At 37.8% G+C, this 144179-nt stretch overlaps 7 protein-coding genes across 7 annotated transcripts in view; 3 read left to right on the forward strand and 4 right to left on the reverse strand.

The window, feature by feature from the left end:
* Positions 1-16518: 16518 nt before the first annotated feature.
* Positions 16519-17966, reverse strand: LOC134662929 (large ribosomal subunit protein bL27m). The gene is made up of 3 exons (XM_063519234.1): positions 17889-17966; positions 17495-17658; positions 16519-16788 (listed from the first exon to the last, which is right to left on the reverse strand). Exons 1-3 carry the CDS (start codon positions 17938-17940, stop codon positions 16585-16587), a joined length of 420 nt encoding a protein of 139 aa, XP_063375304.1. The 5' UTR covers positions 17941-17966; the 3' UTR covers positions 16519-16584.
* Positions 17967-25789: 7823 nt separating this feature from the next.
* Positions 25790-43263, reverse strand: LOC134662930 (membrane-associated progesterone receptor component 1-like). Its single transcript, XM_063519235.1, has 3 exons — positions 42815-43263; positions 41731-41880; positions 25790-26074 (listed from the first exon to the last, which is right to left on the reverse strand). Exons 1-3 carry the CDS (start codon positions 43140-43142, stop codon positions 25953-25955), a joined length of 600 nt encoding a protein of 199 aa, XP_063375305.1. The 5' UTR covers positions 43143-43263; the 3' UTR covers positions 25790-25952.
* Positions 43264-55368: 12105 nt separating this feature from the next.
* On the forward strand, positions 55369-58061 carry LOC134662475 (GDP-fucose transporter 1). The gene is made up of 5 exons (XM_063518706.1): positions 55369-55529; positions 55603-55804; positions 56216-56441; positions 57293-57585; positions 57827-58061. The coding sequence occupies exons 1-5, from the start codon at positions 55441-55443 to the stop codon at positions 58043-58045; spliced, it is 1029 nt and encodes a 342-aa protein (XP_063374776.1). The 5' UTR covers positions 55369-55440; the 3' UTR covers positions 58046-58061.
* A 716-nt stretch (positions 58062-58777) lies between these two features.
* LOC134662669 (iduronate 2-sulfatase) lies at positions 58778-61745 on the reverse strand. Its single transcript, XM_063518941.1, has 5 exons — positions 61734-61745; positions 61132-61269; positions 60190-60670; positions 59665-59940; positions 58778-59364 (listed from the first exon to the last, which is right to left on the reverse strand). Exons 1-5 carry the CDS (start codon positions 61743-61745, stop codon positions 58778-58780), a joined length of 1494 nt encoding a protein of 497 aa, XP_063375011.1.
* Positions 61746-63284: 1539 nt separating this feature from the next.
* Positions 63285-90938, forward strand: LOC134662670 (uncharacterized). Its single transcript, XM_063518942.1, has 15 exons — positions 63285-63596; positions 66891-67070; positions 68384-68544; positions 68980-69122; positions 69889-70147; positions 71187-71371; positions 73145-73393; positions 75820-76020; positions 80070-80211; positions 80333-80515; positions 80713-80867; positions 82856-82989; positions 84211-84347; positions 85564-85689; positions 88118-90938. Exons 2-15 carry the CDS (start codon positions 66904-66906, stop codon positions 90817-90819), a joined length of 4944 nt encoding a protein of 1647 aa, XP_063375012.1. The 5' UTR covers positions 63285-63596; positions 66891-66903; the 3' UTR covers positions 90820-90938.
* Positions 90939-110209: 19271 nt separating this feature from the next.
* Positions 110210-114529, reverse strand: LOC134662931 (TNF receptor-associated factor 6-like). The gene is made up of 7 exons (XM_063519236.1): positions 114465-114529; positions 114047-114192; positions 113385-113506; positions 113061-113245; positions 112337-112491; positions 111136-111390; positions 110210-110554 (listed from the first exon to the last, which is right to left on the reverse strand). Exons 1-7 carry the CDS (start codon positions 114504-114506, stop codon positions 110227-110229), a joined length of 1233 nt encoding a protein of 410 aa, XP_063375306.1. The 5' UTR covers positions 114507-114529; the 3' UTR covers positions 110210-110226.
* Positions 114530-127863: 13334 nt separating this feature from the next.
* Positions 127864-144179, forward strand: part of LOC134662932 (uncharacterized) — a 20916-nt gene continuing 4600 nt past the window's right edge. The window contains exons 1-2 of the mRNA XM_063519237.1: positions 127864-128093; positions 142341-142534. Coding sequence (XP_063375307.1) covers positions 127932-128093; positions 142341-142534 — 356 coding nt within the window. The 5' untranslated portion in view covers positions 127864-127931. The remainder of the gene's footprint in view (positions 128094-142340; positions 142535-144179) is intronic.

Here is a 144179-nt window from a genome sequence, read left to right on the forward strand (position 1 = left end):
GACAGACAGACAGACATGACGAATCTATAAGGGTTCCGTTTTTTGCCATTTGGCTACGGAACCCTAAAAATCCGGTCCAACTGACCGACCGACGAGGGTTCCGTACAAACTTTCAATTAGCTCATGCAACTTACACAAAGAAGACTACGTAAGTATAATTATGTACCTACAGTGCCACTATCGGTAAACTAGCTAACTAATTTGTGCGACCTAATGTATCGGGACAACTAATCATATAACTCGTGCATTTTACTGGAAAGCAGGGAACTGCTCTTTAAGAATTATTTCGGATTTTTTTTAAAGATCACTTGTAATATTTACGATCACGAATAGTCCGACACATGTTAAAGTGATGATTAAGTAAGTACCTACCTATACCTCAATGGTAACTGAAATTTCACTACGAACATATTCCATATTGAAACGGTTTTTTGCCCGAAATGCTTCAATTACTCAACGAGACAGTATCATAGGTAAATAATGACGTCGATGCATTCGCTTAGGCATGCAATGTTTTCAATCCTTGGGTATCGGAGGTTTTTTATCGTAGAGCCGAGATAAATGCCCGGTTAGTGGGGGCCCTACGTTGATTTATACTGGACGTCCGTCAGGGCAACGAATTACGAAGGCTTCGATGTAAATCACCTAACGTCGACCGACGCCTCTCGCAAAACGTTCTATCTTACTAGCATTATAAGGTTGATATGGCCTTTTATGCAGATGCACATCCGGTACTAGGTACTAGCTGTAATACGTCGGGTATCGGATATAAATACGGGTGCAGAAGAATCGCTGCGTTCCATTTAATCTTTTAGAATCCCGACGTGTGACATCAATGTTTTGTTCGTTTTGCAGTTGCAGTTTGAGTGCTTTGGGTTTTAGGATAATGTCAAGCATTTTTCAACATAATAAAACGGTGTGGGCGAACAGTTCATTCAAGATTTCAGTAAAAGTTCATAAAGCAAACTTTATATGAAGAGAGCTAAAGGCTTATTTTTAGTGTTCCGTACAAAACTTTGTTCACGGAACACTTATTATTTACTTAACCTACACTTACCTGCACAGCTTACCTGTTTTTCACACTAATCCTATTATGATATCAATATATGTATTTGTATATGCAATAAATAAACTATGTTTTGTCTCAGGTTTTGTCGCGTTTGTGGAAGGCGTGGTGTTTTCTGTCAACGATTGTCATCTTCGCCTTCTGTACGGCTACCATCAGTTTGACACTGACATAAACGCCATCGAGAACGTAATTTACTTAATTTCTATACATCTCGCTCGTACTCGCATATTAGTGCGAACGGGATGTATAGAAAGTAAATTACGTTCTCGATGGCGCTTATGTCAGTTTTGACACTGTCAGTGACTCATGGTACGGACTCTACTGCCCTAAACGTTGTCTTCCAGTTATGACAGATGTGTTTTCTGATACCATTGACCATGGTGCCTACATGTTAATTTCACTACAAGTACCTTCTCATTCTCTCCTCTACCTTCTTAAGTTTTGTAACTGGATATTTTATTGAGATTTCGAACTATTTTTTCCGTAAAGGATATAGGTTTAGAAAGGCGATTGCGTAGGTTAAGTATATACTTGAATTTTTCCCAACCTGTAGCGTAACATAGAACAAAAAGCATTACTTGTACGGTTTCTTTTGAAAGAGAGTACCTACCGTGGCATTAAGAGTTTATGTGTGCGTATGGAAACAATAATTTAAGTAAGTATTTCACTTTATTTGTTTCTTATTCTCAGTAAAATCCACCAAAAAAAATCAAAAGAGATTTCGTTTCTTAAAAAAATACAATTTCATCTCAAGATTCTACACAAACGTTGTCACATTTTCTCGTCAGGAAGAGCAAAGACAGCTTAAAAGATTAAAACAATAAGTTACCTCATAAAAATGAGTTCAAAGTGCCGCGGGTAGGTACCTACAGGGTGGATGTTTATTACTCGCGCCGGTTGGTGTTAAAACTTTTTATACGAAAAAGTTGACGATCGTAAATGTTCAGGTGGATTAAAAAAGGGCCCCACTGTAGCTTTTGCAAATCCGTAAACTGCCGAAGATCTTATACCGTTGGCATAAAGGTAAAATTTGCTTGCTCTTCCTTCAATTACTTGGGTGCATATAGGAGTGTTTAGGGTAACGAGATCTGGCATTTTCCGGCTGACTACCTATGTGCTTTGCTTTTTTAATTGAACTGTTCAGTTTTAGTTCCAAACATCCTAAATTCGAACTAAACATAATATATTCTAGCGTGCTGTATAAGGTACTTTTATGTACCTAAACGAGTATATAAAAGTACCTTGTATGATATATTTTAAATTCATTTTACGCAATATAACCTACCTATTCAAAATGTTTATTTCATGAATACAGAATAGTACAGAGTTTCCGAAAATACCTAGACCCAAAACCAAAAACTGCCAAGTACAGTTATACCTAGGTACATACTACACGACTTAGAAGAAGTTGAAGCTAGGTAAAAGGTTAAACTTGTCATACAGTTCAAAAACCTATTATTCTGATTCAAAGTGTGTGTAGTTGTGTACACACACAAGCTGGCAATAATAGGTTATATTTATGGGCATACTTAAAAAACACCACATTAATAAGTTTACAGCAGCGAAGTCTGCACAATTATCCCTCATGCACTTACGTGAAGGGGACAAGACTAACGTTTCATTCCTCGCTCCCATTCCCATTTTAAAAGCGCTTCGAGCCTCCACTCCGCTTCCAAGGCGTTTTCAAAAGCAAAACAACTGAAAACTCTCCATAAACCCCGTCTTCACGCGTCACACTGTTGCAAAAACGACTCTACTCCTTTCGACTACAATTTAATTTTCAAGTAACTCACGAGATCCGATGGGAGCTCGCGAAAATAAGTCTTCGAAAAGTTTTTGTGCAACATACACATTGCTTAAAAATGTATCGTGCTAGATAATAATAGGGTAGCAATTCCAATGGAGGTGAGATGTAGACGTTCCGTTCCAATTACGGCATCTGAGCGAGGTGTGTTTTTCTAATGAAAGTCTTGACTTGCGGACGCATTGTTCGTGTCGAGTGATGTCTTCGCGTTTCCAAGTCTCATTGATTTGATGACCTGTAGGATTAACTTTGTTATTCGTTTGTATCTATTAAACGATGAGAGGTATATAGGTAAGGTTAGAAGGACTCACGTCGGTATCTAAGAAAGTAGAGTGCTCAAAGCACCTCGCAAGACCTTGTGTGGAGTACCACACAAGGGCAGTAGCCGAGCTGAATATGAATCCTCAAATGCTTTGCTATGCCATTTTCAAGGCTATATACTTAATCAATGAAAAGCTAGTTACAAACCAAGCTAGCGCTAGTTACCAATTTAAGCCAAAAAAATCATAAAATCACATCCATCCATCTACTTTCCTCAGAACCCGTTCACCCCTCGAATGGCGAATTTTCTCACTTGTAATTTTCACCGCCATATTGTAGTGCCCGCCCAATAACGCCTGACGTTATATTTCAACGGCTAAATTAAACTTTTTGCCCGAAAACGAAAGTTATCATGTGCAACTGGCTTTATAAATTGCAGTGGAAAATGTGGACTTGACACTTCGCGGAGAAGCGATTTAGGGTTTTGAAATACGAGGGGCGTTCAAAATATTCTCGGTATTGATATCTTACGACCTCTTCTAAAATTTCTTTCGTTACTGGCCGCTAAGGTTTATTCATTGACATTAAAAAAAAGTATAATTCGAACCGAGATGGTCTTTTGTTTTTCTGCAATTGCTGAACAAACATGAACATCATGTGCGAATTGACAATGTTAACTAAATTAGAACATCGATGCGTGATAAAATTCTTGACAAAACAGGGTAAAAATCAAAAAACCATAAAAGAGGAAATGGATTGTGTTTACCGTGAGTCTGCTCCTTCTTTATCTACCATTCAAAAGTGGTCAAGCGAGTTTAAACGCGGAAGGGAGAGTATTGAAGATGACCCTAGACCTGGCCGGCCTGTAGTAGCTACTTCACAAGAAAATATTGATAAAGTGGAAAAACTTATATTGGAAGATGGTCGAGTGAAGGTAAAATCTATAGCACAAGTAACCAATCTCTCTATTGGTACCGTACATGATATTATACATGACCATCTTAATATGTCAAAAGTAAGTGCAAGATGGGTTCCGCGAATGCTGACTCGGCTTCAAAAAGACATGCGTGTAGCTTGTTGTTCCGATTTTATTGACCTGTGCGGTGAAAATCCTGATGAGGTGCTGCAAAGAATAGTTACTGGAGATGAAACCTGGGTTCATCATTATGACCCAGAGGGTAAACAAGAGTCCATGCAGTGGCACATTAAGGGTTCAGCTCATCCCAAGAAGTTCAAGGTCATCCCTTCAGCTGGCAAGGTCATGGCCACGATATTTTGGGATTGTGAAGGAGTATTACTAATCGATTATAAAGAAAAAGGTGTAAATATCACAGGACAGTACTACGCTAACATTCTACGTCAATTAAAGGATGTAATTAAAGAAAAGAGGCGAGGAAAGTTAACCAAAGGTATTTTGCTTCTGCATGACAACGCCCCCGTCCATACTGCTCATATTGCCAAGGCAGCTATTGTTGAATGTGGGTTTAAAACTGTTACTCACCCACCGTATAGTCCGGACTTAGCCCTCAGCGACTTCTTTTTGCTCCCCAATCTTAAAAAGGATCTGCGTGGAAATAAATTTTCTGACGATGAAGCATTGAAGGCGGCAGTGGAGGAGCATTTTTACACGAAAGATAAAAAATATTTTTACGAGGGATTAAAAAAAATAATTGATCGATCTTTTAAGTGTATGAACATAGGGGGGGGAGTATATTGAAAAATAAAAATATCAAACTTTTCGTACTTGTTTGTTTTCATTCTCATACCGAGAATATTTTGAATACCCCTCGTAGTTCTTACTTTTAACTTTAACTTCAAATCACACGCGGGAACAAATATATGTGTTCATCACACAAATAAATGCCCTTACCGGGATTCAAATCCGGGACCATCGGCTTCATAGGCAAGACATCAAACAGTAAAATAAAAACACTATAACCACAGAATAACTAATAGTACTACCGTACAGAAAATTCACTCCTTCACAAAAGTCAGATTTAGGTATAAAATTACACGTATATCGCCGCCTGCAAGCAAAATTGAAACTTATAACCGCGCATGAACCGTGAATCTCCTTTGCGCGCCGCAGTTTTATGACCGAGCTGTGAGTGTCGGCACGGGGTTATCACTTGACAAGTTTTTATACCTAAAGTCTATTTTTTTATTCGGTAGACTGAAATGAAAGTTCATAGTATGAACATAAAATGTCATTTCTTACTATGAACTGTCATTTTAGTCTACCGAATAAAAAAATAGACTTTTATACCCACTGTAACCAGGTTGGAGTGGTTTTTTTTAAATAAATCGGGCGGAGTGAATTTTCTTTTATAATGGAAATGATTAGAGTACACGTAATTTAGCGCCAATCACCAAGAGATGGGTCGGGAGCCGATCGCATCGTAAATGGGGATATGGCAGGATTATATTAGTGAGCCGGGAATCCGTCTACACTGAGTCCGTTGAATAACGAAAGATGTCGTACAAAATTGGCAAGCTTACTTATGGATTCTACGTCGACCAAGTGTTCGCGCGTTCTATCTCGACGCCAGCGCCATCTCTTGGCATAGATAGTTACTAATTGTGTAGTTCCGCTATTCGTTACTGGATGGCGTTAGTAGTGGTGTTACATATTCTCCCCCTCTATCCACGAAGACGTCTCGACGAGTAGGATGGATGTTGGTTTTATCTTCGTTGGTTGGTAGCTTTGGCAGTTGTCTTCCTAGGCCTTCCTCTCTTCCGTATAGTGTTGAGTCGCTCACTCGTGAGGCACCTCATTTGTACCACTCATTTTGTTAATTTGTCGCAGTACTTCGTACCGCAAAAATGTCTTACTTCACTCCTCTATTCATTTTACTTGATTCTAAAATTATCTTTCTCCTAAAAGTTCTATTCTTAACCTCCAGAATTGCACTCCAATTAAATGTTACTATTTATTTATTTATAAAGGAAGTGTTGAATACATAAATATGTATATACATTAAATATTTTTGTCGCCGTTGGAATTAATGGAATAGTCGACGCTGAAAATATGCTAGTACCTCAGCTCATTTGAAGTAAGACATTGTAACACCTCATTTTAGTAAATGAGGTACTCATACAAACTCATTTTAAATTGATGTCCTACCCATCACTACTTCCGTATAGGCTGTAGGGGTTCCGGTAAGGTTGAGCCATTCCCTTTAAATGGGGTTAGTGCTGAAGTATGGTAGGTTCCCACTTCCTTCTCGGGTTCGCTAGGGTTAGCCAGTTTGTACGATGTCGCGCCTCGCTTAGATTGCACAACGTAAGGTCCATCTCGGCGTGGCATCAACTTGTTACTCATTCCTTGGGCGGAACGGCTGGCCACGTGGGTATCGGCAAGCACTAAGTCACCGGCTTTATATCCTGGGTCAGGCCGTCTCGCTTTGTCAGCTTGTTCCTTCCGAGTTTCTTCTTTGTCCTGTCGGAGTTGTCGGGCTCGCTTTAGCGTCTCGGCTAGTAACAAAAGTTTCGGAGTAATGACCGGCACGAAATTTTCAGATAACACAATTTGCTTTAGATCGTGTGTGACATCGTCGGGTGATCGAAGTTCGCGGCCAAAAGTGAGATAGGCTGGTGTATGGCTTGTCGCTAGACTCACTGCTGTGTTCATTGCAAATCGTATGCAAGCAAGCTTTTCAGACCACTCCCTGTGATTGTCCTGCACCAAGATGCCAAGTTGAGTCTTTATATCCCTATTTTTCCTCTCTACGGGATTCGCAGCTGGGTGGTATACAGGGGTGAACGTATGGTGAATACCAAGACAAAAGGTGACCTTCTGCATAACAGCACTAACAAATTGCGATCCGTTGTCGCTATGAATTCGCCTGGGAACTCCATATCGAAGGAAAACTTCATTTATCATGGTCATAGCGCATGCTTCCGCGCTGGCTGTATCCAGTGCGAACAGTTCTACCCATCCGGTTGCTATATCCTCCACCACTAGGATCCAGTTTTTGTTAGTTACTGAAGTTGGCAAGGGACCGAACAGATCAAACGCTAGGCTTTCAAATCTTTGATTAACTACGGTGGTTTGCAACAGTCCAGCAGGTTTAAGGTTGGATGGTTTATAGCGTTGACACATTAGGCAAGTTTTCACATATGATTCTATGAATCGTCTCATACCCTTCCAGTAATACCGACGCGATATCCTTTGATAGGTTTTATCGGCGCCGTAATGACCTGCTAATGGATCGTCGTGATAGACCGCCAAAATGTTTTTCCATTCGTGCTCGGGAACTAACAATTGGGCATCATCGTTGTTTTCATCTTGATTGTACTTATAGAGCACACCACTATTCAATACATATCCTTTGCCGCCCCAATAGATAGCATCTTCGCCTTCCGTCTCTAACGCCGTTATGATTCTAGCTATATGTTTGTCTTTCAACTGTTCATTGCGTATTTCAGAAGGTTTGCGTGCAGGCATATCTACCACAATGGTGCATAATTCGCAACTGCTAGAGTTATTAGCGTCACACTGGGGTCTGGATAGAGTATCGGCAACCACATTTGTCTTCCCCGGTGCATACTTAATCGTAACGTTATACGCTTGTACAATCAAAGCCCAACGTGCCAATCTTCCCGTGGGTGTTTTAATCGTTAATAGCCATTTAAGCGCTTGATGATCCGTAACTAATGTAACTTGTCCACCTTCAATATATCCGCGGAATTTGTTGAGTGCCCAAACTAGGGCGAGCGCTTCTCGCTCAGTGGTGCTGTAATTCCTTTCTGCGGAATTTAATAGTCTGCTAGCAAACTCAATCGGGTGTTCGTCCTCTCCCTCCCCCTGGACTATGACGGCTCCGATTGCGTAGTTGCTCGCATCGGCCTTAATTATATACGGCTTGGTTTCATCCGCTGGCTTCAGAACTGGTGCAGAAGTAAGGTGACACTTCAAGTCGTTGAAAGCCTTCTCCTGGGCCTCTTTCCATTCCCATTGAGCATTCTTTTTTGTTAACCTCGTCAATGGTTCGCTGACTTTGGAGAAGTTCGGAATGAACCGTCTGTACCAGGAGCAGGTTTGTATGAAAGATAGTAAGTGCTTGAGGGTTTTGGGCTGTGGTAGACTAGTAATCGCTTCCACCTTGGAGGGATCCACTTGTAAGCCGCTTGAGGTGATCAAGTGCCCTAAATACTTGATAGAATCGCAACAAAAGTGACATTTAGTGAGGTTACGAGTAATGGACAAGACTTCTTCTCGTCGTTTCAAGCCATCTGCCCTATGGCAGATGCCTATATATCTATATATGTTAGCAGTTTGATGAGCAAAACTATATTGTCTTTGCTTTAAGCACTTGTACAGTTGATAAGAAGCCACACTAGATTTAGCGCCGGGGTCGACAAACGCTGTGCCAATAACATCAAAGATGGCAATTCCCACCTGAATTCTCGGGCGGGCGTCTAAGTTGATGTCTAGCGCGCAAAACCCAGTTTTCTCCATCTTGATTGGTTGAGCTTCTTTACACTTAGGGCATTTGCTTCTTGTGTAACCAGGCATTCCACATCCGTAGCAGTAGAGAGTCGACATACTTGGTGACGGTGCTTGGGTAGACTCCGTTTTAATCTCTTTAGGAGGTTGTTGTGTTCCACCCATTTGCTTCAGTCTTTTTCGACATTCCTCAACGGTATGGCCCGTGGCACGACAGTACTCACAGCGCTGTTTCTTTTTGGTTTGCCCAGTTTGCCTTTCGAATTGGTCATTAGACAACACTGATGAAGACTTCTCACGTAGCACCTGTTCAACATTCCTAGCAGCAGTTAGCAGCTGGTCGAATGTCATCACTGAGTCACGTGGTATCCTCTCGCGTATATTAATGTGCAACTGACCATGAATAGCATCTATTTGTAATTCCTCTGTTAAACCCGGTGAACGTAGCTGGGTCAACAGGGCTCTGTTCTTTGCGATAAACGTTTCTGATAGCATATCCGACGGTTGCTTGCGTGAAAATACTTCCTGGAATATTTGGACGCCAGATATCTTCGGTGCAAAGGCATGACGCAATCTTGCCTCGAAGTCGGTCCAACAGGTAATATTATCTTTCACTCCTTGCCACCACGTAGAAGCTTCACCTTTCAACACCAGAGGAAGACTCATAATAGCAGCCTCGTCCGACATGTCATTAACCTTTTTATAGACCGATGCGGCTGATAAGAACTCTTCCAAGCGTATAGATTCTCTAGTGCCGTCATAGGAAAATGACACGTTAGCAAATGATGCCGTTGTAGTCCTGACACCGCCAGCTGCGGCTTGAAGAGCTGCGGCCGTAAGTGACGTCACCAACTGCTGTAGCTGCTCCGTAGACATAGAAATGTTAGCCATCTTCTTTGTACTAGAAGATCCGTGAAGTTTACGCGGTCTCAATCCCACTCTCAGTGTAGGTCTTGATTTGGGTGTAGCCGAAGGTCCGGATTCCGCCAGTTTGGAGATATTCGGCCGCACGTTGAGCGCCAGTTGTAACCAGGTTGGAGTGGTTTTTTTTAAATAAAACGGCGGAGTGAATTTTCTTTTATAATGGAAATGATTCGAGTACACGTAATTTAGCGCCAATCACCAAGAGATGGGTCGGGAGCCGATCGCATCGTAAATGGGGATATGGCAGGATTATATTAGTGAGCCGGGAATCCGTCTACACTGAGTCCGTTGAATAACGAAAGATGTCGTACAAAATTGGCAAGCTTACTTATGGATTCTACGTCGACCAAGTGTTCGCGCGTTCTATCTCGACGCCAGCGCCATCTCTTGGCATAGATAGTTACTAATTGTGTAGTTCCGCTATTCGTTACTGGATGGCGTTAGTAGTGGTGTTACACCACTGATTTATTATTTTTAAGATAAATATGTAGGAATTACAAACGTTGATTATGTAACGGAAGTAAGTTTCGAAGCCATTGTGTATTTTCAATTTTGCGCGAGCGCCGCGCGACACGACTATCGTGCGCGCCGAGCGGCAGCCCACTGCCATACGCCTGTCCGATGGGCGCGCCGGCCAAATGTACCTAAACTGCGGAGTGACACCCCCCTGCTATAACCCAAACAGAGTTTTTGGGTTATATACTAAGCTTATAAAAATAAAGTATGGTTCTCTCTGCCTATGTTCCACTGACAAGCGACTCTTACTAAACTCAAACAAGTAGGACTAAATACCATACTCACTACCTACGTGCAGAACCAAAATATTTAAACTACCTACTGTGAAACTTCACAGATCTAACTTAATTATCCTTTGTGTACACGGAGTCAAGAAGCCTCCGTTTCGAAACTGCACCTTTATTAGACAAAGATGGAAAGATGCCTTCAGGCAAAAGTTTCAAGTTTGTCTGGCTTAAAGCCGGGTCGGGTGCTACAAAATCTTTGACATAGGCCACATTTAAAGCATTTAGTTGTCCTGTTTAAGTTGTTTCTTAGTGATGGTAACAAATCACAAAATAGGAACACAGTAAGTAGCTACTTTTTGCTTTTAAAAATAGAAACAAGAGAGCAGTAGTACCCGAGCGAACTAGAAGGTCTTCGGTTTATCTTGAGGAAAAATGCTTTCTTGTATGGGTCTGGCTATTTTCCTCCGCATGTCGCATTTCTCAACCGATGCTCTTGAAATTTGGCGAGCAGCTATAACCGCGAAAATCGAAGTTCGCAAATTGCATCTTTCTCATCACCCTAATTACGCATTCATTGGAGTAAAAGAGATTTGCGAAATTCGGTTTTCGCAGTATATTAGGCACTTCAGATTCGATAGGAATTTATTTATTCGATGTTTTAATACCTTCTGCAGATTCAGTTTTAGGATGTTATTATCAAAATGGATTTCGATTTTGGAGTCTCGTGGTCTACGACTAGCAGGCTTGATACCTAAACGTCAAACTTCTATGAAATTATGACGAATAAATAACTCTTGTACCTCGTAGGTCATTGCTATCAAAATCGTTGCAGACTTTTCTTGGTCTAACTCTAAAGTTTTATGAATAGAGGGATAAAATTTTCACATCTACGCAATCAATGAATAATTAATTGGACGATATACGCTACAAGTATAATATTTAAACGCTTTAGGCTAATAGGTTGGTACCTATGTTGTTGGTGGGGGTGTGGTATCCCCACACTCACAGAACGCAGAACAAGGTACCTATGCCACAGAATAAGTAATAGTATTATCATACCTATGCCGAGAATTGAAATGATCGTATGATATCTAAATGCTATGAGGTAGGGTAAGGTAATATACCCAATTTCTAGATCCCTAATGTAATTTGATTTTCAGAATTTAATTTAACTTTGCCTAATAAACCTGTTATAACAAAGTCATTCCAACAACTTGTTTTAGCCTAAATAAACATCTGGAATTGTCCTGATTGCGTCGTACCGGTCGCCAGTCCGGCACACGGTCCGGGTCAACATCCGGACCCGCCGGACGTCATTTAAACTCCGGAAAATCGCCAATCTCCTTACTAGATATCTACCTGAAATTTTTACACGGCAAGGCTAGGCGCACTTCACACGAACTGTACCAATGATCAAAAATTCAGCGCTGAAATCTGTATGGTCACCGAATATCTGAATTAATTCAGTTTCTGCCCATGTGTGGTGCCCATTATGAGTTTTACTGTTTAAATAGTCCAACCGCACTACTCACTTGTGCCCTATTGCCAGGGGCGTATTTACCCTAGGGCCAAGGGGGCCATGGCCCGGGGCGGCAGGCCTCGGGGGGGCGGCGAAGCCGCCCCCTCGCGGCTTTTTCTGGGCGCCTTTTATAATCAAACTTAGCTATATTTTTTATTATATTTTATATTAATTGACATTTAAATTAATAAACAAACGAACGCTTCAAACCCCACCAATTGCTTAAAATATCTACCAACAAGTACCTAAATTAAGCAACATTTTCGTTCAAGAAGTATTAGTATGGTATTAGTATGGTAGAAATTCTTAAAAGTAAAATAATTAATTTTGCGTGATGATCTGTGTATTTTTTGAGTTCATTATTTTAATTTTTTTATTATTATTTTATTTGATACACTAGCAGCTCTTGGAGCTGATGCGTGTATATCGAAGCACTTGTATTTTATTTTATTTTGCACTTTTTAAAGTTCTAAAATGTGTATCCAGTCTATTTTTGAAAGTGTTGACCGATGGTGCACTAACAACAGTTTCTGGTAGAGAGTTCCACACATTTACCACACGATTCGGTAAGAAGTGTTTTCTAGGATTACTAGCACACGGAGGTTTGACAAGTTTTTTGGAGTGTCCTCTTAACCTTACATTCTGGCTTGATGTGTATAGGTCTATAATATTAGGAACATTGTAGTGTCCAGACAAGATTTTGTATGTCTCGATAAGATCGCCTCGCTTCCTTCGGTCCTCCAATGTTGTAAGACCTAATTCCTGAAGCGGTTCTTCGTATGGCTTGTCTTTCAATGAATTAACCATTTTGGTTGCTCTTCGCTGAACTTTCTCCAGCAATGTGATGTCCTTTTTAAAGTAGGGGGACCATATCTGAAAAGCATACTCAAGTAAAGGACGAAGGTATGACATATATATTCTAACTAGCTTTTGCCCGCAGCTTCGCACGCGCAGGAGAGTTTTTTTAATTGGACCCCCATTTCACCCCTTTAGGGGATGAATTTTGAAAAATCCTTTCTTAGTGGACCCTTAGACCTTATAAGGAACCTACTTGCCAAATTTGGACTTTCTAGTCCCAGCGGTTTGGGATGTGCGTTGATTTAAGTCAGTCAGGTCTTTCACGTTTATATATGTAGATAAATAGGTCCTTAGTAATTACATGGAATGCTTTCCGAATCATAAATATACAGCATAGAATTTGCTCTCTTGGTGATTTTGGTTATATGCGTGTCCCATTTCAAATTATGTGAAATAGTGATACCCAGGTCTTTTTGACTAGCTACAGCTTGGAGCGGAACAGAGAATTGTACAATACCTAAAATATAGTATTTTATTAGTTTTTATCAAATCTTAAACTTTATTTTTATTAATTAGTTATTAAGAATTCATACTCGTACGTGGTTTGAAACGATGCGGTCTGAAGTTTTTCGGGGGTCTATTATAAACCGTGAATATACCGTTGAATGTGGTTTTAACATTTTTTTGTCTGTTTCTTTTTGCTAACAGTGTGAAAGGGACAGAGATAATAGAACCCAAGTATTTCGAACTTGTATTTAACCCCGCATGTTGAAATGACATTTGACTATAAAGTCACTTGAACGTCATTTTGTCTCACTCAGTGAGCAAAATCGCATTTTGCTCACTGTTTTTAAGAAGCTAAGTACCCTTGTTCGAGCTGCTGAGGTGAAAATACTTTTTTCTACTCCCGTACTTTTATTTGTCATTTAAAGGGTCGTGCACACACCTAACACACCTTTAAAACCCTACCTTATAGTTGTCAAGACATGTCTTTAGTCTATTCCCCAAAAAATAATTTGTGCATGTACACGCAGTATCTTTTTGGCGATTTTACGATACTTCGTGTAATGACCACTTAAAAAATATTGAATGAAATACAGTGTTGCCAACCTTATTTTAAATGTCACCTCTGACAAATAAGTGAACCACAGACATGTTTTTTTTAATTTCATTCATTCATTCATTCTTTTCCCGCCCGTACCCTCCATTTTTGCTACTTCTTGAATTAAAAATATTTGTTAAATTTACAATTTTATTTCAAAGTAAGTGCTTGGTCGTAGAAAAAGTATTGTATGCAACGTTGTTTAACTGAGTCAAAAAATACTCGTGGCGCCTTTATTAACAATTTTCGGCTTCGCCTCAAATTGTTACTCACGCCATTCGCCTTTTTTGACCTCTCTTAAACAACGGTTGCATAAAATACTATATCGTCACTGATGAAGGGGGGCGGCAAATCAAAATGGCCCGGGGCGCCAAATTTGTAAATACGCCTCTGCCTATTGCCCAACTAACATTAGGCGCTAAATATAAGAGGTAAAAGAGAGAAAAAACGGGTTATTCCCACTAGTTACCACCAAGTTGTTACCAGTGGTAACTACTGGGAATTTTTTTCCCACCTTTTACCACTGGTAACTACTGGGAAAAAATATTCCCAGTAGTTACCACCAACTCGGTTTAGTGGTAACTACTGGGAATTTTTATTCCCAGTAGTTACCACCAAAACTTTGTTAAAGTTAAATACTAATAAAAACAGTATAAATAGTATAGTATAAATATCGAGTGATTGAATAAATAATTGTTAGTCGATTAGTGTTTTAGTCAACTGCCTTAAAAGTGACCAAAAATATAGTAATCAGTTTAACCGGTACTAGTACAAAAACTATAATATACTTATGTAAGAATAAATTTAATAATCCATTTAGATTATTTTTTAAGTGATTTTATTAGGTAATTCAAAATCACTCTGTATTTATACTCTTACTATTTAAACTGTTTTTATTAGTATTTAACTCTAACAAAATATTGGTGGTAACTACTGGGAATAAAAATTCCCAGTAGTTACCACTAAACCGAGTTGGTGGTAACTACTGGGAATAATTTTTCCCAGTAGTTACCAGTGGTAAAAGGTGGGAAAAAAATTCCCAGTAGTTACCACTGGTAACAACTTGGTGGTAACTAGTGGGAATAACCCGAAAAAACAGAAGCCTCTTCTGTAAATTGTTCTGTAAGTGTACCTATTGTTAGCAAAGCCCACAAGGGCAATAATTCTCGGGTCAAAAATTGGAATAATAGCGCTCGCGCTCGACATACAATTTTCAAATTGCCAGAAATCCTAAAGTCAATTTTTTTATTCGGTAGACTAAAATGACTTTACATAGTATGGAATGACACATGATGTTCATACAATGATATGTCATTTTAGTCTACCGAATAAAAAAATAGACTTTAAATAAAGATGACAACTGAATGACACAATACACCTCTAAAAATGTTAATTATTTTCATAAATTTGTGCCTCTTTTTGTTATAATATGGTTTCTAACTATCATGAGGGCTATATGAACTTTAGACACAGCTGCGCGGAATAATGAGCGTGTGCTCTGTTTGAAGTGTTTGAACCATGTACGGAGATTTTTGAGCCATGAGTATCATTTATTATGTACTGAGTTTCATTTTAACTCACATTTATAGACGGGTCTAAAGCGAAATTTATTCAATTACCATTATATACCGACGTTTCGACACAGGTTTCACTGGTCATGGCTAACTGATGTTTCAGCAAAATAAAGCAATAAAGGTAATTGAATAAATTTCGCGTTAGACCCGTCTATAAATGTGAGTTAATGTGTCAAAACGCGAAGGTTTTAAATATTATATTGAGTTTCATTTATTATGTACCTACCTAAATAATATAAGTAGGTATCTATTATTTAATCAAATTCAAAAATATTTATTTCGTGTGGTTTACACACATAGATACTTATACAACACAAACATACAAGCAAGCATTACACATAAAACACAACATATACACATTATAAATTTACACATAGATAAATTAATACTGTTACCCCACAAATGTGCCAGTTTCTAAAATTCAACTCGGTAGTACAACGTGTGGTTAATTCGCAAGCTCTTTCTGTTCCGCAAATACAAATATTTGTTCAGGACAAGCGCGTATTTGTCTTCGGTCAGAATGTTTAGAATTTGTTGCCCGTTGTTCTTAGGTAGGTGTAGGTACCTACTGGAACTAGGTCGACAAATAAGTCGAGAAATGTGTATGGAACATGGTGTGGAGGCTACCGTAGCCATTTGGCCAAAGGTATGGTGCAATCTTTTCAAGCGATGGCGCCATTTGGCCTACTGTCGAGTAGATGGAGTTAATTTATATATTTAACAAACTAACATAATAAAGCGCCATCTGTTTGATATGACGTAAACAAATTAAAATGGCATTAAAGTTAAGCCAATGAATTGTCTTATATGCGTGATTGTAGTTTGGTTTTTATTCAATAGATGGCATCAAATTAAGGCATAACGTGGATTTGATCCTTATTTACAGTAGGCCAAAGGTATGGTGCAATCTTTTCGAGCGCTGCCGCCATAACCTTTGGCCTACTGTGGAGTAGATGGCGTTAATTGCAATTAACACATCGTGAAATAATAAGGATCAAAGTCAGATGGCGTTCTAACAGTTTTAACACATTCAGAGCCCAAAACCCAACTATGGGGTATTTTATGATTTCGATCCCAGGCCGGACGACCCAAATGACGAAATTTTTGTGGCCTGGCGCGGATGTCGTGTTTGGGTGGGAGGCAATGAATGTGTTAAGTTAATCTTCTGTCGAAAGATGGCAGTAAATGTACTATGGCCACTATGGCTGCATTATTTACAATGACAGTAACTCTCTATACACTCTTTAATAGTGATAGAATAACAAAAGGGATAAAAACTGCAACACTAAGCTCAAATTCTATATTACTATATAAACTGTTTACAGAAGAATATTAAATGATTTACACTTCATCAACCAGCTTGAACCTCTGATGCTGTGGTTCAGGTATAACATTAAAGTATTTCTTGTAGATGGTCTGTTGTTCCCGGCCTCCATAGACCCGCTGGACCCATGTGTGCTCCCAGTTAGGATCAAATCTCTCACATGTTACAACCACTTTACCGGGCTCCATGGCAAACAGTGTGCCGTTGCGACCAAATCCAACCTGAAAATAGTAAAAACGTTATGTGATAGAGATTATAAATTAACTAAACATAAACAGGACTGGACATATAGTTTACTTTAGACAAAGTGGTGGAAATAACGTTCTTTGTACACTTCACAATGCAAATTAGTATTGTAATATCATTACTACATTTCATAACAGAGGTTAGGGACACCCGATGAGATGGGAGAACAATTTCCCACCAGTGGATAAGAACCACTCGAAACAGGGAAGACGTGAAGGATTTTGTCGGAAACCCCGAAAACCTGACTAGTGACAATTAAAAACAGTGTTATAGTAACAAAACAAAACTATAAATGAGACAGTGAATAAAGGCTAATTATATTCTATTGTACTACACTTCTACTGACGACTAAAGACAAATGTCTAAAAGCATTGGTATTTTGAAAAGAAAGCCACATAAGCTGCGAATTATATTTGTATAACTCCATACACATAGGTTATTTATTTATTACATTTCTCTCATGTGTCTAAACATAATTATCATCCAGTCAGCAGCAGAAGTTGCTAAGCGGGCGAGGTGTTCAAAATTACCTTGACGCGCTCTTATTCTCTGAACAATAAAGTTGCATCAAGATAATTTTGAACACCTCGCATGCTTAGCAATTTCTGCTGCTGGCTGTACCCAGAAAACACTGACAGACACTTCAATAAAATGTAGAGTTTCTGACTCGAATGTATTTACATTAAGTCCAGGATGAAACCTAGGAGTCCTCTGTGTCGCAAGTATGTTGCCTGCCTGCACAGTATGACCATCCTGTTTCTTCCATCCTCTGTGCTTCGGTTTCACTTTGCAATTAGTATTTTTCGTGCTGCCGCCAGTCTTCTTACTGGCATTCCGCACAGATTCTGTACAAAATGAGTTTAAATTAGTTGATATGATACTTCAATCTGACAAATTGTGTCGTACATAAATGTTATTTTTTTTCCAGATCATACATCTTACGCACACATTCTGTATGTATAGAAGATTACTGTACTTTCTAGTTTTTTATAAAACCAATCGTTCGTAAAAACTTCAGAAATGTTTAAAATAATTCTTACTTAACCTAAACAAATTGTAATATTATTTCACATACCAAGTAGAACCGTAGATAATTTATTCTTGGTAAATAAAAAATTTAAAACCATTCTAAATCCGATATTTTGCTACGTAGGTACACTTTTAATTCTTATAATTAATTATTTCCTTAAAATTTACTCTACTTCTATCGTTTCGTGAGATCCCTTTTCGCTTCGATCCGACCGAGTACCGACCAAAAGAGAGCCCTCTTGAAGCATTTTATGGAAACTCATTTGAAAGAGCCATCTCTGATTCTCCGCCAAAACTAAGTATGTTTGTGTGCGTGCACAACTACATATGCATCCATACGTGTACTTTCGTTCCACATAATATTAGGTCTACTTGGGCGGTTTACAAGTCCATTTTTTGTTTGGTTTCTTGTAACAAAAACCTTTAATTGTTTACAAGAAATCAAACAAAAAATTTACTTGTAAACCGCCCAAGTAGACCTAACATTATGTGGAAAAGGTTAATGTTATCACTAATGGAATAAAGAAAAAAACAGAATATTAAATTCAATATGTTTACATGTTTACATCACATTATCGCTAGGAAAGTACAATTTTAGGTAAACAATAGAAAAGAAAGCGAGTGTGGTAAAAAAGCATTCACACACAAGAAAATACATGTTAATAAGAAAATTTGAATAATTTACTACGCACAATACAAGCCCATTGCAGCAGATTTATCGATAGTGGCGTGCCTTATCAAAAGTAGGTACTTATTAGATACCTGCCACGAAATAAATTTACTCTAAAATAGCGTCCATATTGCACAAAATAACACAGAACTCAACGCACTTTCTGGAAGTTTTCACAACAGGGCATGGCAGGGCAGGGCAGGCATGTGTTTTCATTCGGGCTATAATCTAATTTCCTCCAGCACCATAACCAAACCATAACGAAGAAAATGGCTAAACCATCACTAAAATGTTTTTAATTGACGCTCTTCCAGTGACAGCTAAAAAATTGCATGTCTTGGCCATATACCTAGTATTATATACTTAGATGAGCTATACGCGTGCGCCCGTGAGGGACAGAACATACGTAATGCGACCAAATTAAAAACACGTTTTGACGTTCCTGGCAACCTACCAGACATAACCTACGTAATTTGGTCGGGTTATCTCAAAAGCGCTTTCTCTGCTACTCATACTAAAAGTTCCATAAGTGCATCTCGTTCGGTCAACTGGCTCCTCGCCCATTTCATCTATATATGATTGTACCTCTATGGTCTTGGCGGTTATGCAAGTGTTGCCAGCATAAACAAACAGCATAATTATGTAAATCACATTTTAACAAAATTCTTATTATTTCGCAAAATTAATTGAAAATTATAATAGTTAAAAATATTAATTAGTACTTATTTTAATTTTAATATTAATGCCACTAAAATTATATGAATTTTATAGTGACATCTGGTGACGTAGTCTGTGTAATCGGAAGTCAACTTTACGCAATAGTATGTTGTCGGGGGCAAAATATAGAAATCGCCTGCATCTTTACTGTCGTTAACTACATTTCTAGTGTCCCCCCCCCCTGCGACCGACTCGACTGTCAGTGTTATTGTCACGTTTGAATATGACACATGTCATAAATGTTTCTTTTTCAGACAGATAGGCTCTAACCCTCGGGCATACTGCCTTTATAGTCTGTCCTAGGTCAAAGAGTAGTATATATATATATTATACTACTCTTGGCTGCATACTATCGCACTGCCGCGACCTTGGTGCGTGGTACCCATAAGTGAGAGCGAGAAAGAAATATATTTTCCTCGCTCTCACTTATGAAAGAAACATTTCTTTGTCGCTCTCACTTATACCCTGCCCGGTGCCGTACATCGTAACCTTGGTGCGGTTGGGTAGTGTGTTATGGCTTTTAGACTGCGCTCTCCACGCACTCTCATCTCCAGAAAACGTCGCGAGCGAGATAGCTCGAGGGACACATGTCCCTTTCCCTCCTTAAGGCAAGGACTAGTCATTATACTACGCTACTATAGTTGGTCAAACCAATTTGTCAGTAAATAAGAACAAAAAAGCTCATTAGCAGTATTATTATACCATGATCCGTTTCTTTTGGGTGCTAGTACTAGTGTAAGACAAAGAGAGGATGATTCTCTCTGTTTGAAATGAGACAGTCCTTTGACAAACTATTAAAGTCTATTTTTTAATTCGGTAGACTGAAATGACAGTTAATAGTATGAACGTGAAATGTCATTTCATACTATTAACTGTCATTTCAGTCTACCGAATTAAAAAATAGACTTTAGTAATCTGGGGGCACTGCAGTGCCCCCGCCAAGTCAAGCAAAACAAAGAGGCAGACGTACCATCCTTTTTTCGATATCTATCTATCTAATACCTTTGAACGAGCAATTCTTATTTATTTATTTATATATATATATATATATATATATATATATATATATATCAGGGATCTCGGAAACGGCTCTAACGATTTCGATGAAATTTGGTATATAGGGGTTTTCGGGGGCGAAAAATCGATCTAGCTAGGTCTTATCTCTGGGAAAACGCGCATTTCCGAATTATTATATGTTTTCCGAGCGAAGCTCGGTCACCCAGATATTAAATATTATAAATGCGATTATAGATTTTAATACGTAGGTACCTACTAGTCTATTACCTAAATCACTGAAGAATATTAAGTAGGTAGCAATAAGTGAGAGTTTAACATGTTAAAATAAGTCAAATAAAGAGTTTTTTAATTTCAAGCCAAAATCTTTCTTTGACAGAGGTCTCGCTCGGCACGTTTCCTTCTTTCTCCTTATCAAGCAAAATTAAAATTTAAAACAATAGTAATAAGTTTTATTCAATTATTTTTTTGGTATTACCTACCTATACGTAGGTAACTCGTTCCTTGTGTATAAAAATCTTGCGATAAACACGCAACTATGTCCTATATTATAGGACTACTCGTTGGTTCCAACACTTTATGGGTGTTGTGTATTTTACTCTCCAGAGGGCGCTGCTATATTTTTCCACAGTGGTAATAGTAGACTCCTGTGAAGTCCTGTGTGTGTACTGGGCTATAACCGCGAAAATCTCGCAAATTGCGGGCATTTTTTCATTCATTGTCATTGGAGTAAAAGAGAAAGATCCCCGCAATTTGCGAATTTCGGTTTTCGCGGCAGCCCCTCTGCACGTCTGCAGCTGCATTTCGCTCCTCTTCGATAATCTTGCATTGAAAGGCGTCACATGGTGACAGGGACACTGACTTGATAGTCGCAGGCACATTTGCCAGAAAGGCATCACGTTCAGTACACCCAATCGGTACTTTCATTAATATTGAAATTATTTAAGTTTTTAGGAATATATTTCTAATTTAAATACAAATATGAAATATCTGTACACGATCACTTCACTATGCGATAATATCCACGATGCCCTGAGGGCCTATCTAGAAACCGGAGTTTGCATATTGCGGGCATTTTTCTCTTTAACTTCAACAGGCGTCATTTTATTAGAGTGCCAGAGAAAGATGCCCGCCATTTTGCGAACTTTGGTGTTCAATAATCAGTGTGTTTATTGCTCGAACCTCTGGAGGAAAATAAGCGTCGATAAGAAGTTCAAAATTAATTACAATTAAAATTATATGAAACGCTTTAATTAAATCCATGTGACATATATGTTACAATAAATATTTAGCTGTTTTTGTTTAGCGCCAGCAACGCATCTTCGACATGTATAAGTCGGCGGCCGATCGTAAGATCAGGCATATCGTGAAACATGAAAATCTTTGACCCGTTCCCCGAGTCTGGGCAGTTTGCCCTTCGGGCATCTAAAGCAACCTAACGAACCTATCCTACATATATATTGGTTTAATGTCACTATCGTCAACTCAAAACATTATACAGGAACATTACGATCTGCCTGATCTTACGATCGGCCGCCGACATATACATCAACTGTACATTTGACTCGTTTAATTTAATTTCATTTTAAGTTCATTAAATGGGTATGTTCCAAAACACGACCTTTTCATTGGTATTCAAAAGTAAATTCTTTTGCTCAATTTAAAAATATTATAGTGATGTTTTTACGATGTGTACCTAAATACTGGATAATTATTTAAGCATGCTCGAATGTAAATAGCATAAGTAACTAAAATTAAAAAATGCAGTAATATAACTTATAATACTAGTTTTAAAGGGGTTTGAATAACAATTATTGTTAGATATACCAAAACATACATCAAGTTTCTTAAAAATAACACTTGTAACAATAAACAAAACATGATTTCAACAAAAGAACAATACATTAAAATACCGCTTTAAACATACTTATAGTTCACTAGTGATGTGTCGATGTCGAATTTATTAGGGAATACTACTACCTTTTTTGCAAAAAAAAAAACATTCGAAACAATCTTTAAACATCCTTCACATCCTTATTCCAATTACTTAGTTAAATATATGTAGGTACATACGTGTTATTATGCACAAAATTAAAATAGTTTATTTGTTGAAAATTCATTCCCGTTTTTAATCAACACCAAGTCACCTTTTAAGTACCGCTACATAGTGGAGAGAAATATATAAACATAGCAAGCTCAGAAGGCTATATAATATAAATATGCATATTTCTGCTGACCATCGCACGTATGTAAATGTGTTAAGAATATTTGAAGAAATTCCTTAGCGTAAACTACCCTAATGTCTGCATCCCATATTCAGGTCGCATTTTAGGCAGGAGCGTTGACTTTCCTACAAGAATAGGTATGTATGACTAGTACTTCTCAATGCAAACCATTGGATAGTTTACCCTATTAAAGGTTTTATGCCCTTAGCGGTGAGTTCCTTCCAAACCGATCTCTTTCAGTTGTTTTTTAGGGTTCCGTACCCAAAGGGTAAAAACGGGACCCTATTACTAAGACTCCGCTGTCCGTCCGTCCGTCCGTCCGTCTGTCACCAGGCTGTATCTCACGAACCGTGATAGCTAGACAGTTGAAATTTTCACAGATGATGTATTTCTGTTGCCGCTATAACAACAAATCCTAAAAACAGAATAAAATAAAGATTTAAGTGGGGCTCCCATACAACCAACGTGATTTTTGACCGAAGTTAAGCAACGTCGGGCGGGGTCAGTACTTGGATGGGTGACCATTTTTTTGCTTGTTTTTTTTTTTGCTTTTTTTTTGTTTATGGTGCGGAACCCTCCGTGCGCGAGTCCGACTCGCACTTGGCCGGTTTTTTTTTTCTTTTTTATTCTCTCTCTTCTTATTCCTCTTGAGTGGAAGAAAATTGTGGAAAAGTTAAGTAACAGGGAAATATTAGTGGCAAAACTGCTCTACACATAAAGAACAGCTTTGTTGTGGCTGATTCTTTATTTTATGGTTTCAGTCAGTCAATTTATCATATTGATGATCTAACTAATCTAATGTCCAAGTCAAAATGGTTAACAGGAAATCGAGCTTGGTGAACAGTAAATCCAATAACTAAATTATGTGCCATCAGCCCATCACGCTCCGCGATTGTTTGCACCATTTATGGTCTTAGTTAAATTGGTTGTTCCATACTTACGCTATGGAATGTCTAATTTAGCTAGAACCCTAAATGGCGTAACAATCACGGAGCGTTACTGTCCATTTTAAATGTGTTTTTCTTTAGTTATTATTCGCAGTACGTATGATCTGTAAGTTCAGCCTCCATGTACCTACATGCCTAAATATTAAAGTAGGTTTAAATGCGGGCAGGAGAGTTTCAGATCAAATACTACATAATTGCAAAAAAAAGGTAGTAAAAGGTAAATGTGATTAAAGTGCACGATATTTAAGCTACAATGTAGTAAATAATCTGTTCCCATAGTATTTTCTCGGAAACCTTCGTATTTGTCCAGACGGGATGACCAAATCGACCGATTTGATCAGAAATGAAATTGGCGTCAATCTCCAATTTAATCACCAATTTAAAATTTATGGTTTATGGTGATATTTGAGCCCTCTAAGTTTAAAAAATGCTCCAAAACGAAAATACTAGTCACAAATTAGTATTTTTGCGTCCGCACCCCATTTTATCGGTAATATCGGTCATAATCGGCGGTCGAATTCGGCGAGCCAAATTGGCGTTTGCGTCCGCACGTCCTGATTTTATCGGACATTTTAATCAGATAAGCGAAAAATTGTCTCGTCTGGACTCCACTTCATGCTACTTCAGTCAGTCTCAATACAAAAAGTACTGAAACTGAGTAAATGCCTTGGAGAAACTTTATTATCAAATTTGCAGTAGGGTGTTGACCTCGTAATACGAAAAAAGAAAATTAGATAAAAATTCATTAGACTCATTAGGTAGGTACAAGAGTCATGACATGTTTCGGTTGACAGGTTATGTGCGTGGCTCAACTCAGATGCAGAACCTATAGCATGAACGTTACTTTTAAGAATTTGATACAAAAATACTACTCACGATAAATAAATTTTACCTTCAATTCAACCAACATACCTACTATGCAAAGTTGCAAACACTCAGTCTTTCAATACTTGGACAATATAACTTGAAATATTCAGTAAAAGCAACATTTTCAAGACGATAAAATATATCCATTTAATATAGAATATTTAATATTAGCAACAAATCACTCAGTTGAGTGCTTACAATACAACGCTCTATGTAGATACAAGTACTTTATAATTATTATCAATTTTACATCTATAAAATCATAATTCAAATTTGAGAAGAGCCCCTTATATTAGTCCTAATGTGTAGGATTGACGTATGTCTAGTCTCTTACGCTGAAGTCTGTGTTCCATTATTGGATTTGTATGTCAGCTCTGTATAAAATTACTTAAGGGACATTCCGCACGATCTTAAAGTAAGAATCTGAACTGAATATCTATGGTTACTGAATTAATTCAGTGTTATGAAAATTATCTATGGTCTCTGATATTATAGACAATTTATATAACATAACCATAAATGTTAAGACTCTAAATTTAAGATAATATGGTTCTCGTTAAGTTTTCACATACGATTAGTTTCCGAACGCAAGTTGATAGTAATTGTCGTTATCTATTATATTGGGTACACATATTGGCCCAATCTAAAGGTGGCGGTTTTGTATTAACAGGGAACAAGCGATATTGCTATCTTATTCCTCCGTATTGCTGCGTCTCTTATATTGGCCGACGTCGGCCCAATATGAGTACTCGGCATTAAACCTTCGTTTTGTTAATAGGTACATTCACGCACAGAAAAACTTTAACTGATAATTTAGACTTAGACTTAGAGCAGGTTACAACGATCACATTTGACGGATTGGTTAACGTTAAAATTTAGTAGTAGGTTGGGTGTTGCGCGGAAGAAGAAGGTAGTTATGGTGGGTACCTATAATTCATGTAAGTACCTATCTTATTGACGCAAAAATATCCTAACTCAACGAAATAATCATATAAAAAACAAGCTTACCTCCTTACAGTTTAAAATAATTTAGACTTCTTTTGAAAGTTATCAGCACATAGAATTAAAGCTAATTGACCTTGAATATTAGAATTTAAAATTTAAATTAATTTTTTGAGTAAATAAATGCTAGCAGAAACATAATGGTCCCCCCATCAGGTTATACATTTTTGATTTGCTTTATATAAAAAGTTTTTTTTTATCAACCACCTATTGATACATATGTATTAGTTTAAATTAGCGAATGCCACATTATCGACGTCGCGTATATTGAAAATGTGCTTCATACGGTATAATGCAGTTATGTGTTCGGATCATAAATGCAACGAATATTTTATTTGAAATGTAAGTACTTTACTTCCAAATGGTATCCAAAGCCAATGTTAATAAGGTGCATTTTCATTTAAACATTCACTTGTAACAACACGAGCTTTTATAATAATGATCAATAATATATCAAACAAAACGGTTCTATTATTTCATTGTGTGTTCTAAAGAGCTCGTAACTGTTTCGTCTATGATATAAATATCACGAACGTGATAGCCGATAGAAGTGTCATTTTTAGTATCCGTGTTATAAAAACAGAGAACTTTTTATGTTACAAGTAAACGCTCAAGTGTACCGGAACCTTAATTCGAATAGATGTGTAAAAATAAATAAGTTGTTGTAATTAGTTGTCCTTTTTGTCGACGGAGTTGGCGGTGGGGGGGTCGGTGTCTTCCCCCTCCTCGTCCGAGTAGTTCGTGGGCTCTTCTCCCGGCTTCAGGAGGCGCCCCACTAGGTCGTATTTCTCTGTAAATAGATAAATCATTCATTAATAATAATAAGAAATAACAGACAGTATCGTTTAGAATCTTAAGACTTGTTTCTCCGTGAGCTGACTTTCAATAGGCTTCGCTATTTTAAAATCATACTCAATGGAAAACAAAATCTATATAATTATCGAATCCGCTCATGAAACATTACAAGAATTGGTTGAGAAATGTGACCTGCAGAAGAGAACGGAGTCCTTTGCTTTGCTCAAAACTAAAATCTTGGATGTGAATTGCTCTGTCACTTCACGGGGCGTATTTTGTTATCCCCGTCAGGCGTGTCTCACTCCGCGATTTCGTCGCTTTGCTACAAGTAGCTAAAAGTACATCCGTTCGGCCCCAATTTTGGGGAAAGCCATAAGTCGCGCGTGGCGCTGTCGCCACCTAGCGGCCATATCTGTGCTGATCGTAACAGACGCGTTTTGTTAGAGAGTGAGTCTTCTGTACTTAGTACTATTATTTATTCTGTGTCCTCGTATAGGTATTTTGGAATACAATGTATTGATCAGCTTTAATTTAATTTCATTGTGCATGTGCATTGTGCAATGCACAGTTTATAGTTAGGCCGTAACCTAAATTCGGCAGGATTTGAACAATCTTTTCGGCGTTTCCAGTGAGCCACATGGCTAATTGGTTTTTAGGCATTATTTATTATTTATTTTAGTTATTTATTACACAATAGTTACAACTTTTTTGTTAATGACAAAGCTCCACAAAACTACATTTGTTTGACTGTGGAGTCGCATTATTCTATACTTAAATAAATTTATGTTATAAGTAATAGGCTTACATTGGGAGTTATAATACTAGGTAATGTCATGAATACTCTATAGGGCAACACATTCCCCTATAGTGTATTCAAGAGATACATTTTAAGACTCTTTTTTAATCTACTTTTTTTGGGTTCTTTTACTATGTCTGCGGGCAAAGTATTCAGTAAATAGGGTAACCGTTTCTTAAGTGTCCTATCGCCATAATAATTATACACCCTAGGTACTTCATATTTGCCCGCCGTTAATGCTCTGGTGTTATGACTATGTTTGACTAGATCCCTGTGTTCTTGGCTGCCATGACTGTTTATAGCTAACATATATTTAAGTTTTAATCCCACTGGTAAAATTTTACATAATTTAAATAATTGTCTGTAGTCAGTTTTGCAACAGTGTTTTATCTTTTTATTAACTAGTAGTTTTAGAAAACGGATTTGTAACAATTCTAATTTATCTATGTTAGTTTTAAACGTGAGGCCATAGCAGTCAAGACCATAACTAATAATAGACTCTACTAAACAAGTATAAATACATTTCAAAGTGCTAACAGGAACTTTAAAACTAAGATGGTAAAATATGCTTAAAAGTATTCTTAATTTATTACAAATGAAATCTACATGAGTTGTCCAGGAGAAGTTTTCGTCGATTTTCATGCCAAGATACGTAAAACTGATAACTCTTTCTATGGGCTGGCATTTACAAGTTACGGAATCAATACTATGTATACAATGGAAACTATGTGTGAAAATGGACGGGATATCGTTTTTAGGTACTAAGTATGGAGAATGTATTAGCATAAGTTTTGTCTTATCGGCATTTAATACGATTCCATTATCATGAGACCACTTGACAACGGCATCGACGTCCTCCTGTACAAGCCTGCAGGTCTGCTCGAGGTCGGTGCCGGCGCGCAGCACGCACAGGTCGTCCGCGAACATGTGCGCGGAGCAGTGGCGCAGCACGCCGCACAGGCTGTTCACGTGCATCAGGTAACAGAGGGGCCCGCAGCCCGAGCCCTGCGGCACTCCGCAGCGGACGGCCTGCTCGTCACTGAGCGCCGACCCGACCTTCACGCGGAAAGACCGCATGGTGAGGTAGTCGCGGAACCATTGGTTCAGCGGCCGCCCCACCCCGCACTCCTCCATAGCTTTCAGCAAGGTATCGGTCTCTAGGGTATCAAATGCCTTTTTAAAATCAAAAAAGATAGCTACCACAAACTGTTTCTCTGCTAAGTAATTGTTAATCTCATCTGTAAAGGCAGATAATAGAGTATTCGTACTTCTCTGTTTTTGGAATCCATGCTGACAACTATTTAGAATATGATTAGTTTGTAGATAATGTGATATGCGGTCGGTAATACATTTCTCTATTATTTTGTCAACACTAGATAGTATAGATATGGGTCTGAAATTAGAATAATTTTTAAAACTGCCTTTCTTATGGATAGGACGCACTATTGCCTGTTTTAGTTTTGTAGGAAACTTTTGTTGATTAACTGATAAATTAATTAGTTTGGCTAGTATCGGGCTTATTTTATCTACAACTGTTTTTAGGTCAGACATGCGTATGAGATCGCTTCCTGGTGATTTATTACTGTTCATGTTTCGAATTACTCGATTAACATAATCACTAGATACCGGTTGCCATCGCATACACATGCCGGACTCCTGTACATAGTTTTCCCTAGTCATCCATATGTCGTTACATGAGTGTTTTATATTGTCTATTTCTGTTATAAATGAGGTTGCAAATTTATCACATATATGTTTTTCGTTACTTTCATCCATGTTTGTTAATATCTTAATATCTAATGACTGTTTTTCCTTTCCCATCATAATATTAATCCTATCCCATATTTTTTTAATATTTTTATTACAGGCTAAAATACTCTGCTTATCATTATCATTCTTGCTTTTTCGTATAGCTTTATTGCACTTGTTTCGATATTTAGTATATTCTAGCCTTTTTAACATGTTTTTTGGATCCATGCTCCACATATGAAATAATCTATCTCGCTCAGCTATCATCTTCTTTAAGTTGCCGGTTATCCAAGATTTATTATTCCTATTACTATTATTTATTATAACCTGCTTATTATAACATTCATTGTAAATATTTTCAAATAGTTGCCTAAAAGCTTCGTACAGTTTAATAGGGCAGTCTATTAACATAAGGCTATTAAAATCAGTTGCAAGTAATTTTTCTCTTACTAATCTATTATCTAATACAAGCCGCGTAGCGGTGGCGGGGGAAGCAGGCACGCCGCCGCGAGCGCGCCTTACGCGCGCGCGGGGCTCTTCTTGGTTGGGAACGGTTGCGGCCGTGCTTCGCCCGCCGTCGCCAACACCATCGCGTGTGTGTCTCCACTCCACTGCAATCGATACATAATAGTGGTCCGATAGTTTGTGTTGAATAACAGCCGAGTTGATAGATGCTAAAGGTGCTCTTAGATAAATGTGGTCTAGGCAGGATTCTACTAAGTTTCCCATTAAGACTTCTCTCCGTGTAACTTGAGATATACATCTGGTAAAGCCATATTCACATAAAATAGTTTCGTATGTAGATACTGTTTTATCATTAATATTTAATAAGTTAATATTAATGTCCCCACAGAGCACTGCTTTTGTGTTTTGAGGTATGCTATTAAGTAGTGCTCGGAGCTCTGCAAAAAATTGTGTTAGTTTATCCTGTTTGTTTATTTTAGGTGGCCTATAGATTGCTATAATATTGACAGTCTCTCGATGGTTGGTTAGTGTAATAGGCGGGGGAAGAAAAAATTTTGCTTGCATTAATTCGTACAGTTTCGAAAGCTTTTTCTAATCAATATTTAGGGTTTACAGATGCCCACGATATGATTATCTCCAGTACCGTAATTGAGCTCTTCATGAAATTAATGACCCTAGGGTCAATATCTAGAACACTATACAGACTAAGTCATACAGTCGGGATAATGTATCAATTATATGTCTTAAGTTAGTTCATGATTAATAACAAAGAAATCCCGAGAGTTTCCTGTGAGCTGTGTACAGTAAGCTCAATCTATAGTTTTTTTTTAAATAATCGATATAAATGTAACTTAAAAATTCCTACACAATTCGAAAATTTGATGATTAGGTCATAATATTAATCTCAATTGATATGGAAATTTGCACCACTAGGATACCGTGAGATCTATTTATTATGATTTTTTATTTTTTATTTTATGCTTAAAAAATATGTTTATTCATCCTACACTCGAAAATTTTATATTTCTACAATTATATGTTTATTTAACACGTGTTATCAAAAAAATATTGGAATAATAACAAGTGCTTTGCGAGAAATCAAAATAAATAACAAATAATTTGAGACCAATACTTTTAAAATTGCTACGCTCAAAATAGCTACGTTCAAAAAGCCTAATGACAATACTTTGAAAGTCAATATTTATAAAAAAACGTCACCTTTCTCACTTGTTTGACACTGACATATCCCATCCATAGAAGTGTCAAGAGTGACGTTCCTTTAAAAACGTCACTTTTGTCACTTGTTTGACACTGCCATAGCCCATCCATACATGTCAAAAGTGACGTTTCTTCAAAAACGTCACTTTTGTCACTTGTTTGACACTGACATAGCCCATCCATACAAGTGTCAAGAGTGACGTTTCTAAAAAAACGTCACTTTTGTCACTTGTTTGACACTGCCATAGCCCATCCATACATGTCAAAAGTGACGTTTCTTCAAAAACATCACTTTTGTCACTTGTTTGACACTGACATAGCCCATCCATACAAGTGTCAATAGTGACATTTCATAAAAAACGTCACTTATGTCACTTGTTTGACAACAACATATATCCCATCCATACAAGTGTCAAAAGTGACGTTTCTTAAAAAAAAGTCACATTTCTCACTTGTTTTACCCTGACATATCCCATCCATACAAGTGTCAAGAGTGACGTTTCTTCTTCAAAAACGTCACTCTTGTCACTTGTTTGACACTGACATAGCCCATCCATATATGTCAAAAGTGACGTTTCTTTAAAAAAAATCACTTTTGTCACTGACATTTCCCATCCATACAAGTGCCAAGAGTGACGTTCCTACAAAAACGTCACTTTTGTCACTTGTTTGACACTGACATAGCCCATCCATACAAGTGTCAAGTGTAACGTTTCTAAAAAAAAACGTCAATTTAGTCACTTGTTTGACACTGACATATCCCATCCATACAAGTGTCAATAGTGACGTTTCATAAAAAACGTCACTTTTGTCACTTGTTTGACACCGACAATCCCATCCATACAAGTGTATTAGTGACGTTTCTTAAAAAAAATTCAGCTTTCTCACTTGTTTGACCCTGACATATCCCATCCATACAAGTGTCAAGAGTGAAGTTTCTTAAAAAAACGTCACATTTTCACTTGTTTGACCCTGACATATCCCATCCATACAAGTGTCAAGAGTGACGTTTCTTCAAAAACGTCACTTTTGTCACTTGTTTGACACTAACATAGCCCATCCACACATGTCAAAAGTGACGTTTCTTTAAAAAAAGTCACTTTTGTCACTTTTTTGACACTGACATATCCCATCCATACAAGTGTCAAGAGTGACGTTTCATAAAAAACGTCACTTTTGTCACTTGTTTGACACCGACAATCCCATCCATACAAGTATATTAGTGACGTTTCTTAAAAAAAATTCAGCTTTCTCACTTGTTTGACCCTGACATATCCCATCCATACAAGTGTCAAGAGTGACGTTTCTTAAAAAAACGTCACATTTTCACTTGTTTGACCCTGACATATCCCATCCATACAAGTGTCAAGAGTGACGTTTCTTCAAAAACGTCACTTTTGTCACTTGTTTGACACTAACATAGCCCATCCACACATGTCAAAAGTGACGTTTCTTTAAAAAAAAGTCACTTTTGTCACTTTTTTGACACTGACATATCCCATCCATACAAGTGTCAAGAGTGACGTTTCTTAAAAAAACGTCACATTTTCACTTGTTTGACCCTGACATATCCCATCCATACAAGTGTCAAGAGTGACGTTTCTTCAAAAACGTCACTTTTGTCACTTGTTTGACACTAACATAGCCCATCCACACATGTCAAAAGTGACGTTTCTTTAAAAAAAAGTCACTTTTGTCACTTTTTTGACACTGACATATCCCATCCATACAAGTGTCAAGAGTGACGTTTCTTAAAAAAACGTTACATTTTCACTTGTTTGACCCTGACATATCCCATCCATACAAGTGTCAATAGTGACGTTTCATAAAAAACGTCACTCTTGTCACTTGTTTGACACTGACATAGCCCATCCATATATGTCAAAAGTGACGTTTCTTAAAAAAAAAGTCACTATTGTCACGGACATATCCCATCCATACAAGTGCCAAGAGTGACGTTCCTACAAAAACGTCACTTTTGTCACTTGTTTGACACTGATATAGCCCATCCATACAAGTGTCAAAAGTAACGTTTCTAAAAAAAACGTCACTTTAGTCACTTGTTTGACACTGACATATCCCATCCATACAAGTGTCAATAGTGACGTTTCATAAAAAACGTCACATTTTCACTTGTTTGACCCTGTCATATCCCATCCATACAAGTGTCAAAAGTGACGTTTTTGTTTGAAAAAACGTCACTTTTGAAAGTTCATGAACGACCAAAAATCGTGTTATTAAATAAAATTATCAGTTTCGTACGGTAGTTCCCACGCTAGCCCAGTGCGGATTGGGGACTTCACATACACCTTTGAATGTCTTCGCGGTACAGTAGACTTTTTAAACTTAGGTCAGCTAAACGTGGGACACATGTCGTTAGAAATTTCGCAATTTATACATTTTAAACTTAGGTCAGTTGAGATACGTCAAATATTAGTTATAGAAACGATATGGATCGGATATATCAGTGTCAAAAAGTGTTAAAAGTGACGATTCTTAAAAAAACGTCACTTTTGTCACTTGTTTGACACTGACATAGCCCATCCATACAAGTGTCAAAAGTGACGTATCTTAAAAAAACGTCACTTTAGTCACTTGTTTGACAGTGACATATCCCATCCATACAAGTGTCAATAGTGGCGTTTCATAAAAAACGTCACTTTTGTCACTTGTTTGACACTGACATATCCCATCCATACAAGTGTCAAGAGTGACGTTTCTTCAAAAACGTCACTTTTGTCACTTGTTTGACACTGACATAGCCCATCCATACATGTCAAAAGTGACGTTTCTTTAAACAAAAAAGTCACTTTTGTTACTTGTTTGACACTGACATATCCCATCCTTACATGTCAAAAGTGACGTTTCTTAAAAAAAGTCACTTTTGTCAATTGTTTGACACCGACATATCCCATCCATACAAGTGTCAAAAGTGACGTTTCTTAAAAACAAACGTCACTTTTCTCACTTGTTTGACCCTGACATATCCCATCCATACAAGTGTCAAGAGTGACGTTTCTTCAAAAACGTCACTTTTGTCACTTGTTTGACACTGACATAGCCCATCCATACATGTCAAAAGTGATGTTTCTTTAAAAAAAGTCACTTTTGTCACTTGTTTGACACTGACATATCCCATCCATACATGTAAAAGTGACGTTTCTTTAAAAAGAAAAGTCACTTTTGTCACTTGTTTGACACTGACATATCCCATCCATACAAGTGTCAAGAGTGACGTTTCTTCAAAAACGCCACTTTTGTCAATTGTTTGACACTGACATAGCCCATCCATACAAGTATATTAGTGACGTTTCTTAAAAAAAATTCAGCTTTCTCACTTGTTTGACCCTGACATATCCCATCCATACAAGTGTCAAGAGTGACGTTTCTTAAAAAAACGTCACATTTTCACTTGTTTGACACTGACATATCCCATCCATACAAGTGTCAAGAGTGACGTTTCTTAAAAACACATCACCTTTCTCACTTGTTTGACCCTGACATATCCCATCCATACAAGTGTCAAGTGACGTTTCTAAAAAAAAAACGTCACTTTAGTCACTTGTTTGACACTGACATATCCCATCCATACAAGTGTCAAAAGTGACGTTTTTATTTGAAGAAACGTCACTTTTTACAGTTCATGAACGACCAAAAATCGTGATGTTAAATAAAATTATCAGTTTCGTACGGTAGTCCCCACGCTAGCCCAATGCGGATTGCGGACTTCACATACACCTTTGAATTTCTTCGCGGTACGGTAGACTTTTTAAACTTAGGTCAGCTAAACGTGGGACACATGTCGTTACAAGTTTCGCAATTTATACATTTTAAACTTAGGTCAACTGGACGTAGGAAAAAAGGTCGTTAGTATTTTCGTGCACTAGCAGACATTTAATTGCTGGTGACTGTACGCGTACGCTCGTATAAAACGCTACTCTGTAACCGCCCTAAGATACCTTCATCCTATCCAATCCGTTGCTTTGCGGCCGTGCGGCCTTGAGGTATCGCCATCGCTTCCCCTCCCGCCCCGCGCCGATCATTTAAATAATTTAACGATAGCCATTTTTACAATTGTGACAAAAGCTCATTGTATTAATAGGAGATTCTTTGACGTTGTGATAACATTAATTACAGGCTGTATGGTGCATTAAAAAAATATACTGTAGAATTAATGCGCGTGGGGTAAAATACGTTATAATTGTTTAAAAAATAGTAAAAATAAAATCCCCTGGTTTTTTATTTTATTACATTGAGTAGAATAATTGGCGTAACAATATAGTGGAAAATCACCAAGTGTTTAATTAATGTTGTATTGTAATTATTTATTTCAAACATTTTTATTGCTCGTGACGTATGCACCACTAAAAAAGTGGTGCATATTTTACTTACAGTGTAAAATATTTAGTTATGCCTTTTGAACAAAAAATCGCTACTGTAGAATTTGATGTTTACATCTTTTTAAAAACTAAATTTTTAAATTTTTTTTTTCCAAAAATCTCAATATATTTTTTAGAGATTACTTTACACATACATTCACAAAATAGTGTTCTATTATATTCCAAACACAAATATACTGTAGGATATAATGTGATGCTCTCGAACAATTTAAAGTTTAGTAACCGGCCTATAATGGAGACGCACTCAGCCGCGCGCATGGCGGCCGTGGTGCCAAGCAGCGGCGCGCAGGAGCGGACCGGGAGTGAGGCGCGAGAGTACACAATCACTCCGCCCCCGCTTCGCCCCGCGCGAATATAACTATTAATATTAAAGCCATCAATCTTATATAAGTTTAATAAATTAAAATGTATGTTTGGTTCCGTAATCACAATGATATCGAGATCGTTAATATGACTATTTAATGTAACTAGTAAATCATAAAAGTTTTTCTTTAATGATCGTATGTTGACATGTAACAAGTGAAAATCTTTATTACTAAAAGTATGAAACCAGTCGTCTAAATTACTATAAGTAGCCGTATTACCTACGGCGTTTGTTATTATATCGATGTTATTAAGACAATCCATTATTTGAGATATAAAGTTAGTACCTATTTAATTTCGAATATAAATTTAGGTGTAGATATGAGACATACACAACTCTAAATCACTTTCCTTTTAATAGGCCGTTTATTTCAGTTTCAGCTCTGATCCATATGGCCTTGTCACCTTCCGTTTTTTTCACCAGTACCTTTCCGTTGGACACCCAGATGAACTTATATATGCCGTTTAACGTATGCTTCGTATTCCACAGCAGGGTTCGCGTCGTCGGCGTCAGGTCTTCATTAATAAATATCTTAGTCTGCAGCGCGCCTCCGGTGATGGTGCTGCTGGTGATGTCCTTGAGAGTCCGCTTCTTCGCCAGCCATGAGTCGCGGGTCTCAGTGCCCGAGGTCTTAAAGCCCACCGTGATTGGCGCATGCTTGTCCTCTGGTTTTCGTGTGTTTCTTCGCTTCACCCACTCAACATCCTCGGTATTAACTTGTATTATGTTGCTTATTTTCTTAACTATTTCTTTGGTGTTTTCTCCGGGCAACTGCTCTACTCCTATTATCTCTATATTGTTCTGGCGGGTCGATTGTTCGTAATCATGTATTTTTTGCTCAAGAGCAATATTGCATTTCTCTAAGTATGTGCACTTATTGCTCACAGCTGTTACAGTTTTTTCAATGGTGTTAATTTTAACCTTGGACTGCTCGTGTTCAATTACTAGGGAGTCATATTTTTCCGAGAGTAAATTCATGCTCGCTTCTATTTCGTCGAGTTGCTTTTTGAATCCCGGTATTATGCTGACTTTTTTCTGGATGTCTTTGAGTATTTTGTCGTAGCTCTGTCCCTCATCTTCTTGCTCATCTCCGTCGGAGTCCTCTTCATCGCAGTTGCTACAGTATAAACGGTTTTTTCCTGCTTTCAGGTCTGCGGCCAGTCCTTTCACGCATGTCCTATGAAAGGTTCCTTGGCAGGGGCCCTGGCATACAAAATGCGACCCCCTTTTTGACAAAACCTTTCTGCATTTATGGCAATCCATTATTTATCCGTTAAAATTTGACCAAAGTACACTTTGATTCCGGGAATTCGCTCGCGTTCCTTGACAACAGCGGTTAGCGACTTCGCGTCCAAAAGGGCTTAAGATCGGCAAATTTAGAATCCGCTTACGCGTTTCACTGAAATCGGTGGGGTTTTTTTGAGTTTTTTCGTTTTAAATTACACACACGGTACGTCACACTAACTTTAATCTAAGCACTATATTGTTAAGAGTGTTTTGGTATAATTTTTAACTTGTTTAGCACATTTTAAACCGTCAAAAACAATTAATTAAACGGAGCAATCAGACCGGCAAGTAGCGCCGGCTCGCGCGGGCGGCGGGGTATTGGGTATTGACATATATATATCTCAGGACTGGCCTTATGTGCACTAAAAATGGTACTAGTTCAGCGGCAATGACGTATAAAAGAGTGGACTCGGCATATTGTTCTATACATGCAATCAGTTATACAAATACCAAGCATTTCGATGCAGAATAAGTAAAAATTATGTTGTCACTTTCTAACCAATAAATTTTCCCTTATGTGGAAAAGGATAACAATACTTCAGTGCGTTCTGGTATGGCAACATTTTTCATTTGATGGTCACGTGACATACCTACTGTGGCCGGTCCGCCATATTCAGTTCACGTTTTCCAAGGTACATGAAGCGTCAAAGTGTTCTGTTATTAAAATAAAATATTGGATATTCGGAAATTTTGCGAATATTTCTGTTTAATAATGTGGTGTAGTGGCGAAGGACAAGAAAGGACATAATCCCTAAGTGCAGTTTTGTTGGATGTGGCTCAAGAAAAAAGGAAAACCGGAAAAGTTTGTCGTTGCACCGGTATGTTTACATTTTAACTGAAATATTTGTTATTTCATAGATGACTGCCTTGTTATGGTGTGTATTTAGTTAATAACTAGCCAATAAATATTATTTGCGATATATTGGAATAAATTAAGGATTTATTTTCGATATTTTCGTACTATAGAAATTAGTACATTTGACAGTTAGTGATGTGCTTTTATATCGAATTTAAGAAAAGTTTGGGGAAGAATCTTAACATGTATTTGAAAGATTTTGTATGTAAATTTATATTTTCAATTAATTAGCAAAAATTTGACCAATCTCATTTTACGACGGACGGTATCCCTTCGCGCCTACTTTTTTCAAATTTGCCGCCTTTTTCTACTGAAAAGATCTGGTTGACCAAGTATATATGTATATAATTAAAACCTGTATCCTGAAAGCGGTTGTACTGAGGGAAAGTAAGTAATCATATATTATATAATATTTTTGTTTTTTCAGGTTACCGAAATCTGAACTGAATGTACGAGAAAAAAATGGTTAGAAACTATTGGAACAGAAAATATAAGGCAAAACACAAACTCTTGCTGATGAAAAGTGTAATTCAAACTTACCTTGATGTACTTTTCCAATATTATAGAAAAAACAAACTGAAAAAGAATCTTTCTGGAACTACCTGAACAAAGATGTATTATTCCGAATCAGAAATGAATAAAGAATATTTTTGTGTATGAATGTTGTTTTATTCTACATAGGAAGAATAATCTTCTTATGTTATATTTAACTAATAACGGTACCCTAGTTCACAATAGCGCTAATAAATGGTCAAGCAGGTCTTGTCAGTAAAAAAAGGCGGCAAATTTCAAAAATGTAGGTACGAAGGGATATCGTCTCATAGAAAATTGGAATTTTGCGCCTTTTTCTACCGACAAGACTTGCCTGACCATCTATGCATTTATATTATTAATTAAATTGCAACTTTGTGATATCTGCACTATCGTCTTAATTAATCGTAATTAGTACAATTATGAACTAGAGTAGGTATCGATAATGCAAACGGCCGTCATAAAGACTCATAAGCCAACAAATAGCGTTCTCTCAATTATATGTTATCTTAAAATACACGCCAACATCAACATTTTTTTCTGCTTTGCCTTAAGGCAGGCTTAGGGCTTAAGGTGGACTGGTAGAGAATGTCATAAGACGTATAAAGTCCGCCTTTTGTATGTGTGTGTATGTTTTTCTTCTCTTTAAGTGGATCTAATAGGTTTATGTGTTTAAAATGACGACAACTTAGTTTATCGATATCCTTGTCAAATATCAACTTGTTTTCCCAGCACTACAGACCGCCATGTTCAGTTCTCGGCAATATGGCGTCGGCCACACTTTTTTTGTAGGTATGTCGCTTCCATATGATTCTTTTTTCATTGTTCAGCGGTGTCACTCACGAATTCGAGCCAATCATGTAGTCTAACGCAACTAGTTGCGACCAATCGCGCCGCCGCCCGCGCGTGATGTGAATGCATCAACCAATCGCGTTGCAGGGTTTCATACCGCTGTACCGGCCCCATTCATGCTCCATTCTTATTGCCCGTAAGGCTAGTCTGAGATATAAGTAAATGTTTTTAGGCTTTTCATTAAATAGGGTGGTAAATGTCCGATGTACCTACCTACGTATAACGCGTATGGTTTCTATGTAAAATAATAATAATAATAATAGCGGTTTTAGTAGTAATTCAACGAACAAACCGAAAACTGCTCTTATAACTTTTGTTCCTTATTGTTTGTTATTGCTTATTTAATTTGCCCTGTTACTAATGTAAGTTTTTTGGTTTGTTAGTTAGTGTGGGTCAAATCTTGGAAGCAAAATTGAGCCACTTGCCGATTTCCGATTGAGCTAAAAATTTGCATAGGTAATACATACCTAAAGTCGGGTGACAATGAAACATTATTTAACGATGGTACCAACAATCGAGCTGATCTGGTGATAGAGACAGATGGACAACGCAACCTAATTGTTTGGGTTTTTTATAAAATTGTCAATGAGTATTAGTTGCCTGTGATACAGTCAACGAGAGAAGCTTGTACCAAAAATTAATTTTTTGGCATTAACTTAGCACTCTAGCAGATAGGTAACTGTTTCTTACTCTTACAGGATTGCAAGCCGAGGGCCTACCGAAAAATTGAAAATCGTTATCTGGCGCTCTGTCCTTAGAATATATGCAAGACGATTAGATAGAGAGGCAGATAACGATTTTGGGCCTTGAATAGGCCTACATACACCATAGTTAGCTGACCAATTTAGCAAACTTTATTGCAATGAGATACGATCTATATCTATGGTCATTGTCAGTTGAGCAGGTTGCTGTTAGTAGTGCCTTATGGTTCCCCCGAAGCGTAAATGTTCAAAACAACCGTGATAGATAAGATATGCTAAGTGATATTGTATTTGAGTTTAGATATGCGCCTTCATTAAACACATAAATGACTACTTGCAAAGGTTAAACGATGTCACGATCTAGATTTATACTTTCAGAGACAAGTAAATAATAAGATCGTATCGTCTGTCTCGATACAATGCAACGTTATGTTGCGGTCCTCATAATTTGTTTGTTGTGGCACAAGCTGTGGGCACAAGTATACCTAAAAACGCCTCAGAAGTAACCGGGAGGTTCAAAATTAAGCGCGTTATGCTGGCATTATGTAATAAAATCTAAGTCAGTAATAATCGTGCTAATTCTAAACTCAATATTATACCACATAAATTGTTTGATAAACCTAATTAAACATCCTCGACCTCGTACGTCTGCGGAGTTTTTGATGCTACAAGAACGAAGTTTAAGAGTTATTCATAAAGAAATCAACGTCCTATTTTCATAGGAATTTGACGATTACGGTGACTTTGCCAGAGTTTGTCATTGTAAAGTCTGGACTCTAACTACCACAATTTTCCTATTTTTATACTTTCACGGCACCATGCACGAGAACCGACCTACCTTAATGTAGATAAAGTATACGCTTTATTGCCCGAAATTAACAAAAAGAGAAAGGAAATTCCTGCATTATCTATGAAAGGGTTTCGTAGGTACTTGCATACCTGTATATACTATAAAAATATGTCTCATATCATATGTCTCGTAACTCATTGAGGATTGGTAAACATTAAAAAGTGCTAGTTAATAATACATTTTGATAATATTACAATTGCAGGTGCAGATTCCGTTTAGATTAGACATCACCTGACATTGATAATAATGAATTACGTCAGATAGCGCATTTATCATGTTTGCAGTTTGTAACAGTCCTTGATAATCATGGTATTAATAAAAAAAGACTAGAACAATAATGCCTCAGCCTGGTTAAGAAGAGTAAATCGAATTTGTTGCCGGTCCCATATTGGGATACCCTCCTCCAATTGAGGGGGGATTTAAATCTTCTCGGGGCAGAGGTGTAGGGTTGGAGCCGGTGTAGCTTTATTTGACGTTCATAAGCGCATTGTAATTATGCCTACTTGAATAAACTATCTTTTATCTTATCTTTATATTATCTTTATGAAGCTCGCAAAATGCATCTTTCTCTGTTACTCTACTTTTGCGAATTTCTGTTTTCGCGGTAGACCCCGGGGGGACCTTCATATCAATTCATCAGACCATTATTTGGGAGAATGTCCGATCGTCTGATTTAAGGCCAATATTCTACTGTTTTATTAGTACGAACACTACGAACTTTGTTGCAATTGATTTTAATGCTAGCAATTAGTGCCAACACCTCAAAGTACGTGACTGCACCGTGTATAGTAAATTAACATGTTTTTGCATAGTTACTTGTGCAAGTGTATTTATAGAGAACTTAAACCTCTACTATAGAGTTCGCAACGAGGTTGCCGACCACTGCAACGTTAGTAGTGGCAAAAAAAAAAATGTTGAGCCTTCAGGTATGGCCGACACGCATAATTACCATAGTTATTCTACGGATTGCCAGTATGGCGGAATACGGAATATAAATATTTAACAGTTTAGTTGTTACGAAGCCACGGCAGTTTTATAGCTGCCATGGCTATATATGTATAAATATTATTATTTAGCTCTATTGGCAGCTATTAAAGTTCAAATTTAAACTTTTTATTATTAAGTTGCGTTTTTATTAGATATGTCACATAAAGTAATGCAGCCGGCATGAAGCTGAGAGTATGTAATACAAAAAATATGAAGCATAATCGTTATAACAAGAACCCACCAGCACTCTGCAACTACAGAGTTGAATACAGATTGACGAATGAATATCGGTCAGCTCAGCAGCTCACAATGTGTGCAAATGTTTGTACTATTTATGAGTTTTTGTTATGTTTGTGAGTGGCCTGGGTTACCCAAGCCTAAAATGTTTTAATAACTTAAGGCCTTGTCACACTGCAGTGTAGAATGAGCGCGGCGCGATGAAAATGGGGCAGTAACGCGCGCATCACGCTATCACGCTCTAGACGCTCGCAATGGGTGATGCCAATCCATACGTCGCGCCGCGCTACTGCGACGCTTATGCACTGCTGCAGTGTGACAAAGCCTTTATTGATATTAACTTTAAATGTATAAATACCTCGGAACTGAGCCTCCCACTCTTTAACTGAATCCATCTCCATAGAGTTGAGATCACTTAGGTCGTCATACTCTTTGTCTGATGACGTCACGGAGAAAGTTGCCAGCCCTCGGGAGGCGTCCTTACCGCCAAATGTAGCATATGGACCACCTGCAAAATATATTTACAAAATAATTTAAAGTTGCAGAGAAATAAGGTTCTTTTAGTTTCTTGACAATAACAAATATTTACTAAAAGGGGACTCGCGGGGAAATCGCGTATAATTAAGTTTTAAATATACTAGACTGCGGGCCAGAAGCAAATATCGTCAGTCATCGCCACCCGCTTGATACTTTGTCAGATGACAGTTTAGATGCTATCATGAATTAAACAAATAGTCAGCCGGTTGTATAGTGGTGAAAAGACCGTCAGTTACTTGCATAAACATGTAAAAAATACATAGCCGTTAACCAACATATGAGTTATCGCCCGGGAGGTGATTGGTCATGGAAATCTGTTTGTGGCTCGCGGTCTATACATATCTCCTACATTTTGAGGATGGCGTTGTCCCCATGGTCTCGGAGAAGGCTGGCTAAAGTTCATGTCAACATCTTAGTATAGTAAATAATAAAACAAATTTCGTATACCTAATAGTTTTTTTATGTTTCACTCTAGAAGTAACCTTCCAGAGAATTTATAACACTCCAGTGGTTTAGACTAGATTACACTAGAATATGCTTTATTTGCACACCTCAAAAAAGGAACAGTTTAAAAAAAACACTAGACACTAAGGACTAGTTAGGCAGACCACAGGTTTTAATCCTGTTGCAATATATTTTCAATCTGATTATTTATGTATTTTATTCCTTTTTTAAATACTTTTTACACAAAAGTATTTCTTTTGATACAGGAGTATTTGAGACGAGCTCTTAATTAGTTACTCATAATTAACGCCTTTGTTATTAAACAAACCACATAGAAGGTCACCAAAACAAGGTCTTCTGATAAAGGCGTGAATAATACACGCGAGCCGCGCGTACTTTGCATGCAAATCTACCGGGTCAATCGCGATGATGCGGTGCTATTAATAAAACAATGCACTCACCGGGCCCGTAGAAGCGGCGTCCCCGCGTAACGTCGAATATCCACCCGTTTACAGCCACCAGCACGCGCCCGTCCGGCTGAGTCCCATCATACTGCCGCAACTCGGCCACCGTCATATCTTTACGAATTTTAGGCAATTCTGGCATCGCAGCCTCAACAGACTTTTTAGAAAACCTACTCCTTAATAATTTATATATCATTACAACAATAAAAACACAGTTTACAGTCAATAGCAAATTAACGGGGCTATAAATTATATCGGTAAATATACTCGATCCCGCTTCTTGATTTTCCGCTTCCACGGCCTTGGGTTCTGGTCCTGATGACATTTTTATAGCGTGAAAAGCTTGAAAGTAACTTTTGAAATACTGGGTTTCTATTATATTTTTGTAAATTTTATAAAATCAGCCGCCAAACGGTAATCAGTAAATTCAGAAAATCATCAAGACACTGACGTCAGCGTGCTTGATTACTTCAGCGATAAAAGTTGCAAGGAACCAAAAATAACTGACACTTCTTACATGTCTTAAAGCCATACCACACTACCGCACCGCACCAAGGTCGCGATGCGGTGCGATTGTGTGTTAGGCCTGTTACAAGTCTACCCATAGACAGTAGGGCCTCTACTAGTAACTTCATCGATAACGCATTGGCTGACCCCAGGAATTTGCAAGCGAGACAGCGCTCTGCATTTGTAGAGCGACGTGTTGGCGACTTTCCCCCTCCACACTCGTATGCGAAGCCGCGAACGCGAGTGTAGCGTCGGTTTAGTAGATCTCCGAACTCAACTCCACACTCGCGTCGCGATTCGCGCACGAGTGTGAAGGGGGCTTGACCACTGACAGATTAACTACACTATACTGCCATCACTGTCAGTCTTGGAGGATACAACTAAACGGAGTAGCCATTAACAGGCTTTCCCCTCTGTCGAAAATAGGCGGCCAACGGTCATACACAATGTATGGACTGACGTTTAGCTGACATGGCTATTTTTACGTTACGCATCATGAATCTAGTATAACTGGATTTGGCATGAGTTGTGGGGATAACTGACAGAACGGGATAGTCTTATGTATCTTTCAGTAGGAGTAGCAGCGAAAGCGCTATTATTGTTTGTCCTTGTCACAGTCTCACATCTTGTTTTATTCCCCACCGTAAATTGATCACCGTGATTGGTCGAATTCATTTGTTGCCCACCATAACAAATAAATTTGACCAATCATAGCGGCGCAATGCGACGCTGTGATTAGTCGAATTTATATGTTTTGTCCCTCACGGAGGCACGCGTAGACCACTTCTATAGGATGCTACCTTCTATGTTACGCATACATTTGACGTTCCCCTCCCCCGCAAAAATCGGCAGACTGTTTTGTACAGAAAATTACAGACATGGCGTCTCCGTTTGATTAATATCCTCCCATGAAGTTATATTTTTTAAACTGGAGCGAGTTGTCACTTTTTTTGCCATACTAATTTGAACCTTATCACCGAGACAGAAAGTTGTTCGTACCAGACTAGAGAAAACGGTCCACTTGAGATAGAAAAACCCGAGCCCTGTGTCTCACTCGCACATGTTGCCAATGTTAAAAAGATACCATTGTGGTAGAAATTATATCATTAAACTACTGAATTTAATTACCTTCTTATACAATGTTAGTGCTACATTCAGATTACAGTTCTGATATATTTTAAGTAATTTGTAAATAATTATGATGCCAATATTATTAACTGATTAAACCAAGCGCATACACAGCAAAAAAAAACCTAAATTTTAGTATGGTAGGATTTGTAGTAACTTTAAATATTAATTGGTATCCCCAACTTGATGACATTTCTTCAAAACACGTGAATGCGAAATTTCTTAAAAATTGTGAAGAAATGTTATGTTAAAGGTTGTTGGAGTGAAATAATTGCTAATTGTGGAATATTGTTTCACAAGAAAGCCACAATTATTACATTTTACTATAAAAATACAAGACAACATTGTCAAACTCATTAGGGTGACTATGATGTCGGCACGTTGTGAATCGGTCTCACAGAATTCTTATAATTAACGTAGGTAATGTAAAAGTAAGTTTAACTTAATAGGTATGTCTTTATTTCGGCATGTTTAATTTAAGATTTGTTATAGAATACCTAATTGAAGGTGTCGCGGACTTCCGCGATGCATATATTACATGTAGCAACACATCTAACAAAACTTTACTTGTCTATGGTAAGCAAAGCACACTTCCATTTTTCGCTCGCATGAAGTTTCAATTTTGTTTGTGAACTTATTTGCTATAGAAAGTGTTTGATAATAAAGTGGTTCTAACGAATGCTGGATGCCAACTTCGCACAGCCAGAGCATCGTCGTTTCAAAGCTAAGTATATGTATTTAAAAGAGGACGTGTAGTCCCATGCCCATGTTTCCATATATTTATTAATTTATCAGTGTTCAGTATATGTCGAGATTTTGCATAATATAATTATGGGCGGAGGTGTGCTTGAATGTGTCAGGTCAAGTCGGAGATGCGTCTGCCGACTTGAGCCTTGCCTTCTTATATAAATCGTGGTACGCCCAGCGTCCAATAATCCATTTGCGAATGGTAATGATGGTATACTTACACATAGGCTTGAGGTGCTTAGTTGCGACTAGAGCACGTACCCTTCATGAGGGATAATGGACATAACAAGCACACTCCTAACTTAATGCCAATGTAGCTGGTTGCGATCAGGTTACATGTACTTTAAGACTGTGGATCAGGTTATGGTTTGCGGCTAGTTTTGGACTGAGCCCTAAACACCCCTCATCTGGTGTGCCAACTGATCAATATATAGATGTATCTGGTTGCGATCAGGTTACATGTACTTTAAAACTGTGGATCAGGTTATGGTTTGCGGCTAGTTTTGGACTGAGCCCTAAACACCCCTCATCTGGTGTGCCAACTGATCAATATATAGATGTATCTGGTTGCGATCAGGTTACATATACTTTATGACTGTGGATCTGACTATGGTTAGCGGCTAGTTTTAGACTGAGCCCTGAACACCCCTCATCTGGTGTGCCAACTGATCAATATATAGATGTATCTGGTTGCGATCAGGTTACATATACTTTATGACTGTGGATCTGACTATGGTTAGCGGCTAGTTTTAGACTGAGCCCTGAACACCCCTCATCTGGTGTGCCAGCAGATCAAGATATAGATGTGACTGGTTGCGATCAGGTCACCGCACCCCTTATCTGGTGCAAGGCTTATTTACTGAGATATAGATGTGACTGGTTGCGATCAGGTCACCGCACCCCTTATCTGGTGCAAAAGGTTTACTTTCTAAGACATAGAGAATTGTGACTATAATGACAGACAGACATGCATACTTATATATGTATATTTGAGTCCTGTGGGACAATGTGGAATCTTACTATGAATATAAATGTCTTGTTGTCTATCCCTATATAATATGATACAAGTTAGGGATAATTTAGTGACCGATGGTCATAAATCTATTTTTTACACAGGTGGTGGCATATGATCAAGTTAGAGCTGGCAGCTACACATTGAGCTCATGAACAGAGAGAAACACTGCAATCACATCACCATAATAAGGTATGAACTGCATTATCCATAGAACAACCGACCTCTCTCCTAATAATATAAGCGAAGCAGAACAGAGTTCTTTAAGAAACAAGTATACATGTCAAGTTGATAGTAAACTCATGTTTCATTTAATAAGGTCTTAGAATCTTTAAGTAACTTGAATTCAGGCAATCAATTTATCTTAGCATTTTGTATTAACGTCGATACAAAAATTGGTGGACGAGTGTCTTGGATTTGATTCAGACCCACATAAATTCATGAAACTATCTTAAAATAAATGATTTACCAAATCTGTAAGAGGTCAAAGGTCGCCCTGTGGATGGTGTTGTTCATACAAGTGCTGCCACCTGTAAAACTTATATCACACAAATTGTTTGTGTATTGCTAAACAATTTTGAACTTTACTGAACGAAAATTACGTTTGTAATTTGTAGGTACCGAATTTATATCGCGAAAGCCGTAATTACGATATGATCGACTTTGAATATTCGGTAATAAACAAATTACGAGTTTATAATTCAAAATATTAATTTGGAGCAGCATTTTTATGAGTTTTATGACTCAAAATGAAATACGACTTGATGATTTAAATTCGTCGCGCCACTCGCGCCATTGACATTATGCGCGGCGCGCATGCGTCATGAGCGCTGTTCGTGGTTCATTTATCGCGCAAGATGGCGGAACAAGCGCGTGAGCCGGAAAACATGTTTTGTGTTTTGTTTGTTGTGCAGTGCTAAAGTTAATAAAACAAGTGAAAATTTATCAAGAAACAAAGGTGAGTACTCGGTAAATGTGTGAAAATTTGAGGAAAGTAGATTACTTGAGTACACGACAAGTATATAACCATGCGGGTTAGGATCCAGTTTGGATCATTGATTTTATTTATCGATCAATATAATTTCATTTTATGTGACAAACCCAGTAGAAGGATTATTGAGAATTCTTTGTGATTATGAGCGAATGTACTATTATAACAAAGAAATCGTCACGTATGTACTTCGTTACAAGAAGTGAAACCATCACGATGCGTAACTAATAAGACGTGAGTGCTTACCCTCTGGTTCATAGATACGGTAATTTACGTGATAATTTACGTGATCTTACTTAAAGGAAATATGGTTTGTCTGTGCGACTTGACATGTTTACATTATTAAGTGCATGAGCACTAATTTGTATGACACCTGAGAGGAATTAGGTACTTATATTGTTGGGTCAGAGGCTATAATATAGGCTTAGTATGATTGTTTGTTACAATTGAGTATGAAACCCAACTAATATAATTATATTATTGTTATGAAATAGGAATTTCAAGAAATACCGTGCTGACGTGTCCGAATTCGAGTCCAGATTGTCAGATTTCAAGTCGAGCGTGAAACTAAGCGTCTTTACGCCAAGCTACTTCTCTAAATGAGGAAAATAAACATTCTTTGGCCAAAATCATAAGGTACGTAAACATGATTATTGTAGTGTTACCTTGGTATACAGCCACGTAATAGTATGTAGTGTACTATTACTACCAAATTTTGTTAATCAAGGTTGAATCGTTTAATTAACCTTATACAGTGTTTATACCTACTACCTCGAAGAAATAGATGGCGCTTTTAAGACAGATGACAATAATACTATTGTTTTATAGTGATGATGAAATAATAGGGTAATATTTAAATAATAATTACATATTATTATGATAAAATATTTGGTGATATGAAGTCTTGTGTTTTTAAACGTATGAAGTGAGTCAATTAAATTACACATTTAGGAAGGTAAATACTGAATGTGAGTATGTATGTACGGATACCCATACATGTCTGTACTGTGAGTGAGAACCACACTTAGTTGATATGATGAAACAAGTCGTGTGCACTTGGTGTATGGTGTATATGAAACCCCTATATAACAATAAATAAGTTTGATTTATTTCATGAGTAATTTGAAAATTGATTCATACAACATGAGGCTATGTTCATTCATTCGTTAGTCATGTTGTACTACTTGTATTTGTTAGAAAGTTTAATTAATTTTGAATAATACTCATACATTAACTACACATATTATCAGTCATGTGATGACATTCCTGTTAGTACAGTGATTCACACACTCGGTGAAATTGTGAAAAATTTATAAAATACCTGACAACATTATTAAGTTCTGTCATGTGATAACTTGATTAAATATACGTTTCCAGAATAAGAGTGAGAACACTATGGAAGCTATTCTGCTGAATCGCCTTTCCACATTTGCCGCAAACATCAAAGAACATCAAGTCAAAGCAACAGAGCTATGTGCGTGTCGTCCATGGGGAAAGGATGAGTTAGAGCGAGCTACTATCATCGCATCCAAACTACAATCCATACTTGGAAGATTTCAAAGTGATCTCTATCAGTACTTCAATCTGTCTAAGGATCCTAACGCCGATGAGATTTCAAATTTAACTGCGATACAGCTAGAGGGTAATGAAGTTTTAGCTGAACTTAATACAAGAATTCAAGCTGATAAGGACTCCAAACAAGTCACATCTGATCCTGCAAAGAATAGGAGCAAGTTACCAGAACTGGATTTAATATCTTTTCATGGTGATGTTCTAGAATGGACTCAATTTTGGGACCAATTTAGTTCCAACATTGATCAAAGGAATCTACGAGACGTTGATAAGCTGCTCTACCTTAAAGCATCGTTAAAGGGTGAAGCCAAAATCATAATCGATGGCTTAGAAACCACGAATGACAATTATAAGATTGCGATAGATACTCTGAGAGAGAGATACGGCAACAGAGTGCAGATTGTTGACGCTCACTATTCTTCCTTATATAAAATCAAGAAGGCAACAGGGCCGCAAGATTGCAGAAAGACATTAGATGAACTCGAGAGACATCTAAGAGTCTTACAGTCCCTAGGGGAAGACACAAACCAAAACCACCTAAGATTCCTTTTCATGGAAAAGTTTCCTGAAGATGTCATTTATGAAATGAAGTTAAAATTGAAGACCGAATCCATCGAAGAAATAAGAAAACAACTGAACGCTATCATATCAGCAAAAGAAGATGCAAAAAGGATTAGCGTTGAGACTAAAGGTATGGAGACTACCTTTACCACTGAAACTTTACACGTAAGGGATAAATATCCGAAGAAACCCACCTGTGACAAGAGAATCAAACACAGAATTATTAAAATGAGGGAAAAACCAAATAAATTTAGACAAAATACATCAACCTTTTCAAATACATTCGTGCCTAAGAAAAGATCATATGAGGCTAATAGTGAATCAAATAAAGAGCAACCATCCGGAAAACAAAGGAAATTAGAATGTATGTTTTGTCAAGGGGATCATTACAATGACGTTTGCACGAAATATAAGACCTTAGCTGAAAGGAAAAACAGAATACCTAATCGTTGTTACATTTGCTTGAAAACCGGCCATAGACAATATGACTGTAGAATGACAAACACTTGCCGTCACTGTAATGCAAAGAATAAACACAACAGAGCGTTGTGCCCTACGAAACTATCACAAGTAACAACATCGACGAAAACCTTTAATGTAGAAAGAGACTATTACTGATCATCCCATACATTATCTAAGTCATCATGGAGTGTCGCTGCCTGGGAAAAGATAAGCCTTCTAAGACTTTCCTAGCCTTCAAATTCTAAGAAATTGTGTATGATGCGTCAGCAAAGACAAAAGACAGCGAAAGCCTTAACGAATGTATGTACTGTGGCCTAATGATGTTGGAAGATCTAACTGGTTTGTTAATAAAATTTAGATGTCACAAAATTAGAATTACTGCTGATGTAGAAAAGGCTTTTCTACAGATAGGCTTACACGATAAAGACAGAGACGTCACAAGATTTCTGTGATTGAAAGATGTGTCTGAACCAGCTGTAGAAAAGAATCTTGTACATTACAGATTCACACGTGTACCCTTTGGGATAATATCCAGCCCATTTTTGTTGAATGCTACCATCAAACATCACTTATCTAAAAGCAATGATGAACGTTTAAGGAATCTAGCCAGCGACATCTATGTGGATAATGTCTTGACAGGAACGAACAGCGTCGAAGAAGCGATGAGTCTGTATAAGGACAGTAAAATGATATTCCAACAAATATCCATGAACCTAAGAGAATGGAGTTCCAACTCTAAAGAACTTATGCAAAACACAACAGATGCTAGTACAGATAAAACAGTAAAAACTCTTGGTTTAAATTGGGACTTGGAAAATGACACGATTTGCCTAAAGATAAGGAACACTACAAATGCTTACACGAAGAGAGGTGTTCTGAAGACCATCGCTGCCATATACGACCCATGTGGTTTTGCTGCACCAATAACATTACCAGCTAAATTGTTACTTCAAAAATTATGGAAGACAACATCGCATTGGGATGCTCCATTATCTGAAGAAATGGCAGCCGAATGGAAAGTTATCCTAGAAGACCTTAAGCAAGTTCATCGCATATGTCTACCTAGGAACATAGCGAATAACCAAGACGGTCAACTTCACTGTTTCACAGATTCGTCTATGTCAGCGTATGCAGCCGTAGTTTATTTACTTCAAGGAGACAAGGTGAACTTCGTTATTGGCAAATCAAGACTAATACCCATAAAAGATCAAGATAATCTAAAGATTCCTAAATTGGAACTATTAGGAGTCTTAATAGGTAGCAGACTAATTCAATATGCCATGAAACATCTCCAGGTGACCATAACACAACAAGTACTATGGACAGATAGTCAGATAGTAATAGATTGGTATCAATCTAAAAAGCTGCTACCACCATTTATTTCAAGAAGGATAGAAGAAATCAAGAAAAACAAGAACTTGGCCGTAAGATATGTCCCGTCTGAATACAACCCAGCTGATGTAGCAACCAGACCTACTAATTCGACAGAAGATTTTCAACGATGGCTCAGCGGCCCGGAATTTCTGAAGGAAGATTCTCACAACTGGCCATGCCGACCAGCGAGAGACGTTACTCTTCTGGCGGGGGAGGGTCTGTCGAACAACACTATACAGAAAACTGGGTTGAACTCAAAAGAAAAAAATCAGTTTAAAAAGAATATTGACTTGAGAAAGACTCACAAGCATCAGATGGAAACCGGACAAGCTTGTTCAGAAACACAGACAAGTGTGGATAACAGAATAAGCTCAGAATTACAAGAAATAAGAAGTATACAGAGACAGTTTTACCTGGATGAAGTCGACGATAAGGAGACAGATCTTACTCGCAATCTAGGATTGTTCAAAGATGTCGATAGAAAGCAACTACCATGTTGGAGTACCTCACACCCTGAATATAGTCAGACAACGTTTTTGGATTCCACAAGGAAGAGCTCAGGTACAAAAGTTTATTCGCAAATGCCAACAGTGCGTGGCATGGCGGTGTATACGAAAGACTAGTAGCAGTAGTCAAACACTGTCTAAAACGAACTTTACAGACACATCTGCTTGACGATAACCAATTACTAACCATCATCAAAGAAGTGGAAAGTGTCGTGAACACAAGGCCCTTGACTTATGTGGGTACTGGTTTGGAACATGTATTGAAACCAGCCGATTTCTTAACACCAGGAAGATGTCTAGAACTCCAGATGTTAGTGAGTAAGGCACCAGTTACAGCCACTGCAACTAAACGACAACTCATAGAAGGATGGAGACGGGGTGAGACCATCATGAAAGAGTACAGAGACATGTTCATGAATCAGTACTTGTTGAGTAAGGGAACGTTACAAACATTCAACTAAACAACCAAGAGTCAGATCTCACGATGAACCACGGGTTGGTGACATTGTACAAATAAAGGGTGATACAAAGAACAGAGAAAATTGGAAGGTAGGAAGGATCTCCGAATTGATTAAAGGTACTGATGGATTATGTAGAGTCGCTAAGGTAAAGGTTGATGACAGTATATTTACGAGGTCTATCTCGCACTTGTACCCTTTAGAAATAAAGGAGATCCCATCACGAAGCGATTCGCCTGGTCATCGATCTGAAGCTGAATCTACACCAAAAGCAACAAGAATGGAAGCTGAGGACTTCCCAGTGATACAAAGAGAGGATTATTCTAATATTCAACCGGATGAGACTGATAATATGGACACGGACACAGCACATAGCATGCCAAAGGAGAGCACTGACGTTACTAATGAAATACAGCAAGTTGATACAGCAGAATTAGATATGGATGTGAGACAAGGCAATGTGGAAACAAGAAATGATCTTGTTAACAAGAATGATGAGTCAAATCAATCTGAAGATGAAAGGCAAAAGAGGACTACGGCGATCCAAGCTATGAAGCGAATACGAGAATGGACTCGCCATTTAATGAATACCCTAACTACTTCGCAATAGCTCGCCCCGGCGGGTGTGTCGCGGACTTCCGCGATGCATATATTACATGTAGCAACACATCTAACAAAACTTTACTTGTCTATGGTAAGCAAAGCACACTTCCATTTTTCGCTCGCATGAAGTTTCAATTTTGTTTGTGAACTTATTTGCTATAGAAAGTGTTTGATAATAAAGTGGTTCTAACGAATGCTGGATGCCAACTTCGCACAGCCAGAGCATCGTCGTTTCAAAGCTAAGTATATGTATTTAAAAGAGGACGTGTAGTCCCATGCCCATGTTTCCATATATTTATTAATTTATCAGTGTTCAGTATATGTCGAGATTTTGCATAATATAATTATGGGCGGAGGTGTGCTTGAATGTGTCAGGTCAAGTCGGAGATGCGTCTGCCGACTTGAGCCTTGCCTTCTTATATAAATCGTGGTACGCCCAGCGTCCAATAATCCATTTGCGAATGGTAATGATGGTATACTTACACATAGGCTTGAGGTGCTTAGTTGCGACTAGAGCACGTACCCTTCATGAGGGATAATGGACATAACAAGCACACTCCTAACTTAATGCCAATGTAGCTGGTTGCGATCAGGTTACATGTACTTTAAGACTGTGGATCAGGTTATGGTTTGCGGCTAGTTTTGGACTGAGCCCTAAACACCCCTCATCTGGTGTGCCAACTGATCAATATATAGATGTATCTGGTTGCGATCAGGTTACATGTACTTTAAAACTGTGGATCAGGTTATGGTTTGCGGCTAGTTTTGGACTGAGCCCTAAACACCCCTCATCTGGTGTGCCAACTGATCAATATATAGATGTATCTGGTTGCGATCAGGTTACATATACTTTATGACTGTGGATCTGACTATGGTTAGCGGCTAGTTTTAGACTGAGCCCTGAACACCCCTCATCTGGTGTGCCAACTGATCAATATATAGATGTATCTGGTTGCGATCAGGTTACATATACTTTATGACTGTGGATCTGACTATGGTTAGCGGCTAGTTTTAGACTGAGCCCTGAACACCCCTCATCTGGTGTGCCAGCAGATCAAGATATAGATGTGACTGGTTGCGATCAGGTCACCGCACCCCTTATCTGGTGCAAGGCTTATTTACTGAGATATAGATGTGACTGGTTGCGATCAGGTCACCGCACCCCTTATCTGGTGCAAAAGGTTTACTTTCTAAGACATAGAGAATTGTGACTATAATGACAGACAGACATGCATACTTATATATGTATATTTGAGTCCTGTGGGACAATGTGGAATCTTACTATGAATATAAATGTCTTGTTGTCTATCCCTATATAATATGATACAAGTTAGGGATAATTTAGTGACCGATGGTCATAAATCTATTTTTTACACAGGTGGTGGCATATGATCAAGTTAGAGCTGGCAGCTACACATTGAGCTCATGAACAGAGAGAAACACTGCAATCACATCACCATAATAAGGTATGAACTGCATTATCCATAGAACAACCGACCTCTCTCCTAATAATATAAGCGAAGCAGAACAGAGTTCTTTAAGAAACAAGTATACATGTCAAGTTGATAGTAAACTCATGTTTCATTTAATAAGGTCTTAGAATCTTTAAGTAACTTGAATTCAGGCAATCAATTTATCTTAGCATTTTGTATTAACGTCGATACAGAAGGGATGTTTACAAAAACAACATAACTGATTAGAGCGGGTGTCATTTTTTTTAAGAACATGTTAATCGTTTCAGGTGTCAACCAGTGTAGTCAGTTATGTTGTTATGTTGTTGTTGTTGTATGTAAACATCCCTTCAATTGCCAAAATTTAATACCAAAGTGCTTAACTCCTTAACCATTACAGACTCTCATTTATACATAATATTTTGTTACGGAAAAGGTGTGTCAAACTGTTTATATATATGCAATCGATTCTTTATAGGTAGGACACATTTCCGTCAATAGAAAAAAGGCACCAACTTTAAAAAAAACGTCATATTTGCTAAACAGATCTTCAATGACGCTTACACTTAAAAAAAAGCTGAAGTGGACAAAAGGGAAGCCTACCTTTATGAACATACCATGAGTGAGTGCTAAAGAGGCCGACTACAAATGAAAGAAAAAACCCGACTACTTAAAATTTCACTTTATTTAGAAAATGTCACACCCTACTGATATATTTCATGTTATCCTAATATCCCACATACAGATGTCTTATGGTCACCCTAATTAGAACGAGATGCAGGGCTCTAGTTTGACTTCTCATGTGGACACACTTTTTGGTCAATGTACTCGATCCAGTTTATTAACTCTAAATCCGTGTATCCTCCAAGCTGTCAGTGATGAGATGTGTCACTGTCATCAGTGTCATAGAGGGTGAAAAAAATTGGAATTATTGGGATTGGAAACGACCCTATTCCGTAATCCGTATCATCAAGGACTTATTAATGAAAATAATTTTATTTCTCGCTTAACACTTAACAACGTTCGTGTATTAGATTGAAACCAAAATAATCGTTTAATAGTGGGTCGACGAAATAAACATTTAGCCATATCGAATGCATCGCCGGTTGGCTGTGTTGGTTTCATTTTCATCATTTAATTTGTCTTATTTCAGTAATTTCACAATTTACGGTGTGACCTCGGTTGTTCTTATTATACGGAGACAAGGCAGTGCAATGTGCTACTAATATAGCTTTTTGCTTTTCTACACCCATGGAAAAAACAAAATTCAGAATGAAGGAGCACCGCTCGGATTTATGCTCCCAATATATAAAAATATTCATTGTAGTTTCTTGCTATTGGTAAGTAATACATTAAAAGTATTGAATGATTTTTTTTTTATTGACAATATCTACTTAAACTGTATTTTTCCAGGATAGTATCAATAGTTACAGTTTTTGTAAACAAAGCCCTCCTGAGCGGCCAGGCTGTGCCTCTGGAAGCACCACTGTTCATCACGTGGTTCCAATGCATCATTTCGTTCATAATCTGCTCGAGTTTGAGCAAAACTGGAGGTATCCCAGGAGTATTTGTGTTTCCTAAGGGCTCACCTTGGAATTTAGATGTAGTGAAAAAGGTAAAAACTTGTCTATTAACTTGTATGCTTATAAGATAAGCCTAATATTTCATGTTGCTTTTATAGAAGAAGGTAGCCGAGTCTAAATCTAGTTGAAGTAATTATTTAGTTTTTACTTACCTACGTAAAACAATACAACTCAGTTACATGCAGTCAAGCATTCCACCATTCTGTAGTTAACCTTAAAAACTTCTTACTAACTGCTAGTGAAGTGATACACTATTTCGTATAGGTATAGGGTTCAATGTCATGAAAATTACCTACCTTTCTCCTATTTCATGATATTTTAATATATAACACCTATTAGAATATGTGAAAGTACTGTGTGTGTATATATTGCTGATTATTGATAAGGTTTATTTTTAACTAAAAATTTATAGAGTATATAAAGCTCTTATTATGGATTTCCAGGTAATCCCCCTATCAATAATGTTCACACTAATGATAGCGACCAACAACCTCTGCCTGAAGTATGTAGAGGTCTCCTTCTACTACATTGGGCGGTCTCTAACTACAGTATTCAATGTTATACTGACATGGGTTCTGCTTGGGCAGACCACCTCGTTGCGGTGTGTAATGTGCTGCGCTTTCATCATCTTCGGGTTCTACCTTGGTGTAGATCAGGAGAATTTATTAGGTAAAATTAGCACTTACTCTAGTTTTCTCTAGACAGGTTTGCAAACTTTTGAGAAGAGCCAACTAGTTTCTACTAGTTACTAATGTTTGTTGGCTTGAGTAAAAATTTTGGGTCACTTGATTAGGTGCAAATAATAGAGCAATGAATATCCAAACAACAGAAACCAATGGGTTGAAGTGTAAGTACTTCATCAATAAGTACTCCCAGACAATGCTTAGTAGATAAAATAAAGACAATATGGTACTAAGGTTTGGTTATTAAGGATGAGCACTTGAGCATACATCAGAGATATACGTAGCAACCAACCAATCTGAGGGTCCTTTCTGCATGTCTGATTTTCTATTGGTGGGGTTTTTCCTCAAATGCCACTCAAAATACTTATGCTTATTCTAATGTGTATTGACTATACCATTTGTATAATGTTTAATTTAGCCTGACCTGTAAGTTGTGTATGTACCATTTCCAGCATAAACCTGGCTCATTTTGGTAAACATGCATACATACTTCTGTTTATAGTAGGTACTCAGAAGTGCAAGGGCGTGTTTGCATGAGCGTGTTTGATGAATATAATATTATGAAATAATACAATAAATTGGGCCCTAAAGTTGTTCGACTTCTTTGGATTCTTCATTGCAAAAGTAATATAAATATGCCAAATAATAATTATACTGCTTAACCTTGACTTAAAATGAAAGTTGCTTTAATAATGTACATAATTACATATGGCCCTATCCTTTTTGACCTACATTTGAGCCTTTGGGAGAGAACAGGTTAATGCCAATGAAAGAATTTAAATTTTTAAATACTGTTTACCTTTTAATGTGTTCAATATAATAATATTTCAATTTCAGGTTCATTTTCTCTCATCGGTACAATATATGGAGTCGTTGGTTCACTGATGCTCTCTCTATATTCAATTTACACCAAGAAAGTGTTACCGCATGTCAACCAAGAAGTATGGTTGCTTTCCTACTATAACAACGCATACTCTATCATTTTCTTTCTCCCTCTAATGGCGATGAATGGTGAGCTGCAGGCATTAAGGAACTATACAAACTTCGGCAGCACATATTTTTGGGTGCAGATGGTCATAGGTGGCATTTGTGGATTTGCTATTGGATATGTCACGTCTCTTCAAATAAAGGTATATTGTTCCCATTTGAAAACCGTAATGGCCATTGTATTTTAGCGGTAATGTTTGATTCAAAGTTGTATTACAACCTCAATCTCATAAGTCCTTTTCGAGTGTAGTTAAATTTCAGTGTTCGCGCTTGATTAAATGCGAGCGTTACGCTATTTATTGGCAATTAATTATGCTTATATAATTAAGATGACGAAGTCTCCCCTACACATACGTAACTGTATTAAAATATGTTGAATTACAGGTGACATCTCCCCTTACACACAACATATCAGGCACAGCCAAGGCCTGTGCGCAAACTGTCATGGCAACCCAATGGTACAGCGAGACCAAGAACACACTATGGTGGTCCTCGAACATCATAGTACTAGCCAGTAGTGCATTATACGCTCGATTCAAGCAACTTGAAATGGAGGAACATTCCAGAAAACCATTGCCTGAAGAGAGGAAGACGTTAGTGTAATTAAATCAAGACTGATGAGTGATGATGTATGTTCTTGTTGTAATTTTATTGAATAATTGATCCATATCATAATAAATTAAGTGCAATTGTTGCCGCCACCGTGACGTTGGTGCGGTGCGGTAGTGTGTTAGGGCTTTAAGAGTCGGACGAATAAACCAAGAAGAGGGACAATGTCTATACAAAATCGCGTTTCTCCAATATTCAACGCCATCTATTGAACGGAAGTTAGTTATTTTGACCCATTTGACCTTAAATTAAACCTCTGATGAAAACTCAACTTCCATCACTTCGCCGAACGGAATGGACGGAACGGAGACCTGATTCAAAATACTTCAACTTAATTAAGCCTAACAAGAGCTACTTGCATTTGTTCGAAAAAATTCGACCCATACCGCCGTGACTTGAATGGCCTAGTGGTAAGCCGTTTGCCGCGAATGCAGAAGACGCTGGTTCAGTCCCAGCCCTGGGCACTGGAATCACTTTTTTTTTTATTTGACATCTATTTTAGTTTAATAACTCAACTTCCGCTTAGGCGCGCTTCGGAACCCGAACACAAAACCAGAGGTCTGAGCGCTGAACAAAATAGATGTTCCTGAGATCTGCAGAGATAATGACGCCATCTGGCATAATATCCTGAACTGTTTGATTTATTCGTCCATGGTGTCGCCAAACATCTGTACAAGGCATTGGGTATAAAAACACTTTTATACCACAGGTTTACCAATAAGAAAATCACATGTTTTTATTCTGTCTTGGACCTACGGATTCCCTTAGTAATTTAGATAAATGTTTCCTAATCCGGCGGTATTTCCGTTTAGAAACGATATTGTGTGCTTCATATGGATCTGTGATGTGATCATAAAGTTCCAAACCGTACAGTTTACTCCAGTCTTTTGTAAAAAGCGTATTATTAAACGAAACCCATTCTGTATATCGATAGTTATTTGTTCTTATGCTATAACCCATTATTTTGATATTCTTTAGTTTCGGTTTATCCGAGTTTTTCGTTGGATATACGCTTGGTCTTGGATATTGGCTTATTACAAAATATTCCTCGTCGGTGTCATTTTCCGTTTGTGTTGCTAAGTCCAGCAAGCTTTTGCCTTCGAAACATAAAATTTCATTATTTTTAGTGCATTTAGGGATGTCTTCACCCAAACCAGTAATCTCAGCTAGGGTTGGGAAAATATCGATGAGCTCTACCGGAAAACTTATAGTGTTAGGCTTCAATCCGGGTATTAGGAAAATCAAAGGAACCTTTAATGCGACGTCGAAGTTGCTGTATTTAGCCCAGAGGCCGTTTTCTCCTAAAGACCAGCCTGGAAAAGACAACACGTTACACGTTAGATTTTTATTGGTACAGTCAACCAATTTGATTCCTAGGCCATAATTTAATTAATTAAATTAATTAATCTTCTACGACAGTGCTGTGCTCATTGAGTGATGTATGTCATGGTATGTAGTAGTTAAAGTGATAAGGTTCTACAGTGGCCTAGGATCCTAGGAATCAAACTGGTTGACTGTACATATATAAATCAACAGTTAGGTTATTTCATTGTTTTGATAAAATACCCAATGAATGTGAACTCCATAAAACATACCCATGTATAGGTACCAACCATGATCACTAGTTAAAATAACGACGGTGTTCTTCAAATCGACGTGTTGCATGAGAGATCCAATCAAGTCGTCCACATAAATCGCTGCAGCATAGTAGCTCTGTATTATTTTCAGCGTCCACTCATGCGGCATGGTGCCGAATGGGAAAGATATGTTGAGTCGGGCTATGTCGTCTCTATGCCGGACGTCTGTCCACGGATGCCACGCTACTGTTGGCATGGTCTTTGGTAGGTTTGGATGTTTGGGTGGGTATATTTTGTCTATCGGTACTCTATCTGAAAAAATAAAATAACAGAACCTATAAACTGAAGACTGTTACTATAAAAGAATATGTAGGTACTTACTGAACGACTTCTATTAGATCTACCCGAAGTCATGAAACATTAGTGTTCTAAAATACTTAACGCATATCGCAGAACAAACAGTCACAATGGCCGAAATGCCCGAAATAGGGCTTGGTAGTAGGTACCTAAAGCTAAAACCTAAGAAGAAGACGTACGTACAACCTATACGTGCTTACTTACCTAAATAGTCCTGCGGAAATTTTAAAGGTATATGCGGTTTATGAAACCCCACAGCTAGCAAGAATGGACGACTTTTATTCCTTCTTTCATGTAGTATATTTACCGCGTAATTCAAGGTTTGTAAGTCAGGCAGCGTATGATCAGGTTGACTAATAACATCAACTGGACATATAAGATTTCTTTGTAGTTTATTAGTTATTTTATCTTTGCACACGGCAGCGTCTTTATATTTATCAGTTGTGGGATGGTATGGTTCCTGTGTCCAGCTATAAGGGTAGTCATCAGAAAAGTTAGAACTTGCACCTGGGTGGAATATTTTGCCAACAGAGTACGTGTCGTAGCCATTTTGCTTAAATAATTGAGGTAGCGTGGTAAAGTTGCCGACGCTGTCTCGCCAGTATGAATAGAAATCGTACAGCCGCAACGAATCGGGTCGGCGGCCTGTTAACATCGAATTTCTACTCGGAGCGCAAAGAGCTTGCTGTAAATTGAAGAAAAAATCAAGTTCAGTTATCTGCACTGCAGAGATAGCTAATAATAATTCACTATCAGTCAAGTTTGTTAATTAAATTAATTATGCTTCGCGCAGTACTACAGTTAGCTGCAGATATTGTGGAGTTTACATATTCAACTATGATATATTACAGCTGACTATACATACCTACAGACTTTACATACCTGTACCACAGAATAAATAATAGTACTAAGTACAGAAGACTCACTCTCTAACAAAACGTGTCTGTTACGATCAGCACAGATATGGCCGCTAGGTGGCGACAGCGCCACGCGCGGCTTATGGCTTTCCCCAAAATTGGGGCCGCCACGGATGTACTTTTAGCTACCTGTAGCAAAGCGACGAAATCGCGGAGTGAGACACGCCTGCCTATACCTAGGCCTACTTTAAAACACTCGAATATTAATAGTCAAGTGGCAGCAACTTACCTGTGCAAAAGCATTTTCAAACGTTATGCCATTTGCCGCGATTTTTTCAATGGTAGGCAGTTTGACATTTTTGCCCGTTAGATGTCGCAAATCGTCAATTATAATAAGTAATACATTTTCACTTAAATTGTTTCGAGCCTGGGTATTTGTACTAGTTAAACTTAATAATAGCACGTTTAAAAAAAATGTTATTGAGGTCATGGTTAATTTCGTAGTACCTAATAAACAAATTCGAATAATGCGAATAACCAAAATAACAATACAACATTCAGCTATACATAAATATTGCTAGTTTACATTTTAAACGTTCATTTATATCTCAACAAATATAGACCTTATTTACTAGAGTATACGGCTTGAACTTGAATACATTTTGTTAAAAGGAAAAGGCGTAATTATCACTAAAAATATAATAAAAATTATTAGTTTATTTTTTTATTGTAACTTTCTTTAAAAAATGTTAGATGCATGCGATTTGGTGTAAGGTCTATTGGAGCCTTTAGTGGCATTTATCGCATTTGGCAACATTATTTAAATGACAACAAAAAGAGAAGACATGCGCTTTATTCATTGGCTGCCTCGAATCGAAACGAGTAACTCACACAATCACACATTCCCTCTCCAATCTATTCTCAGCGAGGGCATGGCATGAGTGGTGGGGATAACTGACAGAACGGGATAGTCTTATGTATCTTTCACTAGGAGTAGCAGAGAAAGCGCTATTATTGTTTGTCTTTGTCACAGTCTCATATTTTTTTATTCCCCACCGTAGTTTATGGTGGGATACAAACAATGCGTAAACGTCAAATTGGTGTGAAACATATGAACAGTGCAAAGATTATCAGGAAAAATATTGAAATCAGTGTTTCGTGTGTATGTAGTACTACTTAAAAATTCAACAAATATGGTGAATTGCTCAGTTTTGCGCTGTACAAGTGACTGCCGGCAAAAACAGGACAACGTAACATTTCACAGGTAAATACAGTATTTTATACTTCGGTCGCATTATCATGCTTAGTAACAGCATCCTACAATCTATATCAATTAAAATCTGAGTAGAAAAAGCATTTACAGTAAATAATAACTCGGGTAAAAAAATTAACCTATAAATATTTCCTGATAAATTAACCGACCAAATTACGTACGCATATTGACAGTAAGCCGTCACCCTTTTAATAACGTGTATTCAATTTAGTCGCATTGCTATTATTCGAGGGATACCAGCCCGTGATGCATACAATTACCCCAAAATTCGGGTATTTTGTATTTTAATAACATTTTTATAAATAATTTTGCTGTAGAACTGGACATATACGAACAATAAAATTGAACTGTGTTTAAATTAGAATGTAAATTATATTAACGTTATAGGGGGTTTTGCCACGACTCAGAGAATCTAATTCTATGATATGCTGCAGGCACTAATTTTTAATTTTGCAATAAGAGTGACAGATTACAAAATGAATATTTCGTTTATTACCTCCAGATTTCCACAAGATGCAGGCACGCGTGCTAAATGGATTTTAGCAACCGGAAGGAGAAACTGGGCACCGACGCAAAACTGCCGGATATGCTCAAAGCATATTACGAAAACCTACCTTTTCTATTTCTTCCTGTGGCACACTAATATGTATAATTAATCGCTTAATGATATAGACATTTTTGTTCATAGTTTGTCCGTTTTCAAGAACAAAGTTCGGCATATTTTGTTTACTAGTAATTGAAAAATTGTTTCAAGTAAATATTTTGCATTGTTTTCTTACTTTATTTGCGTGTTGTACTCACAACTATACCTACTGGTAATTTATAATTAAGTAACCTATTTAATTTTCATTGTAATAGTCAACTTAGTAACGTATGAAACTTTAGGCCTATTTTTAGTAATTTTTGTAAGACTTATTTGTAAAAGGCTGTTTGTTTTCTACATAAATAAAAAAAAAAAAGAAAATTGGCCCATTGATATTTTATTTATCGCTGCGTCTTACGTAGGCGAACTACTCGCGAACGTGATTAAAATTACCCCAATATTTGATAATATTGGGGTAATTTTTACCTATATGGTATCCCCGGGTTTGTGACGTCATCTATGTCTATCCCTTACGGGGGCACGCGGTAGGCCACATCTATAGAAATACTACCATCTATGATTCTCAGTCAGCTAGTCAATCACGCACACTACGAAACGAATCAAGCTCGGGTATTGTCATTCACATCTGTTTTCATAATCATAAATTGTTGTTATAGTTTGTGTATAAACGTAATTTATTCTCAATTTATTTATTGATGAGTGTTAGAATTAATTTAAAACGGTTGTTTGAGTGATTGTGTTATCAAGTAATGTTTGTTTGGGTCCTTATTTATTTTTTTGACTTGTGACGTCATTGTTTTCATCTGCCAGTATAAACGACGCAATAACTTAGAATTTCGAAAATGGACTTAAAATGAGGATTGTTTTCGTAAACAAGGTGAGTTTTGGATAAGACGTAGAAAGATTTGTGTAAGGTGTTGTCGGGTAGGGTGTATTTGTTGTGTAGGGACAGAGAAGGGTGGTGCAATTGCATTGATTTCCTTTGTCCTCGGACGGTATCAGTGCTATAGAACTAGTAGTTATATTTGTAACTGGCAGCTGATCGAAGCAACAAGATTTTATCCCTATCCCTTGCTTTAAATTAAATATTCATAAGGTGTTTGAGTTGACATTGTTTTGTTTTTTATTAATTATGTAATCTACAAAGAATGATTCACGCAAGGTGAACATTGTTTTCGAGTTCAATTGTTTTGTTGTTCTATAACTTTTGCGCATTTTTTGTTCGGTAAAAATTGCATCAGAATTAAGTCATAACATTAATACTGCAGATTTTTTGGATGACTGCAAATGTCATTGAGGTATATCCTATTTTTTATTTGCTTATCTTGTTCATAGCCGAGTCTTGTCTATAATCAGCTGTGTGCCCTTCAAACTCAGAACGTAAATACAACACAATAATCTCTCTTATCTAGTAGGTAGGTAGGTATAATTTAGTCAACAAATTCTTTAAACTTTTTTTATTTTAGTTTCTTTCTTAATTAACAAACAATAATCGAATTTAAACTGTTGTGAGACATACTAACATTGAATAATTTTATGCGATACACGTCCCTCGTGAACGCTGCTCACACTGTTAGTGCTTGAGAAAGGAGATCTAGGCTCTCCTAAAAATGTCGCACGAGTGACTTGAAACAAGTCTAAACCGTAAATTATTCAATATTAACAAACAATATTATTGAACAGGCTAATGTTAGTATTTGCCAAATTTCTTTTCATACTGTGGTTTACCAAACCTATCAGTATGAATTTATCTAAACTGGAAGTAGAAATTACCAATATTAAATACCCTTCCAGCATGTTTCTTAAACCTTCACATTCCATAAATAAAATAAATATTTGGGGACAATCATACACAGATCAACTAGCTCCAAACTATGCTAAACAGAGATGTACAAAATGGTTTTAAAAAAGCATTTAAATACAAAATGCAAAATACTTTTCAGATTTACTATTTCAAATGCAAAATACCAAATAGTTTTGCGTTTTGTATTTCAAATGCTAAATGCAAAATAGGTATTTTCAAAATACTTTTTCAAAATAAAATACCTTTTGACTAAATCTCAGATAATTTAATTTATTTTAGGTATTTATCATGAGAAATAGAGACACAATGCCGAGCCGAACAAAAACGTCTAATAACATGGCACCTTATGCATAACATTTTGGTCATATTTATCAGTACGCGTATCAATAAATTCTGTTAGCCTATTAATAATAGTCCGTCGGTTCCTCTCTCTGCGGCCCTGACCACCGGCAGCTTGGGCCTTGCCCCGCTGCTGGCGGCACCCTAGGTTAGGTTTTTTTATAATGTGTTTATAATATTTTTTATATTGTTTTTGTGGGTTTTTTTTATATTTTAATTTTATATACATATTGTAAAAAACCAACCTAAGAAGAGAAATAAATAAAGGAAATAATACTCACTTAAAAAATAATGTAAAAAACTAGACTAACGAAAAGAGAGCCATTTGGCCATGGCTCCATTTTGTGACTTGTGTGGCCATTTATTTCGGTTGATTGTGCATCTAGTTCTTATTTTATTATTATTACACTTTTCTTTTATTAATAACGACTGGACTGGTATTGTTAAAAAGTGCAAAAAAATAAACATCAGTTTTTATTTATTACGCTTTTTAACAATACCAGGCTAGCAGGCGCCTCTATCGGTCAAATTCGGCAATACAAGCGTCATTCGTTCATTTCATTTTGTTTGACTGGTAATGTTGGCTGAACTTAATCACAAAGTATTTTGCATTTTGAAACGAATATTAAAAATGCAAAATACATCTCGAAAAGTATTTCAAATAAAATACAAAATGTTTTTTTTACTAAAAGGCATTTAAATGCAAAATACAAAATAGGTATTTTGCATTTTGTATTTGCATTTGAAATAGAAGTATTTCAAATAAATCGCATCTCTGATGCTAAACTTGTAATATGAAAAGATTCATACTTTCATAGATAAAATCTATAACTTGAGAATAAATGTTCGTGATAAATTAGTATTAAAAATGCCCCAAACAAGTTCGCTTTTAAGAAATCGGTACGTGCTTTCTTTGCTGCTAGAATGAAGGATTCCTAGTTTTAGTTATATAATTTATATATTTTATTGTATATATTTAAATTGTTAGGTATATGTATTTATATTATATGTATCGTGTATATTATGTGTGTAAAATTTTTTAAATTAGCTTTGCGGTTTATATTAAATTTTGTTAGTAGTAGTAGCAGTTGCACCGCCCACAATCTCTCTGCTTTGCCTTAAGGTTGACTGGTAGAGAATGCTTTTGGCATTAAGTCCGCCTTTTGTACGATAAGTTTTCTTTTGTGCAATAAAGTTTAAATAAATAAATAAATAAATAAACACAAATAAATGCTCTTACAGGATTCCAACCCAGGATGTCCTGCTTTGTAGGATAATAGTCAATAATCAAAATCTTGTTACACCACAACTTATCCTAAATATGTATACTGTACTAATTCTCTGTTATGTGTGGTGCTGCAATAAAATATTTGTACAATAAAGTTGTATAAGTTAGTATAATACATTTTTTGCTTAGATTGTCATGTGTCATTATCATGACTGTAAGGTTGATATACATATAAGTGTCTCGAATCTTCACATTGGGGTCTGTTTACACATTGATTAGTATTACACATGCCACTTGCGTTTAGCGGTCCACAACCACACTTATCCATATGACCTTTTCTCAAAAATTGACAATGTGACATTTTCCACTAAAGAATTTAAGGTGCAATGCAATTTTCACTTGAGAAACTGCTAATTGTCTTAGCAGGGTAGTATAGGGGTCCGGCAAGAAAAAGAGGATACTCTATGTTGATAAAAGTCACCCTGTATTTGGTTCCCTACTTACCCTAGTGAATTTGAATTGAACAAGTGGTCCATGTTTGACGACCGGTCTGGCCTAGTGGGTAGTGACCCTGCCTTTGAAGCCGATGGTCCTGGGTTCGAATCCCGTTAAGGGCATTTATTTGTGAGATGAACACAAATATTTGTTCCCGAGTCATGGGTGTTTTCTATGTATATAAGTATGTATTTATCTATATATGTATGTATATCGTCGCCTAGCACCCATAGTACAAGCTTTGCTTAGTTTGGGGCTAGGTTGATCTGTGTAAGATGTCCCCTGATACTTACTTATGTTGGTAGGTCAGGCCACGCAATGTCGGCGGAGTCCCCGCGGCACTCGCGGGCGGGTGGGCCGCTCACGGTGCCCGCTCAGCCGCCCAGCGACCGCGGGCTCATCGACGCGGTGTCGGGATTCATTAACGACGTCACGCTTTCCTCCTCTTCCACCGCGGACCCTAAGGACGTCATACAATGGGCTCGGTAAGTTGACATGCTCATTTACATTATAAATTTTATATAGATGAAGACAATAGTGTCTTCTTAAGACATTATGTTTTGGCGAGTTCCCAATATTTCTGCGATAGTTGCACATGCCGTCTTAACCAAGTAACGAACAGCAGCAGCAGAATAGTAGCCACCGTGCGAAACAAGCGAATCAGAAATAGGGTAGATTGCTATGGTATGTGGGTAGACCACAAACTTGCAGCAATTTACTCAATGAAGCTTGCTATCTTCATTGAGTAAAATGCTGCTAGTGTGTAGTGTAGTGTGACTACTTAAAAACACAAATAAAAATAATTTGATTATCTCCCTTGTTAATTAGTAATAATTATAATAAAACACTATAAACACTATCATGTTGTTCCTGTTACACAGTGTTATATAATTAACGTTAACAGCCAGTGTGGGATCATCATAAGAATCACAAATTACTAATTGATAATAATCTCTAGGACTAAAGGAAAATAACGACCACAACATATCAATATCTTTGTCATGGTATTTCGCATTTCAGATGTTTACATTGTGAATCATTAGACATGTGCTATTGATATACTATACCTACTACGATTAATATTTGATTGTTAGGCTTTTCGCAATAATTACGCATTTGTTTAAACAAATAAAATACGCTGTTTCTTTGTTCTGCATAAACAACAGTATGTATTTATCAAATGAACCTAGATTGAAAAGTACTTAATGTAGGCATATTTTCATTTTAGGTTTCCTAATGGCATGCTTAGGTATCCTGAGTTGAAGTTATTTGTTTACTTATATTATATCTTATCCTATGATGTCGTTTTAACGATTATATGATGTATCATAAAAATATAATATATATGCTAATATGCATAGGTCTTATCAACATCAAGGTTGTTTTAGAAATGTAATAGAGCTAAATATGAGTACGGAATTTAATTTATACGCAGTATTTCAAATAATACAAATCATAATATTGAACAAAAATATTTTAATGATGCATTCCATGATTAAGTGTTTGTTACTCTCTGAAGGTATTTTAAAAATAGGTAACTATTTTAGAAAAAGCCTTGAACTACATAGTATTTTGGCAGGAGATATTTTTTACCAATCGTGTTTCGGATTCTGACAAACACGAGTATACATAGTCATAAAATCATATAGCTATCCGAAATTCTTTACTTTATCAGTTAAAACAAAATAAATTCTGCGGCGGGTCATTGTGAACAACCTTTTCAGAATGCATGAAGGTTCATATTCGGCTGTCGCGATCGTTAGTTGAATTCTTAGTCGATATGACTTGTACTTTCTAGGTTTGAGACAGCAGACATAAACGAGCCAACGCCCGAAGGCGACTGTGACGCCGACATCTCTCCCCTGCTGTTGATCCTGGGCTACGGCTCCGGAGTCCAGGTCTGGTTGATCCCCCCGAGCGGGGAAGCGCAGGAGGTTCTGTCATGGCGTCAAGGCACAGGTATGGTATAATAAGTAGAAAAATACTGTTGGTTATTTCTCAGTGTCCGATCACAGACTTTAAATTGAATATGTGATCTGTGCGTCCGACTCTAGAGCACACCATTTTTCTCGACGACAGACGATCGATACTCTGTCTCGTTGGTAGGACAATACTCTACTACGATGTGACGAGGCGTTCTGAAAGTAATGAACGTATATACCTAGTATATAACAAACTGTTAGATTTCGCGCTTTAAACAAACATATTTTCGTTGAAATTTTTGGTATCGATTGAGACTTATTAATTTAGTTTTGGGAAAACAAATACAACCTGATTAGCTTTGTGAATATTGTTAACTAAATTTATTTATATTATCTTTATCATAATTTTCTGTTAGTTCTCATGTTCTATCCATGATTATATCAACATGTCAAATTTCCTGTCATCCCGCAGTGAGGGTGCTCCGTATACTGCCGACCCCGCAGCACGGCGACTGTTTCACGTCGAAAAGGCCCCTCATAGCCCTGTGTGACTCCGCGAGCCCCGGACCCACGTTCTGCTCTCTCAGCTTTATATCTATAAGAGGAGGCGAGCAGGTGAGGACTTATACTTGGTCAAGCAGATCTTGTCAGTAGAAAAAGGCGGCAATTTTGAAAAATGTAGGCGCGAAGGGATATCGTCCCATAGAAAATTTGAATTTCGCGCCTTTTTTTACTGACAAGATTTGCTAGACCAGCTATAGTTACTTCAACAGATTAATTGTTGGTAACTAGAACAGCATCAATTGTTTTGTGTAATATCGTCAATTCAATTCAAATATTTATTTTATAAAATTACAATTTTACATGTCATAATCATTACAGTACATTACTATTCTGTATTTAAATTACATTACTATACATATACATCAACGCAAGGTGCCCAATTTTAAACTTTATTGTAATAGGATAAGTTCTAACTACCCATGTTGAGCCACAATAGTTTAATGGTATTGTAAAATGATTGATAACATTCATATAGGCAAAAAGTATCAGTTCCATTTAACTCTTTGAAGGTTTGCTGATACTTGTCAAAAACCTTCCTCCCTACTTCCACTTGGCTGAGACGGTGGTCCCTAATGGACGGTAGTTTTTTTTAATCCTTCGTCATGCAAGTCCTGATTATTGAAGTTTGATATACCTACATGTTATTTTTGGAAAGATCACTGACCTTTGTGTTAATGGGTGATTTTAGTGATATACTGATATGATAATACGTACGCATTAAGCCTTCTTCATCTTGCTTAAATATCCTGTCTATCGGTCTAGGGCAGCTCTAAATAGTTATTTAAACACGCGAGCTAAAACAGACTCTATTCCACAGGTGAAGAGTATAAAATTCAAGAACCCAATCCTCGACGTACTGGCCAACAAGCGGTCTGTGGTGGTGGCCTTTTCTGAGCGATTCGCCGTGTTCGACGCGGGCACGTTAGAGGACAGGATGGCTATAACGACTTGCTATCCGTGCCCGTGTCCTTTAGGGGGTAGCCAACCCGTCAACCCCTTGGCGCTCGGAGACCGCTGGCTTGCGTATGCTGATAAGAAACTTCACCCTTCGAAGAGAAGCAGTGGCGGATGTGAAGGTAAATGGGTCTATCAACTATTTCTTGTTGTTATTCTGTCCCATCAGCGAGGAGACAATAGTAGTATAGATTATTAGTAAAACTGCTGTACCATGTTCTACTAACATGCTCAGTCGATGTCCCATTATGGAAAGGTCTTATAACTACCATAAAATACAAGTTTGGTTCATTTAAATACGTAAAACCTAGAATTTTAAGAGTGACTCAGGAAACCGTAACCATAGCAACGTGTGACAAGAAAAAGATGATTAACCCAAATACTGTCGGAGCAGATTTTCGAGTCCAGCTTTCATCAAAATTATATGCGGGAAGTCCGTGCCCGCGTTCTTCTGAAACTTTTCGATCAACTATGGGACTATGAAGTCTATGAAACTATGGGACTATATTTGATGCATCAATATGCAGGTTTATTTTCGTCGAATATTAAACTTGTATTACTAAGGTTGATATGATAGTGAAAAAGGTATGATGTGCGTATTTTTTTGTTTGTAGTACACTTATTCCGAAAGATAACAACGAAAGTTTAAGTTACACCTTTATGTACTAAAACGGTTTAGCATACAATGACCTTAGATAATACCTATTATACATTACCATATGTATAACACTCAGCTAGCGAAGGACATACCCGCCTATGATAGTATCATTAACATACATTGTTTCTGCACTAGCGCTAATTATAGATACACATACGTTACGCGTGACCGAACAATTGCATTTACATTTACGTGCGCCCATGCATTCAAATGTACGAGTATCTATGCCCTTTGCCTATTCTGTTTGCAATTGATCGTTTAACAAGGTCAAAAATACGGACAAAGTGATAAAAAAAATAGGTACTATCATTGACGTAAATGCACAGATTATGTAAGAAAAAGAGAGACAATTCTTCCTCGCACCAAATGTTATATGGTTAAAATTAAAATCTCCACTTCGCCACGTTTTTTGGGGAGAAAAAACTAGACAATGAAAAATTGTTTACCCTTTATCTGTCGTTTGCAAAGAGACAAAAGTTATTAACTTTGGATTTTTATACTAGGTGAAGGTGTAACAAGCTATACAGCAACTGTCCTGCACGCAGCGAAGTCTCTCAGTAAGGGCCTACGAGGCCTTGGGGAAAGTGTGGCCCACAGCTTAGCAGGGGGGCGGAGCACTTCGCAGTCGCCGTCGCCGCCCAATAGCGACGTACAGCAGGCGGGCGTGGTCACCATCCTAGATATAGAGGTGAGTGTACTCACACGTACCAGATCTTCGATCCACGTAGGTATTATATATTTCATAAATATGAATTATTATTAGATTATACAGGAATATATTGTTGTTTATACCTAAACTATATACATATATGTATATAATATACAAAACTGAAACCAGTTTAGGTACCCAAACAACGTTACACACCCAACAGTGAACGTTAGGCAATCCGTCCTTCATGGCACAAACATAGATATATTGTAAATTTTTACTCTAAATGAAATGAAAATCTTTATTTTCACGCAATTATTGGCCCATTGATATATAGGTAGCTTAAAACTAGCATACATACGAGGGTTGTTTGAGAAGTAACTTGGTTTCATATCAAAAAATAATAATATTGCAAATGTATTTATTTTATTTCTTTACGTAATCCCTCCGAAGTTCTACGCACTTGTCCCAACGAGTCTGCAACTTCTCTATGCCTTCACGGAAGTGGGTTTCTTCAAGGGCCTCGAAATACGCATTGACCTCCCATATAACCTCCTCATCGGACTTAAAATTTCGCCCTAAGAGAAATGTTTTCAGTTTCGGGAAGAGGTGATAGTCCGACGAAGCCAAATCTGGTGAATAAGTAGGGTGTGGAAGAAGTTCCAATCGTAACTCCGACAATTTTATTTTTGTGCAGCGACACGACTTGAATGCACCGGAGCGTAGTCATGGTGAAAAATCACATAATTATAGTTTTTCCCTTGGCCAGGTAGGCAATTAAAAGTATCCCTTTGTGTCCCAAAACACAGATGCCATCACCTTTCCAGCAGACGGAATGCATATGGCTTTCTTTGGAGTTGGCTCACCATGACCAGCCCATTGTTTCGACTGATGTTTCGTCTCCGGGATGTAGTGATGGATCCAGGTTCCATCCATAGTAACAAAACGGCGAATAAAATCTGTTGGATTTTTTTTAAACACCTGCAAATCTTCATCAGATGTTCACATGCGAATACGCATTTGTTCTGGAGTCAGTAATCGCGGCACTTACCTTACACAAAGCTTTTTCTTGTGCAAATCGTCGTGTAAAATAAAATGCACCCGCTCAGAAGAGATGTTTGTGGCTTCAGCTAATTCGCGTATATTCTATCTTCGGTCGGCTAAAACTAAATCATGGATTTTATCGATGATTTCGGGTAAAAGTGCTGTTTTCGGGACTCCAGGGCGAGGTGCATTTTTAATGCATGTCCTGCCTCGCTTAAACTCATTTACGCAAAGTCAAATCGTTCCCCAGGAAGGACACTAACTACCCAACGTAGGTAAAATCCTTTTATGGATTTGTTTCACAGTTTTGCCTTCCAAAAAAAGAACTGAAAAACTCCACGAATTCCAATTTTCTCCATTTTCCCGCGTAACTCAGACATAAAATGACATGACGCCACATATTAAATATGTTTAATTACTAAACTAAATCAATACATACAGAGTTGACGTCAACGCCATCTATACGTAGGCGAAACAAGTTACTTCTCAAATTACCCTCGTATTATTATAAAATATATCTTTAAACTAAAATTACAATTATGGCTGCGATGCAGTTCGCACCCCGTAGTGTCAGGGAGCTGGCCGCGGAACCGCCGGAACTTGACACGCTTCAGCTAAAACTCCTCCTCAGTCCTTGGTGAAGATCGCGAGACGTTCAGTTGGAACGCTAACCACAAAGAATTCAAATTCACAGAATTCGAGATTCCAACTTCAACACACACCACACATTATGACACATCTATTCTCTAAACAATAACTTTCCTCCAGAGCAATGAATATGACGACGGCCAAGACAACGAGGATCCGTACGACCCCATCGTGGCCCACTTCCTGGCGCACTCCGAGGCCATCATTGCGTTGAAGTTCGACGCCAGCGGGATGCTGCTGGTGACCGCGGACCGCCGCGGGCACGACTTCCACGTGTTCCGCATCAACCCGCACCCCTGCGGCCCGAGTCTCGCCTCGGTGCACCATCTGTATATACTGCACAGGGGGGACACTACGGCCAAAGTGCAGGTAATTTCAAGCCCGAGGGCCACGGAACACACGCTCGACCCTGACACCCACCGTCATACATTTCTTTCATAACCAATGTATGGCGGTCGTTGTTAACCATGAACGTTCGTTTCGGGGCCGAGGCATTAGTGCATGGAATAGATGTCTAATGAGTAATGACTCCCCAATGTTGTTCGAATCCGCGGATTTTGGTATGTATACACTCTTTATTGTACAAAACATAGACTACAAATATATGGCACAGGATAGGCAGTAAAAAGGCGAACTCATCCTGTTCAACTTTCGTATGAATATCGGTTTTGGGGACATCTCTATTAGCTTTTGACATCCGGTAGGGTTAGCCACTACACTAACCATTTCCGGCAGCCATTAACTTTCTAATTGGACGACTGAACGTACGTTGCTCCAAGTTAAAATTGTGAAAAAACTATTGTAAAGCCAACTTTCGGTCAGATTCTGTATTTTCGGAGTAATTTAGAGAAGTGCCAATTGCATTGTGCGCGTGGATAAGTGGCAGGCCTTGCAGGGAGGTATTCCAGGTTAAGGTACGGTAAGCCGAGCTCGCACGTTGTCCGCCACCTTGGAATCCTCGGGAAGCGAGCCTGAACCAGCGCGAACCTTCACCATCATTAACGTAAAGGTATGTGATTGTGCACTGTTCTAAGTTGTTATTTCTCGTGAATTCGATATACTGAAATATTTGATAGCAAAGAAATTTTCGTCTTTAATGTAAATTCATACAGTCCACTTAATATTATTTCTATTTCAATTTCTCGATTAAACACATCCCTTTAAGGGATTTCTTCCAGTTAGTCTTTTTGGTTTTGACTTTGATGTTACGTTACTGAACTGACCGGCGTCGTATTCAGATATGGAATGGGGGTGTAGGTTTATTTTATTTCTTCTGTTTGTCACGTTTTGGTCTGTGTAACTAAAATGTTTATTTATTAATAGTCCTTGCCGGATTGTTAATCTGAACCCGTCAGTATTCTTATTTGTTACTAACTTCTAATCTCCATTTCTGTCCTTAGGGGATAATTTTTTTTCATCCAAATCTATTGATTTGATTGCCTTTGAAGTGATTGAATACTTAACAACCAAATCAATATCATCACTAATGCTCTGGTTTCCTAGGATAGCGGTGCTGTCATATAGCGGCCGTCTCCATACAAATACTACGACATCCATATTTAGCCGTATTATTTAGTATGGAGACGGCTGCTATATGACGGCACCGCTATCCTAGGAAATCCGATCTTTACCAGGCTAATTGTAGGTTGTTGTGACGTCGCTGTGAACGAGGTTAACGATTGCGATAATTAGCACATAATACAGTTAAATAACACCTTATTCCGGTTCTAACTGGATATATCTGGAAAGAAGCAACAGTGCAACCTATTAATCTAATTATTTGTATGTTAAATCATGCTGGATTTTTATTGTCTTCTAATCGTTTTGTACTCGTTTTAATAGACTACTCAATTCAGATAAGCCCTTAAGGGCTTTTATTTATTCTATGCATTTCTTTTTTGCGGCTTACGGAACCCTCTTCCCTTTCTTTTTACTCTATTAACACATTCACTGCCAGCGACCCGCTAGGCGGGTTCTCTGTTATTTTCGCTACAAAGCAGGAATATACGTAGCGTGTAGCTCGCGCTCGCAGTGAATGCATTAAGTCACAAGGCTTCCCTTTGCGAAACTAGTGTTCGACGATTCGGTTGCCAATAGATGAAGCTCAATCATTATTCTAGTGTGGATATATGTACCGCGGAATTCCAGGCTTGAATGTTTTTTTAAATCTTATTACATGTTTTATTTTTCTATAATAGGGTTGGTTCTGTCTTATCTGCTCCTGCAGTCATGCTCATGAGTAATATGGCTGCTAAATATGACCACTGGAGCCTTTATTATACAGGCTTACACTATAACTCAATAGGGATGATGACACATGTTGAATTTTATAACAAAATCTAGTAAAATAGATAGCAAACGAGCAATTTATCACAATAATGTGGATATTAAAATAAAATATTGAAAAATTACAAAATTACAGGACCTGAAAGTTTCAAAATTTAAGTTTTTTTTTAACTTCCAAAAACGATAAAAGTAAGGGTACCATTCGATTCCTTACATTTCATCCAAAAAAATATTGTATAGCAACTATATACATAAACGCAATATTTCACCGTCAAAAACGCAATTTTCTTGTTTTGTCCATACTACAAGATGGGCGATGACGTCACGGCCTCTGGCCGTTTTGTATAGGGCGTTTCGCGAGTGAAGTGCGACTGTCGGACTTTGACTACAATTTCTGACTTTTGTGTTACTTTAATGCAATGGGTCCCATATAGACATTTGATCCTAAAAACAAACCCGATCGATAGATACCATAAAAAAAAATTAGTCATGTAGCCTATTTTTTTCAGGACATCGCGATATCTCCAGACTCGCGCTGGACGGCGATCACGACGCTCCGCGGCACCACGCACGTGTTCGCGATCAGCCCGTACGGCGGCGCGTGCGGCGTGCGCACGCACACGCAGCCGCGCGTCGTCAACCGCCTGTCGCGCTTCCAGCGCTCCGCCGGCCTGCCCATACACGCGCAGCCGCCGCGCTCCGGCAGCCCCGTGAGTTTATGTGACTGCTACATAATGAGAGGCATTAAAATACGAGTGTGGGTTTAAGAAACGAACGTTAGTGAGTTTCTTAAAAGGATCACACGAGTGTTTTAATGCCTAATTATGTACAGTTACATACACTACTTTATCTAAACACATACTTAAAACTAACTAAAAGATAAACTGTACGTCAAATGGCGGCGAATGAAAACTTTTTTCATGCATGTCACATGCCGTAGTTTTTTTAAATTCCTAGACAAAAGAATGAAGTTGTAGTATTTGGAGTTTAGTGAAACGCAGGTTTTGAGGAACACTTATGTTTTTATTATAATATTAATTAAGTTACTTTTACAGCAAGTACTGATAGTTAGGGAAGCTTCTAGGAAAGAGGGTGTGGTCACCTATTTGACAATACATCTCAATGTTTTAAAAGTACGTTCGGAAATGTTCTATACTGAAACGTTTGTTTCGGATACTAGTACCACAGATATTACATCTTCCCCTTTCTTTTTTTAAAAATTATACATTCTCTTTCCCCTTTTTTTTTAAGTAACTCTGCATTATAAATGAAAATACATACAAAGTCTAAGTTTTAACTAAATACTATACTACAAATTTGGTTTTAGATTTACACATAGTTGTATTTTTAAAAAATCAGTATGCAACTGTACTTACATACTACCTTATGACTAATAATGTATCTATGATAAGTACCATACACACTATAAGGATCTATGTAGCCCCACACTCAACCAGTAGCAGAGCACCGGAAGACTACCAATCACCCAGGTCGAACATGATAAGAAGTCCTAGTGTACCTAACATTACTATTATTATCTATAATATCATAGGACCTCAGTCCCTTGTTTTCAACAATTTGGCCTTGTAGCCACTTATTACTATTACAGTCTTTCTTAAACCAGACTTTCTGGCCAACAACAAAATTATTTTTACTTTTGGTATTAGCATTATAGTTATTTACATTTCTAGATACAGTCTTATGAAACTCACTTCTAATATTAATATTCAGTCTTGGTCTTAAATATGTAGATGTTACAGGTAATTTAGTTTTTATTTTTCTATTCATTAACAACTCAGCTGGTGAAAACTTAGTGCCACAAACAGGAGAAGATCTATATTGTAAAAGCGCTACCCTGTAGTCTGTGTTGTCCACCTGGCATTTAATAAGTATTTTTTTAGCAATTTGTACAGCTCTTTCCGCCATACCATTCGACTGTGGGTAATTTAAATCCCCATATATTAGCAAAATTTTTACATTCTCGTGAGTCAAAGGGAATATGATCACAGACTATCTCACTTGGTACACCAAATATACAGAAAATATCTATAAGACTACTTATGACAGTCTTGGCACTTTTATTACTTATTGGTTTTACTTCTAGCCATTTAGAAAAATAGTCATATATCACTAGATAGCTTTTATTTTTATATTCCATTATGTCTGTTCCTAGCTTTGAGAAAGGTAAGTCTGGGATGTTATGACATAATAGTGGCTCTTTTGTGTTGTTATTTTGGTAAGTTTGACAAACAAAACACTGTCTTACAAAATTATCTAGATGTTCATCAATTTTGGGCCAATAATACAGACTTCTAGCTAGATTTTTCATTTTAGTCATACCAAGATGGCCTTCATGCAATTTTTCCATTATGTGTGTCCGTAAAGATTTAGGTATTAATAATCTATGATTCATAAATAACAAATTATCATCAACAGTAATATCGTTTTTGAATTTAAAATAATATTGCATGTTATCAGGAATATGTTTTTTATCTGGCCATCCATTTTTAGTAAATTCTTTAAGACATGACAATTCTGTATCTTTATTAGTTTCAGAAATTAATTCTTTTTTAAATTCATTAGTGCACTGCAAGTTATTTGCTAGGCCGACACAGTGAATGACATCATACATGTATGGTTCATCAGTTTCATTACCGGTCATGAACGCACGTGACAGCAGGTCAGCAATATACATAAATTTACCTTTAAGGTACTGAAATTCAATGTCATATTTGAGTAATTTTAATTTTAATCTTTGAAGTCTGGGCGATGGAACCTCATGTATGGATTTTTTAAGTAAGGTTTCCAGTGGCTTGTGATCATTAAGAACAATGCACTTTTGCCCATAAATATAGTAATGGAATTTCCTGGTTGACCAGACTACACTTAAAAGCTCTTTTTCTATTTGTGAGAAATTCCTCTCTGATGCTGTTAAACTCCTCGATGCAAAACAAACAGGTTTTCCATTTTGAAGTAAACAACAGCCAAGGCCATCCTTTGAGGCATCACATTGTATAACCACCGGTTGTTTTACATCAAAGTTCTGCAGAACAGGTGCCTCGGTGACATGCAATTTTATTTTATTAAACGAATTTTCATGTACATCTGTCCATAACCAATCTACATTTTTCTTAAGAAGTAATTGGAGTGGTGATGCAATTTTAGCCAGGTTAGGAACGAATTTTCTTAGGTAATTTACCATTCCTAGAAACACTTGTAACTCTTTTTTATTACTGGGACTTTTAATACTGTTAATGGCTTTTATTCTGTCGGGGTCAATTTTCATACCTTCATGAGAAAAGATGTGACCAAAATACTTGACTTCATTCATTTTATATTGAAATTTATTTTTATTGAATCTCACATTATGTTTTTTAGCTCTTTCAAACACTTTTGTTAAAATTGCATCATGCTCCGCTTCACTGTCAGCACATATTAATAAATCATCACAATAAATTATTACTCCAGGAATGTCCCCAAATGCCCTTTCATTATATTTCTGAAAAATTTCAGGTGCTACAGACAACCCAAAGGGCAATCGATTAAATTTGTAGCAGCCAAACGGGCTATTAAAAGTACAAAGATCACTGGATTTTTCATCTAATTTTATGTTATAAAATCCTACCGACTGCGCCATGTAGTATTTGGAGTTTAGTGAAACGCAGGTTTTGAGGAACACTTATGTTTTTATTATAATATTAATTAAGTTACTTTTACAGCAAGTACTGATAGTTAGGGAAGCTTCTAGGAAAGAGGGTGTGGTCACCTATTTGACAATACATCTCAATGTTTTAAAAGTACGTTCGGAAATGTTCTATACTGAAACGTTTGTTTCGGATACTAGTACCACAGATATTACAGAAGTCCCTATTCTCATGTCACTCGAGATCAAATATCGTGCGGTTTTAATTAAAAAAACATACTAAATTGACGTTTCGTATCGATAACTGTTTTAATATCTATGGATACTAGAATAGAGATCCACTTGAGTTTTGGCTGCTGTTCCAAATTTGAACTCATAACCTTACAAAAATCTATAACGTTACATATGTACTCGTACATTAAAGTACAAATTTTCCTACTACCACAGATAAGAAAGTTCTCATAGTAAAATTGGTTGTAATAAAGCTTATCATTTCCTACGGTTTCTGAACGCATTATAGAGCACTAATGACATGTGTGTAGATAAACACTATTACACTATTGTCATTTGCACCAACCACATTTGACAGACTGATCAACATCACTCGGCAGAGAACTATGAAAGTTCCAATACAATAAAATTTAGCGAACCTTTTAACGGTGACAGGCGGTTTGGTGCAACCGAACCTTATACTTGGAAACCCCGACCGAATGTGCTTCCGGTTGTAACTTTGATTTTAGTCAATAGCACAAGACTTTACGCTTACAACCGCCAGTGGCGGTTGGGTGCGGCTCATAGTGCAGGGCTACCAGGTTGACGGTTGCAAATGACGAGGCGTCGCCGTGCCTCACTGCCGCGGTTGCTAACAGTAGGTCCCTATAAGATGTGTCCAGGAAAAAAATCTCCGGATATGGTAGCGTTGTTAGATTACTAATGATCTGTCGCACCAAACCGTCTGTCTGTGTTATAAAGTTCGTAAAATTTTATTGTATAGTAAATTTAATAGTTCACTGCTGATTCCCCTTGATAAGCCCGTCAATTGTGGCTGATGCAACTTGTAGTAATATTTTATTTCCACTCTGGACTATCATTGATTATGAATCTCTTCACTCGTAGGTCAGCGAATGCCTCGGGCAGGGCGCGTGGTTCCCCAACCCGCGCTTGCCGCCGTACCCGCTGCCGTGTCTGTGCACGCCGCTCGCGCAACTGCGGCCCACGGCCAACCTGCCCACGCGCACTATCACCCGCACCAGCTCAGGTCAGCTGCTAACGATATAGGCTGAATCGACATTTGCTTGTCACCGGTTGCCATGGTTACGGTTGCCTAAGTCACTCTCACATAATCCAAGCGAACATCAAACGAGTTACCATATTTTCAGGCCGGCAACGCTTATCGTCCCTGTCGGAGGACTGCAACAGCGCGCCGCTGCCAGCTCGCGCGCGCTTCGGGTTGTCCGTGAGCAGCGCGGCAACGCCGCGCGCGCCCGCCATGCCCGCGCTGTACCTCGTCACGCACACCGGCGGCCTGCTGCACCTAGTGCTGCACGCCCGCCCCGCGAGGAGTAAGGATATTTCTGATTATTTTCAACACGTCTTAATAGAACGTTAAATACAATTTCACACTATAAAAATATATATAACTTACAGCTGTGCACTTGCTTGCTGTGTTGTACTCACTGTTTCTCTCTCCCTAAGCTAAACAAGGTTTTGCAAACATATCAGTAGCTTTTATGCGTTCTCTAAGTAAAGTTGTTTCCAGGTATCCCGAAAGAAAAGGTGTGCGACGAGTCTCCGATCGAGGTGGAGGTGGAGCACGTGGCGCAGTGGGCGCTGGCGCGGCCGCCGCCACCCGCGCCCGACCTGCTGGCGCCGCTGCCGCCCACCAGCCCGCTGCTGCAGCCGATAGGCAACAAGGTCAGTGTGCGAGTCTCCGGTCGAGGTGGAGGTGGAGCACGTGGCGCAGTGGGCGCTGGCGCGGCCGCCGCCACCCGCGCCCGACCTGCTGGCGCCGCTGCCGCCCACCAGCCCGCTGCTGCAGCCGATAGGCAACAAGGTCAGTGTGCGAGTCTCCGGTCGAGGTGGAGGTGGAGCACGTGGCGCAGTGGGCGCTGGCGCGGCCGCCGCCACCCGCGCCCGACCTGCTGGCGCCGCTGCCGCCCACCAGCCCGCTGCTGCAGCCGATAGGCAACAAGGTCAGTGTGCGAGTCTCCGGTCGAGGTGGAACCAAGGTCTGTGGTGCTGGTGGAACATTGCATTTTAATTGGAGGTACTTGGGTCCTATGTTAACTACACAGGACAACTGTCCTTGAACAATAACGGCGAACAGTTTTGTAAAAAGTTTTTACGTTGGTCCGTTGCGAGTCGCGACTTGCGACGTAGGTACAATTGTTTAAAGCAAGTAAAGGTTGTCACTTAGTCTTCTGAACCTCAACCATTTTTTCTCACTAAATCAGTACATCATACCATGAAGTTATATTTTTTAAACTGGAGCGAGTTGTCACTTTTTTTGCCATACTAATTTGAACCTTATCACCGAGACAGAAAGTTGTTCGTACCAGACTAGAGAAAACGGTCCACTTGAGATAGAAAAACCCGAGCCCTGTGTCTCACTCGCACATGTTGCCAATGTTAAAAAGATACCATTATGGTAGAAATTATATCAATAAACTACTGAATTTAATTACCTTCTTATACAATTTTAGTGCTATATTCAGACTACAGTTCTGATATCTTTTAAGTAATTTGTAAATAATTATGATGCCAATATTATTAACTGATTAAACCAAGCGCATACACAGCAAAAAAAAAACTAAATTTTAGTATGGTAGAAGTTGTAGTAACTTTAAATATTAATTGGTATCCCCAACTTGATGACATTTCTTCAAAACACGTGAATGCGAAATTTCTTAAAAATTGTGAAGAAATGTTGTGTTAAAGGTTGTTGGAGTGAAATAATTGCTAATTGTGGAATATTGTTTCACAAGAAAGCCACAATTATTACATTTTACTATAAAAATACAAGACAACATTGTCAAACTCATTAGGGTGACTATGATGTCGGCACGTTTTGAATCGGTCTCACAGAATTCTTATTAGTTATTATTAACGTAGGTAATGTAAAAGTAAGTTTAACATAATAGGTACCTTATGTCTTTATTTCGGCATGTTTAATTTAAGATTTGTTGTAGAACAATTGAAGGGATGTTTACAAAAACAACATAACTGCTTAGACCGGTTGACACTTTTTTAAGAACATTGTTAATCGTTTCAGGTGTCAACCAGTGTAGTCAGGTATGTTGTTTTTGTAAACATCCCTTCAATTGCCAAAATTTAAAACCAAAGTGCTTAACTCCTTAAACATTACAGACTCTCATTTATACATAATATTTTGTTAGGTGTGTTAAACTGTTTATATATGACATCGATTCTTTATAAGTAGGACACATTTCCGTCAATAGAAAAAAGGCACCAACTTTAAAAAAAAACGTCATATTTGCTAAACAGATCTTCAATGACGCTTATACTTAAAAAAAACTGAAGTGGACAAAAGGGAAGCCTACCTTTATGAACATACCATGAGTGAGTGCGAAAGAGGCCGACTACAAATGAAAAACAAAACCTGACCACTTAAAATTTCACTTTATTTAGAAAATGACACACCCTACTGATATATTCCATGTTATCCTAATATCCCACATACAGATGTCTTATGGTCACCCTAATTAGAACGAGATGCAGGGCTCTAGTTTGACTTCTCATGTGGACACACTTTTTGGTCAATGTACTCGATCCAGTTTATTAACTCTAAATCCGTGCATCATACTTGTTATTGTTGATTACAACTGACGACGACATCGTACAAACCCCTTTCCAAAATCCGATGGTATGTTTTTTTTAAATAGTTAAGCTGTGCGGACATATGCATGAGCGAAGAGGAGCGCTGGCTGTCGCAAGTGGAGATAGTGACCCATGCCGGGCCCCACAGGAGATTGTGGATGGGGCCTCAGTTCATCTTCAAAACTTATAACACCACTGGGTAAGTTGTTCCGCAGATAAAGCAAAAAGGCCAAGCATAGCCAATGTTGTGGAAAATTTTAGGTAAAATTCTAGTTCTGGCATGAATCTAGTATTTTAACTGGATCAGGCATGAGGGGTGGGGGGAAATGACCGAACGGGATAGTCTTATGTATCTTTCAGTAGGAGTAGCAGCGAAAGTGCTATTATTGTTAGTCCTTGTCACAATCTCAATCTCTCTTTCTATTCTATTCTATAGCACATCTATAGGATCCTACCATCTATGAGTTCTGGCCCCTATTTTACCACGGCGACAGGTGCGACAATTTGACAAATGTCACTGTTGCTGACGTCACAGGCATCTATGGGCTACGGTTACCGCTTACCATCGGGCGGGCCGTATTCCTGTTTACCACCATCATTCTATTATTTAAAAAAACTATTATATCGGCAAAAAACAGGTATTTTTCTTTCGAAGTTTATGATGATGATGTTGACAATTGTCACACGATTTATACATACGACATAGTTCTACTTTCGGTAATTCTTGACAGGAAATGAGTTCTGTGTCGGAATTTCGTGACAATTGTCGTGTTTCTTGTGACAATTGTCATTAGCTTCGCAAAATAAGTACTTATTTATTGGCGATATAATGGAGTTTTTTTTTAATGAATATGTTGGTGGCAAACAAGCACACCGCCCGTCCGATGGTAAGCGGTTACCGTAGCCTATGGAGGCCTGTGACGTCAGTAACAGTGATGTCGACAATTATCGCACCTGTCACCGTGGTGAAATAGGGGCCTGGAGCCACGGTTTTTAGGGTTCCGTACCCAAAGGGTAAAAACGGGACCCTATTACTAAGACTCCGCTGTCCGTCCGTCCGTCCGTCCGTCCGTCCGTCCGTCCGTCCGTCTGTCACCAGGCTGTATCTCACGAACCGTGATAGCTAGACAGTTGAAATTTTCACACATGATGTATTTCTGTTGCCGCTATAACAACAAATACTAAAAACAGAATAAAATAAAGATTTAAGTGGGGCTCCCATACAACAAGCGTGATTTTTGACCGAAGTTAAGCAACGTCGGGCGGGGTCAGTACTTGGATGGGTGACCGTTTTTTTGCTTGTGTTTTTTGCTTGTTTTGCTCTATTTTTTGTTGATGGTGTGGAACCCTCCGTGCGCGAGTCCGACTCGCACTTGGCCGGTTTTTTTTATCAAATTGTTAAAAGTGTCCATATTTCCAGGTCGAACTCGTCTCTCTCAGAAGTGGAGGCAGTGGAGGTGGACACTAGCGCAGCGGGCAGCGTGGCGCGCTCCAACCCCGTCAACATGCCGGGCGTGCGGCCCGTCGTGCCCGTCATGGTCGACTCCGGTTCCGCCAGTGAGTTGTACACCTTAATATAGTTCGTTTTTAGGGTTCTGTACCCAAAGGGCAAAAAACGGAACCCTTATAGATTCGTCATGTCTGTCTGTCTGTCCGTCTGTCTGTCCGTCCGTATGTCACAGCCACTTTTCTCCGAAACTATAAGAACTATACTGTTGAAACTTGGTAAGTAGATGTATTCTGTGAACCGCATTAAGATTTTCACACAAAAATAGAAAAAAACAATAAATTTTTGGAGTTCCCCATACTTCGAACTGAAACTCAAAATTTTTTTTTTATCAAACCCATACGTGTGGGGTATCTATGGATAGGTCTTCAAAAATGATATTGAGGTTTCTAATATCATTTTTTTCTAAACTGAATAGTTTGCGCGAGAGACACTTCCAAAGTGGTAAAATGTGTGTCCCCCCCCCCCCTGTAACTTCTAAAATAAGAGAATGATAAAACTAAAAAAATATATGATGTACATTACCATGCAAACTTCCACCGAAAATTGGTTTGAACGAGATCTAGTAAGTAGTTTTTTTTAATACGTCATAAATCGCCTAAATACGGAACCCTTCATGGGCGAGTCCGACTCGCACTTGGCCGCTTTTTGTTTTAGCATTAGAAAGGTGAGCGATCTTGACATGTCTTTTTGACATGTTTTCTTCTACAGAGATGAGGCCAGTCTAGCAGGAGGTACAGATGTATAGGTGAACCAGGATCTATTGAGGGTGCGCCATGTTGCGGAATTTCACTGGAACTAATTTTTTCATACTACACTGAATTGTCACCCTATACATGAGAATAACAGCGCCCTCTTGACAATTATCATATATTACTGGTCAGGCTATAGTGCGTAAAACTTTACCATCGCATTTTCTCGGAAATTTTTCGTACTTGTTATGCTACTTCAGTCACCCTCAGTACTTTTTGAACTGAGACTGACTGAAATAGCATGTGACACGTTCGTACGTTTCCGTGAAAATACGATGCTAAAAGATCATGCGCTACAGCTGTAGAGTACCAAAGCAGTAAACTTAGTTTTTTTTGCGAAAATTCTATTTGTCGTAGCATTTTCAAGTAGCAACTATAACTATACCAACAAAAGTTGTATTTTCATTTTTGGTAAATTTTAAATACTTGAAAAGATGTCCTCTCTTCATAGGTCAACTGGTCGCCGCAGCAATTAAAATACCTACCACAAACTTAATGATAACAATTGATGCAGGTTCCCTCGAGCACTCCCCATCGGACAGTTTCCGGCGCAAGTCGCAGCTGGCCGACAGCGGCCGCGCGTCCGTGTGCGACGTGCAGCTGCGAGAGGACCTCGCCGAGGCCATGAAAGAGGACCACGGTACGTACACTACCTTGTTTTTACGTCGGACAGTGTCCGGCGCAAGTCGGTCCTGGCCGACTGCGAGAGGACCTCGCCTAGGCCACGAAGGAAGACCACGGTACGTACCCTCCCTTACACTACCTTGTTGTACGTCGGACAGTGTCCGGCGCAAGTCGGTCCTGTCCGACTGCTAGAGGACCTCGCCGAGGCCATGAAGGAAGACCACGGTACGTACCCTCCCTTACATTACCTTGTTGTACGTCGGACAGTGTCCGGCGCAAGTCGCTCCTGACCGACTGCTAGAGGACCTCGCCTATGCCATGGAGGAGGATCACGGTACGTACCCTCCCTTACACTATCTTGTTTGTACGTCGGACAGTGTCCGGCGCAAGTCGCTCCTATCCGACTGCGGGAAGACCTTGCAGAGGGCATGAAAGAGGACCACGGTACGTACCCTCCCTTACACTACCTTGTTGTACGTCGGACAGTGTCCGGCGCAAGTCGGTCCTGTCCGACTGCGAGAGGACCTCGCCGAGGCCATGAAGGAAGACCACGGTACGTACCCTCCCTTACACTACCTTGTTGTACGTCGGACAGTGTCCGGCGCAAGTCGCTCCTGTCCTACTGCGAGAGGACCTCGCCGAGGCCATGAAAGAGGACCACGGTACGTACCCTACCTTACATTACCTTGTTGTACGTCGGACAGTGTCCGGCGCAAGTCGCTCCTATCCGACTGCGGGAAGACCTTGCAGAGGGCATGAAAGAGGACCACGGTACGTACACCCTCCCTTACACTACCTTGGTGTCCGGCGCAAGTCGCTCCTGGCCGACTGCGAGAGGACCTCGCCGAGGCCATGAAAGAGGACCACGGTACGTACCCTACCTTACATTACCTTGTTGTACGTCGGACAGTGTCCGGCGCAAGTCGGTCCTGTCCGACTGCGAGAGGACCTCGCCGAGGCCATGAAAGAGGACCACGGTACGTAAACAGTTTCTCAACTTTCTCAATACACAGCCAACAAAATTATTTTGTAAAAAATTTCAGTGTTGTAAGAGTTGAGTGTTTTTGTTTTAAATTCATAACTCGTAAAGGCTGCTAGTGCAGGGCTTCAAAAAACTGAGTTAAGTTACTTCAAATTCAGATTCGTAAGACTCGACTCTTCACCAACTTCATAATTATCATTGCATGCCACAAAAGTAATTAGGTACAGTCGAGTGCATTTGCGTTTTTCCACTTACGAAACGATTGCTGGTACTAGCGGTACGATAATACTCGGCGTATTATTGAAATTGATTGATTTTATTAATTGCATGTAAGTACTTTCAATGACTTTCAATTCGCAACGGTTGGAATATTTTTATCGTCATTCAATTCATCAAGTTAATTTATTTAACAAAATTGTCTGAATCATGTTTTAAGGATGTGCTGTATTCAATATAATAATATTTATTATATATTGACTCGCGCTAAACATGTTTTGATGCTATATGAACTAAAATCACAATGTGTTTGCAACGGAACTAGCGTCTAAGTGATAAGTGCCAAGAGTGGAGGAGGGAAGAAAGCATTGCGTCGAACGCATGAACTATACAGCCAAAGGCATCCATCTTATATCCCTTGTTGGCTTCACGACTGTGAAAGATATCCTATCGGCCACGATTTATCTGTTCAACTATTAAAATCTCTCTTTTCTTGCATGGTCACCATCAAAGAGAAATATTAAACTTATTTTCATAACTGCAGTTAAGATATTATGTTGTAGAACTTACGTCAGGTTTATATTAGGACCGTTAGCCATATTGTGCGAGGTGATTAGGTAGGTCATGCTGAACAACTTTTTCTATGGGATCAACCCCGAAATCCCAAAAAAAATTGGCCTTCCCATAGAAAAAGTCCACATCCACTCTACCAAAATGTATGAAACGGCCAATAATTTGTGATTTCGGAGTTGAAATAGAAATAGTTGTTCAGTATGGCCTACCTAATCACCTCGCACAATATGGCTAATGGTCCAAATATAACTCTGTATACGTCAAAAATTTTGGTTTGTTAAATTGCAGTGCGCAGTGTCTACTTAAAAATTCCGCCTTAACAATTAATAACATTAGTTCAAGTTTGATTGGATCGGAACATTTTCTTTGACGGTGACTAATGAAACTTTCTTTACCCTTACATGTGTGCTATCAACCCTGTTCCCTCGTTATTTCTCTTTCATATGTTACTATCCATCGACTAATTCCACAAAATTGGGCAAGCGTGATAAAACTAAAACGTACACCTGACTAAACTACCACTGACATATTTAATTCGCTTCGCCGCCTCTTGCAGGATTTTGACAAATTTTTGACCCCGAACGGATAAGTCGACGATAGCTTTCCGGCCCTAATGCTTTTTTCTAAATCTCCTCCGAGCGTGGAATAACGTGGTTGCCTTTGGTTCGTATAGGGTGGCCGCGGGAGGAGGCGCGGACGGCGCGGCGCCCGACGGGCCCGGGCTCGGGCGTGCGGCGCGCCGTGGACCCGCTCGGCACCGTGGTGCCGCGCGCCGAGCCCGAGCCCGGCCCCGAGCCCGCCGACCCCGACCTGTACACGCAGGCCAACGCCGACGAGGGCCGCTTCCGGCCCGTCGTGCGCGCGCCCGCCGCGCTGGGCCTGCCCGCGCACGTCATCGCGCGCCCGCTGCCGCGCGACACCACCATCCCCGTGCAGACCGTCGCGCCCACGGCCATCCTCGCCCCCGACGAGCCCGTGCCGCTCAACACCGACGTGGTCATCCCCGCCGCGCTCACGGCCGTGCCGTCGTGCCCCGGGGCCGGGCGCGACTCCGGGTTCGTGCCCGTCGAGCGACGGAGCGTTCCCCCCGTAGACGTGGTCGAGTTTAAACCCGACGTAGATAAAGATCTCGAGCGAGAGAGTGATGTATGGAAGCGTGAGGACCCGCGTGTGAGCTCGGCCCCGGCCGAGCGCGAGAGCGACAAGGAATCACTGCCAAAATCGAATCGGGCCTCGGATGATATTCAACCGATCGCCCGAGCTAGAATTAAGAAATCTCCCACCCCAAAGTCAGTTAGTGATAGAGATAGTGAAGTTAAAATTAAGGAAAAACCTAGAGATATTAAGGAACGGGTAAAGAATACCGAAGGTGCTAGTAGGGATGAGTGCGAGCTCAAGGAGTCGAGAGTTCCGAGGAAGATGGAGGTCAAGCCCGATGTTGTTGTTGTTGATGATGGAAAAGTAGATAAGCGAGCCGTGTCGGTTGTTAAAGAGAAGGCGCCAGTCACCAACACGGTTGCGGTTCACATGGCGCACATTCGTCCAAAATCCAAGCATCTGGATAAAACTGAAAAATCAAAGGTACCTGAAGATATTTGCGATAAATCCAAAAAAAGCGACAAGAATGATACGTTGACTAAAGACACTCTTGATAAATCTAAAAAAGTTGACAAAGCAGATATTGTAAAATGCGCAACAGAAGAAACCTATGACAAAACTAAAAAGAAAAATCAAATTGACCCTATAAAGCCAGCTATGGATGAAGGCCGGGAAAAGGCCAAAAAAATTGAAAACGTAAAACCAGTTACAGAACAAGCTTCTGAAAAGTTAATAAAAGTTGAACATACGGATGTTGCAAAAGCAGAAGAACAAGCTTGGGATTTGCTTTTCAACGAATCAGAAAGGCCTGCAATTTTGAACGTGTCGCAACAAACTATTGTAACTGACAAACTCGATGATAAACCGAAATCCAAGAAAACTCGTAAAGGTAAAAAGGGGCAAGAAGATCAGCAAGCTAAAGAAGATGAAGATAGTTTTATAGAGATTCATGCGATTGATGAAGCTAAAACACCTTCTTGTGGCGAGCTGGTATCTATTTCCACGCCATTCGAGGACATCGATTCGACTAGTTCTTATTTGGCAAAATTAAAGAAGCCTCGTTCATCCAGGAGTTTCACTTCTGAAAAAGATGATGAATCAGAGGTTAAGCCAGTTGAATGCTTCCCTGACGATGACTACGAGCTTACTTCACTTAAACTGAAGAGCAGGAAAAATTCTTCCGTATCATCTTTCATGGAGGGTTGGCCTGAACCGAGTCCAGTCAAAAAATCTACCCCATTGCCGATAGAAAAACCATCATCAAGTCACCTGAAAGTAAAACATGATGCTTTAAGTACTAGTGAAATCCCATCCACTTCGCCTAAGGACGTCCCAAAAACAAAGAAGAGCAAATCATTGTCTCCATATTCCGATGCCAGTAGAAAACATGGTGACAAATCATTTGAAGCCGAGAAAAAAGATGTCTACGTTATCGATTCTACTAATGACGAATTTCCTGAAATTCAAATTACAAGAGGCAGCAAGACCCGAAAGTCGCCTCAGCCGATGGAAAGAAAAAGCGTGGAAAAAGAGATTCTTCAAGAGAAACCAATAAAATCCTGGAGTTCCATAGCTGCTACGAGAAACGACAAAAGAGATGAAGCTACTATGGCTTTGAAAAAATATGAAAGACGTGACTCTTGGGAAGAACCTCATGTAGGTACTAGTTTAGAGTATCCGAAGTCTTTCAAAGACGATCGCGTGTCTTTGCAGGAGAAACTTATCGAACTCTGCAAGAGAACTGACATTATGGTTGCAGAATGTGACGCTCCAAATGAGCTTAACTTTGTCGAAGAACACCACACAGATCTACACGATCTGCCACCGTTAGAACCCTTAGATTTCGGCTTAGATGACTACAAACTTGAAGTCATGAGAGACAGCCTTTTGGAAGTAAACGATACAAAAATCAATAGCCCGATATGCAAAATAAACATTGATGATATACTATCGTCTATCAAAGAAACCACAAGCAAAGTCATAGAATCAAGTACATTCAATTTAGTCGATTTGGAGAAGGTGCCAGCCAGGAAGGAAAAAGGTTTTAGTGTTATCGAGAGTCATAAGATTACGACTCAAGAAGTGAAAATAGATGATGAAAGCAAAGAAGGGGAGAGTTCTACGATGGATAAGTCGTCGGACGACGACAACGTGTCGCCCCTGGTGTCTACCGACAGCGACAAGGAAGACAAACGGACCGCCGGTGCTGCAAGTGTGCTCCTCCCTTCCGTAAAGCAATCATCCAAATGTAAGAAATCGCGTAGAAAGAAGAAGTAACACTGAAGTATGTGTTCAAAATCATAATAGCTTCATTTATATTATAGTGTCGCAATGTCACTTCGTAAATATCAATATTTGATGCTAATTACATAAATACAATTAGTAGGTAGGTAAGAACGGTCAAAAACGTCAAACGTCATAAATATTTTTAACCACTGATTTTCGAACTTACTATTAACATAAAAATATCAAAAAATATTTCTACTTATGCAACAATAATTAAAAAATTAAATATAAAAATAAATAAAAATCATTGAAAATGACAAAAATATTGTTAACATTTTATTTATGAAGATAGTTATAATTATAATAGAGATCGATCTTGCGTTATGTTCATGTTTTTTGATAAAAATGTTTAACGGTATCTGAACAATTTTATCAGAAACTATCTTCATAAAAAATATAGTTAAGCATTACAACAGTGCTGCTACAGTACTTATTTTTTAGATTATTTAATTACTTTATACATAGTGTTGTAGTGTTTGTAGTAAACTTCAATGACGGACACTACGTTAGATACTATTTTGCTTTCATTATCAACGCATGCAAATATAATGTAACCTTCTTGGCTCTGCCATAGTTGAGTATCTGTTCGGCCAGTACGACAAGAAAGTACCTCATTATTTACCATTTTAAAAATCTTAATCATATTTTTTGCGGTATCTAATAGAATCTCGAATGTGTGCTTTTTTCAGCTATTTCGATATACATAATTGTATTTGTTTACCATATACCTCAACATACGGTGACTGAGAAGCGTAGGTACTGCCCAGTAACTAATTCCATGTAACTGATGCTTATGTCGCAATATGAGGGATAGTACTAACTCCCTAACTACTCACTAATTGCCTAATCCTAATTCTACAAATTTGGTGATACTAAAATTTAAACTTGAACCTACAAATCAAGTTATCAAATTTATCAATATACCAGTTAAGCGAGTGCCAGTTGCTGTCATTATTTCACTTCTAATAGTGTTTTCACATTGTACAGATTAAATTAATATGATAAGCCCTTGTAGGGATCATGTTTGAAACATCTCATTTCTTAAATGACCCATTTATACAACATGATTGCAAATAAAGTACTTGCAACAGTATTGCAGGCAGTATACCTATTCTAAGAACAGATTCTAGGTTCAAGGTTTCAGTTACATGGAAGTAATGTACCCTGAGGTTATATTTATGAGTACCGGCCCAATTCGCACTGGCCTGCTAAGTGAGATGGAAGCTTTTAGCCCGCGAAATCTGTGCACGGTCACCACTCTCATAGTAGCGACTTGCTTGTGACCAAGTCACTCGGTATGAAATACCTTCTCTTATACACGGCTGTCTTTATGTACAAATACTTTAACTATCCAGCAAGTATTAATCTAGAGGTTTTGTTATTATATTAAGTTTTATGTTGAATCATGACAAATATTTATTTTTTCTATCCTAGCTTTTATTTCGTGTAGATGTTTAATTAACTTATCATATTTAGTTAATAATTTTAGTATTGAATTAATAATGATTAGTGCATAATATTTATAATCATGATCACTTTCTTAAATGAAATTAGATATTTACTTTTTGCTCATTTCTTTGGAAGTAGGTTAAGTGATGAAATAAAAAGGCATATAATAATAAAAAGGAAAAAAAGCGTTGCATCTAATTTTACGTTGGACATAATTTCAGTTTTACTAAAGGACTTAATTTGTGTTGATAAAACATAAGTGTTTCTGCTGTTGCGCAGCCGCGTAAAAATAACAAACCTTTAGGGGGTAGCGGAATCATTAGGATGGTGTCGCATCCTTTTTTGAAATTAACATTTCGTACCTAAAATTACAATGTTTACACAACATCGAGGTTCGCGATTAGTGAATCTATGGCGGCCTTCAGTGACAAGCAATGTATGAAGTTGTGATGACGTGTTTACACGTTAGTCTAAGTGACCTAATTTAATAGGAAATATGGCAGTTGTGGAAGGATGTGTGCTTAGCATAATGTGCGTAACATTTGAACTGAGATCGATTTACCTTTTGTACTATGCATTGACATTTTGTCTTTGGTTGACAATTACTTATGGTATCTTATGTCCTACGAACTCAACCAAGTGTGCAAAAAAGTAGTATTACACTAACATGCATTGTTGTCTTATACAATCTATGTGCTATGTTTTCATTAGATGTACTGTATCAGTCATTAATATACAATTAACGTTTTGTTTGAAAAATTACAGAATATCGAAGACATTACCATTGTATGACAGTCAGATCTTCATCAAAGAAGAGTCTCAGCAAAAATATGATGATCGCGTTTTTATCGTCTGTTTCGTAGCAGAATAAATAATAATACTAAATACAGAAGACTCACTCTCTAACAAAACGCGTCTGTTACGATCAGCACAGATATGGCCGCTAGGTGGCGACAGCGCCACGCGCGGCTTATGGCTTTCCCCAAAATTGGGGCCGAACGGATGTACTTTTAGCTACCTGTAGCAAAGCGACGAAATCGCGGAGTGAGACACGCCTGCCGTGGCCTTCAAAGGAAATATCTAAGTGCGAAAGTAACACACGACACGATAGGCGATAAAAACGCAACCATCGCATCCCTAATAACGATGTATCATACAAAAATATTTACTGAATAAAAAAAACCGTTTATGATGTTCGGCAAGGTACCTACGTTATAAAACGGCACCACTTCAAGTAGGTTTGTACCTTGACGTAATGCCGTTATACAGGGTGCCCAGTAATTAATGGATAACCTTCTAACCACCGACAGGGCACCTTAGGCTGGTCCAGAAAATGCACTTATAGGTCTAGTAAAAGTTTCGTGGTATTCGAGATAATTGCACTTTTCTAAATTTGAAGTGTGGTAGCTATTAAAAAAGACAGAAAAGTTCGATTATCTCGAAAACCACGAAACTTTTACTAGACCTATAAGTGCATTTTCTGGACCAGCCTAAGGTGCCCTGTTTGTGGTTAGATGGTTATCCATTAATTACTGGGCACCCTGTATAAGGTCCCTTGCCAACTGGCCACCTAACTTCGAATAATCGTAATAAAAATAAGTTAATATAAAATTAAGGTAAAATTCGTAAATGATCTATCACAAAACGTCTAAAACCCTATTAATATAACAAAAATGTATGTTTTTCATCCAAAAGTATGATATTTATTAACGACTTGGAGCTCTGGTTGGCCCCATAGGTAGTAAAAGGTGGTCAGACATAATAAAATCATCCTGTTTGTATATTTATTGTTAAAACTCTTTAAATTTGTTATCAATATTGTTTTGTCTGATAGTTAACCCTACTCAATTTAAGTACACTTTAGGAGTTTTTACATGACCTACTTTTTAGAAATCTACATATTTTTAACTGTTTCAATGGGTATGGCGAAAATTCGCTCCTTTACGAGCCCCGGGCCCCGATGCAAGACTTATTTTTTTGTACCTCGACCTCGACGGTGGCAAACAAGCGTGCGGAGTTCGCATACCAATTAAGAAAACGTTTTAAAGTGTATTTATATTTACTTATCATCATTAGTTAAAGATTTTCCGCTACTTTTTTCTTTAACACATTAACTGCCAGCGACTCGCTAGGGGAGACCACTGTTCGTAGACGCTTTTCGCTACATACGGTTTTTCCCGTGCTATCGGCTACGCTCGTAGCGCGTAGCTCGCGCTGGCACTGAATGTGTTAAAACATTCATTGCTAGCGCGAGCTACGCGCTACTAGCGTAGCCGATACACGTATTCTCCACCTTATAAAAACGCCTACGAACAGAATACCTGCCTAGCGGGCCGCTAGCAGTGAATGTGTTAAAAAATGCAAGTGTATGTTTTGACCTGAGACATATTTAAGCTATTTCAAATACAAATAAAAAGTCGTGGTTGATTGGCACGGTTGACTAAATAAAAAAAATTACATCGGGGCTTGTAAACGTCATTATAAACTTGAGTTGTAGTTTTAATCAACATAATGGAATTAATAGTTAGACGTTTTCTGGTAATCTAAATGAACCAACACATATGTAACCTCATTATGACAGTCATGTCCGTTCACATTGATGTCCCGATGTGAATGATAAATCACCACCCGAAATAACTATCTTTCCTTTACCAATAGGTATTTAACCACTAACGAATTCGAATTAGGTATAACTTTAAGGCAGCACTTTTTGGACTACATATTTTTGATATGTATATTTTCTTAAATTAATTTTAAATTTGATTTCATTGCTACAGCAATGCTTTTGATATTTTAGTGAATTTTTACTAACTCGGCCGATCTACAAAGAACGTACAGTCAGCAGCAGAAATTGCTAAGCGAGCGAGGTGTTCAAAATTTCCTGGACGCGCTCTTATTCTCTTAACAATAAAGTCGCGTCAAGATCATTTTGAACACCTCGCCCGCTTAGCAACTATTGCTGCTGACTGTATGAGTTAATAAACAATATGTTAGATTTATTTAATATGCTAATTTTAAATTCGAAAGTAAATGTAAGATATGTCAAGGAACATGCACTAAGAGTTACAAAAAAATATTATATTTATAAATAACACTTTCGCTTATTTGCAAGTACAAGATACCTACATATATGTACATAGTGAGACCGATAAACCATAGCTTGACCAATGTATTGCTAAGTAAGTTGCAATTGTAACTGTTGATTACTATAGATACATTTATAGGTAAGTTCACTGCTCTTAAATAGAGTTAACCTTTTGATCTCGTGCGTCGTAAACTTGTGACAGCTCGTATGATATACATTTTGAATCTCCAAATAAGCTTCAGCGGGATCAAAAGTCAAAAACTCCTCGTATTAACCCATTCATGGCCACGAACCGCCGAGCGTACACAATACGCCAGGCCACCATACAAATCGTTTTTAGCTAAAACGCATGACTCAGCTTATGGGTCTCGAGCCTGGCGCGAACGGTAAATAAATCGCCGCTTATGAAGCCGGCCAGTTGGACAGCATTATGCAACATTTTTACTAACCACCGATTTTCTGTGCCTATCAAAAAAGAAACTAATTATTGCAGTTTGTAGGAGTGAATATTTTTACTTTCTACAAGCGTTTAATGTCTGACTAAGCTAAGTTGGTAGCAAATTTTATAGCCCAGCCTGTGCAAGTGTTAATTTAAACGTCATAATTTCATATAAGTATGACATTTAAATTACACTTAGGTACTCAGCCTGTGCTATCAAAATCGCTGCCAACTTAGCTTAGTCTGATTCTATTTAACTTGCCGTGTTTTTTGTTGTTGTTTTTTGGGGCAAATCTTGGAAGTTAAATTAGAACCGTTTCCCGATTTAGATGAAACTCAACAAAGGTGAGTTCAGGGTTCCAGAATTCGTAGCCAGGTCATTCGGATGAAGCAGGTTCGGGGTCCAGTTCATAGCACAGTCGGTCAGGTTAGGCGGGTTCAAATTCCGGTAATCCATAGCCATGGTCACAAAATACGAAATCACTAAACAGCACAGGAGGAGTATAAAGTCGCCAACGAATAAATCGTGACTAAATAATATTTTCCATGTTACTCCAAAATACATCTCTAATAGGGGGGATGGGATGAATCACATCTTGAACTCTTGTGACAAATACCACATGAAAGATAATACCGCCGCCGCCGTTCGGATGCATTCCTTGTTTATTGTCCAAGTGTGACCGATAAGCTTACACTTGGTCGGTCATTATCTTTGTTTTGGTAAACGCCATTATATTAGTAACAATAGAGAACTTAAAATGTATTATAGTACTTACTTTCTAATCTGCCGTAGAAACCACGATGTTTGATAAAACTTGTAAATATTTGTCACAAACTATTTGTTATACAATACATATTAGTTAGTGGTGACTGTTTCAACCGCCTTGTTCTATATTGAAACGAAAAAAAATTAACTTTAACATCATTGTTAGTAGGTAATTGCCTAAGATACAATACAACGATCACCAAATATTATGACATAAAAGTACAGTGGGAAAAAATCCTCGTTGCCTTACCCCTCATACTATACAAAACAAAATATACTACGGCTTGGTTCCTACAAATTGTTGCTTACCATCATCCAAACAGTAATCAGTTGTAAAATGGTACAATATCAAACAGTTTCAACATGAAATAAGCTTTAAAACCAGCCAATAAAGTTTATTTTAGCCTGCTACGGAAACATTAGCAGTTTTTACAAGTAGCGCCAGGCCACGGTGACCCATACCTTGAGCCCTGTCAATAACTTCTGAAATATATATATTTTTTGTATTTTTTCAATATAGATTTTTCTGTTTGCTTGCATCGCATTATGTATCTAGAATTTCAGTATATTTACTATATTGCACTGATAGTAAACCAAACTTGAATATTCGAGACCCTGTTTTCATTAAAAAAAACGTGTTTATAATTTTTATCCTAATATGCCTTATAGAAATGATTGTTAGCTTATATGTTACTTACGTTATTACATCAAATTACGTTTCGTTTAAGTTTAAATCAGAATTTATTCAGGACTCACATGTGAGTCACTGGCCCTGCGGAACTGTTTGAGCATGACCCATACGCTGAGTCGCTGGCCCTGAATGGGTTAATTGTATATACACGTAAAACATATTCTAATTCAGAACAAGAGATTATATGTACGAGTAATTCAGTATTCAGTAGTCGACAAATGCATACAATAATATATTTTAACGGAGGGCCTACCGCGAACATCTCTTACGTATTCCGCGTATTCGAGCGATAGAGACAGAAGATAACGAAATTGCATACGTCAATGTTTGCGGTGCGCCTTCTGATCAATCTAACATAATAGTGCTTGGATGCCATAATGTTGTCAGATGTTGCAACTTACTAAAACTTAAAGCTTATTGATGTAGTATATTGATAAATCTGACATTGTATTACTTAATTACATTATTTCAGATAAATAGTTATATTATATCAGAATTTAAAAGTGCAATAAGCTTTCATATATTAATAATTTTATTATGCTCATCTATACGCCTCATTGGGGTGCCTGGGCAGGATAGAAACATGAAACTAACTGATATAATATAGGAACACTTCTAAAAATATTTTCTTTTTTTTATTGTATAGAAAAACTTGTGTAATAATAAAACTCGAATTTGCTGTAGTCAGTGTTTTCGCGTGTTATCAAATTGATATTTTGTAAATTCGGCTGCCTTGTATCAGTATGATTTTGTTGATAATGTTATGGAGTGTTTAAAAAAATCAAATAGTGATAAATAAAATAAAAATGAGAATTCAAAAACCACAAAGCGGTGTTGTGATTTTGGTATCCCTTATGTATGTAATAAAAATATCCAATGTCTTTTATGACAATGTATACTTCCCTATATTTTAATTACCTATACGAACTTAAAATAATTAAGCCTTGTCATAAGAACTATCTCGTACCACTTATTAGAAAAAGTGATACAATTGTTGTCTGATTGACTTATAATACTATCCTTTCCATTCAAAAACACACACAAAAATCATATATTAAAATTGAGCGTGCCCATTTGCTCGATCTTTGTTGTTAGAATTTTTGTGTTCACGTCGCACAACAGTACTCGCAAAGCTTACCTTTACTTGCTTATTTTTCTGGACGTGCCAACTTGACGTTCAAACTTGATTTAGGCACCTACGTCTCGACTGAATAGAATCACAGAATGTAGCAATGCTCAGTATCTATAGAACGCGCACGGGGGAAATGATTCCAGACCAGGTAAGAAAATGGCAAGTTAAAAAAAAGACAAGATAGGAAAGTGCCAAGTTTAGGAAAATGTCGAAGTCGTCCTGAGCGAAATGACAGTTAATTAGGTTGTTATCCGAGGGCGCGAATAGTTCGTATGTATTTCACGGAACAATGGTGTTCCGGACCTTTGGGAGGCGTGCGCGGAGCCGAAGCCAACACGTAGAGGCCCTTTCGACACTTTGATACAATGTAAGGGGTGCACCGAGCGAGCGGATGCTGTCCTTGCCCGTGTTATGGGCCAGGGTGTAGGTAAAGGCTATTGGAAGTTGATGGAATCTAAAATAAACTAGGCTATTGAGTGAAAGCGATGGACTAAGTACCTACTGGGCTATGGGATAAAAAACATGCCTGCCTAACAAAACGGCATGCAATTTTATTTCCGGTGACCCGCATCCATAAGATGGGCCCCCACAAAAAGCGACATCTGTACCTATGTATATTACCTATTAGATTATTTAGCCGCATACCAGCAGCAGCATACCCGCATACGCATTAAAATTAAAACCAGATTTTTTACTAAGCAGTGAGATTCGATTACTAATTCGTAACCTAGAATTCTAACTTGAGACTCGGAATCACAGCGCAGTTTGCGTTGATCTTTGCGCGATTAACAGTTTCGTTGCGTGTTTTATTTTCGAAAACTTTTGGCTGTGGCGGCGAACAATTATTTCATGACACGACAGGCGCGCCTTACTCCATAGAATATGATGGCACGCCTATCGTGTCATACGCCACACGTTAAACACATTGATGACACGCCTGTCGTGCCATCCGCACCGAAATGGTTAGTATTTGTTCTCTGTAATATGTCGGTATCGTGTTTCAGGTATAGCCGCAACGCGTTTTGAAGCCGAGCCGGAGGAGCTGAGCTCCAGCAGTTTCAGCTCGGCGTCGCGCGCGTCCCTCGACCCGCCTTCATCGCCCACGCCGTCTTGCAGCGGCGACAACCTGCTTCACTTCCCTGGAGACTCCAGTAGCTCTGTGTAGTTGAGGTACATTTTTATACGCATATTTTTTCTTTCGGAGGAATTATTTCCGAAAATAATTACTTTATCAAAAAAATGTCGTTAACCCATTGACCGCCACAGTCGGCTCTGGCCGTCATCAAAAAGTCTTGCCACGGACGCCAACGACGGCTACAGCCGACAACTTCGCCAATATGTAATAGGGATTTACGCGGGACTCCGTAAAGTTCAATTTCGCTTAAATAATTGCGATCGCCTGGCGTCGGGAGCACGGCATATTACTTCGCCGTCTGGCGGTTAAAAGGTTAAAGATCTTTACACAGATAATATTGGACTCGTGAGTTGTATTTGTCCATGTCACTAAGTTAGGTATCTATTTACAGCTATTTAAGTAGGTACACTGCTAAAATTATCTTTCAATAAGGTTTAATTTCTAAATACCTACTTGTATACCTAATTTGACATTGTATAAACTCGTAATAAATGCACGATATTTTCCAAAATATAAATTACCTGATCATTTAAATGTCTCGTTACAGGAATTCGCAGCTGTGAACCTAACTCCAGCAGTCAAAAATGGACCTTATTTAAGGGGTAATATAAATTACACTGTTCGTACGTATATTATATTATTCATATTTGTAACGTTTAGAATGAAAATACTATCTGCGGCGTACATTACATACGTTACAGTACAGTAGGTACATATGTTAGGACAACGTACGTTATGCCTAGGACTTAAGGTACCTACATACCTAACAGTTTAAACCTTGGAGGATATAATCAAACGGAGACGCCATGTCTGTAATTTTCTGTACAAAACAGTCTGCCGATTTTTGCGGGGGAGGGGAACGTCAAATGTATGCGTAACGTAAAAATAGCCACGTCAGATAAACGTCAGTCCATACATTGTGTATGACCGTTGGCCGCCTATTTTCGACAGAGGGGAAAGCCTGTTAATGGCTACTCCGTTTAGTTGTATCCTCCAAGGTTTAAACAGAAGAAAGCAACATACAGAAAAAAACATGAATCGTTAGATTTCATAAAGCGTTTAGAGAGGATAAGTTTATGCAGCGTAAAATATCGATATTCCTTCATAATATACATTATAGAGATAGACCAAGCTAAGTTGGCAGCGATTTTGATAGCCCAGGCGAGGCGGTGAAAGTGTTATTTAAACCTTATAATTTGATATAAGTTTGACGTTTGGAGTAACCCTTCACAGTCTGGGCTATCAAAACCGCTTCCAACTTAGCTTAACAACTAGCCAATTTAAATTCGACGTAATGCGCATGGCACACTACACCAGATTGTCATTTCGAGCGAGCGGGATGTCGCTATAATACGCTCATAGCGTTGTCTCGCTCAAACATCGGAGCGACGTGCGAATCGGATGCAGTGTGCCATGCGCCTAGAAGAGTGTAATCGTCTGATACATTTGCCCATTTCATTATACTGGGTGAATTGTATTCTAGTCACAAATTTCAATAAGTGGTTCTGTATCGTAAATAGAATAGACTGGCATTATGTTGTTTGGGTTCTTAGTTCAAAAACATGAAACTACTGAGGCATGCATGTAGTTGCTTTCTAACATTTTAGAGAAAATAAGTTTTAGATTAAAGAGGGTTTAAAAATAAGTATATGTCATGAAATATCAGTCGGGTGCACTTAAAATATGTATACATACTTTTATAAAAATGCTGAACCACAGATACCTACTGAACCACATACATAACATAAGCATTGTGCACGGATTACAATTTTACCTAGTATTGTTAATAACTCAACAATGTTGAGTCAACATAACTAAACATAATTTTGAGTACCAGCCGTTTATACTATTGCGGTTTTTTTAAACTACATTAATGGTAGTCTTAGATAAATCTAAGACTACCATTAATGTAGTTTTACCTAAATTTAGGTACCTAGTAGTTTTTATATAAATGAAGATCTTCAATATGATACACAACTTACACATAGTCCTATAATAATCTAGGTAAATAGATAGCTCATGTTTGTTTCATTAAAGCTAATATTATTTCATAAGAAATAGGTATGAAAATTATTAATGGCTTACCCAAAACAACATTTGACTTTACACAGATAACAAATGAAATTTGTCTTAAGTACACTAACAGAAAGTGTGTTTAGAGGGAGCATATATAACTGATAGACATTTAAGAAACATGTATTTTTGGTAAATGCTTCCTAGTTGAATAAAAAATATCTATGTCTCTAAAAGTATGTATTTTTTGTCTCACGAGTATCTACTGAAATCGAGTTAATGACAATTATACTTATTTACAGTAGTGAGTATTTGTATAAGATTTAAAACGAAATAAATAAACAATAAATGTTTTACTGTTATCCAACGAAAACAATCTTATGACAATGTAATGTTTACATTTGTTATTGTTAGTTCAAACATAGCCTTAGTTTTTGAAAAATGTCGCTTAAATTACATAAATGTAAAATACTTTTAGAAACATGATATTTGTATACGTTTTCATCACGTCTTTAACCCTTCCAGGCTCGTCCAATTCAATTGAGTGGTTTGGTTTCATTTTAATATTTATTTAGTTTTAATAAGTGCTCTTTACAAAAATTTGTTCACTAAGCACTTATCTTATGGAATCACGGTCTTGCAAATCGGTTAAATGCGTTTTATTATAATGTTCTTGTTCGTTGAAGAATTAATATAGTTCAAAGAAGAGACGCTTAAGCTTTGGTTTCCTCCGAAAGCGGTGCCGTCATATAGCGGCCGTCTCCATACAAATACTACGACTTCCATATTTAGCCGTATTATTTAGTATGGAGACGGCCGCTATATGACGGCACCGCTATCCTAGGAAAACCGATCTTTAGCACGAGGTATTTCGTACACTGACCCACCTCGCATCTCTTTCGCACGTGCGTAATTATATATCGCTGTCCCGCCCATGATGCCGGCTGTCAATGTCACTGTGCGGGACAGCAATATTATTATGCTCGTGCAACAGAGATAGAAACAGACTGGTCGATGTACAGAATTCCTCGTGCCAATACGCATCTCTTCTTTGTCATGTAAAGTGTCAACTTTAAGACATGTCTGATAAGGGCTGATTTAGACTGCGCGCGAACTCGCATGCGATTTTAGTTACATTGCGGACTGTTTGATTACGTCCAATTCAACTGACCGATCAAAACCTGCATCGTAATGAAACTCGCATGCGAGTTCTCGGATCGACTAAATGAGCCCTAATCGTGTGTTTCGGGTCTGAAAGAGTTAAGGAATTGTATGCATTTGTTTTACCGCAACTGTGATATGTAGTAAAAGTAGAGCTTGCGTAGGTTAGGACTAAAGGCTAAACAAATTCAAGCGTACCAAATTATATCACATCATATTTATATTGTATACATTCCAAGCTTATCAGTTTCATTAACGGGATATAATTATTTATATAATCACGTCTTGGTTAGGTAAAGCTCGTTTTATATCTACCCACAGTAGACAAGCGTACCAGACACGTGCCGCGCATTTTTTTACTATACATTTGTCTGTCGGCGTCTGTGCCCCGCACACAAACGTATTCATATTAATGAATACGTTAATAGACACTGTAGGTACAGAAGAATATTATTTTGTCTGACACGACACATGTCTGGCACGCTCAATATATATAGAATATAAATCGATCTCGATACGGTCTTTTCGATTATTAGGACATACTGTTATCGTTCATATACGTTATTTTACCGTGTCTGTCTCCTGATGTATAATCAAGAGTATCCGTTTGGATCCCTTTTATTATATACACTGACACCCAACCCTAATGACGTGTATGGTTCCTTGCATAGCTACAGAAGCTAAAACGAAACGTACCTATATATTTGTAATGTAGAACCATTGTCTATCTCGGCGGTCGGATACCCGAGGCCCGCGGGCCGCATGCGGCCCGTGAACCTGTCACTTGCGGCCCGCGAGCCTCCCTGGCTATTTTGTATGTAATATCGACAAACGACAAAGTCTGATAAAGTCATAAATATTAACAAAGCGCGGCCCGCGTCTACTTCGTTAACTACTATGTGGCCCTTGGCTGCTATAAGGTTGCCGACCGCTGGAATCTATCTAATACAGTTAGCTGACATTTCGTAAACCTTATAAAATAAGGACGCTAACCACGAAGAATTTAGTCGTAATTATATTGCTGTTCCGCCCATGATGCCGGCGGTCAATGACACTGTGCGAGCGGGGCAGCAATATAATTATGCGCGTGCGATAGGGAAAGGAAAGGTCGTTCAATGTACGAAATTCTTCCTGCTTAGCGTCCCTGCTTTAGAAATACGGTCTACTGATAGTTAAGAGCACGTTTCTTAAGTAATATCATAGAGAAATATAGTAAGACAAGAGTGCTCACTCCATACATCAGTTATGATACCAAAAAGACTATTAATTTCAGTGTCTCCATCTAGCGAGTAGCATGCTCAACAACATAAGACTTTCCGGTCGGTGCTACATCTATTGTCAAGTAGCAGTACTGATAGTTCCGCTACTCGATGCTAGATGTAGACACTGAAATTAATAGTCTTTTTGGTACCAAAACTGATGCATGGAGTGAGCCAATCTATGTATTTTTTTCTCTATGGTAATATTATATATGTCCAATGTAAAGTGAACCCTAAATGGCTCAACATTTAAAATCCGTGACTGTGCCTAGGTTACGATGTAACTTGTAAGTCATTTTAACTTGTCAGAGTGTAAAATCATATCTTCCGCCAAGTCTTCCTTATTAATGATTCCTTTCGCAACTAAAACTTTCCATTTGGATCAACAAACGATAAAGTTAAGTAATTTATTTCTCGTAATTTTGAAATGGACTACCTACTTATTTCTAATGCTTATATTTCATACACGCTGCGCTGTAATAACATTATTACTCACATATAACTATTATAAAGATTAAGGAAAATTCGTACCTCGAATATTACGGCTGAACTCGATGGCTCCGTACTCACTCTGTTGTCACAAAGCATGTGGCGACGTACAGCGCCATCTACATCAGCTGTGAAAGTCGGATTAACCCTTCTAGAGTCACTTACTAACTCTTTGTTATTATTCTATTACGCTACTATCATGCTACCCTCAAAACTGAATTTCCCGCTTAAAACAATATTTTTGTACTTACCTTGCTAAGGACGGTATTCCACCTATCCAATTTCTTGGTGGCATCTCTCTCTCATTAAGCTAAATGTGAGACGCAAATACACATTGGACCAAGAAATTGGACAGGTGGAATACCATCCTAAAATATGAGATATAAGCTTTAGGATGTAAGTCATTTGTGTAATAGTAAGCATTTAAATGGATTTTAGTAGATATATAAGTAATTAGTTCAATTGGTGCATATGTTTTAATTGGTGTTCAAAGAAAAAAACAGTTATTTGTACTCGTAAAATGTGCAATGAAAATTAAAAATATTTGTCATTTCATTAGTATTAGTCACATGCTTTATCAGCATCTAGTGGTATCTGTTTCTTTGAGATACTTAGTTAACACATTAACTGCCAGCGACTCGCTAGGGGAGTTCACTGTTCGTAGGCGCTTTTCGCTACATACGGTTTTTCCCGTGTTATCGGCTACGCTCGTAGCGCGTAGCTCGCGCTGGCACTGAATGTGTTAAAAGATGGTTCTGTAATTTAATATAAGTTTATGCTTTCGTTGTGTTCACAGGCATCGCCAAGATCTTCGAATTTATAAACAGCAGTAAAATGAACTTTCCGTTAAAACGTTTAGTAGCGCCATCTACAACTATTATGACTATGATAAGGCATAGTAGCTTTATACAGAGGTTAACACTCTTTCTTTATTATACTACTTTTCTCTGATTTTTGACTTTTTTTTCAAACGTTACATGAATCATTAATTTATGTTAGTAAAAATAAAACTTAATTGATCGTGAAATTAAATATTTACATTTTTACTAAAATCGTAACATTTAACTTTTAACATTTGTAACTTTTGTAAATTTGGATTAGATTTATTCGACTATTATAGCATAGATTAGGTTCGAAATTATCTCATTAAAATAAATAATCAAAAATTGAACTACTATGTATGAATGAAATTTCCAAATATTGAATCAATCAGTCAATCCAGGATCGGTCAGATCACGAATCGGAAGCGAAACGGACTATGCCATGAAACGGGGGCAGTTTATGATCATTATATATATCGAGGTATATTAACACTTTCGGTGCCGAGCGCCCTGTTTCCAGTACAAAATGAACACACATACGTGTTCTTGGCAGTGAATGTGTTAAGGGTCGGTTGCACCAAACTGTCTGTCTGTTACCATTAAAGCGATCGCTATATTTTATTGTATGGGAAGTTCCGAGCGACGTTTGATCAGTCTGCTAAGTGTGAATGGTGCAGCTGGCCCTAAATCTGGCCATATCGCTTATACATATACGTCATAAATATACTGATATCAGCGCCTCTATCAGTGGATAATGTAACTATTTCTAAACACAGAACAATTTCACGAAGTGGCCAAGCGAGAGCATTAAATGGATAAATTGGTCTGTCCCGGTGTCAATTCTACGAGTTGACTACTATAGGTACATATACATCAGAAGGCCTACCGTGAATACCGAAGTTCTCAAATGGCGGACATCTTTCTCTTTTACTCCAATTAAGGCGTAATTAGTGACAGAGAAAGATGCCCGAAATTTGCGAACTTCGGTGTGTTTTTGTTTAATATCAAAACCGATGATGGAGCGTAATTTTTTTAGACCAAAGTTTCTGTTGTTATATATTTGTGTGCTTCTGCAAATCGGCGTAGGTTCTGCGGAGGTGCGCCCAGTATAAAAATGGTTTACCTATCTCCAAGGTACGTTCATGAAGGATGACTGATGGATAAAACGTGCGTTTTACTAGGGTGGACCGAAAGCTTATTAACTCACAAATCAACTGAAAGTAAAATATTTATACTTACATAATTTTACTTTGTTCAATTATAACCTCGCGGAATTATTGTTATTATACCAATGTGTACATTACTTATTGTTAATAGCAATTTTATTGCATTTTGGGATATGTAAAGCCATAAAGAGGTAGTCATTGTTACGGATTGCAATTATGTGATGGTTGGATGTGATAAGGTGAAAATAATACATTAAATACAATTTAAGTAGGCTTTACGTGTTATGCTTATTCATATTGTACAGTCACCACACGGGAATGCTGAGCCATTTAGGGTCCTAGCTAAATTGGACATTCCATAGCGCAAGTATTGAACAACCAATTTAGATAGGAGCCTAAATGGCATTAACAATCGCGGAGCGTGATGACACATCGTTTTTCAGATGTTCTGTTCATGGATCCATCGGACAAGTCGCACTACGGTTTTCTGATTTTTAGGCATTGACATATATATCTAGGGACTGGCTTTACGGGCAATAATAATGAGGCATGACAGGGGCCAGTACAGCGGTGTGCAATCGCTACAACGCGATTGGTTGATGAGTTCGCATCACGCGCGCGATTGGTTGACGAGTTCGCATTACGCGCACTATTGGTCGCAAATAGTTGCGTTAGACTGCACGATTGGCTGGAATTCGTGAGTAACACCGCTGAACTAGTACCATTTTTAGTGCCCCATTAGCCCGTCCTTAGATATTATACGTCAATGTTGTTAGGCGGTTATCACACTGGATGCGATTCGCACGGCGCTCCGATGTGCGAGCTGGATGTCGCTATACTACGCGCATATTGTTGTTTCGCTCAAACATCGGAGCGACCTGCCAATTGCATCCAGTGTGATAACCGCCTTAGTCACCATATGCAGTTATGCACATTAACAGCACATTTTGAAAATTGATGTTGCTTAACTTTTGGTGTAGTAAATTATATTTTGGACAGGTTTGCGTGTAACCAAAACATAATTTATGTAAGACTATATATAAATAGGTACCTACCTACCTAACAATAATGTGTAGATGTATTTTTGTACATGCTAAGCTGTATTTTAGGTACTATGAGAGTATCTGTAACGTAAATCTTTGTTATTTTGTAAGACATTCATACCATCATACCAATAAAAGTATAAACATATTGATAATGATTTTATTTTATTACATAATCATGATTCGCAGTTAATAACTTAATTAAGTACATTTACAAATGTAACAACACGAAAAAATATGAATTAAATAAGAAAGTATAAAATAAAAACAGATGTATAATAAGACTCAGAGATTCTATGACATACGACTACAAAATAAGTACATTTGTTTACTTAAGTATAAAATATGTACTAAATTCAATATTCGGACGGACATGTTACAAGGACGGTACCATTATATCACTGGATTATACGATTAAATAAGTAGCAATCTTAATACTAGCACATTCACGTAAGTATAATACTAGGTAAGTATGTATATGACACTTAACAATAGTCTAAAACGGAATGTTATAAATTAAGAGGAAAGGGGACGACCGGTTCTTCAAACGTAATCCCCATTTTCATTTCTGTATATCAGGGATGTTGCGAACATCCGCATCCGCATCCGCAACCGCGGAACTTCCGCATTGTTTTCAACATCCGCATCCGCATCCGCATCCGCATGAAATCGATGCGGAGCTTATGCGGATGCGGATGTCGAACAAGTCGGTACAGGAACGTCTTAGCGGCGGCGTAAGTGCTAGGTAATTTCGTCATTACCTATAACGATATCGTCTAGAATAGTCTAGATCCAGAAAAGTCGGCCAAGTTACTGTTTATTAAATATAACGCACCTATATTCTCGCTCAAATTTGTACTTACTAAATGTTTCGTTTAAAAAAAAAAAACTAAAAATGTAATATTTGACGTTTTCTAAGTACCTAATCTTGACATCCGCATCCGCATCCGCATCCGCGGATGTGAGCCTTTAAAAATCCGCATCCGCATCCGCATCCGCGGATGTCAAAAAATCAGCATCCGCAACATCCCTGCTGTATATAGACATTAACATTAGGTATATATGGAAAATATTTTCATGACCGCTTGCTTCGCCCCTTTGTTTGATTTATTTTTTGTTTTTTGATCATAATAAGAGTTAGGAGAAGCGCCAGTCGTCCTCTATGGTCTTAAGAACTTAAATAACTACTTATTAAGTTAAAAATTTAAAAAAACCCCTGCGTTATGCCAAAAAAGCCTTAAATCATTTAAAAAAAAGCTGATATTCTTGAAACTGCTGGATCGATTTTTATCAAATATAGCTATAAGGACCAACCGCAATGACACTCGCTTTCACGTAAAAAAACCGCCACAGACAGACATTGGCGTCAAACATTTAACATCCGTCTTTTTGCGTCGGCGGTTAAAAAGTTACTTCTCAGTCGGAGTTGAAAATTGAAAAATTATTTATTTAGGTAAATGTTTCGTTTTAACAATACAGTAAATGGAGTCTACTAGTAAGTATAATATACCTGTGCCAGGAGACCCCGCTCGTCCCAGCCAACATTTTCATTCTAACAATTTAATTCGAAATAAATATCATAAGTATAACTGATAACATGTACCTACATACAAACATTATTTGACCGAGTCTATTCACGGCACGCACCTAAGCTTATTTAGAACCTTGCTAATCTTTCAATTTCATGCAATCCAAGAATATCCAAAAAAAAACCGGCCAAGTGCGAGTCGGACTCGCGCACGGAGGGTTCCGCACCATCAACAAAAAATAGAGCAAAACAAGCAAAAAAACGATCACCCATCCAAGTACTGACCCTGCCCGACGTTGCTTAACTTCGGTCAAAAATCACGTTTGTTGTATGGGTGCCCCACTTAAATCTTTATTTTATTCTGTTTTTAGTATTTGTTGTTATAGCGGCAACAGAAATACATCATATGTAAAAATTTCAACTGTCTAGCTATAACGGTTCGTGATATACAGCCTGGTGACAGACGAACGGACGGACAGCGGAGTCTTAGTGATAGGGTCCCATTTTTACCCTTTGGGTACGGAACCCTAAAAAGAAATAACCAAAAAGTCAATCCTCATGTCATACACACTTGATATGCACTCTGAAGACGAGCGAGTCGTCCTTCACGAAGCCGTTCCTAACCACGTCGCTGAGGACTGCGTACTCCGAGTACCCGAACCCGCGCAGGCAGAGGTCTGCCGGGGGCCGCCGGAACGCGACCAGGCCCGGGTTGGACATCATCGTGTCGCGCTGCGTCAGCTCCGGCTCGAACTGGTGCACCATGGAGAAGGTGATGCGCCCGTTGAACGGCCATTCGAGGCACTCGTCGTGGTCTGTTCTCATCAGGTGCACGTGCAGGGAGCGTCGAGTGTCGGATTCATGTTTTGATATATTTTTTCTATTTTAACAATAGTTTGGATTTATTAAAAGCATGTGACATATTTGTGGAGATTTTTTTTTAAATATAGTATTTGCAACATAGGTTATCACATCTCAAAAAATCTCTGGTGTGAGAATTCATGTAGAGCTCTCATACATTAATGAACTGTGCTGACCCGACTAGAATGGATCTAGTACGTGTCGTCTCTTGTGAATATCTTGAAGTTCGAATGCGGCAGCGAGTCTATTCACGGCACGCACCTAAGCTTATTTAGAACCTTGCTAATCTTTAAATACATTTCATACAATCCAAGAATATCCATTAACAAAAATGAAACAACCAAAAAGTCAATCCTCACGTCATACACACTTGATATGCACTCTGAAGACGAGCGAGTCATCCTTGACAAAGCCGTTCCTAACCACGTCGCTGAGGACTGCGTACTCCGAGTACCCGAACCCGCGCAGGCAGAGGTCTGCCGGGGGCCGCCGGAACGCGACCAGGCCCGGGTTGGACATCATCGTGTCGCGCTGCGTCAGCTCCGGCTCGAACTGGTGCACCATGGAGAAGGTGATGCGCCCGTTGAACGGCCATTCGAGGCACTCGTCGTGGTCTGTTCTCATCAGGTGCACGTGCAGGGCGAAGCAGAGCGGGTTCTGTGGGGATATGTTGAGCCGGATGCAGAACCTGAAGAAAAGATTAGTGACATTATTTATAGGTAAGTAAACGTATGAAGAATGCTGTAATTTGTGCTTATTTTGGTTTATATTCTGAAGGTACGATTTAGGTAAATATCATATGTACCTATGTACGAGGGGCGGCTGAAAGTTCGCGGCCTTAGAAAAAATATGAAAGAAATGTTAATTATTAATTTAAATTTTAAACTGCCAAAGAGACGGGGAAAAAAGTAGCATAGTTTTTTTTTTCTTTTTTCTTAGCTTAGGCCGCGAATATTTCAGCTTCCCTCGTATATTTTTTACTATTTTAATTAAATGAATTTACAATATCTAAGGGTAGAGCTACTAGTATTTATGTATTTAAAAGACATATAACTGTACCAAGTAAAAAAAAAAAATAAGAAATATGTGAAAAAAATGGGTTTATTTCTCCTGAAAGTCCTGAATTTATTTTTATATATTTAGAACTCTGAAATTATGTTACATTCTAATAAAACAAAAAAACAGTACTAACTGGACTAGGAAGTATTCTAAACAGAATTCGAAGAGTGAATAACAACGATTAGAACTTACGCAATACGTTCAAATTACCTGTATCCATTAGGCGAGGTGTAAAACCCTGGACTGTACAGCATTTTCGTATGATCCTTCAGCATGGCGTCCAACCTGGCTTTGAAATTGTCGATTCTCCATATATAGTTGCCCATGCAGTATCGTAGGAGCATTTCGTTGTTCTGTTTCCGTTTAGCGACGGTCAAAGCGGACAGCTGCTTCGAGATGTTGCCTATCACGATGTCTTGCTCGCGATTTCTTTGCTCCATTACTACTACTCGTTCGTATAGTGCTCTGAAATCGAAGAAATGGTTGTTTTTGATTTATACAAATGTAAAGTAGCGTGTGCAGGATAAAACTACAATAGGTAGTGGCACTTTTATACTTTCAAAAGTGCCAAAATTGTAACGAACACATATCCACATATATTTCAAATTTCCTATGCACATAATTATATTTCAAAAAAAATAGACTATCTGCCGTATTCGAACTTCAAGATATTCACAAGAGACGACACGTACTAGATCCGTTCTAGATACGTTATAGTTTAGATTTCAACTAGTTCTCTTTTGCAGCTCAATTCGGGCAACCAATGTCACTTTTACTTTAGATAGAGTTAGATATCTATTAGATGTGAATTGGATCTCTAAGTCATATCGTATGGAAATCGTTCAAGAGTATCTCCAGAATCGCGGAAATGTCAAATTTGACAGGTTAGATCTTAGTGTTAGTGTAAGGCCTGAGTGGACGCTCGAAGCGGAGCGTTCGGCGGGGCGTGCAGCGTGGCGTCGGGGTCAGGAGTAATTTGAGCAGCGTGCACTAAGGCCGCTCCTATACGCTTGCATTTGTCTAACATGCACGCCGCACGCCCCGCCCCGCCCCGCTGCACGCCCAACTCGAGCGTCCACTCAGGCCTTACACTTAAAAATATCGTTATCGTATCTTGGTGATGTCTAAAAGATATCTAGTAGATGTCTATTTCAAAATCCGAATCGGGCCCTGTGTGTGTAAACTGTGTAACTAGCGGAAGTGTATGCCCATTGAGCCTACAACTGTGACGCGGCTACCGGCGGCTTGTTCTCTTTCTAGCAGCAGAGTTTACAACGATAAATACTTTATAGAAACGAACTAAAATTCACATCATTTTCTAGAATTTCCAATTAAGTATATTTGTTGGGAGGTTTGAGGAAATGAAATCCTTTTCGTTCCCAATAAACGTATCTAATCATACATATCTTACCGTATGAGCGCGCTTGCGTTAGTGAGCGACGGGGGCTTGCTCTCGCCGTCCTTGTCTGGCGCCCACAGAACCATGGCTTCCTGCTCTTTCGGGTCGATGTTCGCATTTGACATGTCGTTGGTTATCTTCATCTCTGAATAAGCGTTCACGAGATACTGGAATTCAAAGTAACCGATTAGTTCTTTCCAAGGCGTTTTTGTATAAGTTACAGATATTGTTCTAAAGAGACATATATCTGTTTTTATTAATATATCAGAGATAGGTAGATACTTTGACTCAATAGTCTGAGACGCTATTTTTGATGCTCACAGATCATACACAACTTTTTTTAAATCTAACATAGATTTCATCTCAGAATCACGAGCTCTTTCATCCTGTTAGGAGAAGTGTCCCAAAATGTTCAAACATTTTTCGTTCCTTCCATTCTGCTACCGTCATACAAAGTCTAAGAAAAATGGTAATCGAAAGAGTGGGAGTAACATAAATTTTAATTAAAAAGTAGTAAGAGGTACACCTCTAACAAGATCTCTCTCTAACGTAGTGCTAAAAGATATGATTGAGTGCAAAGTATCTGAAAGCGATGTCGAGGATAGGGCGAAGTGGAAGCGAAAGACACGGAAATGTGGGATATATGTATAGCTTGGAAGAGAGAGAGAGAGAGAGAGAGAGAGAGAGGGAGAGAGAGAGAGATTGAGCACAACCTGGCCCAAATGAATGTACTCACGCTCATATGCGTCATGGGGTCTCTCTCAACATGCTCTTGGGCCTCCTCCCGGCTGCAGAACTGCTCCTTACACCCCACACTCTGGAAAGAGCATGGCACGCATTGGCTGGAGGTCTCAGGCTGATTGTGCTCACAGGAGGCTATGTGCGCGTCCAAGTCTAATGGGGTCACTTTCACTGAGCAACCTGGAAAAGAAAATGACAAATTTAGAGATGCCACGAATATTCGGCAAGTATTCGGCCTATTCGGCCACTTTGCCGAGTATTCGGTATTCGGCCGAATAAAATAAATTAAGCCATTGTATATGACAAAATGCTAATGTACCCTTGGAAGCAAAAGGACAGGACATCCTCTGTTCCTGTATTTCCCGCTTAGTATAGTTGTCAGGAAATATGTCCACTTTCATGCTCAGGTTGATGTTGTCTATAGGGCAGTGGCCACTATTTCTGTAAAAAAATTAATAAGTTAGTAAATATTCATGAATTTGAAACAAGTACAGTCGCCATCAGATATATCAGAGCAATCAAGGTGCCCACAAATATTCAAACACACCTCTATTGTCGAGGTGCCAGAGTTCAGATATTTTTGGGCACCTCTGCTATGGCATGGGCATTAAATATGGTTAAAAACATAACTCCAGATGTCATAATTTGATTTTCTAACATTTCAATTCCATTTATAACATTTCAGTTTCTACTCTTAACCTTTTGGACGCCAATGACCGATATATCCGCACCGTAGGTTAAACGCCAAACCACAGAGTAACATCGACCTACGTACATATATATAAAGTTCTACTTCAGTTTTGACACTTCAATGATGTGGCGTCTGAGTGTCAGCTTTTGTTACACATTTTCATTTGTTTCGTGATTTTCCTTCAATTCCAAACTAGTAAGAAATAAATTAAAAACTAACAAAGGAAAAACAACCATCATCAGTGCAAGTAAATAAATCAATGGCTTTTAATCAATTAAAAAAATACTTACTGTAACCATGTAGTTATGCAGCTCTTGCAAAATTTGTGACCACAAGTGGTGATAACCGGGTCGCGAAGCCAGTTTAGGCATACAGGACACTCGTACCTAGACTCAGGTTCTGCTACGGTGTCATTCAGAGACGATATACCCATAGGCTGTAAAAAACCAAAGTGATGGTTTTAACTGGGGCACTGTAGGGAAATCTCTAAATATTTTAGAATGTGCAGGGAAAAGTGTCTTGGTAACCATTATTTTTCAGATCGCGTCACTTGCGTTTGCCATACCCATTAAGGAAGGTTATCTGGATGGGACGATTCCTATATACGATATCGTGACATAAATATTATACATTACAAATTGAAACCACTCCTAACTTTTGAAACACAGAAAGTTTCTAAATTGGTTTGTAATTAAAATAATCACATACCGCAATTCCTTCTGAAGCGTTTTTTGTTCTTGGCGTATCCATGGCTGGAGGAAAGAAGAAATTAGATCTACCGTTACATCAGTTTGAAAACGATTTCAATTTCGAAGTTATTAATACAAAACAAGCTATTATTTTATTTAACTTGAGTCCTTGCGTCACATTAAAACGTAACGTAACAGGAACATGAGGAACATTTCTCAATAAGCAAAAATAATGATTGCAAAAAGAACCCTACTGCTTATAAAAAAGATGCTAATTTAGCAATGATAATGATATACACAAGAATAAAGGTTATCAAAAGTAACGTCATTGATGCGTCATTGTGACATTGACATTTGAGATCCGTTTTACGCTATAAATGCTATAACATATTACCTATAGTTTTGTCAAAGGACTGTCTTATTTCAAACATAGACAGAGATAATCATACTATCTTTGTCTTACACTAGTACTAGCGCCCAAAAGAAAAGGATGAGTATAGTTTTTTTTGTCCTTATTTACTGACAAATTGGTTTGACCAACCCTTTAATAGGAAATATATCGCAAAACTCTGTGAAGGGGGCGCCACTAGCACGAACAGTAAAAAAATCATCGCCTCGATGCATCAATGTCATATTTATCAGTAACAAATAATCCGTGAAACTTGTTACGGTATAGTATAATTATATAGTTAGTCAAACCAAATTGTCAGTAAATAAGAATTAAAAAAAAAACAACGGGTTGCACTCAGGGAGTGCCGGCAGAAGTGAAAACTCAATCACTATTGCAAAATATCTGCAGCACTATTTATAATTGAGGTTAACGCCATCTAGTGTTATTTCGTCGCATTACTTGAAACCCCTAAGCACATCACTGTTAGTACTTACACGAGTTACATGAATACCAGTTAGATAGAAACTCACTAGATGGCATTTAAATGAATAAAGAAAAACTCAATGACATTGAAGTAACAGTTTTTCGATCAGGTCACGTGACCGTCTTATGTCTTACGGTCACGAGTACCTGTTACGAGTTTAACATTTTTTCCCCATGACAAAAAGTGCACAGCGTCGCTAAAGAAGTTTTCACTTCAAAAAACTATACTCAACCTTTTCTTTTGGGTGCTAGGTACTATTAGTTATTCTGTGCTAGTACTAGTGTAAGACAAAGATGTAAATTCTCTCTGTCTGTTTGAAATAAGACAGTCCTAAGCAAAGAGTATAATAACTATATGGCGCCTGGGCAAGCGAGAAATTTGCACGTGCTAACCAGGCACACCCAAAGAGGAAGAGACAAGCTTACTTACAGTTCAATGATATGCGTAAAATTAATCAACAAAAATAGGTTAATTTGTAGGTAGGTAATAATGAAATAAATGTGGAAGTATTTTTTTGCTCCTTCTGTATGAGTCTCGGGTATGAGTAATGCAGATTCTTGCAAAACGCCCAAGGTCATACATGAAGAGAATCTCACCTGGCGTGTAGATGTTATGTCAGACAACCGTTAGTCACAGTACGACTCCATTGTATGGTAATGGATGGGTGAAGTGATCGGCAGATATCGCCTGGGCCCTTAAAGTGTAGATAGGTATAAAGTTTATTCTTATTGGACGTGCGGTACTTACCGGCTCGCCTGAGCTCACGAGCGAGCCACCGTACCTACTCTTTAATCTGGATATTATCAGACCGTCTAAGCATGAGTTGCGTTCTCGCGCGCGACGCGCGAGTCCATACTTCAAGTCGCGCAAGATGTAAACAAGTATAGAGTCGCGCGCGAGAACGCAAGTCATGCTAGCAGGTCAGCCGGGCTAGCTCATGATTGGCGCGACAGTATCTCGCGGCGAGATAAACCAGTAATAACATATACTAATCTATGAGATAGACTACCAGTCCCTCTTTTATTTACATAGAAAAAGACGGGTAGTCTATCTCGCCGCGAGATACTGTCGCGCCAATCATGTGCTAGGCCTGCAGGAGAGCCGTTAAATGATAACATTAGAACTTTCGAAAACTTAAAACTCTGAACTTTCTTAAACTTAGAAGCAAATTAAATGTTATTTCAGTGGTCTAAGTTTGCCGACCCCTGCATTAGACTATGATTAGATCTGCCAGGAGACGCTGGTTTAATGACTGTCATTGGCATTCGGACAAAGAGGCGAACCCGCATGTGTACGGCTACATCAAAGGGCTACATTCGCGAATGGTTACCTATGCTAAAAATCGTGTCGGTTTTTTTGACGTGCTTATACGCGAACCTCTAACATTCGCATAGCATCCTGTGTTCGAAATATTCGCGCAAAAAAAACTTCATAAATAGGAGCAGGACATGAGCAGTGATGAGCATTAATAGTGTCCCATTCGTTAGTCATTTTATCACGGAGATTGACTGTGACATCTCACGTGTCAAGTGCGTCAACGCTTGTGCAGTCGCCAATTTTATTGAATGTAATCTATCTTATTCTTATCTATCTATCTATCTAATCTATCTATCTATCTATCTAATACATTTAAACGAGCAATTCTTGCTTATTTATTTATATGTAGGTATATATATTTCGGGGATCTCGGGAACGGCTCTAACGATTTCGATGATATTTGCTATGTGGGGGTTTTCGGGTGCGAAAAATCGATCTAGCTAGGTCTATCTCTGGGAAAACGCGCATTTTTGAGTTTTCATATGTGTTCCGAGCAAAGCTCGGTCTTCCAGCTATTGTAAGTAGGTATATACCCATCAAAAACATAAATGTGAAATGAGAACCAAGTTCAATATTAAGAATATTCGTCGTTGTCGACTTTGCTGGAAAAAATAATTGATATCTATAGGGATGCCAAGTTCTAGTTAGCCTTAAGGGTGCTTAAGGGTCCTAATAAATTAACGAAATTACAAACCTACTTACTTTATAAGATGTTGCCGAAACGAATTGGGTAATATCATTTCACTAAGTGCTGGAATGGCTTGCATTCGATTTATTTTATATCTAATGTACCTACCTACGTAGATAGAGGCGATTTTTTTTGACGCTGAGTATGAGAGTCTTAAATTATGGACGAATTGAGAAATTTTGCAAGTCGCCATTTTGGTAAGTCGGATTTATAAAGTTTTTGTTGCGAAATAGTATGAAGTCATATTATTATCCTGTGTCTTTGGCCACGGTATATCTCTTTAGTCATTTCGCGTAATCCTTCACTAGGCCAAGTGCTACAACTGTCATTGAATACATTACAAGTAAGTCACGACTTAAATTCAGTTGAGCAACTCATAGATCTGTTACGTAAGCCCATTTTGTTACATTTGTTACCGTGATTTTATAATTCATAGCAACGAGTGCCAAAACCTATTCGTAAGCTTGCTTAATATTGCCTACCGTGCCAAATATTGCCTCTAACAGCTGTCTTTATCGCATTCCCTGTATTGGTTGCCTTTTTTCTGGTCATGGTGGGCAATATTGAGGAATTTCACGGCCATGTCTTAGAAACCGACACAAAACTCCAGGAACCTTGCCCAGGCGGTAGACTTGAACTATTTTAATAAAAGTGCCAAAACCAAAATACCTCAGTTTTCAACCTTTGACCTTATTTTTTAGTGTTCCGTACCTACAAAACTTCACGGAACACTTATGGAATCACTTCGGTCTTGCAAATCAGTTATTTTACTATGATGATGATACAACAGTGATAGACATTGAAAAGCAAATCTAAGCTTATCAAAGTCTATCACTATTACTTAGTTATACCAACCTCTTTCCAGTTGACTCCAAGATTTCATTTAGAAATCGCTATATGTTTACATCTATACAAGCTAGAAGTAAGAAAGACTGCCTGATAACGCTTTAAACTGGTTAGAAAAGCCAATAATTAAACATTCGTAATGTAGCCGATAATTAACAAATTCAAATGATAGGCAGGAATCTACATAGAAGCTGGAAATTTTCAATACAAGGCTATAATTAGGTATTATAAGTTTATATCGATTATAAACTGAGGTAAAGAAAATATTTAAGGGGAGATATAGCGCAATAATGACCTCTTTCCCTTGTTATTGCTATGGAAGCCAATTCGAACTTTGATATCAAAATAATGTCATTTTGTTATTGCATTCGAGCGAATGATAACAACAGGACAGTATCATTTTTACACCAAAAATTCAAAATGTAAGTTCGAATTGGCCTCATGATCATTTTTTAGGGTTCCGTACCCAAAGGGTAAAAAACGGGACCCTATTACTAAGACTTCGCTGTCCGTCCGTCCGTCCGTCTGTCACCAGGCTGTATCTCATGAACCGCGATAGCTAGACAGTTGAAATTTTCACAAATGATGTATCTCTACATCAACTACTACAACAAATACTAAAAATAAATATTTAAGGGGGGCTCCCAACAAACACGATTTTTTTGCTCTATTTTTTGTTGATGGTGCGGAACTCTCCGTGCGCGAGTCCGACTCGCACTTAGCCGGTTTTTCTAGGCACATCAGGCACATGCGCCTATGTCACAAAGAGTCCAAAATGTACAATTTATGCTTTTTTGGACAATTTTAATTTCAATACCTGACATGGTTTTGGAGACCGATATTAATAAATAGTTACGTTTCTCAAAAATAAAACAAGTTAATTTTCAATAATAAAATAAGGTACTTCCCTACACCTCGGTTCATAAAAAGCGTGCTTGTCACAACAAACCCAGCATAATTCATTGGTGATTTGTCTGACATAGCGTTATCTGCTGATATGATATCGCAAGATCGACTATGCCACAGAATAAGTAATAGTATTATGCTATCTGCGGGTCTGTTATGTCCAAAGCTCAAAAGCCTCACTGAGTCGCCTCAGTAGCCGTACAGACGCGCGGTCGTTGAGGCGCGCCAGTCGGGCCGAACACGCGGAGTTTATTTTGTTTATGGTTCGCAGTGTTTTTTTTATGGAACAAGACAAATTTTGGAGACAATGTGCAAACTAGGTTAAGAGTGTAGACTGTAGATCATTCTTTAATTCTTTTGATCAGGTAGATTAGTTCAATGCGTAAAATGCTGTTTCGCCCTATAGTTGACTGGAAGCATTAAGTCCGCCTGTTGTACTGTATTTATGTGCAAAAAAAATAATTAAACGGGTGTGCTAATGATAATTTATTAAGATGAAGCTAAAAAACTTTTAGCTAGGTAGGTATAGGTATATAAGAAGAAAATAATAAAAGAAAAGAACCTTGTTAACAATTAATATGTACATTGCTATTGTTTGAAATAGTTTCAGGAAATTAAATATTTATTCACAGCTATGGGAAAAGCCGCGTTTGTTGACCAACTATTTAATATAGGTAGGTTTAGGTTCAGATTTAAGAAAATACTTTTTTCACCTCAGCAGCTCGAACAAGGGTACTTTGATTCTTAAAAACAGTGAGCAAAATGCGATTTTGCTCACCGAGTGAGACAAAATGACATTCAAGTGACCTTTATAGTCAAATGTCATTTCAACATGCGGGGTCTAATAAAAGTTCGAAATACTTGGGTTCTATTATCTCTGTCCCTTTCACACTGTTAGCAAAAAGAAACAGACAAAAAAAAGTTAAAACGACATTCAACAGTATATTCACGGTTTATAATAGACCCCCGAAAAACTTCAGACCGCATCGTTCCAAACCACGTACGAGTATGAATTCTTAATAATTAATAAATAAAAATAAAGTTTAAGATTTTATAAAAACTGATAAAATACTATATTTTAGGTATTTTATTGTATAATTAAAATAACGAACTCAAAAAATACACAGATCATCACGCAAAATTAATTATTTTACTTTTAAGAATTTCTACCATAGTTGACAAATAGTACGTCTCCGCAATTCGGACCTTATCTTACAAAGATTTTTTTTACAAAAAAAAGTTGTCGATTGAAGTGTCAGTTAATGTTTGTTATTTCTATATTATTTTAATGGAATTTATTATTACGTTTTGTTTTTGTGTTCCATTGCGGTAATTAAACTTAATAGTGAAAACATGAGTGCAGGTATTAAGTGATGAAGAAGGATTACATTTTTCAAGTTGTCTAATAGGTATGTTCTCACTGCGCTGAGGTGAAAAATGTTGTGTACTACACGAGATCAAAGTTATTTAGAGTCAGACCAAGAAAAATCTGCAGCGGATTTGATAGCCCACGCAGTGCAAGTGTTATTTTAAACGTCAAACTTCTATGAAATTATGACGTATATATAACACTTGCACTCCGTGGGCTATCAAATCCGCTGCAGACTTTTATTGGTCCGACTCTACATCTCGTGCGCTTTTGAGTCCCTTACTACGCTCAAGATTCTAAATTAGAATCTATTATAGAATCTTTCGCTTGCACGGGACTCAAATAAGCACTCGAAGAAATATCAAACTTTGATCACTTGTTGTACAAATAACTATTGTCTTATTTTTTTTTCATCTTAAAAAAATGTAATGATTTACCTATAAAACAAGACAGATAACGCAGTAAAATAAGTAGAGGTAAATAACAGGCAGCTTATCTTTTTTTTTTTAATCTTTTATTCATGATAAACTAACATACATTTTATAAATTACATAAAACTCGCCAAACTGTGGAGTTTGATGGCGAGGTAATCTCTAAACCGCGATTCGTTCTAAACGTTCAAGAAAATAATTTTCTCTTAAAACTGCTTTTTATCTTAAAATTAGGGACTTAATGAATTACTATACCTAAGTACAATGCAAATGCTTTCTTTACTTCACCCCTCAATAAAAGAAAACTAGACAGAATCAGAATATGCAGTAAAATAAGTAGAGGTAAACAACAAGCAGCCTTATGTCCATAAAGCGATCTCTTCCAAACAACCTAATCTCTTTGCGTCAAACATTATGTGTTTAATAGGTTTTCATACCGAGCCGCCGAGACAGATTTAAATTTTAAATATAAACATAACGTTTCAACAGGATCCTTTAGTCTGTTTGGGTGTCCTTGTCCTCGTTTTTTGAATTCCAGTGTCATGAGTTCATGTGACACATCCCAAACTTTTACCATCTCTGTTTCGCGACATTATATTTATTGCACGTATCTTCGACACCTCGCTATTATATACCTACTTATTATTTTAACCCCTAAATGAATGATTTTTTCTTTTTACTCAAAAGTAATGTACTTATAGCCTGACCAGTAATATATGATAATTGTCAAGAGGGCGCTGTTATTCTCATGTATAGGGTGACAATTCAGTGTAGTATGAAAAAATTAGTTCCAGTGAAATTCCGCAACATGGCGCACCCTCAATAGATCCTGGTTCACCTATAAGTAGGTATGTATAATATTATGTGACAGTTGATTGTTCACTGAATCAGAGAAAAATCGTGTAAAAAGTTGATTTCTTCAGCTTAGAGAAATCAATCTTAAATATAAGTCACATTCTAAAAAAGTTTTGAATCGTCAGGTAGGTATAGTAGGTGAGGGTGGGGAGGGTCGATCCCTAGGGGACACTTGGTAAACTTCATTTTTAATCAAACCAAACGAGATACAATTTTTTGCGCTGGTAACACTCATTCATTCATTCCTAACTTCAAGTTCTGTCATGGCACTATATCGGAAAAGTCAGTGGTTCAAAAATGGCGGACGGTGAAAGATTTTCTGCGTATTATATTCAATTTTCGGTAAGCTTTAACTGGATTTATTGTATAATATGAGATGGAAATGATGTTAGTGAGTGTGCTTATTTTATTTGTTGTTTATTGAAGTGATGATTAACTTGGATTACATTGATATACGCGAACACATGTTTCGAGTACGGCACGTTTTATAATTTTACTATGTATGGGGAGACTTTGTCTTTTTCTTCAGGGGTGATATGATTCCGGGATCATGTCACCCCCAAAGCGATCAAGTACACATTGTAATAAATTTACCTACAAAATGATTCATAGAGCTATCATAAATATTTTCTTTTTTTAGTAAATCATGCCGCGAAAGTACGACCAGGGAAACACTGATTTAAACTTTCAAGGTTTTTGACTCATTATTGTTTATTAAAACGGAATTTAATGGCGTATAATTCAGTTTTTAATTATACAACCGACTCCGAAAACGGAATTAACCCCGTGGCCTTTGAAAAGACTGACTAAAGTTGAGATCAACATTTTACGAACTACCCGTACTTGGTCTTTTTTATCAAGTTAAACGTTTTACACACAGGGGATGTTACTCGGTCGACAAAAAACACTTATAACGATATTTGGTTTTCAACCGGCGATATTTGTTTTTATGGATGAAATGCTATTTCAATGGCTTTCCGACCTTATGTACTATAGAACCGACGGTCCATAGAAAGGATTTTAGGATTATGCAGCTTAAACACCGTCCTCAAAACGTGAGCTGTAAATTTCTAAACTTATTTATTATAGTAAACAATAACGACCAGTGATGGGTAAAAAAATTAAAATTGCTGTAGGTATCTGACGCTAAAAATACCTTCATAAGAACTTTAAAAAAATTAGCTTGTTACAAGAAATTTTATGTTAATAACTTAGATTTTTGTTTTTTTTTTTTGGTACAAAAATTGATTCCCTATTTTATGTTGTTTTATGGATAATACGATTACATTGTTTTTTTTTTTAAGTATAAGATTATGGATTAATATGTGTTTGATATCTTCATATATTAATTTTCTGTAGATAAAGTGAATAAATTAATGTAGATACTACCCTCGAAATATGACATTGCCACTTAAAATCTTTTTACCAAGTGTCCCCAAATCTGGAAGACTTGATCCCTTTGGCTTAGACATCTGATTACCGGAAATACAACTTCAAAGCATGGAAGATGCAATATATATATGTTTGCTGTGTATTTTACAAATTATAGATGCATTGCTAATAGCGATCCGAGTTATATAATCAATGAGAATCTGGTATGGGGAGACATGGTAAAAATATGTTTACCATGTGTCCCAAGAACCAGGGTCACTTGATCCCCCTAGGATCAAGGCTCCCGACCAGGGGTAAACAAGTCTCCCTTACATAGGGGACACATGGTAAAAGTCAACAGTATGGGTTTTCATTAAATAATGATCTAATTTATTGCACAAATCTGTTCTAATTCAAACTATTAATGAAGAGATAAATTCTGAGTCGTATGGTCTATAAAGTTTTTCAATACTACAAATAGTTAAGAAAATGTATGCTAAAAACAAAAGGGGTGATCAACCCTCCCCAGTTTCCTACATTCGTGTCTATAGTAGAAAACAATACTCATAAACAAACTATGTACAGTTACAGTCAGCAAAACTATTAGCTTAGTGTACCTCTGCAGTCTGCATACAGAATATATACTTAGGTACATTTTGTATGATAATAATAAAATAATAACTAATAGTTTTGCTAACTGCACGTTTAGTACTAATTACTACTCTAAAGTCATCAGGCCAAAACATACAGAAAAGACAGTAAGTACCGGATTATTTTTCTCTCTTGAACCATAAATACCTAATCCTTACTAATCTCCACCGCCTCCTTTTATTCTCTTTGTTAAAACTAAATGTAAGAGGATAGTTATCCAATACATTTTGCAACAACTGCAACTAGAGGCGTCTTGCTTCATCCGTTTTTGTGTATGCCCTGAGATGAAATAATCGATTATGATAACATAGTCGTGACATTGCTGTATTTTCATCAAATTGTATGAAAGTGTGGAATTTTTGTCCATTTTGTTTGGTCCGACACGCGCTTGAGCGATTTTAGAAGGCCGATTCGAAATCACAAGTTGATTTCTAAATTATTCAGTATCAACTACATAGTCTATATATAGGTATTTCCCTCGAGGAGGATGCCTAATGTTTGAAAAAAGTCTGTTTTAAGTGATAGTGAGTGGGGTTTTTTTTAGTTCGTTAATTTCAAGGGTGCATTACTGCTAAATTAAGTAACTTGAAAAAAAACGGTATTCTAATTAACTCCATTTTGGATGATGGATAATCAATGATTTATTTTTCAGTTTAGACATTTGCTACTGAGCGTTAAGTGGGCGTTTTTTTTTTGTTGTCCCCTACACTTTTTTTTTCAAATTTGGGATTTTTTACGTTATTTCTACTCAGAATCACGAGCTCTTTCTATCCTAATAGGAGAAAAAAAGTGTCCCAAAATTTCCATACATTTTTCGATCTTTCCATTTCGCGACCGCCATACAAAGTCTATGAAAAATGGTGACGGAATGGAAATAAAAACCTTAGGACACTTTTTTTCTCCTATTAGGATAGAAAGAGCTCGTGATTCTGAGTAGAAATAACATAAAAAATCCCAAATTTGAAAAAAAAGTGTAGGGGACAACAAAAAAATAAAACGCCCAAGTACTATCTCGGAAGATCGATATTCGAAATGTCATAGTTTTCGTTTGATGGATTTCTCTCTTTCTCAACACAATTAAAAAGCCAATATGTTTTAGTCTATAAGGCAATATGGGCCTTTTTGCCTGAATTAAATTGCATTGCCTTACTACCTATCACGTATTGCAAATGTATACCTACCTACTCACGAGTGAATTACCATGTGATTAACCGTCATATGTTCTTAGTACTCATACATATGGCAATAAGTACTAATGAATTTACGGTATCTAACGTTGCAATAACTTCTTATAGTGTTATTTTGCACCAAGCAAACTGCGATGAATTACGGCGCAAGTCATCTGAGATAGCGTATTGTAGGTCTGTAGTTCTGTACCTTCTAGATAAAACTTTACGTGCTTGAATAATGTTCACACAAAGGTTAGGCAGGTAATTCACTACCTATATATATATATGTCGAACTTTAATATAAAATGCTACTTGGTGCCAAGTAGGTAATTAATCTTAATTTGTAGTTTGAAGCAAAACCAGTTGAAAGTGACTAAACGCGCAAAGCTTAGCGCCATCTGCGTTAAGAAACATAAACCACAGACTACATACCATTTGTAGCTTCCTCAAGAGCTGTAGGTTTTTATCTTCTTTCGTATTCATTTAAGTATGTAGTACTTACACATTTATCAGTTTGCCCTGTTTTTAATTTATCTGTCTCTTCGGAAAACTAAACATTTGATCTGGAATATTTTAATTATCATACTTACCTACACCATTTAGCTAATGAAAAATTTAATTCTACGCAGGAACTTGTCATAATAAGATCAATAAGGGCTAGTTGCACCATTCACTAACCCGAGGTTAACCGGTTAAACCTGGAGTAACATGGTTACCAGTACAATTTGACACTGGGTTAACGGTCTAACTGGTTAACCCCGGGTTAGTGGGATGGTGCAAGTGGCGCTAAGAAAGTGAGCATTAGGTATATTCCACGAGTGTATCTTTTGACTTGCACTACTGACAAATCGCTTACACGTAATCTCTGTAAGAAGTAAGTGGGTTAATAATAATTGTGGAGTGTTTCAACATTCGGCTGCTCGTTCAAACGGTAACCGAACCGTTAGTGGCGCAGGCGCACTGACCGTTATCCGGGAGCGGTGATGAGAAAAAAGCGGATATAAAAGCAGATCATTGATGGGAAACGTTTCTAGCGGGTACAGCGTCTACTATTATGCTAAACAATCAAAATGCCGGGCAGCTTGTTCCTGTGTACACGTTGCAAGCAATCATGATGTACAAATTATACAAATGTTTGATAACCATTGAGTTGGGACCGGCTATAGAAGCCAACGTCCGGCCGTGTGAAACCATACTACAAACATGCAAAAAATATACCTAGTTACTCAAAGACCCTATTGAATTGGTTTTCGGTTTTATCCCAATATCAGGTAAAGATGTAAGAAATGAAATAACGGGCAGCATACGGAACTGTGGGTACGAGATGTAGTTTACCATTAGAATGAGAAAAGAAGTGGAAGTATAAGTAGATTTATTAGGATATCTGACCCACGACGTTATAGCTTTTAATATTGTCTGATTCAATCAAAGGATAAGATTTTAGGATGTTAATAAACATGTAGTGTAATGTAGTGTAGTGTAGATAAAGATGTATGTAGTGTGTTGAGTGAATTTTATTCAAGTCCTAAAGTCTCGTAGGCATACTAAGATTGAACAAGATTACACCGGGAATACCTTTGATTATCAACTGTCGGCAATTTCGTGTACTTAATTGGATACAATTAATCAATTACATTGTCGCCCGAAAAGTGAGAACTGAGCTAGGGCCAGGCTAGGGCGCCGCCGATAAATGTTACCTAACTAAGGGCCACCCCACATCTAGCGTCTTTCGAGTTCGAGCGTCGGCGTCTCGTCGGCGTCTACAACTCTATGGCCCTGCTCGACGCAACGTCGACGCAACGTCGACGCAACTGCGCTGCGACGTCATTTTCCATAGCGCTGACCGACGCCGACGCTCGAAAGACGCTAGATGTGGGGTGGCCCTAATAGTATTAATTAAATTTACGAGCAATATTAATAGCTCATCGTATAATTTTTTTTATGAATAAGTGTCGTTAGAGTCTGTGCGGAAAGAGAAGCCACCAAGCCAGCCAGAAAGACAATAAATCTCACAAGAATGACATTCGCACATTATGAAAAAAAAAATGCTACCTATTTTTTTTCTGAAGTCACCAGCCAGTGCCCATATGAAACACAACCGTCTCTATAGCTGGTCAAACCAAATTGGCAGTAAATAAGAACACAAAAAACTATAGGTACGTATCCTTTTCTTTTGGGTGCTACATGCTAGTACTAGTGAAAGACAAAGCCAGTATGATTCTTTCTGTCTATGTTTGAAATGGGACAGTCTACTATCTAGCTAGACGCAATAAACTATTTTTATTGCGTCTAGCTAGACTGCGCTGAGTAGATTTTGTTTACCACTTATCAAAGTTATGAAGCTGCGGTCACGCGATAAGTTCCGCGTGTTGTCGCGGGGTTGTGTCAGTTAAGACGATATGGGTAACAGATGTTTGACCCCCAGCAATACGACTGTGATTGAGTTGTCTGTGCCGAAGGTACATTTTTTCATTCATCAACGTACTTACTCTTCTAACAACAAGAATATGATAATGCAACATTTGGGATGAAGATTAATTGCTTTGACATTTGTAAGCAAAAGTAGGTATTATATCAATTATCAGATCTAAACTCTTGCTTAATTTGACCATTACGGTACATTTTATTGTGTAGCTCCATTTGCATAACAAGCAGAAAAAATATAGCTTAAAATGGTTTACGACAACCTCATAATGCCAATCAGAACTTAGGCTTAGGTCAGTGTTTACATGTGCAAGTTGTGCAAACGAAAACCCTATAAGTAGTTTCTAACTAAAATGATACTCAACTTATCATACGGTCGGAAGGACCGACTGAAAGTAACGCAACTATAAGGGTAACGTTTCTACCATTTGGGTGGCGGAACTTCCAAAACTTAATAAAAAGACATGAAGTGAACAGGTAAACCAGTACTTAAAAGTGCAATAAAAACTGAAGAAATATGAACTAAGTGCAAAAAAGTGGCAGAAAAATGTGGCCAGTGTTTTGAACGTGGAACATTTTTGAAAATGGTCAGGTGGTTGTGGCTGGCGACTCTGTTCTGCGGGTCGCAGGCGGCAGTGCTGCCGCCGCCGTGGGCGGACGTGAGGAAGAACCCTTGTGCGTCGCATCCGAGGGGCTGGCTGATGCTGTACTGGCCGACGGATGGGAAATGCTACACGATTTATAAGGTAAGCTTACACAAATTGTAACAATTGTATTAAGCTACTGCGGTTTGCTATGTGCACGACTGTGGCGCCGCCCAGAGGTTATGGGCTAAATTACTTATTTGACATTCCACATGTGTCAAATATTATAAATTTCGGCTACATAAAACATTGCATTACTGCCCCGATTTGTATTGTCATTGCTTTCAGTTTAATTACCAAGCGCTTCATACATAGTCTAGCCGAATTACTCAATTTATGAGTTAGAGACTTTGGTGTTTTTTTTTCTTGCGCTCAGAAGATACAATTGCAAAAAGCTAAGTGATTATTGCGTGTCGATTTCAATACCAACGTAACCAGTTGTGCATTCGGAGGCACGAGAGACCGTGACCGATCGATCTACCCACTGACCCACTATTATTAAGAAATGACACGATGTAATGTGAGCATTACAATTAATGGCTCCTCTACACGATGGGCCAGCGCCGGCCACTCCAAGGGACGCATTTATGCGTTAGAGGGAGCAAGTGATATTGCTATCTCATTCTACCGCATGGCTGCGTCCCTTGGATTGGCCGGCGCTGGCCCATCGTGTAGAGGAGCCATAAGTTCACATCTTGTACTATACTTACTTACATTGAAAGTATAAGCCGAATTAAACTCAAGTCAAGGAACAGTCCACTTGGATTTAAAGGTTGGTTAAGAGTTTTAATTGTTTGATAAGCTCCCAAATCTGTCGATTTAATGCTGGTATACCAAGCTAGATATTTCTCACGTAGGTATCTAATGTTGTTAGGGTTCATGAGACTGAATGAAAAAAAAAACAAATACGTACCTACTCCCTGAATTCACAAATCTTCTATAACTTGGTCAACCAGATCTTGACAGTAGAAAAAGGCGGCAAATTTGAAAAATGTTGGCGCGAAGGGATATCGCCTCATAAAAAATTTGAATTTCGCGCCTTTTTTTACTGTCAAGATTTGGTTGACCAGATATTTATATGCAATAAAAAAAAATGTTCCGTTACTTATTAGATGCTTAAAAATTAGAACATAGATACCTACTGGAGAATAGATAAATGCTGGAAAGCTGCACTGAGAGGATGTGGATGAGGAAACACGTTCATGGGTGAAAAGGAAGGAAACACAGCGCCCCTAACATAGCGCTAACTGTATGTGAAATTGTACATTCAACTGAACCAGCACAGTTACTGATTGAAGTTTGGGTTGCAGAAATAACATAAAAAGAATAGTGTTGGTCACGTCCATAGGTAAGTATTTTAGGCACACGGTGTATTATTAGGTATGTAGGTGTAAGTTATTAGACAATACATAAGTGGACAAACTAGGTATCTAGAGAAAACACCTAGATCAAGTCATATCATATGTAAATCCGCAGGTAAGTAAATGTAAACCTAACCTAATCTTTGGTAACCTGTCATTTCTTCTACCTACTTTTGCACAACTCATATAGAGCAAGGTACACCAGTATGAAATCGTTGTTTCTTAACCATGATCCATTGCCTTTCATTAATTACGTCGGTTTTTTAATCTGTGGGAACAACCAACAACAATGGACATTTCTTAATTATTAAAATACGTCTGGATAAATGTATATGCTGATTGGTATCGCTGTATTCGACTGATAATTTAATACAAAATTGCAATTTTGTCATAAACAGATCGTTGGAATGGCAGATTTATGTAGCATTGGCATAAGTTGCCTTTTTATACTGATTTTAATGTTTATTTTGGGTTAGATTCTGCTTAGGTATTTAAAACATTATTATTATGATTATAATTATAATTACCTGCATATTAAAATAACTCTAGGCAAAGTATATATTATTATTATGTCCGTATCGCTCTTTCTTCAGATGTACGTTTTTCGTAGCCAGAAAGCCGATGTGTGGTATTGCGCAGGTAACTTGAATGTTTGGGCTACCAAGTGTAAAGTGAACCCTATATTAACCAACATCTCTGTCGCAGCGATTAAATAAACTCGCCTACGCTCAAGCTATTGGAATGATACTCCTTGTTGGACAAGACAAGTCGTCCCGCAGAACCTGACGCGCTTACGCAATCGATGTCACTCACCTCGGGAACTATACCGTACCGGTGCCCTTCTAAGGGGCTCCATATTGGATAATCGGTTAGAGCAGGTGTGTGTGCATGGTTTGTGTTTAGGGCTTTTTTAAGGATCTTGGGAGTGTTTTCGTCTTACCTTTTATGATAAAATGCATCGCAAGGACCTCTAGGACCAGAATAGGCAGGTACAGGTAAAGCTTCTTCTTTTTCTTTTAATGTCTCTTTAAAACTAGTTTGAGTTATTAAACAACCAAGCCGCAGCCAAGCAGTAGGTAGGAAAGGAAGAGCAGTCGTTGGTCAGTCAACATTTTCATCATCGCCCAGAACCTTTTATTTGAAGCCGTGTTCTTAATCCAAAACTACGATTAGGTAGAACATTTTAAATGATACTGAAACTTAACATAGATAATTTGAAAGATCACCTTCAAAGTCGTCTTCATATCACGCTGGCTTTCACTGAATATTTCGTCAGCTCTCAGTTGACTAAGACATCTATTAACCATTGTGTTAAAATGTCACGACAATGAAGTAAGATGTTGTGTACGAGTAGTTAGGGCACGAATCTCTAAACCTTATTAGAGCAGAAATTTTTGAAAACTTTGAATTTGGCCACTGTTTGTCTAAAGACCTGCAGGCGAATTATGGATGTCTTTATCCGCGTGATAAAATAAGTGTTAGTGTTTTTAACACCACGCGATTGAAAGAGACGGATACTGTATTTATCACATAGTCAGATAGACAGATACGACCATCACATACGTTCAGACCTGCTAGCATGTGTTGAGTTCTCGCGCGTGACTCCATACATCTAGCGCGACTTCAAGTATGGACTCGCGCGTGAGATCGCAACTTATGCTAGACCGCCAAGTGGTCTAGCATGGCATGAGTTGCGTTTTCGCGCGCGACTCCATACATCTGGCGCGATTTCAAGTATGGACTCGCTCGCGAGAACGCAACTCATGCTAGACCGCCAGGAGAGCTGGATTGAGAGCTTGCAGCAAAGTTTAGTTTTACTTGCAATATTATTTATATATTTGTTTCGAAACCAAAAATGGCTTAGTTGCCATTGTCAATCGCCCAAGCAGGATTTGGAAAATCAAAACAATAACATTTATTTTGTACTAAGATAAGTGAGTCTTTAGAATCAGTTTTCCCTACTCTCAGTATCTTGGATAATTACAAAAATGTTTGGTGTATTCGGGTAATCAGAAAAGTTCAGAAGGTCGAACTTGTGATCCAAAAAAATTGACTGTTATTTGTTATTTGTGAGCCATTATCGGAATAAACCGACATTTTGAAGTATGTAGTCAGAATTACCGGAATAGACTTACTTACCTATGTATGTTAAATAAACAGAATTGCTTGTGCTTACACTCAATCAGCAGAAATAAGATCTTGAACAATTTCGAAATACATAAGTCATGACTAAAATAGTAGTATATTGTGCTAATACGGCATAAGTAGGTAAATGAATAATCTATGTATCTATTAACCTTTAGTTTTCGCACTAAGGTTCAAATTGGTTTGAATTAACCCACAACTTACCTACTGTTTGCTTTGAAGATGTTTTCCGATACGAAAGATCGATAAGATTTGAGTCGGGTCGAGATTAGATGTTTGAATACAGCTGTTAACTCACAGAGACATTTTCGATTACCTACGACACAGACAAGACATCCTCTAGACTGAGCATAGTAACGCTACCCCCTCTGCCACTCATACGGTAGTTTTACTCCATCTTCGAGTCAATCCCGTGTCGTGATTGGTCCGTGTCTTTGAACGGACCAATCACGGTACGGGATTCGCTCACCTCGTCCCCCCGCACCCCCGTATTTTTGGCAGCATCGGTTTCATGAAATAATTGCTCTAAACTCGGTCTAGAGGATTCCTAGTCTATGACCTACGATAACTACCTATATTAGATCGTTTTTTTTATCATTAGAAAGAAGGTAAGCGATCTTGACATGTCTTTTAATTGAAAAACTCTTTTTAAAAATCAGTAACTTATACTTATGAAAGCAGAAGAATATAAATGATCGTATTAGAATCATAATTGTTACATATTTGCCGTGACTTATTTTTAAAACATGTTTTTCAATTAAAAGACACATCAAGATTGTTTACCTTTTTTCTAATGCTAAAAAAAACGAACTATAGTAAAATCACAGATCATATAATACGTAAAATTATTATTTGTAGACACTAACAAGGAAGGGTACCCAACTTTACTGTCCGGCTCCGCTTTGATTTATTTTTATATATGTTATAGAGTAGTCTAAAATTTGAAGCGATGAGAAGTATGAAAATTTGAAGTGTGTTTTTTTTTTGTAAAATATAAGTTTGAGTCAAAATAACAAAACACGTGTCCATTATTGTTTCATGTTCTCCAACATATATAGTAAGTACCAGTAATTAACTAGCAATTTGCTTGAACAAAACTCTCTATAGAATTTACAACAGCGTTTTGTCACTTTTCAGTACTTTGGAAGCCAATTTGTCCCAGTAGGTTGAGTATGGGCAGCTAAAAAAAAATACGTGTCTAATATTTTAGACTACTCTATAACATACACATATAAAAATAAATCAAATCAGAACCGGACAGTTGGGTACCCTTCTATGTAAGTAGTGTTGGCGCGTCAAAATTCATGAAAATTCATTCGTGGGCAAGTCGCTGCTAACGTGGTTTTCCTTTTCTCCTCGGCCTCAAAGAAAACGTATTAACTGTCTGAAAATTAGGCAAGCTGGTAGTACTTAACAATTAAATTTAATGAACGGGGTGTCAATGGTACCTATCTAAGCAACCACAAGAACACAACCTCCAACTTTATTACACTACATAATATATGCACTACAATACGTACTATATGTATACCATGTATTTAAGTACCATAATATTTATAGTATAGCTACTTAACTGTCTGAAATAAGGCCAAGTTCATATGATCTTAAACGTTGTGTCTGTCTGTTTAAAACCTGAATTTATAAAACCGGTATACCGTTGAAAAATCCTTATAGGTAATTTTTACATGTATTGCCAGTAATCAAGGTTAGGTTTAGGTATTATGCTGTAGGTTATAGGCATTACTTATCCAGAAAACTGAGAAAACTATTATTGCCGAATTAACCTCATGTTCATGACATGACCATGACATGTGATGACCATGACATGAGGATGACATCGGTAGTACGTTCTCAGTTCTCTGTGCAGCGTAATACCCCATTTTTAACATAACGTATAATAACCATAATTATTCTAAATGTTTACTTCCAACGAATGCGCAACGAGTTTAATTAATTCTGGACTCTGGAGAAAGTAGTATACATATTTTGTTAAAATATACGATGCTTATCTGTAGTTGTGTAATAATATGCCGTTTGTCGCTACTGAGTAATAAAAGTGTGAATGGGTGGTTTGAGGTTTAATTGCCTATAACTCATGGATCTAGAGTTAGACCAAGCTAAGTTAACAGCGATTTTGATAACCCAGCTTAGTCTAACTCTAACACAATTAATTAGTCTAGTCAGGAAATATCGCAATAACGCAACAATAGTTTACGTGGCAAACACCTAAATTATGTATTCCCAGCTAGAATCAGACTCTGTTCTATCGCTAAAATATGCAAGAACTCTAGGTAGTGAGGCAGATAACAAAATTTTGAGTTTCGATGTTTGCGAGACCGCACGATGCATAACAGCCGTTGGAAATCAATAGGGAGTATTACTGCAATGTTTGGCCGCCAGAGTGCAGCACTAATGACTTAAGTATACCATAGTGCATAGAGCAGCCATTCAAAGTGTGTTCCGCGGAACCCTAGGGTTCCGCGACACCCCTGCAGGGGTTCCGCAAGAATTTAGAATGATTTAGAATAATAAAATAAGCATAATTATTATGCTTATTAATAAAAAAATACACTTCTAAAAACTATTGTTTTATTGTAGGGTTCCATCAAGTATTTCGCTTTCCAAAAGGGTTCCGTCAAAAAAAAAGATTGAGAACCGCTGCCATAGAGTAACTTATACATACTGTACCTTAAACTGTTTTTTGACAAGTTTTCACAGACAATCCAATATGTATTTTGATGTAATTAAATAGTTATTTGTACAACAAGTGATCAAAGTTTGATATTTCTTCGAGTGCTTATTTTGAGTCCCGTGCAAGCGAAAGATTCTATAACTCGCTACGCTCGTGAATCTAATTTAGAATCTTGAGCGTAGTAAGGGACTCAAAAGCGCACGAGATGTAAATAACTTTGATCTCGTGTAGTACACAACATTTTTCACCTAAGCAGTGAGAACATACCTATTAGACAACTTGAAAAATGTAATCCTTCTTCATCACTCATGTTTACTTAAGATATACAAACAATTAAGTTTAATTACCGCAATGGAACACAAAAACAAAACGTAATAATAAATTCCAGTAAAATAATATAGAAATAACAAATATTAACTGACACATCAATCGACAACTTTTTTTGTAAAAAAAATCTTTGTAATCTTTCTTTGTATCTACGGTCCGAATTGCGGATACGTACTATTTGTCAACTATGGTAGAAATTCTTAAAAGTAAAATAATTAATTTTGCGTGATGATCGTGATATTTTTTAAGTTCATTATTTTAATTGTACAATAAAATACCTAAAATATAGCATTTTATCAGTTTTTATCAAATCTTAAACTTTATTTTTATTAATTAATTATTAAGAATTCATACTCGTACGTGGTTTGGAACGATGCGGTCTGAAGTTTTTCGGAGGTCTATTATAAACCGTGAATATACCGTTGAATGTCGTTTTAACTTTTTTTTGTCTGTTTCTTTTTGCTAACAGTGTGAAAGGGACAGAGATAATAGAACCCAAGTATTTCGAACTTTTATTAGACCTCGCATGTTGAAATGACATTTGACTATAAAGGTCACTTGAATGTCATTTTGTCTCACTCAGTGAGCAAAATCGCATTTTGCTCACTGTTTTTAAGAATCAAAGTACCCTTGTTCGAGCTGCTGAGGTGAAAATAGTGATTCTCTACAAAGCAGCTGTAGGTACACTTATTTCTAATTCTTTATAATGAGAAGAGCGACTAATACGAGTAGATATACGGAATTACATTAGACAGAACTGATGTTTGCTAAGGATCGAAATTATTTGAACATTGCCTGTTGACGCAGTTTATGGTTGAAAATGTATGCTCCAGAAGAGGCATCCATTGCGACCACTAGATGTGTTAGATCAGGCGGCCTAGCCAAGGTGACAATCACTATCGCTTCGCCATCGAATCGCTTTGTGTCTCTTTATCACTCTTCCATATTAGTGTGACAGTGACAGGTTGCGTTTCCTTCGCTACGGAGCGTTAGCGATTGGCATGTTGTCTACGGGGCCAGATTAGATAATGCGTATTTGCGTATACTTCTTACAAAGCAAATGTAAGGCCACGAGCCAACAATCTTAGATCGAACCAGAGACTAGCAGATAAATAAAATGCGACCATCAAACGTTCAAAAATGTGAGATGCCCGAAAAATAATAAATAAACTTCATTTTTATATCATGTTAGCCTGTTTTTTTAATTCTCTTTGCCAGCCCTTAAAACGCCTATTATTTAGTAAGTACTTACACTACTATTTCAACTCGCAGAAGTGTTAAACAAGGTGACATATCTACAAAATCAAAATGAAATACAAATTTACCTACGCCGAAATGATAACAAACCAACAACAATGAACGATATATGGGATTAAAAAAAATATGGACTAACAGTCTTCATAATTGGCTTGTCTTTGTATTGTACGTTATGACAGTTCGTTAGTAACATTGTGATTCACGGCCTAACGGCATTTCATAGAATTTACTGATACTTACACGTAGTGATTTAACCCTTTGAGCGCCGTTGGCATGTATACAAGACAACGATAGAACGGTACACTGGCGCCGCTGTCTTGTATACAAGACACAAAGTCAACCGCTCGGTAAATGTGAAAAGAATATCAATTGGAATTTTTTACACTATTTTTAATGTTTTAGGTCTTTGTTTAAAAAATGCATTTAAAGCAGCTATATATGTAAATCCATTCTTTTATAATAAGGCTATCAAAGAATTTGCTCCAGTTTTCAACGTTTTTCATGTTCCTCGTCGCCGTTGTCTTGTATACAAGACAGCTAGGGATGGGAATGTTAACTCGATATGAGAATATTCAAAATAAATATCAAATCACAAAATCTTTATTTAAGCATTAAATCTCGTTTTATTTAAGCATTTGAACACTTGTTAAATGCCAATTGGTGGTAACTAGTAACTAGATTACGTAAAACGAGAGAGAGATAGGCATAACTATAGCTGAAGTTCAGGGAGCTTCTTCAGCTGTAGATAGTAGAGTCAGACAAGTAAATCTGTCCTTGTGGTCTATTTGCAGAACAAATGATTCATTTTGACATGATAGTGTAGTGGGGAGTGATACCCCTGCAGTGAGTCATTTTAAATTAAAGATGATTACAATTTTCGCATGCATATTTTTAGTCACGCACACGTGTTCAAGTATATAAAAATACCACACCGTTTTAAATCACACGTAGGAACAAAGGACGCGCCGCGCGCCGAGCGTTTATTATGTGACGGTTTATAACCCTTAAAATTTTCTTTGTTCACTCGAACCGAAAAACACAGGAACCAAACCGAAAAAGGACAGCTAATTATTTTTTGATAAGAAGTTAGGATGGAAAGTAAAAAAACTCCTAATTGTTCGTTGATAAGGAGTTAGGATATAAAGTAAAGCTACGTATGCTACTATTAAATTGTTTTTCAAACTATTACATTAATAAATGACTGAATAAATATTATTGTTCTTCACTCATTGACAATTCAACCCACGTGTAATTTTCCCCAATGCAGTTCCGGTACATTTATATTATCGACACACTATGCGCGGCTCTAACGTTACGCTTATAAAGTTTACGTACCGACGAGCGCTTACGCCGTTGACCTAGAGACTATTATTACTTAATCCGCGCGGAAACAGTCCTTGTCGGTCTGCACTGCGGCCAGTCCATGCGCGCCGTTGTCATGTATAAAAGACTTCTCGTACAGCCTAGTGCAGTGATATTACGTCATGAATCGATATTGTTTAGTGGTTGTTTTTAATGATAAATACCTTTATTTTTAACATTGTCGTGTGTAAAAAATATGTAAAGTTTTGGCATTTTCGAAATAAATTAAAGTTGCTTAAGAACAAAGCCAAATTGAGAAGATTTTTACCATAAATTGTAAATATCGATATTACTATTTGCAATCCCTAAACTTTTTATTAGTTGTTTACTTAAAATTTACTCTGGCGTGTGAGTGAGCGTCTTTGCGGACTAGGTCCGGCGGCCAAAAGGTTTTAATTCTCTTTGATACTTAGTTTACTGTGAAACAGATTGTGTTCAAGTAGGTAATATAAGTTAGTTTAGTAACTTAGTTTAGTTTTTAAATGTTACATAACTGTATTAGGCAGTTTAATGTGAAATGATTATCTTTTTTGTGTGCTAAGAGAATTAAAAAATATGCACATAGGTAGGGTCGCAGGTGTCAACCCTTGTCTTTACTGACGAGTTTTTGTAGGTAGGTACATGGACATGTAGGGTTAGTTGTTGATCAATGAAACACTAAAAGTTCAAGCCTTTCTATCTCTGGTGTTTTTAAAGTTACGAGTGTGACATTTCGCATGAAGATAAACAATTTAGTTGGCTATCGTATGGCATTCAAGGTTTCTACTTATCTTTAACAGTTTCTGTATTGTAAACCTTTTTTTGAAAAATTAGTTTTGTTTCATTGTGTACTTGTGCATGTTTTCAATGAAACACTCTAATTTTTACAGTGAAACGTTGTAATAAATAAGTTACATTAATACATACATCCTTTCAATCAATTAATGAGAAAGGAAAGGAGAATAGTGGTAGGCTGAAATTTGTTATTTAAAAGGTTTCCGAAATATGGAATCGTTATAAGATTGCTGAAATATCTAAAAGCGAAAGACTTGTTTCATTGTACGCACACCTAAGTTTCATTGTGAATCGAAAATCTGGTCGGCACTTACGGCATGCTGCGAGAAAGGCGCCTTTTATATCCACGGAGCATGATTGCCAACTAGGTGGACGCGGGAGGGTTTTAAGCATCTCCATGCTCGATATCATACACTTTCTTGCAACATAGAGTTTATAAACGACTGTTTCAATGTTAGACATGTGACCTTAACCTTGCCATGAAACATTCAACATATAAACTATCCTATCTCAGCCATTTCCAAAGTTAAGTATCTTATATTTTGTCATATGATAGACAAATTATTATCAATTTTCATGGAATTTTAGTTTCACAAATTTCGGACATAGTCTTTAATTAATAAAAAAAATAATGAGTTTGTTTCATTGTGTACTAATACTGGTGTTCAGTGAACATCATGTTTCATTGTTTACTACATAAAAATGATTCATTGTGAGACTAGGGGGTGTTTTTTGAATCAATTAAAAAAAACTGCATCAAAGAGTGAAAGAAATTTAAAAATATTTAGCTCCAAAGTAACTTTAATACAAATAGAACACAAAAAAAATTAAATAACGCCAAACTAGACTCTATATCTTGGTAAAAAATTGCGAAACATAAATGAAAAATATTACTTTTGTCGCACGAATTCACAATAACGCTCGTAGCAACGTGCTCCTTCTCCGAGGCACGCTTGCGTATTGGGGAGGTGCTGGGGGTCCCTGAGCCTGCCCTTGCTTGACAGACGGCACTAGCTGATAACACCTAGTTTCCGAGATATCGCAAAGTTTCACTGTGTACGATTGTTTCAATGTTCAACAAGTGACCCTACATACATTATAATATTTAATGTTTATCATATCAACCTACATACACCAGAAATGTGCATACATCTGCGAAGACAGTCTAGTCTAGGACTGCCTCAATTTTTCCAACCGATCTGTAATTTTAGTGTCCATACTTATTGGCACAAAAGCAGCATGAATGGCTCAATAATTGGCTGATAGAACTGACATTTTAGCATCTGAGATCAGAAATGTATTATAAACTCACATCCTAGCTGATGCTGGATATAACTACAAACTTCGTCTATCTCACTGCGATACCACAAGTTGCATAACAAATTCACGTTAACTCTGTTCAACACAATGTTGAACTCCATGACCTATGGATCAACTAACTCTGTTGCCACATAAGCCTCTAATGATATAAAGGCTATATTTGCAATCTTTTACCCGACATCAGACTACATGAATAAGTAGGCTCATTCTTGGGAAGGAAAATAACTATATAGGTAGGTAATTACCCATCTTATTTAAAACACTTGAGCCGAACATGTATTAGGTACCAGCTATTGCCCGCGACTTCATCTGCGTAGAATTAGTAATTTTGTGTAGGTAGCTTATTTTTTATCCAATCTGATTTTTATTTATTGCCCATATAAATTTTCTTATTTCTAGTAAAAGTGTAATAGCAATCGTTCAATTTGAGCATAATGCTTACAACAATTGTCAGGCGATACGAGTACCTACATCAATTCTCTCACTTGCACCTTACTTTCCACCCTCTTAAGGGATGATTTTCAAGATAAAAACTATACCATCGGCCAGAACCCTTAGTGTCATTCGATAGCGTGACGTGACGCGGTCATAGAGAAAAAAATACATAGAGTGCTCACTCCATACATCAGTTTTAGTACCAAAAAGACTATTAGCATCTAGCATCGAGTAGCGGAACTATCAGTACTGCTACTTGACAATAGATGTAGCACCGACCGGAAAGTCTTATCTCAACAGCATAAGACTTTCCGGCCGGTGCTACATCTATTGTCAAGTAGCAGTACTGATAGTTCCGCTACTCGATGCTAGATGTAGAAACTGAAATTAACAGTCTGAACTGATGTATGGAGTGAGCACTCTTGTCTTACTATATTTCTCTATGACGCGGTTTAGAATAGCGCGCCAAGCGGGACAATTTGGAAACTCAAAATACCATACATCACGTCCTCACGTCACGCTATCGAATGAAATTTACACTAGGGGTACAGATTCTAATACGTTTTTGTTTGAAGAATCGGCACTTTTGACACTGACAGATCATAACGAGATCTAATTTTCGACGTTTATTAAAATTAGAATCAGACCGTACATATGTCCTTCCCCGGGACTCTAACTATTTACAAAGATTACAAGCCGGCAATTATGCTATCTGCCAAATATTTAGTTACCTGTCTAGTATTACTGTAATATTATTATTTTAAGTGTGTTGTTAACTGTTAATTATTTGTCTTCCTTAATACATATTACGTATTGGACTACTCTGTAAGTGGTATGTATAAGTAGTTGATTATAAAATAAATAAAATCAATAAATCATAGCTTGCCCTGTCAAAATCTCTGTACCAAATTTCAATTAAATCGGTTCAGTTTAAGCGTGAAGAGGTAACATACAGACAGACAAACACACTTTCACATTTATAATATGAATGGTGCAGACCATTTTGATTTTCTTTGAAACATTAGGTACAAACGACAAAAGTGCGTGAACATCATATTTAACTTTACTTTCATACCTCAGGAATATAAATCTATGTTAACATTAAGAATTGGACGTGACCTCCCGTATCTTAGTGCACACGTGCTACGTTTTTAAAATATGGAGTCAGACCAGGCGTTACCACAGACCTTTTAAATGCTAAACATACATAGTATTTTGATACTTATTATCATATTATTATGAGTCTGTGCAGAGTAAGCTTGGTCCAAATGTTCCGGCTCTAATACCAACATTGACGCGTGCAAAGATAATTATCGTACTCACAAACGCCACGTCATGTGTATAACGCATTTTAGAACTTTGCTTGATCCATCAAATTTTATGTAATTGTGTGATTTATCTCTAACTAGTGGCTCTGTGAGCTGTAGACCTCGCGAGCATAGCTTATTGGGACCGTGCACGATGACAGCGCCACACAGCGGTTTGATCAATCAACAATACAAAGATTTTTATTTATTAAAAATAATACAAAGTTTAAGAAAATAAAAAAATACAAAAAGTTATGTCTTACTGGGGATCGAACCCACACTTTCTGTGTGCAAACAAATAAAAGCGATTGTTTACAAAACACGCCATGATAATTCTTAGCTAAGCTGACGAAATTCGGCTACTCATTCTCGACTACAAACTAAATATCTAAATACCGCCTAAACCAGCAATACAATATTTCTGCATTTTTTGCCATTTACTATGTAAATATGTCTCAAAAAGAAAATACTCTTATGATATCGATACGACTATTTGTTTAAGCGCGAGGTATGAAAACTCCTCCATTTTTGAAAATTTCCAAAAACGGGATCGACAGAAAAAAAATTTACTCATAGAATCTGGTCACAAAATTTCACAAGAATCGGTTGAGAATTGCGACCTGTAGAGGAGAACATCCGGACATACAAAAGCAAAATGCCCGAGTCAAAACGTAGACCTTCGCTACGCTTCGGTCAATAAATAAATAAATTTTATAAATTTCCGAAGTTTGAAAGTTTTGTATGCAGTGCACCATCGTCCACACTTCGCAAACATTATTAATCCACTGATTGCCAGTTAATACTGTAGCTGATAGTACAGCCTATCTCACTTAAAGAAAGTATCGTTTAATCTGGAAATACCGCGAGACTTAGCATGTACACTTGTACAGTATGTGCAAGTAGTATAAAAAAGATACGAAATTGATAAATCGAAATACGCTCGCTGTTGTTGCTCGTAATCGGTATTCTGCCGGTGCACAAGTCTCCGAGGTAACTCTTAGATATTATCGTCAACATTAAGGGGCATAATAAACTTTCTAATAGAGTTTAGATGGCAAGATCAGTGCCATCTAAGCATCAAAATTAACCATTGTAAGATTTCGGGCAACGACAAAATCGGCCCGCGTAAGGTGATTTCTGTTTTTCATACCACGTTGATAATAAAGCCCATGATGGTGGGTAATGGTGATACTAAAGGTAACAAATGCGTGTACTTCGCGTGTCACTTGTTTATAGATAGGCCATGCACCGTTCAGCCACGCTTGTGCATTTTAAGTCGGGGTATGACTAGTTTGTTACTGACTCTTCTTACTTCTTTCTGTAAGCTGTAGTATTCCTTTAAAAAAACTAATTGAGAATTCTTTTTCAGAAAGGCCACCCCTGTCCAGACACGCAAGAGTTAAGCCCTGGACGATGGGGAGGGCGCACCATCGCCGAGTGCAAGTGCCCCCCCGGCACTGCACAGTTGCCCCTCTCTACTACCTGTTACCGGCTCTTCGAGAGGGGGCCTTGCCGACCGGGAGAATACTTTGCTCCAGTGGAGGAATCCTTTAATAAGAGAGGGTAGGTAAGCTGAGTAATGTATCTGGAAAGCCTTGTACACCTTACTTAATACAGTCATCTTAACTAGCATTCTAACTAGGATAGGTACCTACCTACTAAATAAATCTCTCCTGATAGTCACTAGTCCGAATACCCTACCTAGGTTACTTTTTAGGATGCTTAGGTAGTAAGGTGTAATAAGGCCTTAAGTACGTTTCCATCTTAAAATTGAATAGGCTCATTCACTTTATAAGTATTTCCTTTATGTGTTCCGTTATTGATAATAGGTACACATCTCATTCACGTATTTACAAATACACGCGGGTAGATGTAAAAGCCTTTCTTGGAGTCAAATTCCATTTAGATAGTCCTTTTGGCGTTTTTGTAGAAAATTATACAGAAACGCTACGCTAATAAAATTAAAATTGTTGGTAATATCTTAAATTCGGAACAACGTTTGAATTCAGTGTTTTGTCGTACCTATGTCGTAGGTTGTACTAACATCAACCCTCTTATCTGTTCATCGGTGGGCCTATTTTCTTTGTAATAATTTAGTTTACGAATTGCCAGGTGGCAATGACAGCGTGGACGGTGGTACCTACATATCGTAGGAAAGAAATACCGGTCGCTCTCTCATCACCTTCATCTTGAATTTTAAGCAGTTTCCGACGAATCGTTGCAACAGAGAGTTACGTCAGCGGAAAATGACAAATGTTGGCCATTATTCTGGCCACACATCACAAGAACTCGAGGAACACCCCATTTGTATTAATGTGCTGATTACCACCTACTAGATCACGTGTATAAAGCATTATTTTTATTTGTAAGTACTTCTTTCCCGTACACGGAACAATGAATCAGTATCAGAATCAAGTATTTTATTCGTGATAAACTTAAAACTAAAATTACATACAAGAGTATAGGGGAAACTGGGGAGGGTTGATCACCCCTTTTGTTTTTAGCATACATTTTCTTAACTATTTGTAGTATTGAAAAACTTTATAGACCATACGACTCAGAATTTATCTCTTCATTAATAGTTTGAATTAGAACAGATTTGTGCAATAAATTAGATCATTATTTAATGAAAACCCATACTGTTGACTTTTACCATGTGTCCCCTATGTAAGGGAGACTTGTTTACCCCTGGTCGGGAGCCTTGATCCTAGGGGGATCAAGTGACCCTGGTTCTTGGGACACATGGTAAACATATTTTTACCATGTCTCCCCATACCAGATTCTCATTGATTATATAACTCGGATCGCTATTAGCAATGCATCTATAATTTGTAAAATACACAGCAATAAGATGCAATATATATATATATATATATATGTTATATATATTGCATCTTCCATGCTTTGAAGTTGTATTTCCGGTAATCAGATGTCTAAGCCGAAGGGATCAAGTCTTCCAGATTTGGGGACACTTGGTAAAAAGATTTTAAGTGGCAATGTCATATTTCGAGGGTAGTATCTACATTAATTTATTCACTTTATCTACAGAAAATTAATATATGAAGATATCAAACACATATTAATCCATAATCTTATACTTTTAAAAAACAATGTAATCGTATTATCCATAAAACAACATAAAATAGGGAATCAATTTTTGTACCAAAAAAAAAGTTAAAAAAAAAAACAAAATCTAAGTTATTAACAT

The sequence above is a fragment of the Cydia amplana genome, chromosome 3 (assembly GCF_948474715.1).
Source record: "Cydia amplana chromosome 3, ilCydAmpl1.1, whole genome shotgun sequence".
Classification (NCBI taxonomy): Eukaryota; Metazoa; Arthropoda; class Insecta; order Lepidoptera; family Tortricidae; genus Cydia; species Cydia amplana.

Bases quoted from the DNA above. Each gene is read 5' to 3' on its own strand.
- LOC134662929 (XM_063519234.1), bottom strand. From the start codon at position 17,940: ATGGTTTTAAATTTTTTATTTACCAAGAATAAATTATCTACGGTTCTA. The intron at 17,659-17,888 runs GTATGTGAAATA...CATTTTGTACAG, and splicing joins ATTATCTACGGTTCTACTTG to AATCTGTGCGGAATGCCAGT. The intron at 16,789-17,494 runs GTAAATACATTC...TACTATTTTCAG, and splicing joins GGTTTCATCCTGGACTTAAT to GTTGGATTTGGTCGCAACGG.
- LOC134662930 (XM_063519235.1), bottom strand. From the start codon at position 43,142: ATGTCATCAGGACCAGAACCCAAGGCCGTGGAAGCGGAAAATCAAGAA. The intron at 41,881-42,814 runs GTGAGTGCATTG...TATATTTTGCAG, and splicing joins ACGCCGCTTCTACGGGCCCG to GTGGTCCATATGCTACATTT. The intron at 26,075-41,730 runs GTATTTATACAT...ATCTATTTACAG, and splicing joins GTGGGAGGCTCAGTTCCGAG to AGAAATACGACCTAGTGGGG.
- LOC134662475 (XM_063518706.1), top strand. From the start codon at position 55,441: ATGGAAAAAACAAAATTCAGAATGAAGGAGCACCGCTCGGATTTATGC. The intron at 56,442-57,292 runs GTAAAATTAGCA...TTTCAATTTCAG, and splicing joins AGATCAGGAGAATTTATTAG to GTTCATTTTCTCTCATCGGT. The intron at 57,586-57,826 runs GTATATTGTTCC...GTTGAATTACAG, and splicing joins TCACGTCTCTTCAAATAAAG to GTGACATCTCCCCTTACACA.
- LOC134662669 (XM_063518941.1), bottom strand. The intron at 60,671-61,131 runs GTAAGTTGCTGC...TTCAATTTACAG, and splicing joins TTGAAAATGCTTTTGCACAG to CAAGCTCTTTGCGCTCCGAG. The intron at 59,941-60,189 runs GTAAGTAAGCAC...TTATTTTTTCAG, and splicing joins ATTTCCGCAGGACTATTTAG to ATAGAGTACCGATAGACAAA.
- LOC134662670 (XM_063518942.1), top strand. From the start codon at position 66,904: ATGTCGGCGGAGTCCCCGCGGCACTCGCGGGCGGGTGGGCCGCTCACG. The intron at 69,123-69,888 runs GTGAGGACTTAT...TCTATTCCACAG, and splicing joins CTATAAGAGGAGGCGAGCAG to GTGAAGAGTATAAAATTCAA. The intron at 82,990-84,210 runs GTAAGTTGTTCC...CCATATTTCCAG, and splicing joins AAAACTTATAACACCACTGG to GTCGAACTCGTCTCTCTCAG.
- LOC134662931 (XM_063519236.1), bottom strand. From the start codon at position 114,506: ATGGATACGCCAAGAACAAAAAACGCTTCAGAAGGAATTGCG. The intron at 112,492-113,060 runs GTGAGTACATTC...TTTGAATTCCAG, and splicing joins ACCCCATGACGCATATGAGC to TATCTCGTGAACGCTTATTC. The intron at 111,391-112,336 runs GTAAGATATGTA...CTTCGATTTCAG, and splicing joins AACGCAAGCGCGCTCATACG to AGCACTATACGAACGAGTAG.